The sequence below is a fragment of the Mercenaria mercenaria genome, chromosome 10, assembly GCF_021730395.1.
Source record: "Mercenaria mercenaria strain notata chromosome 10, MADL_Memer_1, whole genome shotgun sequence".
Taxonomy (NCBI): domain Eukaryota; kingdom Metazoa; phylum Mollusca; class Bivalvia; order Venerida; family Veneridae; genus Mercenaria; species Mercenaria mercenaria.
The window spans coordinates 5,231,703-5,354,411 of NC_069370.1; the positions used below are offsets into that span (position 1 = coordinate 5,231,703).

The following is a 122,709-nucleotide window of genomic DNA, read 5'->3' on the forward strand; positions in this document are numbered from 1 at the left end:
GCAAAACTAATTTACTTTGTTGTGTGACAATCTACAGTTTATTTTTATTAAGACTGAGTACATAGATTCTAAATTTTTGTTTCGTTGCAGATAGAAATTCCCAAGAGGCAACAATGTCGATTTGTGAAATGTTTGATCCATGGGAGAACAAGTTAGGTCTCAATTGAAAATTTCAGTCTTAACAGCTGCGTAATGCTTTTTTAGATATTAATAATTTCAGAAAATGTTGTCACTTTATCCTGCCGAAAACCCGTGTATTAATACAGCTGTACATAGAGACAAGACTTCTGTCGCATTAGGGTGAAATATGCACAAGGCCTGCGTATACTAAATCCAATCCTCTATATATTCTATATGAAATAAACATTGTTCGCTGGTAGCTAGGCACATTTCATATTACAATTACATATATGACTTTGAAGAAAGAATATTTTTACTGAACATGAAATTAGGATACTTTATTGCATACTGTCATCTGTGCAAAACAATGTTAGCTTTTTTAACAAAGAGCTACAACGCGGCTCGCTTGATTCTTACTGGAAAGCATGGTTTGATGTAAGGTTAGTTTAAGGAGCATATTTTGGTGGCTGATGTCTACCAACAAGACGAAAAGGCGAGATTGAGAACACGACAAGCGAAAAACTACATCGCGAAAAGGCGGAATAGCGAGATCAACGGCGCGTTAACAACCTCGCCTTTTCGCCTTGTCGCTTTCTCGACCAGGACAAAGCGAAAAGGCAAACAACCCGCCAATACCAGAAATCTCGCCTTTGTCGCAGACGACAAAGCGAAAAGACGAAGTTGGCAGAAATCAGCCACCATAGTGAATTGATATGATCCTTTCCGTCCATTGAAATATTTCTGGTTAGTTTTGCGCCATTGAGACCTTTTTGGTTGTCTGGTTTCTTTTTTCCAAATGGTGGATTATAATAATAAAAATAATAATAATAAAGCGTCGGATTACATTTAAAAAAGAATAATAATGTTTTTATGTTTGCATGAAATAGTAATAACAGAAACAGACTAAAGAAAACGTAAAAAACACATTAGATAAAATATGAACATTACAAGACTATTACACTTTGTAATAAGACATGAGAGAAAAAATAAATGAAAGAAAAACACAACAAAAAAAAACAAAATAAAGAAAGAAGGAAAGAAAAAAATATACTCAACTGAATAGGTAAGAAGAGAATGAAAGAAATGCAATGCCACTTAGTACAATTAATCTGAAATAATCAAAAGAAAATGTGTAGAAAGTAATGAATATATTTTATAAGTGTAGATAAGAACTATTTTTCATAAAACTTACAATGTCTGAGAACTCATGAATTGCAAGAATGATAAGTATACACCAATGACTGATATTATGGATGGTGGTGGTGGTGGTCAGAGAAATAGAATGTTTAAATCAGGAAATTAGGAAACAAGCAGCCATAACAGCTGACGCTATCTTACCCCTATGCCGGATACCACTGCTTAAAGCCTTACATGGTACGCCCAGACGGGCTGCATATAGAGGTTTAAACCCCTGGTTAATGTGGCCGTCCTTGTGGAAGAAAATATCTGCTTTGGAAGACTTGTTTCTACTGGCCACTTTTCAGAAAGCCAGTCGCCTTTTATGTTTCATTGTCACATCACTGTTATTGGTAGCCGGCTTCATATTGATAATGAAAGAAAAAGATGTAAGCCATGCACTTCCTGGTTTTTGAAATGTTCGAAGTTTAGCTAGTTTTCATAATAAAATCTTATCTTATTACAGTCTTGCCGAGGCGGTCGACAATGTTTAAAGTATTTACAAATTATTCACGATTGAAGACAGTCTTCCTATGTACTATAAAATTAGAAATGGGGCTATTTTCAAGGAGGACAATCCATTGAGATATGCATGTTCAAATAAAACTTAAACCAGATATGATATAATAAACAGAAAATTTAAGGTTTTTGTTTCGCCAATTGTGAAATACTTTATTTTTATACCATTCGATAAAAAATAAACACAACATTGATGAAAATGCTTTGGACACTCCATTTTCACAAGTATATGGACCGTCATGCCATGAAAGATAATAGGTGGGCTCTTGAATATCCCGATTTCTCCTGGTACACCGACTTTGCCCGATTTGCATTCGTTTGTTGCGGCAATCCCTGCGAGACATGCCGAATACCCCGCTTAGGATATTATGGCGCATTTTCGTGTATCGATCATTCGGTCATGATAGCTTGTCGTTGCATAAATAACCCAACCTAATCCGCTTTTAAGTTCGCTTTTTAATTTGTGTAGGTACCCGGATGTAAACAGTTTTACATCAATGAACTTGAAATTGTATAATAGTTCTAATACGCCACGTAGGATTCAATAATTATTCAATATAATAATGGTAGTTTCCTCTCAAATTTATTCTATTCATGTTTTATTTGATTTTAATAAAGGACAAGCGACATTTAATAACTGTATTTTCCAGTCAAGAAAATTGGCTGTAATTATTTCTGCAAGCCATAACTCTGATGCCGAATTTTTATTTTTAGATCGTTTAAAAGACAACAGGCAAAATTTATCTCTTTATGCCAATTGATGCAAATAAGAAATAACCTAAGTTAGGTTAAACCAACATTATTATTTTTTTTTTATATTATTTTTTTTTATATTATTATTTTTTTGTTATTATTATTTTTTTATATCATTATTTTTTTTTTCTTTTTGCTTTTTTGCTCTGGTTATCTAATGTTTTACTTTGTTAATGTATTTTGTGTGAACATAATTTACACTTCAAAACAAACATTGCTGTAGGATTTCGGTTGAGGGATTCGTGTTCGCAGAACTAAGCTAGTCCTAGCTTTTGTGATATTTTGCTTTTAGGAAATGCATGTCTTTAACCTTTTATTGCATTTGAATTTTCCGGTAAGCATTGTAAAATGCTGTATGCAATAAATGATACTGTGCTGTAATGTTATTATTCAAATGAGTTCATACTGGCTTACAGTAGTTTGAGGACTATCTCCTTGACCGAGACAGTTACACCAATACGCACTGTGGGGAATCACATGATCAAAATAATCTCTAAATCAAAATAAATTTATGAATAAGTATGGGATCGTACTGAAGCAACTTTCGCTGTAAATCTAAAATATAGCCTATCATATGGCAACATAGATGTATCCTAAAACTACACAGATTTCAATCTCAATCACCTTCTGATTATCTGGAACACTTCAAGAAACTGAGACTTCTTATTTTCCTTATTATAGTGTTTGTAATTACAGGATATCTATCATTATTGTCAATTACATAATAATTTAACAATTTTCATCAGTCATATGTTAGGCTATGTTTAAATTTCAGTTCTTATCATGATAGCAAATTTATTGATGTTCTTCAAAATATATTTTTGGTTTAGAGATTATTTTGATCATGTGATTCCCCACAGCGAATACGACTGTCAGTCAAATAGTAAAGCAATTATTAAACACTTTATTTACGACTATTTTCGTATTGAATTTTAATGAATAATGAAAAAAAGTATCGTCTTTCATTATTAAAATTGTAATTTGAGCGGCAAAAGTCATTTTTCATAGTTTTAATAATTCCTGAATGTAAATTTCTACCTGATGTACAGTCGTTAAAAGAAGATAAAGTCAGTCAGACTATTGGCCCAGAAAATACACTTTTTGCCGAGATGCGCAAAATATTGCCGAATTATCTTCATATGCAAGTAACATTTAGAGGTAGTTAAGCGATTAATAACAGCATTGTACATGTACCACTACCAGATGTTTTGTTTGGTTTGTTTCACCTGAAGCGCAATATCCATTTAGGGCCTGGTGTCAAATACGATACAAATACCATCACCTAAAGCAGCCATCAAATTAGTACTAAAGTGTCAAACAGCTTCCATACAGATCGAAATTAACGAATACCGAGCTAACACAGAATTTTGAAGAAGCGTGAAGATCAAAATCAAAATTTAAAAAAAAAGAACACAGATTATCGAACTTGAATCGAAATTAGATCCAGCTGGAAGGTTTACAACATGAATATGTGTGTTAACAGCACGCGATTTTGTAAACAAAGATATATCCTTCTTTTAAAACCATCCCCGTTTAAGCAACATTAACGACAGTTTTATACTGACACTACTTGTTGAATATATATTATATTTTTGTTAATACTAACGTTTATGCAACATTCAATTGATTGGCGGCACAAACAATCTGTTTTGTGGCATCTGTGACATTTGCAGAAAAACGTTTTCCTTTGTAACAGGTATTCTATTTTTGTTTCAGTTGGCAGATACTAAGGTACAAGAAAAAATCCATTTGAAAAGTCGACGCAAAAGAAAAGGCTTTCAATTTTCTTCATTTGCACATTTTCCGTTTAAACCAACCAAACCTCCTTGAAAATATCAGCGAAGAAAGTCACAATCGCAGTACTCATACTATAAAGTGTCAGCTACGATCCATGAAAGAAAACAGTAAACATACACCAACGGGACATAGTATCATAGCTCGGTGTTTTTTCTTAACAAATTTGGTGCAGGTAAATCGTATACACTGAGTACAGGGTGCGGTAACTAAAAGTGTGCAGGTATTTAATACCCGCACGCTAGTTACCGCACTGTTGGATAGGAAAGTATACCAGCATGTCTGGAACAGTAGACAGCGAAGTGTATCTTATTGATTTTCTGCTCTCGCATTGGTTTATTTTACCTGGGCTTTACACATTTGTAAAGCAAGGATTTTAAGTACTCACTGAACTGCTGTATATGGCAATGTGGAACGCCTACAACTACCATATATGGATGGCTATGATAAAAAACGCCCCCTCGTACAAATCGTTTACCCTCGAGTTTCAATGTTCTTTCTATTACGTAGATACAGAATAAACTACAACACCTTGAAAATACTGTCGTGTCTACCTACCGTCCTTAGAAATAGGTTGAATAAAACCCTGGTATCGACCTACAAGTATTTAAAATGATACCGTTTTATAAGGAACAAATTATTCTAAACATAGACCTACCTTATTTTTCTCCGGTCCAGATTCTAAGAATAAGTATAGTTAAAATAAATCTTCCTAAAATGATATTCGTGAAACACCTTACCCCTAAGATCTTATTTTGTCCTAAGTATGTTTCGTGAAATGGGCAGTAGGTTTTTTGGCTTGTTTTTGTCACGTGATAAAAAAATCATTTGCCAAACCAGGCTTTCTAATCCAAGTTTTATAATAAAAAATACCATTATCAGACCAAAAAAGGGAAAAAGAGACTTGAAGTTAAACGACCGGACTCCTTTAAGAATAAAATAACAGAATGTTTTGTAATTTCTGACATTATCTCCTTTATACTTTGACTGATTTTAAACGATCATTTAATTCTTCTGACAGATATCTTTAGGGAGTGTCTAGGCCACTGAAGCATAATACAAAAGGACACGTGTCTGTAGATTGTAAGGTATCACGTACTTAAAAAGAGTCTGCTGTGGAGATTGTCTGATGTGTATGATATATATGATAGTGACGGACTGAGTGATTTTATCACGCCTTTGTTATATGGAGTAAGAAATTGTTTTGTCCAAAATAAGAGATTCAACCGAGAAATGGACATTTCTGAAACCAAGGATTTGATTTCCGATTTCCCTTTCCTGTCCTAGTAAGGCTTTTGAAAAGTAAATGATTGTTTGTTTTTGGTGAAATGCTCGGAAAAATTAGTGTAGGTAGGTCGGTATTTTTTTTTATTATTTTTTGGCGGGGATTTTTTTTTATTAAAGGGGACTTTTCGGAAATTATTTTTGTGTCAAAGATGAATACAAAAAAGGGTATTATGCCTTTAGAGCATCGGTAAGTTGATTTCTAACATCACTGACTATGTTTAAAACATAAAAAGTGCAGTTTTGCAACTTTTTGTTAAAAAGTTGAAAAAAAATCTCCAAGGCCATAAAACAGGGTTGGGCCAAAAATTTAGGGTAGGTCGGGATACCGGAGACAAACAATTTTTTTAGACCTAAAAACTTTGTTGGCAGGGAAAATTTAACCCTACGCTGTATATAAACTCTAATACAGTCTGTAAAAATTATAGATTTTCTGTAAAATTTAGCAATTTCAGTTGAAGACGACAGATATAAAAATCATTTATTGCATTGGGAAAACTTTTTTTTTCCATTACAATAGAACTGAAACATTTAAAATGGGCATTTTGAAATGTAAAAAAATAATTCTAATGACTGCGCTTTTACATGAAAAGTATAAATGAGCCGCGCCATGAGAAAACCAACATAATGGCTTTGCGACCAGCATGGATCCAGACCAGCCTGTGCATCCGCGCAGTCTGGTCAGGATCCATGCTGTTCGCTAACAGTTTCTCCAATTCCAATAGGCTTTAAAAGCGAACAGCATGGAGCCTGACCAGACTGCGCGGATGCGCAGGCTGGTCTGGGTCCATGCTGGTCGCATACCCACTATGTTGGTTTTCTCATGGCACGGCTCAAATCACGTTAGATTCAGATTGATAAGCTGAAAGACGAAACAAGGAAATGTTCTAATGCGATTTAAACATTTAGAATCACCTGAAGAAGATTGTATTAACGCAGAATAATTCCAGAAATTCTGGTATTTGATGAAAACATACTTTCAAAAAAAAATCATCCATTTTTTTTTTTCGCTTTTCTTTATTGAATTCACAATATAAAGGCGTCTTGCCGCTCCCATTTATAAAAGCGGGGAAATCTTTAAAACGTTTGCATCCATTAATACTCTTTAATACACTGATGATAAATTGATTACAAAATGTTTAGAAGAAAGAATCTAAATAAATACATAATGATCAAAAGGACGCCAAACCCTTTCAGAAACATATAGACTTATTTGAGACATATAAATTTACTAATCTAAAGGGTAAAAATGGAATGATTGTTTTGTTGGATTTTGATCTTTTAACAGAAATGGTTAAATATAATACACATATCAACTGGGTACGATAATGACGTTATTTTGTTTTTGTTGTCAATTTCTTCCTTCATAACTGGCCGTTAGCTTGTAAATTGAAGACATTTCATATTATTTTGTGCTTTGTTTTGTTTGTTTGTTTTGGGTTTAACGCCGTTTTTCAACAGTATTTCAGTCATGTAACGGCGGGCAGTTAACCTAACCAGTGTTCCTGGATTCTGTACCAGTACAAACCTGTTCTCCGCAAGTAACATTATTTTGTGCGTCATAAGATCAGTAATTTACATGCTGTCTTGCTTGATTTTGTTCAAATTTGAAAATGTTATCAATGGCATACTGTTCTAAACATACGATAAATTTCAAGAAACTACATTCAATACGATATTAGGACGACAATCATTCGTTAGTGTTAAATAACGCATTCTCTTAACTCAGTTGGACAGAGGCCTTAAAACGTTCAATGTATCAAATATGTGCACACGTGTTTATATTAACAAGCAAATTTAGTGAATTGATATCCCCCACCGATTAGTTTGTTTTGTGAATAAGGCGGCTATACTTAAAGATAGTTGTATTTAATTTCTAGATATACTCCAGTTATGTACAAAAGGTATGTGCAACGGTTTGTTGGTCCAACTTTTTACAAAATCATGGAGAAAATCTCTGCCCTGTATAGTGATCTATATTTGTTTTAAGTTTCATGAAAATCCATCGATGATTGCGTTTTAGGGGAATTTATGAATTTTAGAACAATCAAAGGAAAATAACTCTGTAGTAACTGAAGAGATCAAGATGAAATCTGTGCATGCACTACCCACTGTAGTATAATGTCATTAATGAAGCAATTTCATGTTGGCCTTGCTATGTTTGGGTTGCTCTGTGCTTCCGGGAAATCTACCCTTACTATTTATGTTTTTGCCATTTGTCATTTTGCCGAGGACCAATACGACTGTCCGAAGACCAAACTTTATAACTAGGCCAATATGAAATTGCTTAATTTAATGTTGATTTTTTATTCAACTTTCGAATATTTGCGGTAACACTATAAGAACTATAAGAACTCTTTGAGTTACCTTACGGCAGTTCATGGACGTTGAAGAAAATTCTGTTTTAAGCATTATCATTTTAGCTAGTAAAACAGAATGGGTTGTATGTAGGTATATAGGAATAATTTTGAGAGATATTGTGATGTCTCATCATAATCAGCAATAACTGGAACTTACCGTATTTATTTTCTCTAGCGAGTATCTTATCACAAAATTTGAGCTGTAATAGAAACTGCTTTAAGTGTCATTTCTTTGTAGACTGCAGACAACGAGACACAAAATTGTACACATATGTGTTGATCGAGATGATACAACCAACCAGTCACTTTATTTACACCCCCATGCCATGTCAATACGTTCGTGTTCGCAACCAATTATTCATCCACTTCGAAGCATGTGAATCGCTATTATTATTGCACAAATAATCCACATTATCTAAATGTCTGTTTAGGATAAGTCTCATCCTTTTAATTAATTAATGTGTTTCTCATATTTTCTAAATATTTTCTTTGAAAATTGTCAGACTTCTGACAGGAACTTGTTTGTACACGATAATGAATAAGCCAAAAGTATCGTTATAATCTATAAAGACGTACTACATTTTTCGATCTACATTTGTGTTAAATTTCATGAAGATCCATCAAAAGGTTAAATAAATACAGTCAAAAATCCATATTTTTACCAAATCAAGGTAAAACCGCTGCGTTTACTTGGTCAGTGAGAAGGATACTACATGTGAGCAAAGGTCATGTGCTAATTAATGATTATTTGAGGTTTGGTGATTCTACTTAAAATACTTCTTAAATTATAAGCATTTTCAGTTTGTTTGTTTTTAAACAAAGGGAGAAACTCTGCTTTTACTGGATCAATAAAGGATAATACTACATGTGAGCAAAATGTATGTGCTTATAAATATATATGTGAGGCTTTGAAAAACATTTTAAATTATAAGCATTTTCAATTTAGAACGGATGGATATTTTACCTATTTTTACCTGAACGGCATTGAATTAAGGGTCAAATCTGGAAGCTTTTTAAAACCCGAACATTTTAAAACCAAACAAATATCTACAATCTAGACCCACAATGTATCCGAATTTAGTGTAGAAAATAAAAATGTAAAAGAAGTTTAATGTCATTTTGCCTTGGAAACATGCCTTTCGGCTCAGATTTTAAATTCTTACGCATAGGCTATACCAAAGCAAAACCATTCCAGTGGAAATGCATTCATAATATTGTTTTCACGGAGTTCAAACTTTCTCTTATAAATCTGTCCGAAGGGAAATGTAGCATATGTAAATCAAAGTTACGAAGTAATTTTAGTTAAATGTGGGAGTGCAACTTTGCAAAAAATGTTTGTAAATAAATTGACGAAAGGTTGAACAACATAATAACACTGATAAATATTGATATCATTTGATTTAAACCCGCCGAACTTTTTCTAATATGGAAAGTATCATACAAAATTTAATCTACAAATTAACACTGTCATTTTTGAAACGAAATGGATTTTTCTGGAAATACCCAAATAACAGTTAATCCAATGACATGATTCAATAAAAGAACAAGTCCTTATAGAAAATGTTTTTCCTCAAAAGTAAAAGCAAATACTTATTTGTTTCACTCGCCGCCTCAATTTTTCTAGAAAGAAATTCAGTGAACAGATTTTCAATTTGGTGTGGCGTTAACAAATTTCTTTAAGAACGAGGAGGTGAAGAAAGGTTGAGAAGGGAAGGGGTGTGTAAGTCGGGTGGAAGGAGAGGTCCAACCATGAACTCAATAGAGATACTGTATTCATATTTCACGTCCATGACCTCTCAAATGACACTAGAACTGGTTGGCCGTGGTGGACTTTCATACTCTTGCCTCAATGTGTGTGGCTTAACAGCAAAACTGAACATCCTTGAATTTGTCAATCATGTGAAGTCTGTTGATATCTTTTCTCGTTTTGAAACCCATTGTGATGATTTTGATCTAATTACCATTGACAATTATGATTGCTTTCTTAAAAATCGTTCTCAAATAACATCCAAAACGTCCGGTGGTATAGCAACTTTTATTAAGAAAGATATTTCAAAGTTTTTCTCTATAATCACAACTGAATGTGAATATATACAATGGTTTAAGCTATCTAAAGCTGTTTTTAATGCTGATGAAGATGTAATATTCGGTGCAGTCTATGAACCCCCTGAAGGTTCAAAATATTTTAATCAAAACCTACTGGATAATTTTTCTGCTGAGATTGAAAACTTTAACTCCAATAATAAGTACGTGATATTAGGCCTACTTGGAGACTTTAATGCCAGAACACCTAATATTGCATATATTGGAAAAGCAGACCAAAGACTATTTGAATTTATAAATATGGACACGTCTGATATTTTTGATATTTATTTGCATGAGAAACTACAAAATAGTAATATGTGCTTTGAACGTTGTTCTCAAGATAGTCATGTTAACCGTTTTGGTAGATTATTGACTGAGTTTTGTCGTGCTAATGATTTTGTTATGTTGAATGGAAGGTCATTTTCTGATACAATTGGACATTTTACGTGTAAAGATATGTCTGTTATCGATTATGTAATATCATCGTGTGAGGCGATTTCTTTATTTTAAGTGTGCGCGAATACTGTCCTTTAATCTCAGATGTCCATTGTTGTCTAAATTTTAAACTAAATGCAGAATATTTCAATGTTAACCAATATGAGACAGGTAGTGAGAAAGTACGTAAATGGGATGATAGTAAGAAACATAATTTTATAGATAATATTAATATGCCTATTATAGAAGATGCGTTGCAGAGACTCTGTGAAAACGATGCGGATTTTGACCACACTAGTATTGATGAAATAGTGAGTTCTGTTAATTATGCTTTAGTTGACTACCCGCACTACGTTTGGTATATACAGTAATTTCCAGTCAAAGGATAAATGCAGTTAGAAACAGTCTGCTAAATGGTTTAATGATGACTGCAAAGCAGCTAGGAGTAACTATCACAGATGTAAACGCAGATACAGTTATGTTAAAAACAATGATACTAAAACAGAATTGTTACAGTCATCAAAAAAATATAAAACTATAATAAGAAAATCTGTTGTAACACATAAAAGAGATGTTAGGAAACAAAATAGGAATGTGCGGAGTAAGTCTCCGAAGGAGTATTGGAACTATATTAATAGACTAAGTTTAAATACAAAAAGTAAGCAAACTAATGCTAACCCTGACACTTTTTTGAGTTTTTTAAAATTTTGAATGCTATATGTAGTTACGATAATGCAAACGAACATGTTGATGCTGATTTTCCAAATGTACATATAGATCATAATTTTAATGACGAAATTACTGTTGATGAAATCAAAAAGTTTGTAAACAAATTAAAGCCCGGTAAGGCCAGTGGCCTAGATAATGTATCAAATGAATATATTAAAGCATCTTGTGATATATTGATGCCGTTGTATCATAAATTATTTAAAATAGTATTTGATACTGGGTTAATCCCAGAATCGTGGCTAGTTGGATCGATTATGCCTATTTTTAAAAATAAAGGGGACCCAAAAAATTATAGACCTATAACAATTCTGAGATGTGTTGGAAAATTATTTACTGCTGTGCTGTATCAGAATACCTAGAAACTTAAAATTTGTTAAACGAAAACCAAGCTGGTTTTAGGAAAAAACATTCAACTCTTGATCATATTTTTGTCTTGCATACTTTAGCTGAAGTTTGTAAACGTAGAAATAAGAAACTATTCTGTTGTTTTGTTGACACCCAGAAAGTCTTTGACTCTGTATGGAGAATTGGTCTTTGGAGTAAGTTAGTGTGCTATGATATAGATGGTAAAGTGTTACGTATCATAAAAAACATGTATAATGGCATAAAATCATGTATTTCTGTTAATAATAAGTTGTCAAATTTTTCCCTTGTGCAAGAGGTGTGCGTTAGGGTGAAAATCGTTCACCGATACTTTTTTCTCTGTTCTTGAATGATTTGGAAAACTATTTGATGGAGCATAATAACGTAAGTGTAACTATATCAGTTGAAAACTTAGATATGTATTAAAATTAATAGTTATACTATACGCAGATGGCACAGTTGTTTTGCAAATCCTGAAGAATATCTCACGTCTGTATTATATACTTTTAATGAATATTGTACACTTTGGAAGTTAGAAATTAATTTTGATAAAACTAAGGATATGGTTTTTGGTGATCGATTTCATAGAAATAGAAATATTGTTGTTAATAATCACCAGATTGAAGTTGTAGATACATTCAAATATCTTGGTGTGGTTTTCTCAAAAAATAGAAATTTTGCAACAGCTAAAAAGCATATTGTTGAACAAGCACGAAAGGGTTTATTTAGCCTGTGTAGAAAGATAAGAAATTTAGATTTATCAATTGATTGTCAACTAAAACTATTTGATTCTACTATATTACCTATCTTGACTTACGGATGTGAAGTCAGGGGTTACTCAGATGTTAACTTGTTAGAAAAGTGCATACTGACTTTATGAAACACATATTACATGTTAAACGTAGTACTCCACACATTATGCTTTATGGTGACCTTGGTAGATACCCTATTTGTATAGCTTTTAAAAAGAGGAAAATTGGATTTTGGTATAATATTATTACAAATAATGATAAACTATCGTCTTTTATGTATAAATTTATGTATTCAGACTACATTAAAAACAACAAAATGTACAGTTAGTTATCTGATGTAAAGTCTTTTTTAGATGAATGTGGTTTAGGTTATGTATGGCTTAACCAAGGTTTCAATGGTTCTAGAGAGCTTTTGTCAGCTAAAACTGAAAAATGTCTTCAAGACCAGTATATGCAAACCTGGCATAGCAACGTTTTTGAATCAAATAAATGTTTAAATTACCGTATGTACAAAACTGAACATAAATATGAACATTACTTTGATGTATTATCACCATACTATGTTCAGACAATTGTTAATTTTAGAATGTGTAATAACCATCTATCTGTTGAAAAGCTAAGATGGACAAATATAGAACGTAATGACAGAATTTGTAATGTTTGTAATTTACGAGAAGTAGGTGATGAATTTCACTATTTATTTAAGTGTACTCATTTTAATCAGTTACGCAAAAAGCTAATTCCTGAACGTAATCTAAGAAACATTAATTGTATAAGTTTTGATGAATGAAAAGGATGAAAATATTCTTTACAAGTTTGGCAATTTTTTAAATGTCGTTATGAAACATTTTATGAAACCACCCGGGAGGCAACATACCACATAATTTAATTTTTAACTTGAAATAGTGTAGCTGTACTTGTTTTCTACCACTGTTAAGTGTTAACTTATATTACCCTCTTTTACAATCTGTATTATATACAACCCGCAGCCTGGTTAATATGTTTGTAATTATTTAATTATTATACCTCTTATCTCATTTGTATGTGCTGAGTGTATTAATAAACTGTAAACTGAAAACAGTATTATATGAGCATGTCACTAACAAATCTCTTCCATTTTTACATGTTGACATACTTACCCCACCCACTTTATTTTCAATGGAAAAAATATGTATTTAGATCTACCAAAAAATTCAGATTTTCAAAATATTTTGCAGCTTTAATGACACAAAAATGCTTCGAAATGGTTGGAGTCACCGTACATCTGAGACATTTATTAATGAAAAAATGTTAAACAATTTGGTCGAATATTTGATATTATGCTTCTGAAATTTTGTTCAGTTAATTATCATTTATGTATCATAAAAAATGCTAAAACATAATGACTTTTTAATAATATTTGAAATACTATCATTTAATTTACGTCAATTTTAGGAAATGCCATCAAAAAATAAATGAATACTTAATAAATATTGAATTTATTACCATTATTAGCATTTCAAATAGCAATAGAAATATTTGTTAAAAGTACAATATTCGAAAGAATTACATTTTTTGGCAAAACTTTTGTTAGAAAGCAATATTCGAAGAAACATTTTTCAAAATGGCTGATATCCTGAAAAAATAAAAACTCGTACATAATATAAGTAATATAAATATATATTTCAGAAAGTTGTAGAACGAAAAACAAATTGTTCAGTTAAAATGAAAAGGATCATCAATAATTCGGTACCAAAACACGTTGAAAATGTGTATTAGATTGTTAAAGTACATGGAACGAAACACATTTTGGTAAATATTAATTAGTGCCTAACGAAGTGGCATTTTGGGGAGGTACTTTGATGATTGATTTGTTGGTCAGTGTGACTGCTGTCAAAAGAAAACGAATAGAGTAAAGACATGGAACGAAACACATTTGAAATATTATTAGGCCTAACGAAGGCATTTGGAGTCTTGATGATGATTGTTGGTCAGTGTGACTGCTGTCAAAAGAAAAAACGCAACAGGCAAAGTGCCAACACGACAAAGTTAAATCCAAATTTTTAACCCTCAAAAGGTCATGTTTTTGAATTTTCGCTCTGTCAAGACGCCAGCCAAAATCATAACGATTCATGTATAGGGCAGAATATATTTGTTAAAGAAAACTGGTTAAAATCACATTGATTTTTAAAGGTTTAACTATCTTGGCCATTTACACTAAAATTCTGCGTAGCAATGAATTTAGCATTTTGTAGGTAAATTAAACTTGCGTTAGAACAGTGAGTAGTCGCGTAATCTCACGGTAACCATTGCGTTCAAACCATTTTGTAAGCATCCGATTATCGGCTTTGCTGCTTTACGTTGACGTTTTTGTGTACATGTAACATACATTGGCAACGTATTTGGTAATGACAATCGCAGCTCCATAGCTCGGCGGAACTTTGAAACACAGTACCGTGACCACAACTCGGCCGAACTTTGGTACACAGTATACCACAACTAGGCAGTACAACAACACAGCCGAGTACCCAAACTCGGCTGAATTTCGATACACGGTACCAGAACTCGCCCGAATTTTGATATTCAGTAACAAAATGCTTTAGCACCACTTTGTAGCGAAACATTCATTACAGTTTATGGTTTTAATACCTCAATAAACGCGTAAATACTAACACGGGTCACATGTGTTTTACTAGTAAGGAAAGTAGCCAATTTTGTTGGACAAATTCAATCTAAGAATGTTGTTGTAGGTACACAACAGTGTTTTTTATGTAGCACGATTCATTCAGAAATTGAATGGTTACCCAGCAGCTGACTATTTATCTTAGATAGCCGACAATGGTGACAACGGTATTTTTCCAGTTATCTTAGAAAAACTCAAGAATAAATTAGGTCATCTTGTCATAGAATGTTTTGCAAATTGGTATAGCGCCAATTTATATTAGTTTTGTACAGAAATAGTTTGGATTTAGATGTTTTCATATACGACCATGTCGGGGCGTGGCTTATTTTACCCCTGTTGGCAAAAATAGAAACATGTTTAGTTGAGTTTTTTTCTTTGTGGTTATCGGTCCATTTTTTGGCAGATGTTTTATTTGAAAGATAGTCATTTTCATTTTTTTCTTTTCATCAAACATTAATTTGATTCCTACATATTCTTTGCAAAATAAAATAAACAGATTTTCAGTATAAGTGAGATTAATCTAAAATTTATACTCTATTTGAGTTTATAGAGTTACCTCTCTTGTTTTGATAATTTTATAGAATTGAAACTACGTGAAAATTCTATGAATACCGAGGGATTGGTAGGTGCACGAGCCCGCAGAGGATTTTCGTATCACTTAACATAAAAGTTTCCCATAATAAGTCGACGTTCCCTTCCCAAATTCCGGACCTCTAGCTCAAAGGTTGATGTAACTCTTGATTTCAAATCTTAAAAGGGTCTGTTTTGTGTCTACTGTGTAATTCTTCCATTAATTAAGTGATTTAATATTACGATCTTAACATTTAAGTTAAAGGTTTATGTGTCGTGTGTGACATGTTATCTTGATATTGAAAACACTTGTGCCAAGTAACAATAAAATCCCTTGATTGAGTTATGGACCGGCCAAAAATAAATTGAAACGAATGAATGACGAATTGACTGACCTTTAGTACAAAAAATCGGTATTAGTATTTATAAGGGACTAATGCTAATGAAGTGGGATGAGGGATGAGAAAAATTAACCCAATATGCCAGTTAGGTTGTGGTAATAAGAAAATTCAATCCTCGGTTTGAGATATATCCAAACATTTGGCAGAACCTCGTTTTTAGAAAATATCTCAAACTCATTTTGACCTATCACAAACGTTACAAAGTGTACAAAACCGAGACATTTATCGACATCACACCGATACCTTGCTCGTTTTCAAAACTACTCCTCCTGTTACTTAGTACCGCCCCAGTGAAAGTTGTATGTCTCATATTCGAGTTACTTGTTCGAGTAAAAGACATTTCTAACGTAAACGTAAATCGGAAACGGATTACTGAATCCGTAAATGTTATTTGCAAATAATGGTCTAAGGGCGATACTATTGCATTACTATTGGATGAAATTGTCTCCCATAGACCACAAATTAGCCTAAAATTTTACGGATTCAGTATTCCGTTTCGTAATTACGTTTACGTTAGAAAGGTCTAATACGGTATATTGAAAATTAAAGTAGGTATTTCCTGATGTCTACCTAGGCAATATTAACGTTTTAATCACTTATCTCACATTTAATACCACGTAACCTATAACGAAAATTTACACTACATAAATTGCTTCAACCCTGATGAACATGATATTTTCTGAAAGACTTTGATACTGGATGTCATTTAAGACGAACGTGGTGTATTATTCGCATACTTAGAGCAATATTTTGAGTTTTCCGGAAAAAGGTAATTCTGCATACCTTGTTCCTTTATTTATTTGTTTTGTCATTGTGTGTTTGCTTTTGTGTGTGTGTGTGTGTGTGTGTGTGTGTGTGTGGTGCGTGTGTGGTGTGCGTGCGCGCGCGTATGCGTGTGCGTGTGTGTGTGTGTGTGTGTGTGTGTGTGTGTGTTGTTCGTGTGCGCGTCCGAGTGCTGGGTTTACGTTTGGGAAGGCTGCATTTTTAGAACATGGCTCAATCAAACAGTGTCTGCAATTTTCACTGTTTGCCTTGTTTTCGATGCTTCCGAGGGATCTACTTTCCAGATGTTATTTACTTCACAACAGCGGGTGTTAAGTGCTGTGTGGCGGCCGTAAAAAGTCGCCCCGACTTCATCTCAGTGTAAGAGTGAGGTTGGGTGCGCACCGTAAACCGGTTTAAGCTCCCCAGTGGTGTTTTTGCCACTGACCGTTCCAAGGCGGTGCCCCACTGTGTTCCTTTGTTTGTTCGTTTTGTCCTTGTGTGTTGACTTTGTGTGCGCGCGTGTGTGTATGCTTACTATTCGTCTTGTCCTTATGTGTTGGCTTTGAGTGTGTGTGTGTGTGTGTTGTTCGTTTTGTCCTGATGTGTAAGCTTTGAGTGTATAGTGTATGTGTGGTGCACGCGTTTGCGTGCTGGGGGTTCGTTTTGAGGAGGCCGCGCTTTTGGTGCATGGCATTCCCTGTTTGATATTTATCTTTGTTTTTGTTATATTTTCTGGTCCTTCGGGATCATTGATTTCAACTCATTTAGATTTGAAGATTGAATACTGCTGAAGCCGGTGCTAGGGGGCGTGGGCAGTGTTGCATTTTCCATTACTGCTCAAGAACAGACTCAGTCAAACCGAGTCTGTAATTTTCACTGTTTGCCTTGTTTTCGATGCTTCCGAGGGATCCACTTTCCAGATTTTATTTCCCTGTTGGATATTCTTCCTTGTTTTTTTCTAGCTTAGCACAAAGGACATCAGGATGATTTAAGATAAGGATAACAGAAATTGATCAGGTTTCGATTGCATCTTAGGCAGAGAAAAAAAAGAAATTTGAATGAAAGTTAAACCATATTATGCAATAGTCCAAATTTGTTGATTTGAAATATTGATTGAACACGACTCACTTTCAGAGCAGGGTATCCTAAAATTATCCGTCCAGGAGTAGTAAGTATCTTTAGTGGTCTAGAATTTTTTGTTCGCGAATTTTTGAAGTAACTTTTCAGAAATTTGGTCCTTTTTGTACTGGTACATGTATTTCCGATATAAGAAATCATAAAAGCAAAGGTTAGTTATTTAATGTCTTGAAAATAGCCAAACAGAGTGAAGAAGGTTGTTTAAAATATTTGGCAACCAGATTTTCTCGAGCCGCAACATGATGCGACATCATCACCCTCGATTTCCTTGCACCTAAGAAGTTCCTTTAATTATTTGTGGAGACAGTTTTTCTGCACCCCTCGGCGATTGTGTTGTTCGGTTTTCGTCCATATTATTGATGATTTTATTAAAATAGATTATATTCTGAATATGTTAGAAACACCTTACGTTTGGTGCCCTGGCTTTTCACAGTTTGATGCAAACTAATCCTTACTGGGCCCGGCAGGACAGCCACGCTGCACTCTGGCACTGAGCTGCTTTAAGTTTTTGTCATTTTTCTTCTTTTGTCAAGCACTTAATGGAACTTTTCGTGTTTATCTGCCTCTTACAAAGTCAGTGAAAGTAAGTTTGAATACAGATAACAGAGGCAATTCAATGTTTCTGTGAAACAGAGTTGCGCTAAATGCTGCTAACGGGCGCAAGGCTTGTCGCACACTTCATTGGTTATCTTGAACGGACGCAACAACTGAATCTGCTATTGTTTTGTTTGCCTGCGTTCTAGACGACCTGCTTGTAAATGTGTTATTGTGCAAAACATAGAGAAAAGTGAAATTCAGGTAAACAATGATCAGTAGAAAGTGGAAGATGGTATCAATATAAAGACAAGATAAGGAATGAACAGAACAGAACTTTATTAACAATAATATGACTTGAACATAAGCAGTTCCTCGTCAACATAAATATATACAGTATGTGGTAATATATCATTATAACACGAAACAAACAAGACTGCCAATATTGATAATATATATTTGACAAAAATTCGTTATTCTCTCATACAATTTTATATTGTCATTTTTCATTTTAAATGAATTACTACAAAAAACGGTCGATCCATTTAGAATATTCAAATTAATTGTATATAAAAGTACTGTAAATATATTCATACTTTCAGATTTCAGAAAGATAAAACTTAAATGGAATCAAAAGTCACGTATAAATTTACGATGCTTCGAGACGATTCGTTTGACTATGTATCAAATGCCAAGAAAAGTATGAACAATGTCATTCTCTGATGTATTACAACTACTTTTAGGAAAAGACAGCACTTTGGGCTATTAAATAAAAAATATGAAACAAGAAGATTTTACCAAACCACGTATAATGGACTTATTTATTAAATGGACACTGGCACTAACGACATTTAAAGGGTTCGTGTTCGTACGTCAGTTGAAAAGCTATGACTTATATGACAAGTGTTCTTTTAGACATATGTAACAACAGAAAGAAGTACAACATGAAAAATATGTTACCAGGCACTCTACGTCTACGTGTAAACTTCAGCACGTCCTCTAGGCTTGTGGAGATTCTATCAAATTTACATGTAGAAGTTAGCACATCCTCCAGGCTGTTTGAGGTTCCATCAAATCTATCATTCGCATCGGAACGAACCATTCACTGATCAGTTTGTCCTTTCTAAGCAACCCTTGTTTCATGTATATTGATACGCCGACCTCCATCTTTATCAAATCTGATCCATTTATACCACTAAAATATGCGCTTTGCTGGATCGGTGATATGCCAGTTCCAGTAGTTACATTTACCTTCTGACATTGCAGGTTGCCTGGCATTAGATACAACTTCACAAATCTTCTTTTTCGCTCCTTTTCGGAACTTTCGTCTTCAATACGATGAACACTAACCTTGAGCTTGTTGTCTAAGATCAGATATTCAATATGTACCCCGAACCATGCGGAAGATGGTCGTCTTGATGAAAGGCCACGCAATTCGGCGCTAGATTCTTCCGGTGGCTGTAATGTGTTTGTTATCATCAATGCAAAATCATTTGTGGAATAATCTTTTTGAAGGTAACTACACGTTGCCCCATCCTCATGACTTATGGAACCATGCATCAGCGAACCGCTGCTCTCAGTTTCTGTACTTAATCTCTGTTGGACGAATTTCCCCTTCGAAGTATCTTTCTGGTACCGTTGGTCAAATGAAAACTCCGATTCAGAGTCAGAACTTGTTGATTTTGACTTCTTTTTATACTTTTCCTTGTCTATAAGTGGAAACAGCTTGGAAAACATTTCCGTTTGCTGCTCAACTTGTTCCAAAAGATCTGTAACAGACAATCGCATTGATGAAGATGTCATCGCCGATTTCTTTAAAGTATTTTTCTGTGTATTGGAGCTGAGATATCGTGATGCTTTATTTGTTCGTGAAATTGGTCCTGCGCTGGCATCATCGGTTCCTGAAATAAGCGGTGACTGTACTTCATTCCTTTTTTCCAAACCGTTTCCATTTTTACCACAAAATATGTTTACAAAACTCATGCTTATGTGATGTTTCACCGAAAAAGAAAAGGAGCAATTTCTGTTGCTCTTACTTATAAATCAGTATTTGGAATCGTGAAAACAGTTTAGCACATTTCACTTGTGGTGCCTTACCATTTACATTTGACTTTGCAAAAGACTCGGATCAATAGGACTCTTGTTAGCACATTTCGGAAGGAACGTTGCTGAAATTTATAGGTTGTAAACAGATAGCAGTTAATATATTAAAACTAAAAGTAATATGTTGATATGTTGAAATATGTGGCACGGTAATTTTAACTTTTCTAGTTGCACCATATTTAAGCTTATAACATGTTTCCAAACATATCACCTTGTAACGAGGTCCGAACACGTTGTATAGATTGACAAAATGGTTTTATGCAATGATGAAATAACGACCTATACGTGTATTCCTTTCAGAAAAATAAAATATCATTTTCAGTTAAAGTGTTATTGTATTGTTTAAAAATAGAGAAGCCTTGTCTTGGATCAGCACTGATGTTTATAGTAGGTATAAGTAAAGGGTATCGTGAATCGTGAATATTACTGGAACCCTTACCCTGATAAATTTCTATAATGAACTTGGCAATGTTTTAATTTGGACACATTAACTGTTAAAAAGGGGTGCTAATCAAAAAGATACTGACTGAATAGCGAACAGTGCAGATCTTGATCAGACTGCATGGATGTGAAGGCTGGTCATCATCTACACTGGTCGCAAAGGCAGAAGTAATCGTATCCAGCATTATAAGGGTTAAACAATCGGAGCTTCCTTAAAATTCTAAGTTAAAGACATGCTGCCTGCAATTGTTTTTTTTTTTTTTTTGCCTGTGTCGTCTTTGTCTAAGTTAGATTAAATTTTATAAATATACACTTACATTTTTATTTTTCTCTACTACGATTCGCTATCAACCAACGGTGCTTCGAGTGCAAGTCCTTTGATTTGTTTTGTTCTAAACTTTAAACCTAAGAATCTTATTAGGGCGTGACAACATTTTAGCAGATAGTACATGGTTTTGAATAGCTCCAAAGCCAAATACTGAATTCTAGTGAATCAAACAATTGTCGGCAGAACATGGTGCCCTAACACAAACACTTCCATATGTACTGTATAGGTAAAGGTTCATATTAATGAAATGAGCCGTGCCATGAGAAAACCAACATAGTGGGTTTGCGACCAGCATTGATCCAGACCAGCCTGCGAATCCGCGCAGTCTGGTCAGGATCCTTGCTGTTCGCTTTTAAAGCCTACTGGAATTGGAGAAACTGTTAGCGAACAGCATGGATCCTGACCAGACTGCGCGGATGCGCAGGCTGGTCTGAATCCATGCTGGTCGCAAACCCATTATGTTGGTTTTCTCATGGCACGGCTCAAATACTAATGTTTCATAATTCCATCTAGTTTACACCATACATTTCCAAATCAATCTTGCACTCTTTTCAGCAGTATTTGATATTCAAACGTCGCTCTGAAGAAAATGGTGTTCTTTCTTAACAATGAACAAAAAGTGTATTTTTTTCATGCATTTTTGTCACAGATTTGTTTTATATTTTTGGTGTTTTCATAAGAATAATCATTTTCAATTTTCCAACTACGTTACTCACTGTGAGCCGCAACCTTCTGGTAGCATCCGATGAGATTTAAAGCGGCTTGATTCAGAGCCTTTCCCTTACGGTATAGCTGGGACAACAGTGTATCCTGAAGTTTCGTTTTTATTTTTGCTTTTACCTAAAGGTAAAATAGTCTTATGTCACACATCACTTAAACATTGTTTTTGAAGGTTAACCAAATCTACAGGAAGACTCAAAAGAAGCATAAATCGTAACAAAGCAAAATAACAGCACAGTCGAATTGCTTGATTCTACGGTGCCCCTAAAGTGACATGTTACACACTTTTTTCCACTTAGGTAATGTAAGACTTTTTTTATTTCGTTTAAACGAAATGATTTCGTTTTAACGAAATAACTATTTCGTTTAAACGAAATCATTTCGTTAAAACGAGATAACTATTTCGTTTAAACGAAATAAGTTTAAACGAAATGATTTCGTTTGATCATTTCGTTTAAACGAAATAACTAATTCGTTTAAACTAAATCATTTCGTTTATACGAAATGTTATTTCGTTAAAACGAAATGATTTCGTTTAAACGAATTATTTATATTGTTAAAACGAAATGATTTCGTTTAATAGTTATTTTGTTCAAACGAAATGATTTCGTTTAAACGAAATGATTTCGTTTAAACGAAATAGTTATTTCGTTTAAACGAAATCATTTCATTTAAACGAAATAAAAAAGTCTCACATTAACTAAGTGGGGAAAAAGTGTGTAACATGTCACTTAAGGGGCACCGTATGATTCCGATCATATGAAGAAATCAGATGTTCAACACACCTCATGTCCTTTCATCTCAGCTTAAACGGATATATACTTGAATTGACTCATGACACAAAAGGCCACACTGAATTTAAGCATAACCGTAACAAGGCATTTGAAGGTTAAATCATTTTTTAAATATCATTTGTAATACTGACATTTTGTCCCACATATAGTTCAAGGTCAAAGCTTTTAAAAGATTACTTTGCTTGTTATGTACAATAGTATCATACAGGATTTATACAGCACCCTTTTTACGATAAACACCGTCCTAAAGTAGAAAAGTAGCAACAAAGGGCGCCTTCTCTATTAGACTTAGTATAGACACAGCTATTTGATCAGAGGGACAGAGCTAGAGAAAGCCCCAAGAGCAGAGATAGAAATCCGTTAGATACAAGCCTGTCCAGCTGACAGTAAATATACAGTCTGGTTCTTAAACGTACCCGAGCATTGGTACACGCGAAGCGATCTTTTCTGGGAAGAACCAGAACTGGGCTCTCAGGAGACACTCAAGAGCATCTTTGAACTTTCCAGTACCTGAACCGGGTTTCTAATCCCGGATATCTAGATTGACACACTAAACCATCGTGCCACATTTGTGTCCATGGTAACACTTATCTAGTTCATTTTAAGAAATATGGACAATTATATGTTACGTTTTACCTTCTTACATTTAACTGGTGAGTGTTTATGTAAAACACGTGCAACGTTGTTGTAAAAACGTTGCTGTGTTTGGATTACCAAGTACTCCAGTGGCAAGTAAATCTGACTAACTAGTCATTTGAAGCCACTTTAATGAAGGGAAAAAACTCTGCCATCGGTGCAGAAACTATTTTTCCGAGTATCTAACCTTTTATAAAGAGTCAGGTGAATTCAATGTTTAGTAAAATTGTATTACAAACACGGAGATAATTATCATCACATATACCAATATATAAACATTAGCTTGTATACTATAACGCATAACTGTCCTGCTGTTTTTGTACTTGTATTTGCTCATATTCCACGCGTTTTTTATAAGCCTGTTTTGAAAATAAAACGGACGTATTATGTGATAGCGCGTGCTTACACTGCATACTTAGGTGGCTATAGGAACAGTATGTAACTATATCATTCATTCTGTAAGCTTTTAACTGGCTAATTTTCTTTTACATGGCTAAAGGAACAATAGAGATAACAAAAGAGTAGCCACATAAATACCCATATGTAGGAACATTCTTACGAACGGACCTGTATTGGGTATTTCTTTTTATAAAGTACCCAACAAGCGACAGAAAGTACCCAATAAGCAGTACGGAATGAATAGAATTTACCGTTACCTATTGTTCTCAGTACCAAGCAAATGGTCTCTCGTTTGCTCATCCAGCCGTGCGTCCGCCCGTCTGTCTGTCCGTCCGTCATAATTCGGAGCATAACTTTATAACAAATAAAGGTATTGGCTTTAAACTTGGCATATAAGTAAATGGCGATGGGCGATGTGCAGAGCACTTAAACCGGCTCTGTTGGTCAAAGGTCAAGGTAACGATCAAGTAAAAGGTCAAAACTGTCCATCATGTTTTGTGTCCGGTGCATAACTAAATAACCATGCAAGGTATTGATTAGTATCCTGTCACCACCACTGAACACATACACCTTGCCCCCTCCCCCACCTCTCACACACACACACACACCTCCCAACAAAAAAGTATTTAAATTTTGCTTTTTCTTTACATTTTGCTTCTGTTTTTCTCTGATACTTCCTTTCGGACGTACATTGCCCCGCTTGGTGGAGCTCCTGTTTGTTCTTGTTCCCTGTCGTCTGGAGCCATTACTAATACTGCTGGGCCATCTTCATCACTGTTCATCATCGAATGTGCTGTCCTACGATTGCGACTGTCTTGGTGTCTGCTGTCCTACGATTGCGGCTGTCTTGGTGTCTGCTTTCCTGCGATTGCGACTGTCTTGGTGTCTGCTGTCCTACGATTGCGGCTGTCTTGGTGTCTGCTCTCCTACGATTGCGACTGTCTTGGTGTCTGCTGTCTTACGATTGCGACTGTCTTAGCGTCTGATGTCCTAGTTTGTGATTCTTTATAGCTTCATTAAATTTCCATATTAAGCTTCTTGTTCTAGCATCGGACAAGTTAACTGTGATACGCAGGTAGTGTCTGTACACAACAGTCTAGTCTAAGTGTATAAAAGACGGGTAGAAGTCTAGAAACATTCATTGTTGTTACTGATACAAACTGCTTTGCAATGTCATTGACTGGTGCAGCATCGACGCCTTACCTTGAACAGATAGAGATCTGGCGAACGTTGCATTTTACTCTGTCAGGATGAAGGTCATTCCTTCAATTTTGCGACGTCACGTTGTAGTCGATCGTTCACATTCACCAACGGGTAACAGACCACTAATGGTTTAGAAGGATGAGGTGCTGCTTGTTTCATTACCTCTTATGAACAGACTCGCGAGACAAACCGAGACTACTTATTTTACTTAGGTTGGTCCTATGTTTTGGCTTGAGGGGTATTGCACAAAAGCTCAATGACTGAGTTTCCGCTTCAGTTACGGATTGGGGAAGGGGTTGGAGGTTCTCTCTCTCTCTCTCTGACTGTGTCATTACAATGAGATACTTGTAGCTCCAGTGCTTAGTAGAAAGTGTTGTACCAGGAGATAAATAAGCTCAGATAAATTAAAGTTATCAGATACCTAGCTTGCCGCACAAGAGTTTTGTATCTCAATTTCTGGAGCGTGAAAGCTAATTTATAATTGCCATCAGCAGTCCATATGAGCTATTCCTATAGAGGGCTGTTAGTTTAGTGGGATAGTGAAAGATACAGCAGACGCTCCATTTCCAGAAGCTTCCCTGGTTCATGAGCGACTCATGTCTCAACATTTGTAATATTTAGTTGAAAGAACGTGTGTTCGAACTCACTATCCCTGGCTTTGTAGTAATATAGAGTTACCGCTTGATCACTAGGTCCGCTCTTTCTCAGATTCTGCAAGCAGATCGGATCCTACACTATAAATAGCGAGCTTTTCTGATTGGTCGACTTCTGTGTATTTCTTGCTCAATCGTAGTGTCTTTTTACAGTTTGATTAGTTTATATAAAATAAGCAACTATACCTACAGTACATACTGGTGTTCCATACGTTAAGCTATTTCTTCAATTACATATTTTCCTAGGTTAAATAGCAGATTTGCTTCTGCGTCTGTTCAAGAAAGGTAATAAAATGTGCAGCACAACTATCCCCGTTCCTCAAGATTAGTTTAAGTGGAAACTCCATTATAAATGAATGTACATTGAATTGATTATACGATCCCGAAGGACTATAACATGCAACAACATTGAGTCTAAGAACGTAGAAACTTTTAAAGCACTTAAAGACTGCTGTTATGATAGTAATACGATGTTCGATCTCAGCACGAGTTCGGTGAAAGATTATACCAAATTTAATAAACTGTTACAATTAAGTCTGCAGAATGCGGACTGGAATATTTCTTAAAGGTATTTACTCCACAAATTGTGTAGTTGTAACAACTGCACACTACGTATCGCAGATTTGTTTTTGTATTGTTGTAATGAAATTTTATACTAATCCTTGTTCCATATAGATGTTATAACAACCTCTAACGATAAACCACACTTATTTGAATATACTGTTGACATGGATATCTCGCTTTTTTTTTCTTTTTTTTTTTTTTTTTTTTTTTTTTTTTTTGCTGTAATGGACGATTTTTTATCCCCTGGAGCTTCTGGTAAATAAAACAAAAAACAAAAGGAATATGACATCGTTTTAGGATTTACACCTGACTAGATATTGTATTATTCATAAGAAATTCTATGATGAGAGGAGAGATATTATTAATTTTAGTAATGTAAATGTTCCTCATTTAGAATGGTGTGAATCCTCTGAAAAACAACTTACGTAGTTTACTTAGAGTACAGGAGTTAAGTGCTTGATACCCTATACAAACATTGACTTTGACGTTGCTCGACATCTCCAACGTTTAAAAGCTTCTGTATACATGGAAAACGAATACATATGTATTGTGTATTTAATCAAATCATTTGCAGTCCTATTTGATACCTTCGTACGCTATTTAAAGAACATGTAAGAAATTTGGGCAATGGACGCTTTCGAAAAATGCTAAAATGATGAAGATACAGAAGACGTCCGAATTTAGAAAGCTTCCCTGGTTAATAAGCGTGTCAGATGTAAAGCGCTCATACAAGAGACTTAACAAAATGTTCGTTATTTTTAGCTGGAGCAGTGAGGGTTTGAACTCACGACACTTAGTTTGCTATGCTTGTTCAATATATTTATGTATGTATGTCTGTGCTTACACAATGTTTTGAGGGCTGCTCTAAGAACGTTTTTTATAGCCAGAATTACATAGCATCGTATGCAGAGTCCAACATGAACTAACTGGATTACATGGCATGGAATGCCGAGTCCAACAAGACCTTACGGGATTACATGCCATGGAATATCATGTTCAACATGAACTTACGGGATCACATAAAATCAGATGCCGAGTCCAACATGAAATTACGGGATTACATAACATCGAATGCCGAGTCCAACATGAACTTACCGGATCACATAACATGGAATACCAAGTCCAACATGAACTAAAGGGATTTTATAACATCGAAAGCCGAGTCCAACATGAACTTACCGGATCACATAACATCGAATACCGAGTCCAACATGAACTTACCGGATCACATAACATGGAATGCCGAGTCCAATATGAATTTACGGGATTACATAACATTGAATGCCGAGTCCAACATGAACTTACCGGATCACATAACATGGAATGCCGAGTCCAATATGAACTTACGGGATTACATAACATCGAATGCCGAGCCCAACATGAACATACGGGATCACATAACATGGAATGCCGAGTCCAACATGAACTTACGGGCTTACCTAACGTCGAAAGCCGAGTCCAACATGAACTTACCGGATCAAATAACATGGAATGCCGAGTCCAACATGAACTTACGGGATTACATAACATCGAATGCCGAATCCAACAGGAACATACATGATTACATAACATCGAATACCGAGTCCAACAGAAACTATCGGGATTACATACCATCGAATGCTGAGTCCAGTATGAACTTACGGGATTACATATTGTCGATTGAAGAGCTGAACATTAACTTATGGGATTACATGCCATGGAATGCCGGGTCAAGCATAAACATACCATCGAATACCAAGTCAAATAACCCTCAAACTAAAAATTAAGTTCATTGGGACAAGAGTCCCTTGTATAGGTGCTTTAGGTCTGGCACGCTAATGAACAAGGAGAAGCTTCCGGAGTTGGGGCATTTCCTGTACCCTGCACTATCCTCAACTAACCTATGGACCGTGATGTAATGTTCGTTAGCAAGCTGTGGTATTACTCATTCTGAAAAACTCCATTGCTAATAAGGGATGCTCCTTGTCAGCCGATGTTACTAAGCTGCCGGACAGTGTGTCGTGATACTAGATACTGTAAAACCTTCTATTTTCGCGGGTATAAAATTTCGTGGGTTTTTTTCGTGAAAGGCAATTTCTTGTGGAAAAGAATTCATGGAATTAAATTTTTGAAGCAAAATGAATGGTAATTTTACTTGTTGGTTGAGATTTGATTTCGTAAATATACTCAACTACAACAATTAGTCCCAGTAATATCAACAAATCTATAGTAATATGCGAGTAAAAGACCATTAATAATGAGATCCGTTGCATCTAAATTGCTGACCAGCTCTTATACAAGAATATGTTTCTTATGCTCTAGGGACAACGGATTCGTGATAAACAAAGTAAATATGAAGAAACCGTTGTTTATTCACATTTCGACGCAAGACAATATTTCAGAACAAATAACCGACAGATCAAACAACTGTTACACAAGTAAGTTCAACATATACAGTGCCATTTATCATAAAACATTTCCCCAAATATATTTTTTTATTATCATTATGTTTTTTTATTATGAAATCTTGAAATAAATCTCGCTATTGATCAATAATGTGTGTTCGTAAAAATGTCACATAAAACATTTTAAGAACTCCCTACGCTGTAAAAATATTTTTGATATAGCCGACACCTTAATGAAATTAAATATGTATAGTGAACAGTGACACAATTTTTGTAATTGCAACACATGCTTTTTTGAACAGAAAAGCTCGTATACCATTATCTCTGTGACATATTTTTTTTTTAAAAAGCGTCTCAAATGTAAAAAAAAAATAATATAAAAATATCACGTTTCCGCTATTAATACATATTGTATAATAACTAAAGAGAGAGATTGAAGAAACTGTAATGTATTGTTTCATTGAGAAGTTTGGTATAACCAAACGATTTATAGGCAAATGTTAGTAAAATGCTTATCGCTATACTCAGTGAATATTTTCTAGTATAGATCTACAACATTTCCTTGATTTCTAATGTAAAACTTCATTTTTTCTAAACTGCAGATATAAAACTTACATTATACTCAAACGCAATAACAAACTCTAAGAACCTTGTATACTGTAAATACAAATACATAAACTTCTGTTGCAATTTTACTACAGTGTCCATTCTTATGTAATCCGCGTGTGTTGCGTTTGCTGCACTCATTGCTGCAAGCGATTCTGTTCTTACTTTTTCGTGGACCCGTAACGACAATCGCATTTTCAGTTCGTTTACGTATTTTCCGTAAGCACTTTCGACTTTCTCCGTTTTTTGTGGGGTGGGGCGGGTTTACCCGCTATCAAAGTTATAAGTGTATTTCTGACAATCACAGGATCTTTATTTCATTCCTAATCACATCAAAAAGATGTTCGTGCGCTACACCAAATAGTTCCATTCATGAATATTGCGGATGAACTATCAATGATCAAGCAGTCTAATTTAACCTGTCTCCATTCACATTGACCGGCTAGATTATACAAGATCTATTGATGATAAGGTTTTCAAGCCTATGGTTACATCACTGAATTCAAGCGGGTTAATTCTGGATTCATGTGAGGTCACGTAGAATTCATCTTAGATTCGAAGCACGTTTATGTTCGTTTCCTATACAAGTATTTTAATAGTTGGATATTTGTTTTGTTACAAAATAGAGTGTCAGAAATAGATCAAAAGTATATTACTAATAAGTGAGATATTTATAAGTAAATGTAATGAAAATGATTTGCATAAAAATGTTCTTTGTTTCCTGTTTTTGTTGTATAAAATTAGTTTGTGTACAGGTGACATGATATTTGTAATACAGAAAATGTAAATTCAGGTATTCTCCGTTTTATTTTAGCTGTTGAGGTGCATAATAGTTGCAAGAAAACAGAAAGTAAATCTGCTAAAAATCAACCACCACCAGACGTCTCAAGGATTTGATTATGAAAAAAGCAATTTGATGTTACAGCCGTAAGGTGCCGAACTAGCATACAAGTTTCGTAATCGTACGGAAATTGCCGAATGTCATTACGGGTCCACAACATTTAACCTATTGTCACCGTATAAAATATCATTTTGAGTCGTATTTCGGTTATCTCGAGGTAAAACGCGTGTACAAAATATCATTTTGAGTCGTATCCCGGTTATCTCGAGGTAAAACGCGTGTGCAAAATATCATTTTGAGTCGTATTTCGGTTATCTCGAGGTAAAACGCGTGTACAAAATATCATTTTAAGTCGTATTCCGGTTATCTCGAGGTAAAACGCGTGTACAAAATATCATTTTAAGTCGTATTTCTGTTATCTCGAGGTAAAACGCATGTTTCAAATATCATTTTAAGTTGTATTTCGGTTATCTCGAGGTAAAACGCGTGTATCAAATATCCTTTTAAATCGTATTTCGGTTATCTCGAGGTAAAACGCGTGTATAAAATATCATTTTAAGTCGTATTTCGGTTATCTCGAGCTAAAACGCTCGATCCCTTGGAATTCGAGACAGCGAGTTATAACTGTACATACATGCTGTTCAAACTATTGCCACCTTGTCTATCTAAACTGTATGCACAAATAATAACATTATATTAAAGCTATTGTCACCAAGCACTAGCTCCGTATCTGTCTGAACTGTATGAACAAATACTTTCAAGCTCATTGCTACATAACGCAATTTGCTGTTTAAATTTGAACATTAAAAGTCCTTACCAAGACACTGAACAATGTAATCACATACATGTACAGGAATTAAATACATCAACACGATAAGTTACCCTTAATTCGATGTTTGTTTATGTAAAACAATATCACTTTAAGAGTAAGTCTTTTTTTTTCAAAACTCACCCAGTATTTTCTTTTTCACCAGATTTTTTTTCATGAGAAAGGCCCAACATTTTTGTTGTTGCCTGTAAACTTGACCTGAATATATGCAACCGTTATAATGTTATCAAAGCTTTCAAATCCTACAAACATAGTTTTCCACAATGTTAAGATATTATTCTACTAGAGTCTATTTTACAGGTCTTCGTAACATTTTAACACAGAGATGATATGTTAACTTAGCAACAGGTGCCAGTATATATATACAACACGGCATCACTCTCCGTCTTTCTTCGCAGCCTGAAAGTATAAAATAAAAAATATCATTAATGTCATCGACTAACTTGTGACTGAATCTACCATTTTCCAGCATTTTATATCGATTTAAGATCAAAGTATTATTAAATAATAATAAGTAGTCGAACAATTGAAACATCTGAAAATTCAATTTGTTAAAATTATGAATAATTCTAATTTCTTACTGGCGTCATAGCAACAATATATTACACAAGTCATGAAAAGATAACTCTACCTGATCTTTTTGAGATTTTGGATTAGGAGGAGTTGTCTGCTCCTTCATTCCTTCATATCTATCACGTGCTAATCTTAATGGCTGTACCATTGTCTCATCTATCTGCGGAAACAGCTGAAACAAGAACGATCTCATTACACTAATGTATGCATTAGGTTTTTTATACATGCTACTGTTTGTTTTGATATGTAATAGATGCATCTGTCTATTTTTATGTTTTATATATGAGCCGTGCCATGAGAAAATCAACATAGTGGCTTTGCGACCTGCATGGATCCAGACCAGCGGATGCGCAGGCTGGTCTGGATCCATGCTGGTCGCAAAGCCACTATGTTGATTTTCTCATGGCGCGGCTCATATGTTGCTGTCCGTTTTGCTTAAGAAATAATAAATATGTGCCTATATTTTATCAGTTAATAAAATATGGGCAGGAGTTCGGATGCGTAATAATTAAATCACGAGTGCGTAGCACGAGTGATTTAATATTCGCATCCGAACGACTGCCCATATTTTATTAACTGATAAAATTATTGGAACATATTTATTATTTCGATTCTAACCACGTAAATTCTTCGCATTTTACAGTACTACATTTTAGCGCGATTGTCATTCAGCTGGCCATATGCTATTATAAAAACCTCCCCACGAATGGAAAACGTTGCATCAAACGGAATTTTCCGATATTCAGTAAATTTTAATTAAAGTATTAAATAGTTATTGCCGTGAAAATGTTATTTTCAATAACATCTAAGGTCGGATATAGAAATCAGAGGTAAATACTTAATTCAAGGTTTATATATGCAGTTTCTAAAAATAGTACACGTCACCTACATGATGGCACTGAAACATACACGCCAGAACATTGCGGCGGCATATAAACACGTAAAAACTTGAGACTGGAAGATTGGAAAATTAATTATAATTTATTTACTGTCAAAGTAGAATCTAGTTGACATTTGTGGTGCCTACAACGCAGAAATTGTAAACTACACACACGACCAGACATAGATGCACTGGTGTTGAAGTTGAAACTTACCGGGCTGAAACATATTCTTACGGTAAAATATAAACAAATAAATTTATCAGTTAGATATTGTTTGTTTCAGAAAATTTGATGTATTTTTTATTACTACTACATTACACTGAAAAAGTCGAGTATTTAGTCGGTATATAACGGAAGCAGAGTAGAATCTCAGTCGTGTTACAATCGTAGGGCGGAATGGAAGAGCTATATTTTATCGTAGATTCATGTATAGGCGATTTCGCTAAATGTTTATATAGCAACTGCTGCGGATCGTGTTAGAATTTTGTATAGATGCTGACATCTGTTTTGGTATTATATAGACGATGCTGTCTGTTTTGATATTAATAGATGCTGACTTCTGTTTTCGTATTATATATGCTGACATATGTTTTGTATTATACAGACGATGCTGTCTGTTTTGATATTAATAGATGCTGACTTCTGTTTTGGTATTATATAGACGATGCTGTCTGTTTTGATATTAATAGATGCTGACTTCTGTTTTCGTATTATATATGCTGACATATGTTTTGTATTATACAGACGATGCTGTCTGTTTTGCTATTGTATAGATATTGCAATCTATTTTGATATTATATAGACGATGCTGTCTGTTTTGCTATTGCATAGATATTGCAATCTATTTTGATATTATATAGACGATGCTGTCTGTTTTGCTATTGCATAGATATTGCAATCTATTTTGATATTATATAGACGATGCTGTCTGTTTTGCTATTGTATAGATATTGCAATCTATTTTGATATTATATAGACGATGCTGTCTGTTTTGCTATTGTATAGATATTGCAATCTATTTTGATATTATATAGACGATGCTGTCTGTTTTGCTATTGCATAGATATTGCAATCTGTTTTGATATTATATAGACGATGCTGTCTGTTTTGCTATTGCATAGATATTGCAATCTGTTTTGATATTATACAGACGATGCTGTCTGTTTTGCTATTGCATAGATATTGCAATCTGTTTTGATATTATATAGACGATGCTGTCTGTTTTGCTATTGCATAGATATTGCAATCTATTTTGATATTATATAGACGATGCTGTCTGTTTTGCTATTGCATAGATATTGCAATCTCTTTTGATATTATATAGACGATGCTGTCTGTTTTGCTATTGCATAGATATTGCAATCTCTTTTGATATTATATAGACGATGCTGTCTGTTTTGCTATTGCATAGATATTGCAATCTGTTTTGATATTATATAGACGATGCTGTCTGTTTTGCTATTGCATAGATATTGCAATCTATTTTGATATTATATAGACGATGCTGTCTGTTTTGCTATTGCATAGATATTGCAATCTATTTTGATATTATATAGACGATGCTGTCTGTTTTGCTATTGCATAGATATTGCAATCTATTTTGATATTATATAGACGATGCTGTCTGTTTTGATATTAATAGATGCTGCTTTTTTTGGTAATTTATACATGCTACTGCCTGTTTCTGTACTTTATACATTCTGCTTACTGTTCTGAAATTTTAAAGATGTTACCGTCTATTTTGGTATTTTATAGATGTTTCTATCTGTGTCGTAAGTTGATAAATGCTTCTGTCGCCTTAGGTGCGCCATAAACCGGTTTAAGCTCCCCAGTGGTAGTTTTGCCACTGACCGTTCCAAGACGGTGCCCCACTGTGTTCTTTTATTTGTTCGTTTTGTCCTAGTGTGTTTACTTTGTGAGAGAGTGTGTGTGTGTGTGTGTGTGTGTGTATTGGTCGTGTGCGCGTCCGAGTGCTGGGTTTTTGGGGAGGCTGCGTTTTTGGAACGTGGCTTTCCCTGATGGATATTTATCCTTAGTTTTTGTTATGGTATTTTAAACATGGCGGTGTCTGTTTTTTTTTTTTACTATTTCATAGACGCTGCTATTGATTATTACTAAGTACATACTGAGTCCTGCTGTCCGTGCAATTATATATTTATGCATAGCAAGTCAGTCAGATACCAACAAAGGAAAATATGTCATTTTTCCTATGAACTATTTTAGAAATCCTTTAAATAAGTTTGTTTCCAATCTTTAAGATAAGAAAAACAAATATTTGAAACTCACCTTTGAGACTGTTTCAAACATTGGTATGAGAACAAATTTGATGAAACCTATCTGTGCTGTTGGTTTAGTTACTTTATCTCTGTCCATAAAAGGCGCCACTGGTAATCCTTCCATTTTTTCACGATCAGACTGAAAGATAATATTAATGTTCATTTTACCGCTAATTATCCGAGCTTGTTTGGGAAAAGACGGAGTATTACTATACCAGAATTACCCTTAAGCCGGTACTCACAATCTGATCGAAGTGCCGTCTTAAAGACAGTGTCAGTTCCCTCTAACACACATATATTACTTGATTAAAGTATTCCACTAGCAAATTGTCATGATTCCCTCGGATACACATATATTACCTGATTAAAGAATTGCTCTAATAAACAATAACGATTTCCTCTCATACACAGGTATTACCTGATTAAAGTATTCCAGTGTAGCAAACTGTCATGATTCCCTCTCATACACATATATTACCTGATTAAAGAATTGCTCTAATAAACAATAACGATTTCCTCCTATACACATACACCACCTGATTAAAGTATTCCTCTAATAGAAAGTCACGCTACCTTTTCACACCATGGTCTATCTTACCTGATTAAAGTATTCCTCTAACAGACAGTCACGCTACCTTTTCACACCAAGGTCTTACCTGATTAAAGTATTCCTCTAACAGACAGTGACAGGCACGCTACCCTTTCACACCAAGGACTGCCTTACCTGATTAAAGTATTCCTCTAACAGACAGTCACGCTACCTTTTCACACCCAGGTCTATCTTACCTGATTAAAGTATTCCTCTAACAGACAGTCACGCTACCTTTTCACATCCAGGTCTATCTTACCTGATTAAAGTATTCCTCTAACAGACAGTGACAGGCACGCTACCCTTTCACACCAAGGACTGCCTTACCTGATTAAAGTATTCCTCTAACAGACAGTCACGCTACCTTTTCACACCCAGGTCTGTCTTACCTGATTAAAGTATTCCTCTAACAGACGGCCACGCTACCCTTTCACACCCAGGTCTGTCTTACCTGATTAAAGTATTCCTCTAACAGACGGCCACGCTACCCTTTCACACCAAGGTCTGTCTTACCTGATTAAAGTATTCCTCTAACAGACGGTCACGCTACCCTTTCACACCAAGGTCTGTCTTACCTGATTAAAGTATTCCTCTAACAGACGGTCACGCTACCCTTTCACACAAAGGACTGCCTTACCTGATTAAAGTATTCCTCTAACAGGCGGTCACGCTACCTTTTCACACCCAGGTCTATCTTACCTGATTAAAGTATTCCTCTAACAGACGGTCACGCTACCTTTTCACACCCAGGTCTATCTTACCTGATTAAAGTATTCCTCTAACAGACGGTCACGCTACCTTTTCACACCCAGGTCTATCTTACCTGATTAAAGTATTCCTCTAACAGACGGTCACGCTACCCTTTCACACCAAGGACTGCCTTACCTGATTAAAGTATTCCTCTAACAGGCGGTCACGCTACCTTTTCACACCAAGGTCTATCTTACCTGATTAAAGTATTCCTCTAACAGACGGTCACGCTACCCTTTCACACCAAGGACTGCCTTACCCGATTAAAGTATTCCTCTAACAGCGTCACGCTACCTTTTCACACCAGGTCTATCTTACCTGATTAAAGTATTCCTCTAACAGACAGTCACGCTACCCTTTCACACCAAGGACTGCCTTACCCGATTAAAGTATTCCTCTAACAGGCAGTCACGCTACCTTTTCACACCCAGGTCTATCTTACCTGATTAAAGTATTCCTCTAACAGACAGTCACGCTACCTTTTCACACCCAGGTCTATCTTACCTGATTAAAGTATTCCTCTAACAGACAGTCACGCTACCTTTTCACACCAGGGTCTATCTTACCTGATTAAAGTATTCCTCTAACAGGCAGTCTACCCAAGGCTCAGAAACTTCCATAGGACGGACCTCATTTGATATATCACAACATTTGATTAAAACCATCTTCAACTGCAAAAGATGTACTATGAAGTTGATTTATGAAAACAGTTGTAAATAAGAAGTTAATTTATGGAAACTGTTATATATATTAAAGCACTTAAAATGTGAAAACTTTAAAGTGTTAAAGTGGTACTAATATTTGGTAAAGAAAACAGCACGGCTGACTGACCATAGCATACAATGGCCACATTATAATGTTATCACCTTTTCCGCACAACTTCATAAACAATACGTTACCAATTAACTAAATACTTTCAACTGCTTGTAAATTAATAAATGTATAGATTTTAACGCGTATCTACTTAATCAAACAGCAATATAAAGGTCGGAGAGAAGAACTCGCCAAAGACTCTTCATTCCGATCGAAGGAAAACAATTCAACTGTTTCACTTCCACTACTTACAGTGTCTAGCTGTTCTTTGCTCTTGAAGTCAAATTTGCCTTCCAGTTTAGATTTGAACGACTCTATGATTTCACTATGTCTTGCCATATCTGTTGCTAATATAAGTTGTGTTATACCCTGTAAAGTGAAAAGGCAGTTTTTCATACATGTACATGGAACATAGAACGGTTCAATATAGGCGCATAAACCATGAAATGGTGCTACAAATTTTCCGAACCCTTTCATTGCTATATATGGTAACGAATATTTGTTCTTCTTAATTGTAAACAAGCGGTCCATTAGAACTTGAAACATTGGCTTATCTTAAGTTTATGTTTTAACGGCACCGACCTCCAGATTTGGCTAAAAAATAATCTTTCTTTCAAATTGAAGTTTGGTCATATTATGAACATTAGAATATGAATTTTTGTTTCTAAATTATTTAAAAAATTCCAAATCAAGAAAAAAAGATGACCGCGTCGGGAATCGAACCCCGGACCGCCGCGGCAATAAAGACATTTTTCCATCGTCGTAATCAATAGCGCTTTAGCTGAAGCAGTGAATAATGACTTAAAGATATAGCTATTCATAATGGAGACAGTTTACCTGGAGTAAAAGCGTTACAAACGCTTTTCAATTTTCATCGTAAAAAGTAGTAAAATCAGCAAACTCTCATGTTTCCGTAACATAAAGTTTGTCAGTAATAAAGTTTTAAAGCCTTCTTAAGAAATATAGCATTTGTTTCAAGATATCTAAAAAAACTTTTTTTTGTTGAACGATCTGGAGGCCAGTCGCTTTAATTATTTTGGAAATATTCTGTGAATTATTCAGACGACGGGAAATATTCGGGCGGGTGTTTAAAACATCAGGTAGCGTCGTATTGTTTCTAAAATATAATTAGGTAATGTCAGATTAACAAGATAATTAGGAAGTATCAGATTGCTAATTAGATATTATCAAATAGTAAAGATATTCCGGTAATGTCGAACTGTTAAAATAACTAGGTAGTGTCATGTCGTTTAGATAATTAAGTAGTGAAGTGAAATGAAGTAAGTAAATATTTTATTATAGTGACATGTACATAAAACAACAAATATTATTTCATAATATGACAAAACAAAGTACCCGGCCCAATGGACTTAAATGTCATCTGACTAAAATAACTAGGTAATCAGGTAGCTAGTTTCATATCGTTTACATAATTAGGTATATTTCAAGTAGATATTTGTTACGAAGTCAGTGGAAATTTCTAGGGAAATAATACTTACTGCTCGCACACGTTTGAAGCCGTCCTTGTCTAAGTTAGCAAAAATGTTTGTCTCCGGATTACACAGAATTTGAAAAGACACAGCACAGTGGTGATTTTCTAGGGGTGATATGTCATTATACCGAATAGCAAGCTCCGTCCGTGCGTTTATCTGGTAGCTGAAAGAAAAATGTTTTAAAATTCTGGTATAAAATAGTACTATTTCACTATTCTCTCTAGAAAAAAGAAAATACCGTTTCCTTTTGTAGGAATTATTTTCCCCTTTTCCCTCTAAGGCTAGTTCATTTCGAGTCATAGTGAAAGACTTGCCGGTCAACAGAGAAAAGTATTGCTGGTAGATAGTCAAAACTCTATCCCGAGGTCCTACTACGGATCGGAAAGCCATTCAAAAACTGTTTTATTAAAATGACATCAGTATGAACTTTTCATATTTTTTTTCTTCAAGTTTTGACTTTAGCCCGGCAAATTTTAGTGTTGAACTATAGACCGGTCAGTAGCACAAACTATGTACTGGCAATTTATACAAGGAGTCATATGTGTACTAAAAAGTCACGTGAGCACTTTGCTTTACTGTGAGAACAGTCTTACTTTTTCCATTAGCTCTCCATGGATGTCACTTTATAAACATAGTTTTCGTAATGTTTGATACAATGTATTTTTTGCCAAAATCAATAAGCATTGTTGCTTGGTTTCGATTTTCTATCCAGGAAGGATAAAAACACTTAATGGAAGACAGACGAATGATGTGAAATATGATCCGATACAAATAATTGATTGATTTGTTGTAGTGAATCCATTTGTATAAATAAATGATAAAAGGAAAAATATCTACGTATACGACAAATTGGACAATAGTGTAAAAGTGATATTTATTGAATATTTTCGTTTGAAATAAATGTTAAGGGAGAGGCAACATTTTGTAAATGTAAATTTCATCTAAAAGGTCCTTTTGAATTATTTAAGACGGTGAAAGTATTCTCAAAACCGACAAAGAAATAAAAAAGCATAACATTTCAATATTTTATAAAGAAATGGCAGCCATATTTACAAAAATTGTCATGGAGTCAGTATAGCGCGTGCTATCGCTATCCTTCGTTGGTACTTGTTTCGGGCGGGCATGTTATTTAATTAACCAGCTGTCCTTGGTGGAGGACAAAACATGTCAGACACAGTTGGATAAAACAGCCAAAATGTTACGCCAATGCTAAGCTGGAGGTCACCTTTTGATAGATTGTGCACCATTACAGTCAATTCAGGGGTGTGAATTAAGTTTAACACCGGCAGCTGTTATATCATTTCGATTCCAAAATGTCTTTTATAAAACAGTAAATCAAATTTGGTAGCACTCTTTCTCGGTCCCTGTGTTAACAAAGATCTACTGGGTTGAAATAAAAAAAAATGAGAAGGAAATATTTTCTAATGTCATATATTAAAACGCCTGTCGAATGTGTCAAACCTTTTAGCCCAAGCTAGTTTTGACTACTGGCCAGCAAGCCAATCAGCAAGTGCATCCACACTTCGGGCAATAGTTTTTGACTACCGGCCGACAAGACATTGAGTAAGTGTAAAGTTTGTCATTTAACAAATATAAGAATCCCGGCTCTGTCTTTAGAAGACGCAACATGTAAACAAGAGGACCATGATGGTCCTGAATCGCTCACCTGTTCCCACATGACCCAGTTTTGAGTATGACGTCGTTTTTTTCTATTATTTGACATAGTGACCTAGTTTTAGAGCTCATGTGACCCAGTTTTAAACCTGACCTAGATATCATCAAGATAAAAATTCTGACCAATTTTCATGAAGATCCATTGAAAAATATGGCCTCTAGAGAGGTCACAAGGTTTTTCTATTATTTGACCTATTGACCTAATTTCCGAAGGTACGTGACCCTGTTTTGAACTTGACCTAGATATCATCAAGATGAACATTCTCACTAATTTTCATGAAGATCTCATGAAAAATATGGCCTCTAGAGAGGTCACAAGGTTTTTCTATTTTTATACCTACTGGCCTAGTTTTTGACCGCACGTGACCCAGTTTCGAAAATGACTTAGATATTATCAAGATGAACATTCAGCCAATTTTCATGAAGATCCATTGAAAAATATGGCCTCTAGAGAGGTGAAAAGATTTTTCTAATTTTAGACCTACTGACCTAGTTTTTGATCGCAGTTGACCCAGTTTCATACTTGACTTAGATATCATCAAGATAAACATTCAGACCAATTTTCATGAAGATCCCATGAAAAATATGGCCTCTAGAGAGGTGAAAAGATTTTTCTAATTTTAGACCTACTGACCTAGTTTTTGACCGCAGTTGACCCAGTTTCAAACCTGACCTAGATATCATCAAGAAAAACATTCAGACCAATCTTTATACAAATCCCATGAAAAGTATGGCCTCTAGAGAGGTCACAAGGTTTTTTTATTACTTGACCTACTGACCTAGTTTTTGATGGCACGTAACCCAGTTTCAAACTTGACCTAGATATCATCAAGGTGAACATTCTGACCAATTTTCATGAAGATCCATTAAAGGGTATGGCCTCTAGAGAGGTCACAAGGTTTTTCTATTTTAAGACCTATTGACCTAGTTTTTAATCGCAGTTGACCCAGTTTCAAATTTGACCTAGATATCATCAAGATAAATATTCAGACCAACTTTCATACAGATCCCATGAAAAATATGGCCTCTAGTGAGGTCACAAGGTTTTTTCATTATTTGACCTACTGACCTACTTTTTGATGGCACGTAATCCCACTTTCAAACTTGACGTAGATATCATCAAGATGAACATTCTGACCAATTTTTATGAAGATTCATTCACAAGTATGGCCTCTAGAGAGGTCACAATGTTTTTCTATTTTTAGACCTACTGACCTAGTTTTTGACGGCACCTGACCCAGTTTCAAACCTGACCTAGATATCATCAAGGTGAACATTCAAACCAACTTTCATACAGATCCCATGAAAAATATGGCCTTTAGAGAGGTCACAAGGTTTTTCTATTATTTGACCTACTGACCTAGTTTTTGATGGCACGTGACCCAGTTTCAAATTTGACCTAAATATTATCAAGGTAAACATTCTGACCAATTTTAATGAAGATCTTGTGAAATATTTAGCCTCTAGAAAGGTCACAAGGTTTTTCTATTTTTAGATCTACTGACATAGTTTTTGACCGCACGTGACCCAGTTTCGAATTTGACCTAGATATCATCAAGATGAACATTCTGACCAATTTTCATAAAGACTCCATGAAAAATGTGACCTCTAGAATGGTCACAAGCAATAGTTTAGGCACGGACGCACACACGCACGGACGGACGACGGACGACGGACGCTGCGCGATCACAAAAGCTCACCTTGTCACTTAGTTTAGGCACGGACGCACGCACGCACGGACGGACGACGGACGCTGCGCGATCACAAAAGCTCACCTTGTCACTTTGTGACAGGTGAGCTAAAAAGGGGAAAAATCAACACTACATTTGCATGTGAACTAATATCAGATTTGTTAGCCGCACGTAAAGTGATACATTAGTTGTCTCAATCTTTCTCCTATACCACATCGTCCTGGATAAAAACGGTGCTAAAATTCACCCTTGTCACGATCTCTTCCCTAAATTTTGTCGTCTGATACTTACGTATTATTGTATCCAGGATGGTCTAAATCATGACAAACGCTTGCTGTCAGGAGTATCCCGATTTCCTCCCTCGTCATGTAATCCCAGAGTTTGCATAAATGAATCATCCCATACATCATTTGTGTGACACAGAAGCAATGACGGAAGTTATGAAACGGATTGTTCCGGTAATTTTCTTGGACACATAGCTATAATGCACGAAAATATGCATAAAATAAAGTGAAATATGGTACAGCACGCAAATATGCAAACGTTCCAGACCGCCTAAGCCGCTATTGTACAACTAGCTGTTTTACTTGATTAGAAAATTATAGGATTTCAAATCGCTGCCTTTCAGATCAGATCTTGATAGTTTTTGTCTCTGGTAATGTCTGTATTTTAACGTAAGCTGAAGGCTGGTAATACAATTTCTGCTTTTAACAAGGGAACATATAACACATAATTTCATTTAGAAATATTGCTAGATGAGAATACGCTAATCTGAACTGTTATAATTGAAGCCACGTGCTTGTACCTTATTATTGTCATGAAAAACAAGATAAACGGGATCTTCCACTTAAAGTGGTTAATACCATTGATACATGGAAAGTAAAATTTTGTGATCATGACCTTCAAGTGTTACCTTGACACTGAAACCTTTAGGTCCGAGTTGTGCACCCTAACGGTCGTCTTCATGGGGTTAACGATTTATGACTGGAGCGGACAAAACGTTTAGCTTTATGATCTTTAACCTCTAAGCAGTGTAGAAGTCATGAATTAAAGCTATTTGACCTCTGACGTTAGTCGTTGACATAGGCTGCAGACCTAGCGACTTTGGTTGTGCGCTCTGAATGTCGTCTTGGTGAGGTAAATATTTGATGTTAATATATGAAAATATTCACGGTGATTTAGGAGATATGAAGCGGACACGAAGTTCAACTATTTGACATATGACCTCTATGTGTGACCTTGACCTTGGACATAGTGATCTGTGTTGTAAGCCTTGCACTTTGTCTTATTGAGGTAAACAGTTGATACTAGTTTTATAAAAATCTTCAAAGCGTATTAGATAATATGGACCAGACACGAAGTAAAGGCATGTGACCTTTGATCTCCAAGTGTGACCCTGACTTTGGACCCAGTGACCTGGATTATGCACTCCGAACATTGTATTCGTGGAGTTATAAATTGATGCAAGTTTCATGAAAATCCTCTCAGAGGCTAAGAACAAACGGAGCGAACACGAATTACGGACGGACGATCGGGCCAACGGACATGCAAGACTCAGTAGTGACCCCATATAATTTGTATCTATGGGTATGATAATTTATTTTTTTCCTTACCAGCCATCTTTTCAGTGTAATCGGATTGATACTGAATTCCTTCACAAGGCCAAGCTCGTGGTACATATGTTCTAGTAGACTCAACATCTGAAACATAACAAATTATAAATATTGCATTAATATTTTACACAGAATATTGGTGAATACGAAAATGTATTACATGACTCATTCAATAGATTGTTCTATACCGGTATATCGGGTCTATATTCCACACATGTTTACCTGGCTTTATAGTCAAGTAAGACTATAGCCCGAGGCCAAAAGTAAATTCGGACCTCGGTCAATAGTTTTGACTATTTACCTACGAAATATATTTAACTAGTCTTAGCATCCAATTAGCTATTAGATATTTAATTTTTACTCACTTATCAGATTATAAGATCAGGTCAAACTGTGCCAGGTACATGTGTCCAGTGAATTCATTAATTAGACCATTTATCTTGGAGTTGCTACTGGTTACCTTAGTTAGCGATTTTCTTTTGAGTTAAGTTAGAGCAAAACCCAACTTAAACTAATTTCATGATCTATTAGCAAATACGGTGGCTATCTATACCTATTACTTGTGAGACCTTTACCGACAACTTTCTTCTAGGAAAGTTCTAATTAAGTTGTTTTAATTAGTGTTTTACTGAGATATCAGACAGACATACTATGAGGTCAAGTTGAAAAGGTCTACGTGCATATAGTAATGAATACCACAGACGTCTTTGGAGATTTAAATGTTCGTGAAATATCTGATAGACAACCTTTCCGTATAACACATTTGTAAAGCGCTTACCTCATTCGGTTCCCAATGCCAAATATCAAAGGTTGGCCGGATGTTAAGATGTTCGCAAAATATCTGCAAGAGGACCTGTCAGTAAAACACCATTGTAAAGCGCTTACCTCATTCGGTTCCCAATGCCAAATATCAAAGGTTGGCCGGATGTTAAGATGTTCGCAAGATATCTGCGGGAAGACCTTTCAGTAAAACACCATTGTAAAGCGCTTACCTCATTCGGTTCATAATGCCAAATATCAAAGGTTGGCCGGATGTTAAGATGTTCGCAAGATATCTGCGAGAAAACCTTTCAGTAAAACACCATTGTAAAGTGCTTACCTCATTCGGTTCCCAATGCCAAATATCAAAGATTGGCCGGATATTAAGATGTTCGAAAGATATCTGCGAGAAGAAGACATTTCAGTATAACCCCTTTGTAAAGCGCTTACCTCATTCGGTTCCCAATGCCAGATATCAAAGGTTGGCCGGATATTAAGATGTTCGCAAGATATCTTCGAGAAAACCTATTGTAAAGCGCTTACCTCATTTGGTTCCCAATGCCAAATATCAAAGGTTGGCCGGATGTTAAGATGTTCGCAAGATATCTTCGAGAAAACCTATTGTAAAGCGCTTACCTCATTTGGTTCTCAGTGCCAAATATCAAAGGTTGGCCGGATGTTAAGATGTTCGCAAGATATCTGCGAGAAAACTTTCAGTAAAACACCATTGTAAAGCGCTTACCTCATTCGGTTCCCAATGCCAGATATCAAAGGTTGGCCGGATATTAAGATGTTCGCAAGATATCTTCGAGAAAACCTATTGTAAAGCGCTTACCTCATTTGGTTCCCAATGCCAAATATCAAATGTTGGCTGCTTTAAGTAATCTATCGTTTCCTGAGACAAAGTATACTGCAAAATACAATAAATAAATAAATTTCTGACAAACAAGAGCGCAATCAGCTTTGATGCTTAAAAAAATAATTGCAGTACTGACACTGCCTTTTGCATTGCTGAAATTTATTAGGTAAAAAAATACTTTGAATTCAAAGACTAATTTTGATCACAAATGTTAAAATGCTTCATACAAATTACTCTGCTCTTTTCTAATCTCGTGTTATGGCTGAACATCAAACAGTATAACATCTTATTTGAGAAACTGTAATGACATCTAAGATAATGTCAGGTCTCAGCAGACAGCTTTAATCACTAGAAAATTTTCCATGATCAATAAAAGTGGCTAATCAATTCAAGAGTAAATCTTTCCAACAGTTATATCGCAGTCCATCTAAAATCAAAGGATAGTAACTTTAAAACATACAGAAAAAAAAGAAATACAGCTACATCAAAATTTGTTCAACAGTTTGCTATTACTTAAGAAAGAATATATCCTGTACAGTGATTTGTCTTTGAATAAAATTACCGTGAACAATTTATTTAGAATAATAAGATTATTACTTTATTACAAAACGTTTTGAAAAAATCCACTCATAAACTTTAGTAAACAAATGCTTTATCAAAATTCGTTCTATCAAAAGTTAAAGAAAGGTTTCAACTGTTTTGTGCAAATACAAGTGTATTAGTGACAGCTGTTTACTGCAAAATCGGAACAAAATTTACAAAATATCTTTAAACACCTGGGCTATATATATGATTTTTATTATCATCAAAGGCGACAATTATATCAATTCATCAGTTTCAAATTGGTAACCCCGTGCTACAAGAAGGTTACAGCTAAGCATCTGAACCGCGTCATGAGAAAACCAACATAGTGGGTTTGCGACCAGCATGGATCCAGACCAGCCTGCGCATCCGCGCAGTCTGGTTAGGATCCATGCTGTTCGCTTTCAGAGCCTATAGCAATTAGAGAAACTGTTAGCGAACAGCATTGATCCTGACCAGACTGTGCGGATGCGCAGGCTGGTCTGGATCCATGCTGGTCGCAAACCCACTATGTTGGTTTTCTCATGGCACAGCTCATTTTACAAACATTCGATGATTTCAAACGTAAAATACAGACCATGGCTCATTGTATCTATTTGACAGTAAGCACTCCAACAGAGCACGACCAGCCCTTAGTCAACCTGACAACCAAAATGAAACTGCTGAACAGACAACTATGACTTCTAACTAGACAACTGGTTTTTGGTTTTACAAACCGCTGAAATTATCTCTTTTAGATTAAAAAAAGTTAAGAAAACCAACATAGTGCGTATGCGACCAGCACGGATCCATACCATCCTGCGCATCCGCGCAGTCTAGTCAGGATCCTCGCTGTTCGCTTTCAAAGCCTACTGCAATTAGAGAAACCGTTAGCGGACAGCACGGATCCTGACCAGACTGCGCGGATGCGCAGGCTGGTCTGGATCCATGCTGGTCGCAAACACACTATGTTGGTTTTCTCATGGTGCGGCTCAAATATGTTTTCCTTTGTGCACAGGTGTTTTAGTTCAAACGTAAGGCGCATTTGCGTAATAATTTGCAAGAAAATAAGTGTCATATTTATATGTTTTATGCATACAGACATGCATGCAATTGTCATTCAGCAATTCTCAGTAGAATTTAAAGAAAAGCAACAAACGTTGAATTCAAGCGCATGCTATATATATACTTTATTTTGATACAATAAAACAACACAGAAGCTAAACCAATACCATCATATAATTCTGGTGTATAATATTGGTAGAAACACAAGTGGCGGCTACAACTTTTACCGAATTAAACTAAACTATTTGTTTAAATTTTGAAAATATTTTTAACGAAGAGTCGTATAAAAGTTTATATCTGCCATTAAGAAATTAAAAACACGCAAAAGGCTGCATGTAATATTTGCAACACCCATTAGTCTAGAGCGGCATGTAATATTTCCAACACCGATTAGTCTAGAGCGGCATGTAACATATGATAAGCCTCCTATTGAATTAACACCACCAAATAAAATATAAGCAGGTGTAGTCATAAGTAATTGAAAAAACAAAAGTCCTAATGTTTTTTCTCTTGTTTTTCGCGCCCTTTCTCAATAGCATTGTGATTTCTTTGTAACATTTTATCGAAATATGCATGTTCTTGTCGTATGTTATATAAAATAGCGGAATAAGAATTTTATGTCTCGAAAGGATACTTTAAAAGAAGGAAAAAGCGCTTAAAAGAAGCGAAAAGCGCAACTTCCTAATGTAAAAGATAACATCCCTTTTACTTTGTCCTTTTCTGTAAAAGTTATATAGTTCTTTATGGGAATATGAATCTTTTCAAATCTGATATTCCAGAAAATATCGAAATCTCGTGACTTATTTAGTTGTACTTATATTAAATAAAGAACAGCCGGATTTAGTACTGTTCAACCTTAGAGGTCTTACTCAAAACTTGGTCAAAAACGTACACCGAGTGGGCATTTCGTCCTTTCTGGTCTGATTCGATTTAAGTGTAAGCTATTTCAACCGCGAACCCTATTTAAAGGTTACGTGTAGAGTTATAACACAGGCAAATAAGATTATGCAAATGTATTTTTGTCACGAAAACAAACTTTCGGCGGCAGGCAAATCCTTCTTACACGCTTATATAAAACATCCTAGCGTGTTTCTTATCTGTATGTAAACACTAATAATATTGGTAACGTCATGTTTCCTACAAAAGACACCGTAAAATACAATATTTTCCAACTGAATTTTAAATTACTAGATTAATAGGTAATAAAATGATTTCAAACAGGATAGATTAAATATATATAAAAACGGGAAGAATAAACACTAAAATTGTTTCATCTGACAGCACATCCTGTTCAGTTCATGTAATAGCTAACATGAAATTGCTGATGTGTAAACATCCCAAACATGAAAATGTGCATGACTTTGTTCGTAAAAAGAATAGTGCAATATGTGTAAATGATAATTAATTTCGTATTGTCTGACTTTATGTCTGGTTTTTATGTCTTATTTGGAAAAAAAATTAGAAAGTTAACGTTTTGATACCTCCTGAACGAGTTATGCATAAGGCACAAATAAAGGGGTTTGGAAAGAATTTAGGGGAAAGCTAAGTAAAGCTCTTAATAGTTTTCGCAGGTTTGGAAAGGAGAATTCTGCACTAAAGTCAATTAATTTACCGGTATAGTGCGTATTTTCTGACCTGGCGAAGATATTTTAAGTACAGGCTTTACCATTAAAATCAATAGGTAACTTGGTGCTTATCGGATTTATCCGACGTAATAAAACGAAATCTAATGATATAACCGATTACCCTAAACTCAATGATAGAATGGCCCATTTATGACCCTTCTATAAATATCTCCGCCAGGTCAGAAAATATGCACTATATGATTGTTAACCCTTAGCCTGCTGGCGGCAGGTGTTTCTGCCTTTGCGACCAGTGTAGACCAAGATCAGCCTGCACATCCGTGCAGTCTGATCATGGTCTACACTGTTCGCTATTCAGTCAGTAAATTTCCAGTGAACATCCCTTTGATTAACAAGTGGTACTGCCCAAATTGAAAGATGGACCAGTCCATTTTAGATATATAGCAGGGTAAAGGTTAAAGGTATACTAGATTTTGAAAACATGAACAAGTACTGCATATGGTTTATGTAACATAAAATTAAAGTGTTTATGTGTATTAACAGTGCTATGCATTAGAATAAGAAATGGTACACACTGTGTACATATATGGCTGAACACAGTATAAATGTGTACTACCACTAAAAAACTTGGAAGTTTTTTAAACAATCAACTGTTACTGCATGACAATATGTTATGAATGTAGCTCTACATACACAATAAATCTAAATATTTTGTAAAGTTAAATATATTTGATGAAGATTTTCTACAATCTAGGTGAATATCTTAGTCGATCGGTATAACATTTCTTTTTATTTTCTTTCTTTTTTTTGACTGACGTATATACGTATTTTGTAATTCAGAATACAATTATTGATTAAACCAACCATTTGTCCTCAATATTTAATGTAAACAAATCAGAATAAAGATTGTCTGTTTTCCCTAATTTACAAATAGGTTATTACGGGTTGTTTAAAGATTGAGGCAAGAGTCTTTATTTGATTTAATGTTTTATATCGGTCGAATAATCTAATCAATGTTGTTTACTGAGAACTGTAACTTGAAGTCTATGTCTGCTATATATTGTATAGCTTTTTCGCCGATGTCATGTTTTTCTAGATGTATAACGCCATTTGTGTATTTACACGTGTGATCTACAATGTCGCAACTTCTCAAGACAGCTGCCATCAGAAATACAGACTTTTGCATGAGCTGTAAAATGACTTTTTTCAAGTAATAATTCAAACATCTTTTCATTCAAGCAATTTAATTTGTTTAGCCGAGATGTTCATACTTCGATTAACAGCATTTATTGTGTTTGTATTCATGCGCGTATTTCAGCATTGCGTCAATGCTGGAACCGGTATCAGAAATATTTGAAAAACGGCGATAACCTTCTTATTTCTTAACGAAATATATAAGTGCTTGTGTTCATTTTCTTTGTAAGATTATTTCCTACCCGATAATCAGGGATTCGATTAAAGATTTGATAAAAGATGTTTTCAATTTTTTTATTCGTAGAGCAAAATCATATAAAATGAAAATTCGTCGCGGAAACATGTTTACCTGGGAATATAAAGTATCAACATAAATTAATTCTACATCAGATTATATTTGTATGATTTTTTACTTGACAACCATTTTTCTGTAAGCAATATTAGCTACTTTCAAGCCGTGTACAAATACTTCTTTGATGAAGAAACCACGCATTATGTTTGAAAAAAATACTGGAATACCTTTGAAAATCACGTCAGTATGTTTTATATATCGACATGAAAGCAATATAAACGCTTTATTACGTATATCTCAGCAGTTTTACCGTCGCCATGGTTACCCGTCTAATAGAACCATAGACCACCTTGAACAAATACATTGATCACGGTCATTATCAGTGACGACAATTACAAGTGCATCGGTTATCCCGAACTGATTCCACGAGATATTCGTGTGAAACGCAACGATCATTCATATAGGGTCAGATTCCGTTCAAAGTATAGACTTAGCAAAGTTTTATCATGATATTAGCAATTAGGAGTGACCTGTCACTTTTATTTTTAGATTTAGATTTTCCAGACTGTTCCATTTATTAAATAAGGGTTTGAAAGATATTTGACTTATTTAAAACTATAAATATATTTCAAATACCGAGCATTGATAGTTTAGTTGGTAGAATTGAGGAATCTTGCTAGTGATTTAACTTTTGCGATTAAGAGGCTGTGGGTTCGAAACCCACACAAGACGACTTTTTTATGATTGAATTTGTTTTATTTTATTTTTCATGTTTTTTTTTATTTCATTTTATTTCATTTTATTTCATTTTATTTCATCATTTCAATTTCATTTTTAATTTCATTCATACAATTTCAATACATTCAATACATTTCAAACACACGCGCCCAATCGAGCATCCTCACACTCGCTGTCGGTTTCTTCCTAATAAGTGTCATCAGCTAGTTGAATGACTAAATCGTCAAGAGCTATGTCAACCATGTTAAATAATTCACAATCATAAAGATATTTGAAAAACCTGTGTTATATGCGAAAATAGCAAAATGATACAAGTAATGCAATTCAAATACATCTTTAACATTATTATCGTTTTAAATGTATGTTACCAAAATATAAAATGAAACAAACAAAAAAATTAAATGTAATATATATATATTGATCTCCGTTGGAATTCGAACTCACAAAAGTTAGATTCTAGAGGCGTCACGCTTACCACTGCACCACGGCGTCTAATTGTCGAAGAGGCAGTTATTAAAATATTTATTATAAAAATAAGTTATATAAAGGTAGGGTACCCCTTTACTGAAGTGGTTTATTCCAGTAACCTTTCAAATCTATTAATAAAAGCGACAGGTCACTCCTAAATGCTAGTACAAAGAAATAAAGCCGAACATATAATCGGCTATCACAGTAACACAAACGGTAAAGTACTTTAAACGACGAACGGTAAAATTTGGATATATTGTTTCATACGTAGCAGAAAACACTTGCTTTTACTTTAATTTCGGATTTGATAATGTTTAAATATATTGCCGCCCGATTTATTAATGTACACTCGATTAACATTTTTGTTGTGCACGTGATTGTAGACACGAAATGACAATCGGCATGTTCCGTGCGATTCCGTATTTTCATATGATATTTCGGCATCCTTCGGCCATAACAGAATATTGCTTTTATATAACGACCGGAAAATGCCGAACGAGAATACGCAATGGCGATCACTACATGGAACGAAAGCTAAAATGCAAGGCCGAGTCTTTTCAGTCCTTGAATACAATTAAAAATAAATCAGCAAGGAAGATATTTGTTGCACTTCATATTTTTCCTTTCAAAAAAATGACGTCAAATTACCTATTTAGGTAAGTGAGAAGGAAAGAAATTATTGTACTCTTACGTGTGTTAAGAGAATTTATTAAATATAATAATTAACATGTTCATGGAAGTTGTTTGAGAATATTGTGATACTTCCTTAAGCACATCTTTTAAATCGGTAGTATCTAATTCTCACTCGAAACTAAACTCCTACATATTATCAATATTTTTATATTCGTACTTGTACACTAATAAAAGTATTGTATCATCGTTTCATGTTACAGAATTTTCTATGATTGCATGTTTGTCTGTGTGTTTACGTATATTTGTTGAGTCGCACCATTAGAAAACCAACATAGTGCATTTGCGACCAGCATGGATCCTGACCAGCCTGCGCATCCGCGCTCTCTGGTCAGGATCCATGTTGTTCGCTTTCAAAGCCTATTGCAATTAGAGAAACCGTTAGCGAACAGCAAGGATCCTGACCAGACTGCGCAGATGCGCAGGCTGGTCTGGGTCCATGCTGGTCGCAAATGCACTATGTTGGTTTTCTCATAGTGCGTCTCATATTATCTTTCTTCTATGCCACGCACTTTGACAAAACATGCTCCTCCGCTTTATTTTTGTATACTGCCCTTTGCGTATTTGAGTACTCGACTTCATGTTATATTTGCTTTGTAGAAACAACAACAACAAAAGCAACAGTCAAGAAAATGATAATTTCAAACGGGGAGAAGAACGTAAAACGTAAAACATCAATAGATTGATGAAACTTAATGGATAGTTCAGATACATTTCGCGCTCGTGGGCTGACAGAATCAATAGCTCAATAACACTGACTGCAGTTTAAACATAAAATAACAGATACTAAAAGGTCACATCTTGGGAAATAATGTCAGATATTACCTTTTCAAATGTCGCTATTGATTTGGATCGAGTAGTTTTGATCCTCTGATTGCTACATTAAAAATAAAAGAATAAATGATGACTTCATTTGTAGATTTTTCTAAAAAGGTTTAATGTATTAGGGCTGCGGTACGTAACCAACAATGAAGCAGTCTGTCCACCTATTTTATGGTCAATCACTCAACAGGGCGTTTGAGATGTCGGAAACTTATCGTGAAGCGAGCACATGCATCGTAACAGCTTTCTGTTAAAACCTGAAATTGAATTTATCAAGTTTTGTATGACATTTATCTTAGCTAGGCGAATATGAAAATGTCTCGGGGCGTGGCTATATTCATATTTGGCTACTGTCTTTGTTTTTCCCAAAGTGTCATTTTAATAGTGTAGTTCCACCGTTTTCTCTTACGTGGATAATCTCATCCAGTCTGATCCTATATATACACGAGACAAATATTTATTGGCCTTACAATTTACCATTTAGCATTTTGTACATCAAAAGCTTACATAAAGGAAAGAACTAGGCCTATTGTTAGCATTTAATTCGATTCCGCAAAGTTCGCCGGTACATGTTATTTTCTTTATTTGGCATAAAAGCGTCAAAATAGTTTTGACAATGTAAGTTATATAAATGCTCGATGTCCAATCGAAATTTTTATGTCATGCATAGAAAACCATTTAGTGTTAAGCAACAATGAAAACATGCACGACCCGGAGCAAGAACTTATTGAAAACACGCTGACAAAAGTGTGTTTTAATTTTGTTTTGTGTTCTTGTAGGAATGATACCAGATATCACGTGTAAGTTTCTCCAAACAGAGAATTTTCATCTTTCACCAACATAATGCACCAAGCCATCGTCTTGATGACATACTGTTGACACTCCATTTCTTGCAATATGTGCGTCTTAATCGTTTGCCATGGACCTACGGACTCTTCCCATGACTTAAACGCTGATGTGTGTGGAATTAAGTTTGAATCATTACAATCATGAGCTCAAGTAATATGTCTGGACAATGAAGTCCTGGCGAAAGAAAGCATGGTATAGGTGAGTTGACAAGCGCGACCAAGCACTGTATAATGTTTATTTAGTCACAAAGGGAATACTTTGAATAAAACTTTTTTGACGTTTGAAATGCTTCGTGCGCGTGACATTGAACATACTTTATTATCTTTATTTACTTTCATTACTGTCCATCAAAGCTTTTTGAGATAGTGGAAGTCATGATAATATTCCTATTCCTAGAGTAGTCTGCTATGACGTAATGCGTACTTTTTCATCTAAAAGAGGCAATATAGTCCCGATTCCTTTACCCATAACGTCTTATAATGTAAGGATTACTAAGGAACAAATTAATAAAAATTGTTAATAAACTTTATTAAATGAATGTATGAATTATGTATGTCGTTTCATATAACGTTTCTAAATTTCATTTGCAAACCAGAATGATTTATTTTCCCTAAGCCAACTTAAGAGTGTTCATTTCTGCCCAGCTGTAGCGGCAACACCATTTTAAAGACGCGATCCTACTATATTTTTTATATCGTGATTACTTCAAATATTTTGTTTTATACATGTAATAGGTAGTCCCAACGATACACGTTTAAGGCATACAGACACTAAAAAGAAAAATGGCGCGAAAAAAATGGTAGTCGCATAATGGCGGATACAAATAGTCCTCAGTTTTTTGCTCTGTAGAGCTATTTTCTTTATTTTCTTTGCAAATTTTTTTTTGCTAAAATCACATGACAGATCTATGCTTCACATGTAGGTAGTATTTTCATAATGAAATGATAACATTACAAATTTGTTCATGGAAACGTAGATCATACACCACCAGTATAATACGGGGTCTCATTTTTTAGCTGATTTTGCAGCTTGTGTGTTTGACTGAAATTATTTTTCTTGCATCAAATATAACCCCCATTTTTCTTTTGATTTTTAGTTAGTACTGACAATATTCTTCAAGAAAATATAAGTTACATAAATTTAAAATGGGTCGTGATGTGTGCTGCAGTCATTGGAATTAGGTCAATTTTATATAGAATAAAGAACAACAACTATTTAGTGTGTTATAACCTTAAATGGCAAAAAAGTCAACATTTATCATGATATGAAAAAATCACCAAAAGACGAAAGAAATACTGCTTAAGCCATTATCAGTAGCCTTGTTAATGTTTAGCCTGCTGGTGGCAAGTATTTTTGCCTTTGCGACCAGTACAGGCCATGATCAGCTTCCACGTACGTGCAGGCTGATCTTGGTCTGCACTGTTCGCTATTTCGTAAGTAATTGTTTTGTGAACTCCCCTTTGAACAGTAAGTTGTGCTGCCCAAATTAAATGACGGCCCAGTCCTTTTTAGAAATTTAGCAGGCTAAAGTGCAACTAAACTACAACTATTCTAAGCATGCTTGTGATAGACGTTGCTAAGCAACACAGTGACATAACAGCGGAGGTTATACAGGTTGCAATGTTACCTTCGGATATGAGGGAATATCCCTTTTAAGGCAGATCTTCCGTTCATCACTCAGCGAACTATAAAAATGATCGTGAGTGTTACTACCGTACAATAAGGGTCTGAGGTCATGTGGGTTGTTGTACGCATGCGCCCCGCAGGTAAGGGAAATCATAAAAGAAAAAAGAGAAAACACAAATATATTAACAAAGGTGACAAAACACAAAAAATACGGTTAGGCCGAGTTACAAAACTACATCTCTAGCCAAAGATAACTGGAAACACCAAACCAAATTCAACAGTACATGTGACATGCATACTTTAATGTACACTCATGTTTCTGTAAAGGTCTCATCTTATATAATTATATATAATGAACAAATTATTTTACCGTTTTCTTTGTATTTGTGACTCACATGTGGGTTATTTCATTTCCATTAGTAAATATCAAGTTTTTTTTTTATCAGAACTGACTGACATTTGTATGACAATCAAAATGTACCACTGCACTGAACTGAAAAAATCCTTAAACATTTCATTCAGTTAATTGTAAACGTATTTTTTCTATGAGTTCCATGTGAAAATGTTTATCTTTTTGACAACGCTTTAATTGAGTTTTATCTATAAAACCTATTATTCAACGTATCATGTTATGCATTATCTATCGACAATAGAGATACTTGTTTTGAACAGATTTTTTCACTTCATTTTGAGTCTAGGGAGAGTCTGGGATATCTTGAGATATCTATTAAATATGCACTTATATGAGCCGTGCCATGGGAAAACCAACATAGTGGGTGTGCGACCAGCATGGATCCAGACCAGCCTGCGCATCCGCGCAGTCTGGTCAGGATCCATGCTGTTCGCTAACAGTTTCTCCAATTCCAATAGGCTTTAAAAGCGAACAGCATGGAGCCTGACCAGACTGCGCGGATGCGCAGGCTGGTCTGGATCCATGCTGGTCGCAAACCCACTATGTTGGTTTTCCCATGGCACGGCTCATATAATGTCGGTCGAATACAGTTTGTTATACAGGTACAAGCAGGCGGTATTAGGACTGGCTGAAAAATGTAGTGTAGACATGACCTGCTTCAGGACTTCAACAATATCGCTTTCTTTGCTTCCATGTCTCTTCTTTCGACTTGAACATACTAATAACAGTCAGTCTGATGCTATGACCTCACACTATTTTAAGCAAACTCACAACTGCTACTTGTGGAATTGCTTTGATTCAATCGCGTATTCAAAAGTCATATGATGTTGGTTTTTTCATGTCACAAATCGTTTATCTTAAGCGCCTACTTAACGATCAGATTAGAAGAATCAGTTTTGAGGACTTGAATTTCACAAAGTATTGTAATGTTGACATGAATGGAATATGGTTGATAATGTATAATTTTCTGAACCTTTTCTGGAAGCTAAAATGTTTGCCAGCATACCTTAATTTCCATACCGCTAATTTAGAATGTATGGCAAATATATCTATCAAGTGTTACTTAAAAAGTGTAAAATTGTTTAAGAGTTATTTTATTCTTTATGTTTTTGTCACCTGACATATCCAATCCTGCTTTAATTGTTCAACATTATTAACATTATTGTCAAATAAGACCATCTTTAAGTGCCGTGTGGCGGTTGTAAAAAGTCTCCCTGTACTTGTTATATTTTCCGGTCCTTTGGGATCATGGAGTCCAGTCAATAACCTTGTTATAGAGTTCCGCTTAAGCCGGTGCTAGTGGGCGTAAGGGGTGTTGCACTTGTCACTACCTCTCATGAACAGACTCAGTTATTATTTCGCTTGGTTGCATTCTGTGCTTCCAAAGGATCTTCTTATAGATTTTATGTTCAGAGAAACTGTCACATGGTTATCTACAGTGGCCCGTTTATAATTCTGTTCAATATTACCGATATTGAAATATCTGTGTCTTAACATTATATAAATCAAGTTCAAACCAAGGAAAATGGCACATTTAGACAGTTATTAAGTAAATCAACCCCTGAGAAAAAGAAAAAATAGTCATATCAGAGTATATTGCGGCGTACTATCGAGAGCAAAAACTTTCGTCTAAAAATAGTATCTTTAGGCTTGCTGGTTCTCAGCTTGCAGATTGCTTATTGCACAGAAAGCAAGGAAAAAGAAACCTCCATGGTTTTCGAAAGGCTCGGTCTTTTTCATTGTTTATTATTAAGAATTGTATTGTAATATCGACCCTTTTAGACGTGCCGGAATGATTAATTCTGGTGAACCAAAGAATGTGAAAATAATATACACTTTCATGACCAAATACTTAAAGGGTTAATGATTTTAGATTAAGTATGGTGATTGTGTTTTGGAGTTGAAGCAGTGTGTGTACGGATGTTAGAAGGTATTTCCATGCCTCGCATGCTGCTGCATACAAGATCAAACTAAACGTCAACAGACCAATAAAAAGTGGTGTTATCGGGGTTATTGCCATATTGAAAAGTGCTCAAATCAATTAAGTCATTACAAACATTTATTATTGCAGTGGGTAGGAGTACCTCGCTATATTTATGATCAAGCGATATTGATTAGGCGGTTTCTAACAGAAAACTGGTTATAAAGTTGGCATTTTTAAAAAATATTTTCAGTCCAGACTCAGGATTGTTGTTTTGAATATACTGTTACAATCTAAAACGTTTGTTACTCGCATTTTTACCATTTCCAAATATAAAGCAACCTTGCTAACAGGCGGCAGCAAGGCGGCAGGAAGCAGAAAGCCTAAGCATTTCTTTTTTTACTGTACTTTGTTGACTGATCAGATACAAGTTTTATTCTTTATCGATCATATCAAAGTGTTGATAAAATTTATATATAAGCACTGTTTCACCTCATTATGTTAAGTTTTCGTCAAATTTCTTTGTGATACATACATTGTCAACAGGCTTTTATACCATTTAACATGGCAACAAAATATGCAAATAACTTAGAATGTTTGCTAAATGTAATTGTGTGAGATTAAGATTTTCAAAACACTAAAGGGTCTCATCTAGTTAAAATATTCTCAGACTATAACTTGAAAATTGATACACAAGATAAGACAACAAAACTTGTCTTTGAAAGGTTTTTTTTTAAGTTTACAGAAATTTTCTTTCTTTTTTAGCGCAAAAATGTCTGAGAATCTGCTTCAGAAATCAGTTGTCGTCTTTTATACTACTTTCTTTAGCTTGCAAATTGCTTAATGTTCATCTATACACATTTTATTCACTAGTACTCTGTTCTTGCAACAAAAGCTGTGGTCATTTCGACGGGTTGTAGAAGAAAAGTCATTTGTATTTTAGTAGTATTTCAAATCAAAAGTCCAAATCATTATCCAGGTTTAGATTAATTGCTTTCATCTTAATTATCTTAGTTAAACGAGTCTGGAGAATAATTTCCCTACTTACTGCCATTTTGTAAAATATGTTTTTGTTCTGTCCATGGAAAAACAATGAAAAAAAAAAGCTTTGTAAATCGAAATTTATGCTCGAGACTTTCCCTACCTGCGTTGGTGCATGTACACATTGGCATGCGTTTTGTGTGCAGTTACATTCGTCTGTGATACAATAAATAAACAGTTATATTATTTCCAATTATCAGTTATTCAAAAATTATCCATTTAGATGTTCAAAGTGGTTTCCGATAAGAAATAAAAAAGACATTGTAAAATTGTATATGTAAGGTACATGTAATCAAAGTGTGTCCTTCAAGTAACTCTTGCTTACAGTTCGTTAAATTGTAAACTAATTGTGGAAGAGCAATTTCTTCATTCAAAGCCCAATTTAGCCCATGCTAACATAATTCATCGCTTATACTGACTAAAATAAAAGGTAACTGTTTCATTCTACTCCGAAAATCTTTATATTATGATGTATGTATTTTGAAGCCACCAGTACTCAATTAAAAAAAACGGACTGTAATCAAACAAGACTGCATTTTTCTACTCCTAAATGTTGGATCTTTTTGTTAATAAGATATGAGCCGTGCCATGGGAAAACCAACATAGTGGGTATGCGACCAGCATGGATCCAGACCAGCCTGCGCATCCGCGCAGTCTGGCCAGGATCCATGCTGTTCGCTAACAGTTTCTCCAATTCCAATAGGCTTTAAAAGCGAACAGCATGGAGCCTGACCAGACTGCGCGGATGCGCAAGCTGGTCTGGATCCATGCTGGTCGCAAAGCCACTATGTTGGTTTTCTCATGGCACGGCTCAATTATATTGAAGCTATCTGTGTTCAACTAAAACGACGATGAAGCGACGTGTATCTAGAACTTACCTAGCATCTTCGATACTGAATAATAGCAAACATTACTTAATTAACAAAACTACATACGCCATCTGGCTACATTAAAGGACTTCTACAAGGTCAATGCATGTAAAAGACAACATAACAAATAAGGAGTTTCTTATATCTGTAATAAAAATAAAAATCTTTGGTCATTTAACCCTAAATTTAAGTGTGACGTAGTGTACAAATGATAAATTATCTCCTCTGACGTTATTACGGCGAGGCAGTAACACTGTGAAGTATGCAAGGAAGAAATATTTACAGTTTTATTTCTTTGTATGGTAGCTGAAGAATCATATATATACTTTCAAATAGAAATCAGAAATAGAAGTGTTTTTACATTACAAGTTTGTAACACTGACGCAAATTTTGCTAAGAACTTTAATAACATAGAGATGTCAACAACAACAACAATATTTTAGAAATGTTGACAGTCATGTTCGCGCCCACACCCTGTATAATTTTCGGCTAATTCTTCGAAATATATCTGTTTGGTTTGCATTTTATTCATAAATTTTGCAAAACGTTCGGTCCATTGATAACAGATTAACAAGTAGAAAAGAAAAACATATATGAAGAAAATGTAAGGAAATATTTGAAATATAATTATGTACTAATTCGAAAATGTCTACAGTCACGTGACAAGAGAAATATTGAAGAGTAAGAAGGTGCAATATCAAAAAGAAGTACAAACAGGCTTACAGTTTACGTTTTTGGAAAATATTTAGATGCAAATACAAAAGAAGAAATATGCAATATGCAGTCATGTTAATAATATCGAACATATAAATGTAAAGATCTTTACATTATATTCATTTATTAATTCTAAATTTGATTCGATCCAACTGTGTACAATTCATTAAAAAAAGCAGGCATTTTTATTCCTCTTCGACATCACATTAACAGTTTTGTTTGCAGATTGAAGATGAGAAATATATACTTAATATTAAATGTATTCGCGAAAAAAGATAAACTGTTTTTCTTCTTTGTAACAGGTTGGAGGAGGCGGTGGTTTTAATATATTTGAACATCAGTTACAATAAAATGATCACTCGGCCGCATAAATTAAACAACATTGTGCAGAATGCGTAAATCTGTTCATACCGTTTCTCGTAAACAATTCGTGTATGCTTTCATGCAGACTAAGAAATATTTAAAATTTAGATTTATAAAGTTGTGGACTTCATACTTTGAGTATGTGCGATTTATAAAACAGACCGAAGGATTCAAACCAACTTCGTTTCTTAATTCATGATATTTAAATATACCAACAGTCCGTAAATATTTGCAACCCCAATTACTTCTAGACGGAGGCAACATTCTTTATTAACCTTAAGCCTGCTGGTGGCAAGTGATTCTGCCTTTGCGACCTGTGCAGACCAAGATCAGTCTGCACATGCAGGCTGGTCATGGTCTGCACTGTTCGCTATTCAGTCATTAAATTTTTAGTGAACACCCCTTGGAATAATAAGTGGTATTGCCCAAACTGAATGACGGTCCGGTCCATTTTAGAAATTTAGCAGGGCAAGGATTAATGAATGTATTATGTCACTCTTCGTAAATAAAGTATAGAAAGTATCATAGACTTATGAGGTCGCTTTAAATCAAAATCGTAGTTTATTTTTGTCTGACACAGCAGGCACATTACAGCTGAGTTTACACATGTTTTCATATTTTTCAGCACATAAGATGACCAACACAATTAATTACATTCTTTGGTTTTTGTTTGTTCCTATATACTGTGAAGTTGCATTACTTGCAATTTCAAATGTATATTCACCGCCTCCTTAAACGATAGGAAATTCCATGTTGTTGTACGATATGACAGTAACTCGAGGGCTCAGTGCAGAACTATTGTAACTGTATTCAAATAAAGAACAAGATACAATAGTTTTGAGCTGAATCTTCGAAATTATACTTCTCGTTAAATATATATGTAATGATGTATGAAGATCAATCATTTGAAGGGGCGGATTAATTTGCAATTAAATACCTTTGGTTTAATTTATTGCATACATTTGCAATGAATAAGTAGCACAAAATGCATATTACTAGATCTCATTTACAATACATTCGACCTCACCTCATTCTGTTGAAGTCCACAAACTTCTTTTGTGCTGTCCAGATCTGATCCTTGATTTCCGAAATGTCCTTTTTGCACTTTTCAATTTCAACAGCTTTCAGTCCCTCCACTGTAACACATGAGAATTTTAGTATCGCAACATTTTCATAATCACTGATTCAAAAGAGATGAACACATGTACTTACAACAAGTTGAACAGCGAAAATAGCTTGTTTGTCATGATAAGTGTACTGTACATTAATGTAGACCACATATATTCAAGCGTTAAGTGTGACAATTAGAAAATAATACATAATGAGTGGAGTAAGATATACGGGAGCGTGAAAGGCTAATTATTATACTAACAGTTCATAAAATTAAGCTCGCTTTAAACTACAACGATAGCAACTTCATAGCGAAAGTATTTCTTTATTGCTTTATAGAAGAACGAACCAGTTGGTAAAGTAACAAACTGTATTTTAATAATGTAACATTCAGAGTATAATTAGAAAATTCATAGGGTCGTGTGCTTTATTTTTTACTAGACTGGTTCGCAAAATAAGGACCTCACACAAGTTTGCATAATATACGTCAATAGGAAAATCACAATTCTGACAACATTTTCGCGAATAGAATTTTTTCTAAAATGTAAATTTTAATAAAACTTCTCATAGGCGTAAATAGACGAGTGTTCTATAATATGGTGAAATAAAATGTATATGTCCAGGTGCATATGTTTGAGATATTTGACTATTATTAAAGAGAACCACACATTTCAAGCTAGTTTTCAGACATCATTTTGAATTATTTAACGTATCAGTTGTTTTAATATCATATTTTAACTTTAGAAAGATAGTAACAGAGCCATTGTAATAAATTTACTCGCGGGTTGCCATTGATTCGTAAAATGATTTTCATTTCCGTACGCCGAATCCAGGCTTTATTGCACGTTTTCCGGATAAATGACGTTACGTCATCAATTCCGGTTTATCAAACGTGCAGAAATACCTTAATTCATTAACATGCTTAATTTCATGTTATCCGGATAAATCACGTTACACCATTATTTCCAGTTTATAAAACGTGCAGAACTGCCTTATTTATGGGGGTCGTTTATTGACTAAAGAAGTGCTTGAAATTGTCATATATTCAAATATTTTTACATTTAAACTCAAATTACGTTATCTGTGTATAAAAAACAGACAGCTCTTTTACCATGAATGGTATACGGTTTACTACAGACCATACATTGTATGGTATTTGCGGCCACCAGACGGTTTACTACAGACCATACATTGTATGGTATTTGCGACCGCCAGGCGGTTTACTACAGACCATACATTGTATGGTATTTGCGACCGCCAGACGATTTACAACAGACTATGAATATTGGTATATTGCAACCACCAAACATTTTACCACAGACCATTAATGGTTCATTACAACCTCCAGACATTTTGGACATTCCATAAACGTTATTTTGCAACCGCCAGACCTTAAATGGTCAACAGCATCCGCCAGACGACAATTAGCCACAGTTCATAGATTGTATGAAATTTTGCAATCGCTAGACAATTCACGACCGATCAAGTATGGTACAATGCAGCTGTCAACCGATTAAACACAGACCATAGATTGTGTGGAATTTTTCAATCGCTAGACGATTTAAGACAGACTATATATGTGTGTGGTACACTGGATCCGCAAGATCATTTACCACAGACCATACATTGTATGGTGTCTTACCATCGCTAGACGGTTTATGACAGACACTCTTTGATATATTTCAGCCGTCAGGCGATTTACAACAAACCATTCATGGTAAATTGTATCCACCAGACGATTAACGATTGACCATGTTTGACATACTGCTACCAAATACAATATTTTGTAGCATATGCCGGTTGAACATTCAATACTCCCATCTCATCCATATCCTGCCAGATACCCGTATCATTTTAACCCATAGCCTGCTGGCGGCAAGTGATTGTGCTCTTGCGACCAGCGCAGACCTAGATCAGTCTGCACATTCGTGCAGTCTGATCATGGTCTGCACCGTTCGCCATTCAGTCAGTACCTTTTTGGTAAACAACCGTTTTAACAGTTATTGGAACTGTCCTAATTGAAAGATGGACAAGTTCATTATAGAAATTTAGCAGGGTAAACTGTGAATGAAAATAAGCTTCATAGTCGACCGATGATACGATGGCGTAGTGGTAAGATCTCTGACTTCTATGCACGTTACCATAGGTTCAAATTCAGTAAATTATTTTCAGACTCAATGTAGTATTAGATTTTTAAAAATGTTTTACTGTTGATCTTACAAACAACACAATAATGGATTGCTCGTATCAAATAGTTTAACTAGTAGAGTGTAAAAACTAAAAAGAAGGCTTTTTCGTGACGACTCTCCACCATCAAAGCTGGAAAGTCGCCATATGACCTATAATTGTATCGGTGCGACGTTAAACCGAACAAACAAACAAAATATTTCGTGACGAAGTGAAGCTAGATGACTGTAGATCTTAATTCTGGAGGTAAAAAAAAAGTATTGAAAAGTTGAAATACCCAAACCACTTATTAAACTAGTGGGTAAGTTTCAGCAGTTATGAAATATTACGATGCACGACATTTTGTCGAAAGAAATCTCGTCTTGTGTTTAGCCAACAAATGATGTCATTCGTTGGGTATGATTTAACTAAAACAGATATCGTTTATCAATATGTAGGGGCGGAAGTAGAATACATGTATACACGAATACATAGTGACCCAGTATAGAATACATAGTGACCCAGTATAGAATACATAGTGACCCAGTATAGAATAAAAGGATGATTCTGTCTAATCTGATGTCATTCTGCTCCTGAGCTCTCGCCGCGTGCACGTCGCGGAGCAGGCATGCGGCTCTACCGGAAGTGGTCATAACTATATTGAGGACAGCCGGTAGAGTCACAACAAAGGGCGAGGGCAGTGGCCCTAAGAAGGATTGTTTTACCACCTCCTTGTATTGTCATCTTCCACGATGAACGCTGAGATTGGTACTCCGCAAGGACTACGAGGGACAGCATGACAAGACGCCCGCTGACGCTCTAGGATGGACAGTGAAGGCGCGAATATTTTCGCTCATATGGGACTCCCGGCAGCAAGTATAAATAAAACTACACAACAACAAAAAAAATCTGATGTCATTTCGGTCAAGGGACAGGGCAGGGGATGCCATTTATGAATGCGTGGTAGGCTAGCAACAGAAACATTGCAACCGATGTCGTTTATCATGAAAACAAAGTTAGAGATTCTCTTACTTTCCAGTTTCCTTTCCAGTGCTGTAAGTCTGGTTGAAATTTCCGATCTCATTTCCTCCACTTTGAAAGCTCTGAAATAATAAAGTCGTGATAATGGAAATTAATTTACTCTTTGAAATTAGAAGCGAACGTGATCACCCCGAAGGCTAGTATTCATTTTGAGAATTAATTGTCTCATTAAGCTTTAATTCGTCTGCAAATGTGATCTAGTGATGCATTACTTCTAATAGATTTTATCTAACAGATTTTATTCTATATCTCTTTGCTTCGATAGGCAGTAAAACTGCACATTGTTTTACGCTAATAGGTTAGGTTTACCGGTTCGCAAAATTTGATCGAAAATCTGCAGAAAATATCAGATTCTACTTATAATTAATCTAAAATATGAAACAAATATGAGCCGCGCCATGAGAAAACCAACATAGTGCGTTTGCGACCAGCATGGATCCAGACCAGCCTGCGCATCCGTGCAGTCTGGTCAGGATCCATGCTGTTCGCTGACGGTTTCTTTAATTGCAATAGGCTTTGAAAGCGAACAGTATCGATCCTGACCAGACTGCGCGGATGCGCAGGCTGTTCTGGATCCATGCTGGTCGCAAATGCACTATGTTGGGTTTCTCATGGTGCGGCTCATATATTTCTACGCCATTTTTGGCAAACATTGTCCATGTACGATTTATAAATTTGCTGTTGTTTTTCTACATTGCAAGACTAATCAATTTCTGTCAGTGGGACGCATATTAACTTTCATCCGCATTTTAAGCCTCTGCTTTCGTTTATGGTGTATCATTGAAATATAGCGTTTAAAACAGCGTGAAAATAAATAAAGTATCCGATCTGCAAGATAATTCACAGAAAACATGTTTAAAGGGGTGTATTTTAACGGGACTCTTTTCGTTTTTCTTTACCGAATTACCGATCTTATTTCTTCTATAGATATCATCGGTTGTTGAATTCAATTTGAGACGTAATTAGATATCTTCAAAGTAACGCAATTTCCAAAACATTAAGCACTTATTTTTGTCGTTAGAGAACTCAATTTCCAGTAATTTCTGCATAAACTTGGTCAAATATCCATATGGATTCCCAATTTGAATAAGGTTTAACGCATTCAAAGCACTTAGCCATTAACGGTGGTATTTCGGAATGTATTGATCGCGGCATCAAAGAAGAATGCGTTGAACAGAAATATGATATAAAGATTGTAGATATGCTATGCTTTTAAAAGACTTACTTGTTGAACTGATCTGCCACATGCGTCATAAGTTGTGTAAGCACCTCACTATCGCCTGAAAAAGTACAAAAAAGTAAAGCCATCAACGTTAACCTCGAGGTTGAGGTCCCTCCTGGAATAAAACCCGCACCTGTTATGAAAATGTTCGCAATCATAATTGAAATGTTTAAGATCTATCAAATAGAATGCAAATTACCTTTCGCTTTAATCTGTGTTAACAATCCATCTACGCATGCAAAACAAACGTCAATGAAATAAACTAGATTGAATTAAAGTAGTTCATACGACTGAAATGGTACAAATCATAGACTTAAGAAACTTACAAAAATGAGAGACGTGTGAACCAGAGCAGGCACAAAAAGCATAATCATTCAATGTACATCATTGCCAATGTCAATCAAATCTGAATGAAGATCCTTTGGAAGCATAGAATGCAACCAAGCAAAATAATAGCAGACTCGGTTTAATTGTGTCTATTCATTAGAGATAGTGGAAAGTTGAACACCCCTTACGCCCCCTAGAACCGGCTTAAGCGGAAAATTGAGTGGGCTCCATGATCCCAAAGTACCAATCGTGAAACGCCGGGTATTTCTGTGTCAATCAGACGTTTGCAAATAGGATGAAAAAAAAACGGATTAATAATTGTCTGATATAGAGCTAACAAATTAATTCATACTTTCCTTTTTCAAATAGGCTTTTTGAAAATATCAAATCCCACGGCGAAGCCACGGATGCTACTAATCAAATTACTAATCAAATTACTAGCATCATATAAAGATTCCCTTGTCCGTTATCGTTCTAATTAGACCCATATAGTTTAGTAATTCCTTATAAAATAATTAAATGGGATTCATTGTACGAGACCGGAGACATTTCATTTAGTAACCATCATCTTCAACATAAAAAAATAATGTTTCTAGCGAGTAATAAGTCTTTGAGACATAATAGGATTATCATATACATCGGCGTAACTTAACCAAAAATAGACGGAATGCCTTTTCAATAATATTGATACAATTCATACAAAAAAATTATATATGTTTACTTAAAGACATGAATACATACATGTTAATGAAAATGTAAATTAGGGTGTCAACGAGTGATATATATTTCAACCTTACATGAAAACATTTTTTTTTTATGTATTTTCAATGTGTGGGGGTTTTTTTGTACCAAATTACACTATTTTTTTTCCGCGCAGCGCAACGTGCATTGCGCCTTGACTTCACGATATTTATGTTGAAAAATGGTAAAATAGTTATATTCAGTGTGCTTATTCTACTTTTAAATGAATGCACGGTTATTAGATTCATGCTACTAAACCTATTTGAATTTCAATAGCGGAAAAAAGACATTGGCCCTTATCATGCTGGACACGACTGATTCTGCATTTGCGACCAGTGTAGATCATGATCTTCTTGCATGCCTGACAGGATCTTCCCGTGCTTTTTCGGTGCTAGAAAAACTCATGACTCACGTGCTATAATTTATGAATGAATGCGTAAATTCATACGCTACTATAACAAAACAGCGCCTAAAAGAAAAACCTTCGTTTTTCTTTATATCTTCTACAAATTGAAGAATACGGCATGCAAGAAAAAGAATCTATCACTAGTTTAAGGTACGGATGGAAATATCTGGCTCTCGGGTAACTGTTTTGCCAGATATTTCCATCCACACCTTCAACCAGTGAAAGATTCTTATAAGCCTGCACATCCGTGCAGTCTGATCAAGATCTACACTGTTCGCCATTTAGTCAGTATCGTTTTGATACACACCCATTTAGACAGTTAATGTCACTGTCTAAAATGAAAGATGGACAAGTTCATTACAGAAATTTAGCAGGGTAAGGGTAAATGAAACCTAAGAATGATCATTTATTACCCTACAACATAATATATCTTACCTTGATTTGACGTAGGTTGTGATACTTGAACCTTGTAAGGCGCACTGTAAAACAGAAAACAAATTGTCGGAAAATTAAAATCTCATATAAACTCTATCGACCTAGTAAAGACGGCAACAACAAATACAAATAAATACTACAGTTCAAGTCACGTAAACACACAGTATCATTTTCATTAGAGCTATAATGCGTGTATAATATCAAAACTGCGTAGAAGCATTAACGACAGATGTAAAATTAATTTTCCGAAGTTTCAATGCAAACACTAATTTAATTATTTCTGCAGGCCCATCGTATCTAGTCTGCGAGTTTTCCAAGTGTATCAAATTCTCAGTTTAAGGATGTAGGCTACCGTTAAGAATTTTTTTCATACTCAGTGAGCTTGAAGAACGTTTAGTTTCTAACACAAACAAGAGAAGAAAAAGCACAGGTCACCGAACTCGTTTTAATTTTATAGGGCATTTTCTCCACCCACTGTTTAAGCATTTCTGAAATTTTGTAAAATGGAAACAAATGGTGGTACTTTATAAAACATATATGATATAATATTCCACTAAATGTTACAGGGATTTCAGGTCTTACATGTTACTATGAATACAAGGTGATATCAGAATTATATAAGCATAAATGTCACTAACAAATATCTTTCATTTTTACACGTTGACATAATTTCCCCACCTACTTTATTTTCAATGGAAAATGTTTTTAAATCTACAAAAAAAAGCGTTTAAAAACTAATGAAAGTTGATGTTTTTAGTTCTTTTTGTTTGAATTTATATTTCCTAAATAATATAAAGTTCTATGTTGAAAAGAGTTTATTTAAATTGTAGCTTATCATTATATATATGTATCAGAACTGAATAAATATACTTTAAACTGGCATATGCAAAACAAATTTGCAATTTAAGACTTTTCTCTGAACTTCAGAACATTAAGATCCATTCAATTCCGATTGCATTCTAACATAAATATGAAAACAACCAACAATACACTTAATTTATTGCACCTGCGCTTTCAAAGAACATTGGCTTCATCAATCTGTTCTAATCGCAATACAGCACCTGCGCTTTACAAGTAAATCAAATACTAATAAATTCTATTTTATTTATCCAATCGTGAACGTTTATTTGCAACACGTGACCGTACAACATATTACCGTATTGGACGCAAGTGCGTACAAAAAAAACCTGTATTTTTTCCGTATTTGGAGGGTTCAACAGTCCCATGTTAAACATACGATAAAGCCCGCAACGCGTGAAAATGTTCCGAACGTAAATCGGGTGAAGTAGGCGCTATATGTACAGAGTTTGATTATGTGTCTTGAAATCAGAAAAGGCAGAAATAAAATTATTATATTTGCACCAAGAAATATGTCGTTCTTTCGCGGAATAACATTGCGCTCCTAAAGTCGCGCAATATTAGACCTCTGCAGAACTCGTGCATATTTCTCGATACAAATCTAATGACCTATAAATATACCAAATAAAAACATATTGGGCACTATAATTCAATATTCTAAATCATATATTTAGGTCATATGTATGAAATAAATAAACGTGTACAAGTGTAATCAGATACAATATTATTATTAGTTATAAACTGTAACTCTCACATATTTACAAAGTCAATCTCGATTCATATTAAGGCGAAATAGTTTCAAGTAGCAGACTTATATGACATATTACGCCAATAAGATATTAATATCAAGAAATAGAATTTGTTAGAATAAAGTCGGAAAACATTGTATATCTTGCAAAGATCTTTTTTCAAACATATAATTTATTAAAATACAGAAAAAATGTTATGACAGTCTTTGACGGTATAATTAGTTCTGTAACAGAACACGTTACATACGCAAAATGATTGTCATGTTTATAGCACTCGTCCAGGTGGTCCCAGTTTTACATAATAAGAGTACAACCCCTGTTGAGGAATGAAAAGACTGAAATTCTAGGGTTATGGGGCCAAGTGGTAAAGGCCGCTCACTTCTTATCACTTGCTCCTAATCGCTGTGGGTTTATAACTTCACTTGTGTAGTAGATTTCCTGCGCCTGAGTAAGCCATACAGCTGCCATATGACATATATATGGGCCGGGGAAGACAACCTTGCTCTTAGGTTAACTCTGTATGCTTGTATTACTTAAATCAGTTAAAGAAGTGATTGGGTTTTTTTTCAAAATCAGCTTGAAAATGAGGAAGTTATCAACATTTCAATATTTGATCAAGCTGACAGCCATTTTGTTTCCATGGCAACATAAAACGAAATGGTGAATTGACTAACTTTCTAGATGTTTTTTCTGAGCTGTACTTCCTTATTTCTTTAACATAGGTCTTCTGCCTTTTTCAGTTACAACGATAGAAAATATCATGTTTTACATATTAAACCAAAAAAAAGTTAGAAATTAGTTTTTTAAAAGATGGTTTGCTTGATAAAGAATTCAGCAGTGTGTCATGACTTTATAAAAATACTAAAATCGCTGCCTCAATATCAATCTTTTTTTTTTCTAATTCCAATTTTGTCTTTTTCAAAAGTGGTCCGATTTTGAAAATTCGTTCAGTGTTATGGAAGGCTTGGCAATGATTTTTGTATAAAATCAACTTAATGTCAGGCCTTCTTTGCCCTTTAAACGCGACTAGCACGCCCATATTATATAGAGAGCAAAGTTTCAATATCATTTCGATTTGCTCTTTAGAAGGTTCATTATTAGAGGTTATACGGTAGTAGATATATTCTGTTTAGAATTTTGGAAAAAACACGTTATCACTTTTAGACAATTTTTAATACAAAATATTGATCTTGTCCTCACCTTACTGTTAACTCTGTCAAAAATTGGAAGAAAGGTGTTTGGTTATTAATTAACTTAATATGGCACGTTTATATAATACTAGGATTAATTGGAGGCATGGTCATAATTATAATGAACTGTTTCACATTGCAGACACGTCCTTACCTCATTAAATAAAGGTCATATATCGATCAGTGCGGTTATTTGTTTGGACTCTTGTTACTATAGTTACGTTGGAAGAGTTATACAAATATACATGTTCGTATGTCGGCTCCTAGAAAAACTTCCATAGAATGATTATTTAGATCTAATAGTTATATAACAGGATCTTTTTTTCTAAAACTGCAGCTTTATTTTGCAAAATATGAAAGACTGAAGAATCAGAATTATCCTGAAGCTCTCCTTGGGTGATAGTAGGATATATAGAGGATATTTGTTTGTTTTGAGTGAATATGAAATATATCTCACTGAGAAGTGAGAAAATTTCAAATATTTTCACGAGCGCGTAGCGCGAGTGAAAATGTGAAAATTTTCTCACTTCGAGGTGAGATATATTCTATATTCACGAAAAACAAACACATTTTCTTTTTATTTTATGCTCAATCACGTTGAGATGTGCATTTTGCAACTATTTTAATCTCAGCGCGGGAAACAGACGCGCGTAAACAGACATGACGTCAGACGTGCTGTGACGTTATTAATACGCATGCAACATAAAGTTCCATTTTGTTTTATTTCTTGCTGCATAACGGTATAAAATTCTCTTTAAGTAAAATAATCTGAATCGAGAAATATACTATAAAGAATAAAGTGCGGCTACAATTTTCATCCTGTTTTAAGCAAATAATTTAAAATCCATACACAATGTAATGAGGGGGCGGAGCTATATCTCTCACAGTGTGAAAATATAGATTTCATATTTTCAGTGTGAGTGATGAAATATGAAAATATTTAACTGATAGAATACAGTATTTCATTAGTTAGCATAAAATAAATCTGAATTTTCAAAATATCTTCGGTAAATGTCAATGTTATGGCTAAAAACGTAATGTTCTAACCCTCGTCATGCTGGACACGATTGATTCTGCACTGATTAATGGCACTGTCTAAATTAAAAGATGAACAAGTTCATAATAGAAATCTAGCAGGATACGGGCTAAAAGTAACACTCGAGCAAAATACCTTTTCAAAAAAAATACTTTTATGCTAACGAAGCTACCATGAAAGTTTTTTAAAAATCCATTTGCAAATAACGTAAAAGTGACTTTTGTTGATAATTTTTGCGTCAGAAGTGGCTGGAATTTACAATGGAAAACACCCCCCATCAAAATATGTTTTGAATATTAATCAACATATTTTAAAAAATTAAAAGATCACATGACCACCCTCGGAGTTCTTTATGTATAACATCAATTGTATAGTTTTAAGGAAAAACACCTTGGTGCAAAAAAGGTGGAAAACACCTTGGTGCAGAAAAGGTGGATCAAACTGGTTTGATTGCAATTTCTTAAATACTTGTACACCGTCCGAGAGATCATGGGTACATGAAAAGCATTCTCTTTCTTTAATTTAGATTATTTCTATTCAGAGGTTTAAACACGGAACAAGCAGAAACTCGTTTTTACCTGGGCGTGTTGCTTGGCATCGTGGGAGACATGGAAATATGGGCACCATTTGGATCTTTAAGGGTCAATATACAATACCTGAAAATATAAAAAAAAGCATCAACTGTATATATGTACATGAACTACATTTTGCAATCATATCGTGTGTATAAACGTGGTACACATTATCAAACTTATATTTATTGTATATTTTCATTAAACTCAGATATCAATACTTTGTGGGGAAAAAACTAAATAACTTATTAAGGATTAACAAGTTAACTTGATAAAGAGCCCGCCCGCTTAGCTCAGTACGTAAAACGCAGATCTATGGATTGCGGGGTCGTGAGTTCGCATATGTTCTCCGTGACGATTTGGTAAGACATTGAGTCTGCAATCATTCGTCCTCCACCTCTGATTCATGAGGAGAGATTGGCAGTTACTACGGAGGAAACGTGTATACTGGTACAGAATCCATGAACACTGGCTAGGTTAACAGCCCGTCGTTACTAAACTGAAATACTGTTGAAAAAACGGCGTTAACAAACTTGATAAAGAGGAAGTGTTCACAAGATAATAGAAGAACATACTTGCTACATCCGGCTGCTTGTGCCACGAGGTCATGTATATCCCTGGAACTACAGTGTTTGCTGAATACAATCTGTAATGCACAAGATACAATCTGTAATAAATAATTTTTCCTTAACACGAAACAAGAGGGCCATGAAGGCCCTGTATCGCTAACCTGACCTATTGACCTAAAGATCATCAAGATTAACATTCTGACCAAGTTTCATTAAGATATGGTCATAAATGTGGCCTCTACAGTGTTAAATAACTTTTCCTTTGATTTGACCCGGTGACCTAGTTTTTGACCCCACATGACCCAGATTCGAACTTGACCTAAAGATCATCAAGATTAACATTCTGACTAAGTTTCATGAAGATACAGTCGTAAATGTGGCCTCTACAGTGTTAACAAGCTTTTCCTTTGATTTCACCTAGTCTTTGACCCCGCCTGACCCAGATTCGAACTTGACCTAAAGATCATCAAGATTAACATTCTGACTAAGTTTCATGAAGATACAGTCATAAATGTAGCCTCTACAGTGTTAACAAGTTTTTCCTTTGATTTGACCTAGTGACCTAGTTTTTGACCCCACCTGAGACAGATTTGCATTTGACCTATAGATCATCAAGCTTAACATTCTGACCAAGTTTCATTAAGATATGATCATAAATGTGGCCTCTACAGTGTAAACTAGTTTTTCCTTTGATTTGACCTGGTGACCTAGTTTTTGATCCTACATGACCCATACGAAAATACAGTCATAAAGGTTGCCTCTACAGTGTTAACAAGCTTTTCCTTTGATTTGACCTGGTGACCTAGTTTTTGACCCCGGATGACCCAATATCAAACTCGTCCAAGACTTTATTGAGGGTAACATTCTGACCAAGTTTAATTAAGACTGGGCCCAAATTGTGACCTCTAGAGTGTTAACAAGCTTTTTCTTTGATTTGACCCGGAGACCTAGTTTTTGACCCCAGATGACCCAATATCGAACTCGTCCAAAATTTTATTTAGGGTAACATTCTGACCAAGTTTCATTAAGATTGGGCCAAATATGTGACCTCTAGAGTGTTGACAAGTTTTTCCTTTGATTTGACCTGGTGACCTAGTTTTTGATCCCAGATAACCCAATATTGAACTCGTCCAAGATTTTATTGAGGGTAACATTCTGACCAAGTTCCATTAAGATTGGGCCAAAATTGTGACCTCTAGAGTGTTAACAGTCAAATTGTTGACGACGACGGACACAGGGCGATCACAAAAGCTCACCTTGAGCTCACAAAGCTCACAATTTTTTTAATCTTGGATCGAAGACAAACACTGACAGAATGAAGCATCATCTGCGACGTCGACGAATTCTGTCCAGCACCAGTTTTTTTTCTTCAAATATTACAACATTTTGTAACTCTAATATTACGCGTTTTTAAAATAACACATACTACATAACATATTACCTTTACAATACATACAATTCATTAGAGCACTACCATTAAAATGTTGATTGTATTTATACTGGAACCCCAGACGTCACGCTCTATACTAATTACAAAAGGAAATCAATCCTTAACTTATTTTTGTAAAATATGACAAACTGAAATCGTGTAATTCAAACACGTTTTTCAACCTCCATCAGCCGTTCTTTGTTCTGCAGTGACAAGGATAACGTGTTTTGTTGTTGTTTTTTTTGGAATGGACCATTTTGCCATTCATACAGTTCAGTATCCCTACGTTTTGTTCATGGGAGATAACACCTGAGGCTATCTAAATTTTGTATAATTATGTCCCTTTTCTTCTCAAGGGCCAAGAAAGATGGTCAGAATGATTTTTTAATTAAAAAAAAAGATTATCTAGTCGGTAGCCAGACTAAGTCCAGTAGGGGGAAGCTCAAACAGCAAGCAGAGACAGTACTACGTCAGCTAAAATAATTATCAACAAATATGGTGTCATGTACTTGTTCACTTTTAATTGCATCACCTCCGTAGTGTAAACAACAGTTTATTGATGTACTTACACTATGGGATTACCAGATATTTCGTTCCCTTATTAATTTCAATGCCACAGAAGTGACACGGGACTAACGAAATACCCGGTTATTCTATTTGTTTTCCATCGCAAAGACGTTTTAACATACACTTTAGAACTTTGCTAACGTTTTGCATTACAAGGAACGCCTCCTTTCAAAAATGCTGTAACGTCATGTTTGATTGACAAACTCTGCCTTTTTTTCTATCTTGCAAGTACCCGAACTAGCTTCTGCGTGTACACAGGATAAACAGACAATATATTATTCTAACTGGTGAAAAGTTGCGTTAAAAATGCAAATGCAATTTTTTTTTAAATATATATATAGGTATTCTCACGTACACCTTTGTCACAACGGGTGTTATGTGTCGTGAATTTTTTCAACTATAAGAATAGGCAGGTGCATTGCTCGTTTCAATAAATAAACAAAACAATTGTATAAAATGAAAAGTCAATGTTATTGTCTTTGTGGAATAACAGTAGCTTTAATTCTTTACAGGAAAACATATTCAGTAGTTGCAAACGTATTGTTGTTTAGTTTATCATATCAGGGCTGCCATTTGATCAAAACAGGCGAACTACCTTTTGAAGTAACGATTTTATAATTTTCAAAACAGTCAACTTAATAACAGCAATTATGTGATAATATTCGATTTTGTTTCTACTTTTAGATTCCATGTCTGCTATTATACCTAAATATACCATATAATAACTTCTACAATATATTTATTGCCAAGATACGGCAGATAATGTGTTACTGATTCTGCGAGGTACGCTATTACTCATAGAAAGAACGAATGTATACTTCTCTGTGAATGCTAGCAATATTTTAAGTTATATTTTAACATAATTTGAGCCGTGCCATGAGAAAACCAACATAGTGGCTTTGCGACCAGCATGGATCCAGACCAGCCTGCACATCCGCGCAGTCTGGTCATGATCCATGTTGTTCACTAACAGTATCTCTAATACCAATAGGCTTTGAAAGCGAACAGCATGGATCCTGACCAGACTGCGCGGATGCGCAGGCTGGTCTGGATCCATGCTGGTCACAAAGCCACTATGTTGGTTTTCTCATGGCATGGCTCATTTGTTCTTTAGCTTTCATACAATGAAAATAACAACGTTTATGAAGTATACATGTACCATAAAATTTGAATGTGCGCATTGTCCAACCGGAAGCAAATCTGAGAATGTTCGACAATATTTATGAGAAACTAAATATATTTGTATATTCATTTCTTCTGAACAATTACATTTACTTGTCTCTGATCTGATGCTGAAACGAAATAAAAAATTTAAATAATTTATATTTTAAAGCCGAAAAGTTCCATGTTACAATAATCTAACAACCCTTTCTAAATCTTCCATATTCCCTAACCCTCTGTCTAACCAGATCTGACTTCCAATCCTCTTCCACTGAGAAGTTATACCTTTCCCTAAATCTACGTCGCAGTAAAATGTTTACAAACATGGAAAAAAAATGTAATTAACATTTCTGATCAATTAATAAAAATTCCTTCCAAGACAATAACAAAATAATTAGAGTCAAAGGAGTTCATTCTGACTGATTGCGTATTTTACACGAACTGACCAGTTATAATAGTAAACAGAGAGACTAAAGCCAAAACTTAATGGATAAAACTTTCTATTCTAAACTTTTGCTGGAATAACAAAGATCAAAGGGGGTCCGGCCAGATAAACAGAGTAATTAGTCTATCTATGAGTTTAATAATTGAATTCTTCCTCAAAAACAAAAACAGGTTGTTTGTAAATAAAGAAATTGATTTAACAGACGAGTAATCTAAGAGATATTCCAATTCAAATTGCCAAATACAAGTACATTAGCGTTTTTAAACCTGTTGTTTACATAACATGATTTTGAATCGGAAATATGGCTACCTAGACCATTAAATTACCGCCCTTTTCAATTCAAACTTACTAGGCTTGTCTACGAAAATGTACAGTCTCGGCCAACTTGTTTTATATAAAATTATTATACACTAAATTTATGGGACGGTTCATTATGCGTGACTTACTATTAATGCGGACGACTTTACATATGATTAAAAACATGACCCATCACAGAAGACTACTGCCTGTATTTAAGCGCATTGGCACTTAACAATATATTAATTTTGGCGCGGATGACGTTTTGTCGACATGATTAAAATGGAATTGCGTGATAAACATAGACACTCATCCAATAAGTGATCTAAATACTGACTTGAAATGTTAGCCCATACAACATACATTTGTTTATATTATCTTTGTTTTGACCGGTGCAATGAAGTTTTATGTGCACTACGTAGATTCCGATAAAATTTCAAATGCACAAGTTTGCATTGTGCGTGACATATTCTTGAGGGACAGTAGAATAGTACAATAGAGACTTTAAAAGGTTATACACCCTTCGACTGAGTTCAGCTTTAATCTTGACTATATCTACTTATTTCATATGCTTTGTAATTCAACAAAGAAACATGATTTGTACCGTTGCCACCAAGCCAGGTCGCGCTGGCAGAGAATCTATTAGGTATAGAGCAACATATAATATCAAGGTGATATGTACCATTGCCACGTAGACAGTCTGCGCTGGCAGAGAAGCTATAAAAACATTCAATAAGATTCAACAGAACAGCCAACGATATCGTGTTTTCGGTTTTCCTCTGACTTGTACCGTTGCCACGAAACAAGGCCGTGACTTGTACCGTTGCCACGAAACAAGGCCGTCCTGGCAGAAAAAAAAATCACAAGATTCAATAGCACAGCCAACGATATCATGTTTTCTTTATCTTATTGTATACAATTGTTTCTACAAAAAAATGTAAAACCCATTTAGGGTCAGACCTAGTAATGGTGTTTTATAACTAAATATTTATATACATAATTGACTTTTACTGTTTGGTTTTCTCTGGAACGGAGTGGTTCGAGGAAATGTGGTTTCTACTGAATAAAACATAACGACTGCGATTTCCCCCGATTCTGTCAATCGTCAATGTCAGGCGCTTTTGGTCCGGTCGTGTCTTTTTCTACGATGGCTGTGTAGTAGTCTTACAATGAAACCAGTCACTGAATAGTCTGTGATTTACAGCAGGCTGGTGGCCGACATGCTTACGGTCGTGAGGGATTCGTAGTTTAATCACACGATTACCTATTACAAGAACAAGTCTCATGCCCAGCTACGTATGGTGACGACCTGTCGTGTAATTGGTCGTGTGAAAGGTTGTGCGACTGTTGAATATGTGGACAGTCCCACGATGAACTATGAAATTGTAAGACAACTCAAGTCGTCTAACACAATACTTGCATGGCATTAGGCTAGCTAAGAGCAATTTGGTTGCAGGAAGGAAGTTTTAAACGACAGAGAACCACCCAACGACCAACTTCAATCTGAAGCTACCCTACACCATCCAACAGTACCATCTAAGACTTGTGTGATGATTCCGGGATCGGATGTTCAAGGTCATTGACTTCGAATCCCTTGCCCATTTGGGTTCGGAACCCCACTTTGGTTGTAGAAGTATTTGTACATGAGAAAGCCACTGAACTGACTTCCGTAATCCATTCATCATCAAAAGCTGGAAAGTCACCTTATGATCTTTAATCGTGTCGCTGTGACTACGCCGTCCTACCCCAACCTCTCTCACGCTCAATAAAAAAGCAAACAAACATACCACTAAGATATATGTTCGACTGAACCTTTCTGCCTAGAGTCTTATTTTGGAATTTATAGGAAATAAAGATTTTGTTCTTTTTCGTAATTAGTGGCCGTTTCTTAACATACGTCATTGCCCAAAGCGGAAACGATTCTTTCCTAGAGTTTATTTTAGGTTTCATTGCAACCAGACAGTATTCATGCACGTCAATAGTTGATATTTCAGTGAAAGTTAGCTTAGGCATTATGATTTGTTCAGTAATGTTGGATGGACCTAAATATTATTACCTACATATTCTATATAAAATGGGCCCTTTTCGCAGAGCTGCCACACAAGTTACAACTATTTGAGAGTAAAAATCTGTACCTCATTTTGAAAACAGCTTAAAACTGACAAGATAAAGAGAAAAATGGGGGTCATACATCTTCTTAGGGATTTGTCCTTTCATATTTCTTTACTGTAATATCACGATAAAATTACATTGCTGTGATTTGATATAACTACTTATACTAGCTTTTGTCACCAAAGTCAACCTTCTCTCCCATTTATTTGCTACCAAAATGTCAAAAATACAACTACACTGGCTGGAATTTAGACAAAACTTGCATTAATTAACGTTAACCATGCGGCCATCCCTTCTGAAAATTTAGTGTTCAATTACCTGCCCGTCATTGCCTGACTAGACCAGATGGTTCTCGTGGTGGTAGACAAACATGCAACTGATCACCGTTTTATAATTTTCTCACGTGACCTTGAAAGAAGAGTGTCTGCAAAGTTTATTGTTTATTACGGCATTACGACAGGATAAACAAAAAAGAACCCCACCCCCACACCGGTACCATTTTATGTGTACATGCGTCAGAATATGCAAATTACTAATACATCAATAAATAAACAGAATGTGCGTGTTTACTTGTAATTTAGGAAAAACGTCAATTAGTTTTCTTCGATTTAATAGCTTGATGTAATTAACTCTTTAATGAGAGTTGCACTAACACGCATGTTTAAATTTTGCGTTCAATATATTGTTTATCTAGGAGGAGAAGGACATTCTGATTTATAACAAAATGCGGGGTGACGATTTTGCGTATTTTTTCTTTTGTTTATGGGTGGCATAAACTTACGTTCTATAGCTTTTCTTTGAAAATGAAAAAGATATACTTTGCTAGTAAGCCCTAGAAATTTTCACAGAAAAAAACGTGTCTCGAATTTCAAAATAAACGTTCTTACGATTTGCTTTTATTTCACTATGATTAGCATCTAGAGCAATGAGATTTATTTCTGTCTTCTTCCCAGTTTAGCATGAAGTATGATTATACTACGAAATGTTAGATCTGGCAATAATTTCGAATGCTGCCGAGAACGGTACATTACGTGCCTTCATAGAAGAAAATAATGCTGAATTTCCTCCACTTGACGTTTTGACATGCGCACTAATACTCGCATTGTTCCATTTCAAAATTGATAAATGAATAAGACTTCACGCGATCTGCAGACCTAAAGTTCCATAAGGCTTTTAATATCATGTCAAAAACGGACAAAGCTGATGTCCAAACAGAGAGTAAGTTAATGGAATGGTTAGAAAAGTACAATTTTAAATATTTCACATGATGTTATATGGTCAGATTTATAAAGGGAAGTAGTAAAAACAATGGATTCGATAATACTCCCTAAATGTAACCAGATATTCAAACCTTTGACAAATATTTGAGAAATTAATTATCGAAAATATGTTTCAACAAATATGTATACATTTAATTTTCATAGAAAATTATATGGCAGCCACACTATACATAAAATCATTATAAGCCTTTAAGCAAAATATATTGTACCACTGAATCTGTTTTATTTTACCCATTTACATATGCAAAAGTATATTTTGTTGTTAATACAGACTGCTCATTAAAGTACACTTGTGTGTGTACATTAGATTAATAGATCAAACCTTGTGTGTGGCAAGCAGGACAAGAAACGAAAATGTTGAAGTGGACAGTAATCTGACAAAATTTTCAATAGGTACAAATTTGCGTCTCCCGGAGAGTGAATAATCAACAATAATGATGTATTGAATAGCTATACCCTGATAATATTGTTAAACAAACGCGCTAACAAGTGTCATCTGTACGTCATCAGTTCACAACTCGTCATCAACAATCAATAGCTGGTCGTAACAATATGTTGTCATATCTTGATAGTATAGATATCTTTATATACCAACGGGTTGTTAACATGTCGTAGGAATGTAATCGATTTGAAATATTTCAGTAAATATCTAATGAGGTGAAGGATAAATATATTTCGGACACTGTAGTGAAAACTAGATAATGTGGTTTTATTGACAATCAATAATTGTCAATATCATAATAATAAAATGGTCACACTTGTAACCGACATTACCTGTATATACAATACTTACCTTAAATGGAAAATTGACTTTATAATGCAACCACTGTTATTGTAATATACAATGTAACATAATTTGATAAAATCAAGGTATTGTGTTTTATACAATATGATATAGGCTGGCCTTTAATAAAAGTCTTAATATAGATACAGTGACAGAAAGAATAGCAGCAGCATCTGTTGCCAATGAGCAACATTATCCATTTCATAGCTTTGCTATTTATATATATATGTCTGCATGGATATACAAACAACGTACACAAATCAATGTCTATTTTTTTCTTTAATGCATTTATGCGTACAACCAAATTCAATCAATTATCTTGAAAATCAAATAAGCGCAATATTTCTGCCGTTTTTTAAAGAGTAAAATCAATACAAGCCCGAAGACAAACGAGAGGAAAGAAGCGATATGTTTAAGATGATTTGATGGAACGTGAAGATAACAATGTTTGAAGAATGTCTTCTAGCAATGTAATTTATATAAACTACTGCTTTATTTTCAAAGCATTGAAAGGCTAACGTGTAGATAGCAAGAATTGAATTCAGAATCTTTAAAGAACGTAACGACTGTAATAACTAAACATGTAGGCGTTCATGTGTTTCATTGTTATAGAAGAGATCACGCTAGTTAAAATGTTTGTTATGGAATGGAAGTTGGTGCTAGTTATAATGACTGTTATGAGAGGGAAGATGGTGCTAGTTCTAATGTTTGTTATGGAAGGGAAGCTGGTGCTAGTTATAAAGTTTGTTACGGAAGGGAAGCTGGTGCTAGTTATAATGTTTGTTATGGAACAGAAACTGGTGCCAGTTTTAATGTTTGTTATGGAAAAGAAGCTGGTGCTAGTTATAATGTTTCTTATGAAAGAGAAGCTGGTGCTAGTAATAATGTTTGTTATGAAAGGGAAGATGGTGCTAGTTTTAATGTTTGTTATGGAAGAGAAGCTGGTGCTAGTTATAATGTTCGTAATGGAAGAGAAGCTGGTGCTAGTTATAATGTTTGTTATGGAAGAGAAACTGGTGCTAGTTTTAATGTGTGTTATGGAAGAGAAGCTGGTGCTAGTTATAATGTTCGTAATGGAAGAGAAGCTGGTGCTAGTTATAATGTTTGTTATGGAAGAGAAACTGGTGCTAGTTTTAATGTTTGTTATGGAAGTGAAGCTGGTCTAGTTATAAAGTTTGTAATGAAAGAGAAGCTGGTGGTAGTTATAATGTTTGTTATGGAAGAGAAACTGGTGCTAGTTTTAATGTTTCTTATGAAAGAGAAGCTGGTGCTAGTTATAATGTTCGTTATGAAAGGGAAGCTGGTGCTAGTTATGATGCCCGTTGTGAAAGGGAAGCTGGGGCTAGTTTATAATGCTTGTTATGAAAGGGAAGCTGGTGCTATTTATATTGTTCGTTATGAAAGGGAAGCTGGTGCTAGTTATAATGTTCGTTATGAAAAGGAATCTGGTGTTAGTTATGTTCGTTATGAAAGGGAAGCAGGTGCTAGTTGTAATGTTCGTTATGAAAGGGAAGCTAATGCTAGTTATGATGTTTGTTATGAAACAAATTAAAGCTGGTGTTAGTTATAGTGTTTAATATGGAAAAGAATCTGGTGCTAGTTATAATGTTTGTTAGGGAAGAGAAGCTGTTGCTAGTTATAATGTTCGTTATGAAAAGGAAGCTGGTGCTAGTTATAATGTTTGTTATGGAACAAATTTAAGCTGGTGCTAGTTATAGTGTTTGATATGGAAGAGAACCTGGTGCTAGTTATAATGTTTGTTATGGAAGAGAAATTGGGGCTAGTTTTAATGTTGTTATGGAAGAGAAGCTGGTGCGAGTTATGTTTGTTATGGAAGAGAAGCTGGTGCTAGTTATAATGTTTGTTATGGAAGAGAAGCTGGTGCTTGTTAGATTGACTGTTATGGAAGAGAAGTTGGTGCGAGTTATAATGTTTGTTATGGAAGAGAAGCTGGTGCTAGTTATAATGTTTGTTATGGAAGAGAAGCTGGTGCTAGTTACACTGACTGTTATGGAAAAAGCTGGCGCGAGTTATAATGTTTGTTATGGAAGAGAAGCTGGTGCTAGTTACACTGACTGTTATGGAAGAAGCTAGCGCGATTTATGGAAGAGAACCTGGTGCTAGTTACATTGACTGTTATGGAAGAAGCTGGCGCGAGTTATAATGTTTGTTTTGGGAAAAGGTGGCGTTAGTTGTATTGTTTCATTTTTATGGTAGAAGAACGCTCATGTTATGATAGCATTAAGGATGAAGCTGGCGTTAGTTACAACAGAATTTATGGAAGAAACTGGTGCTAGCAATAATATCTTTAGTTACAAAAGACGACTGTGCTAGTTATATAATGTTTTTGTTATGGAAGAAGCTTGCGCTTGTTATAATCATGCTTCTAGTTTTTCTTGTATTATCAAACACTTTATCAGCACCACTCGTAATGCTTCCATAAATAGAATAAATGACGTTATTCATATATAAAAATCATGTTTACGAACATTTCTGTCAATTTATCATATCTATGAACATTTGTTTTTCCTTATACATACGGCAAATTACGCACGTTTGTTAAGTAAAAGTCGTATAATCTAGCATAATACATAAACACGAGTCTTTAGCCATTTTGAAAATTTTCAGTAAATAGATTTTTGCCTTTGCTTTATGAAAATTCACGATATAAGCTATAGAACCGGATCTAATACGACGGCTAAGCACACATATGGGACTTCATATTGGTATGTCTTATTGCGGAAAAACATTATTTTTAATACACCGGGGTCTCATATTTTACATGGAAGAAGACAGTAAGTACATTAGACGGATAAAATCTAATATATGCAAATCTTATCATCTTACGATTTCAACATTTCAACATGGAGCGCAAATCATGCCCCGTGTATGGCAAGCCAATTGTCCAATAATTACGTGAACCCCAGTTCACGGTCGAAAAACAAGGATTAACGATCGATAAACTAGGTTTCTCGAACGTAAAACTAGGTTTTTCGAATACTAACCTATATTTTCGAGTGAAAACATCAGATACCGGGCGTAAACCGTAGTTAACGCTCGTGAACCCAGGTTTACGTTCGATAAACTAGGTTTCTCGATTGAACTATGAATTTCGGTCGTTATCCTATGTTTACGACCGTAAACTAAGGTTTACGAACATGAACCTACGTTTACGAGCGTGAACTATGGTTTACTACGTTATCCTATGTTTTCGCTCGAAAGCATTGGTTAGTATTTGAAAAACCTGGTTTTACGTTTGAAAAACCTGGTTTTATCGAACGTAAACCTAAGTTCACGCTCGTAAACCCAAGTTCACGTTCGTAAACATAGGTTCACGTTCGAAAATATAGGTTCAGGTCCGTAAACTATGGTTCACGGTCGTAAACATAGGTTCACGTCCGTAAACATAGGTTCATGCCCGAAATTCATTGTTGATTCTATAATCCTAATATGTCGACCGTAAACCATGGTTTACGTTTGATAAACTAGGTCTCTCGATTGAACTATGAGTTTCGGTCGTTATCCTATGTTTATGATCGTTATACTATGTTTACGCTCGTAAACCCCGGTGGTTCACGCTCGTAAACCATAGTTTACGAACGTGAACCTATGTTTACGACCGTGAACTGGGGTTTACAATCGTGAACCTACATTAATGAGCGTGAACTATGGTTCACGGCGTTATCGTATGTTTTCGCTCAAAAATATAGGTTAGTATTCGAAAAACCTAGTTTTACGTTGAACTTCGAAAAACCTAGTTTATCAATCGTTAATCCTAGTTTTTCGACCGTGAACTAGGGTTCACGTAATTATTGGACAATTGGCTTGCCATATTGTTACAAATCGATAAACACGGTTTTACGAAGGTAAACTGTAGTTCACGGCCGTAAACCTAGGTTCACGCTCGTAAATATAGGTTCACGACCGTAAACATAGGTTTACGGCCGAAATTGATAGTTGATTTCCTAATCCTAATATATCAATCGTAAACCATGGTTTACGTTCGATAAACTAGGTTTCTCGATTGAACTATGAATTTCGGTCGTTATCCTATGTTTACGACCGTAAACTTGAGTTTACGAACGTAAGCTATGGTTTACGACGTTATCCTATGTTTTCGCTCGAAAAAATAGGTTGGTATTTGAAAAACCTGGTTTTACGTTTGAAAAACCTGGTTTATCGAACGTTAACCTAAGTTCACGCTCGTAAACATAGGTTCACGCTCGAAAATATAGGTTCAGGTCCGTAAACTATGGTTCACGGTCGTAAACATAGGTTCATGGCCGTAAACCCATGTTCACGCCCGAAATTCGTTGTTGATTCTGTAATCCTAATATATCGGCCGTAAACCATGGTTTACGTTTGATAAACTAGGTTTCTCGATTGAACTATGAGTTTCGGTCGTTATCCTATGTTTATGATCGTTATACTATGTTTACGCTCGTAAACCCCGGTTCACGCTCGTAAACCACAGTTTACGAATGTGAACCTATGTTTACGACCGTGAACTGGGGTTTACAATCGTGAACCTACATTTACCAGCGTGAACTATGGTTCACGGCGTTATCCTATGTTTTCGCTCGAAAATATAGGTTAGTATTCGAAAAACCTAGTTTTACGTTCGAAAAACCTAGTTTATCGGTCGTTAATCCTAGTTTTTCGGCCGTGAACTAGGGTTCACGTAATTATTGGAAAATTGGCTTGCCATACCCGTGTGTATGACTAAAGATGTTGTATTTATGTTTTAAGTTTAAAGGTGAAGATCATATGAAAGTCAAGGTCATCTATACATAAGTCAATCTGTACGTCTTGCCAAAAGGTTTGATGGGTGTGAGTATGAACTGAATTGGGTCATTTATGCGGGCTGTAGAACCAACAAGAGCTGTCTCCATAGGATGACACATGCCCCCGATGGCACTTTGAATGAATAGTTATGGCCGATGTTAGAGTTTAGGACCTTTGACCTACGGACCTGGGTCTTGCGCGCGACACGTCGTCTTACTGTGCCACACATTCATGCGTAGTTATTTAAAAATCCATGTATGAATGACAAAGATATGGACCGGACATGCCCATCATTGCACTATCATGAAATATGACCTTTAACGTCTAAGTGTGACCTTGACTTTTGAGCTACGGACCTGGGTCCTGCGCGCGACACGTCGTCTTACTGTGGTACACATTCATGCCCAATAATTTTAAAATCCATGCATGAATGACAAAGATATGGACCGGACACGCCCATGAATGCACTATCATGAAATATGATCTTTAACGTCTAAATGTGACCTTGACCTTTTAGCTACAGACCTGCGTCTTGCGCGCGACACGTCGTCTTACTGTGCCACACATTTATGCGTAGTTACTTGAAAATCCATCCATGGATGACAAAGATATGGACCGGACACGCCCATCAAAGCACTATCATGAAAAATGACCTTTAACGTCTAAGTGTGACCTTGACCTTTTAGCTACGGACCTGGGTCTTGCGCGCGACACGTCGTCTTACTGTGGTTAACATTCATGCCAAGTTATTTGAAAACCCATCCATGGATGACAAAGATATGGACTGGACACGAAAATTGCGGACAGACCGACAGACGGACAGACGGTTCAAAAACTATATGCCTCCCTTCGGGAGCATATAAATGTAGTTTATCAACGTTTTAAGTTTGAAGGTGAAGGTCATATGAGGTTCAAGGTAATCTATATATCGGTCATTTTAAGGATTGTTGAGTGTGGGTATGAACTAAATCAGGATCATTAATATAGGCTTTAGTCGAAATGATAAATCTGGTTCGTACGGACAAACGGACGGACATTTCAATCGCTATGTGCTCGGGGTCATAAAAATGGTTCGTACGGACAGACGGACAAACGGACGGACAGTTTAATCGCTATGTGCTCGGGGTAATAAAAATATACAGAAATGGCAAAACAACAGATTGGAATTTCCGTAGTATTGCATTTCATACAGAATAAAAAAATAGCGTTTAATAATGTTACATTGATTATTTATAATCATCAGAGATACGAATTAATGAATTGCGTCAAAACAAAATCAGGTTTCATGACGATCTCCCTATTATATCTATAAGCATCGGCGTTTCAGGTAAAAAAATGACCTTTCGGATTGCAATTTTCAACAACAGAACTATTAGTTTTACAACACAGGGTTTTGTTTATCAAACTTTCACCGCAAATTGCTAGGTAAACAAATTGTTCGCAGGTATTGAATGTATTCTACTGCACACTAAAGCATCGAGGTCAATACTAATTTGTCTAATGCTTAAACAAGATTTTCTTGTAAACGTGAGAGCACACTATGTCCGTATAAGCAGACATACAAGTAAACACAATTTACATTCGATATTTGCGACAGAGTCTCTTGTGGCTACACACTAAGGATTATGTTATTAATGTAAATAACAAATGAGATAAAGTTAACATTTCATCCTTTTACCATTGTTGTATCAAGCAGAAAGTGGACGGTGATACGTCTTTCTAGAGTTCTTCAATTTATGTATTGAGACAAATTGATAATATTATACGCTTTCAAGTTTGTGCTTTTTTCTAAGTTTTTGTTTTTCAACTGTCCTTAGCTTGAATGTATCGACCTTGAAATCTATTCTATTCTGTATAAGGCAGTCTGTTTGATGAGATGATAGAATTAGGAAGGTATGTTAATGCAGAAAAGGATAAAAGATTGTGTAAATCGTGCAATCAAAATAACATAGAGTCAGAATATCATTTGATATTTTTGTTACTCAAGATACAGTTGTATAAGATCCAAGTACTTGGGCCAATGTTCATGGCATACTATGCAAAATTTTAATGCGTTAAACGGTTGCCTCATAGATGTATGTATAAACTGGCAAAGTTTATTAAAGAAGCATTATATTTATGAAAAAATACTTTTGAAACTCTACTTGTCTTCTGATCATATACTATTAGTCTGGTTTTTTCTTTGTCTTTTTTCTATATGTGCACTTTCTTGTATATGATTATCTTTGCCATAAGTTTTTTTTCCATATTTGTAAATGGCAAAAGGCAAATTTATTGCTGATTGCCAATAAAGCCAATTCTGAATGACCAGGTTTTCAAACAATGTGTATATAATACACCGATGACATATAACCTTTACCCTGCTAAATTTCGAAAATGGACTAGTCTTATAAATTTGCCTTTGGCCATTTACAAATAGGAAAAAAACTTATGGCAAAGACAATCATATACAAGAAAGTGAACATATAGACAAAGACAAAGTAAAAAAAACAGACTAATATCATACGATCAGACGACAAGTAGAGTTTAAAGAGTACTTCTATTTCGTAAATATAACGCTTCTTTAATACATTTTGCAACATTGTAAATACATATTAAACACTCCCATTTATTTAGTCACAAAACCAATCTAACCCCTCATATTTCCAATAAGACAGTATTAGAAGACGATTGTGTTTAGACAATCGCCAATCAATGATTTAATGACTCAATCAACGGCATGACATATTTGTTGTATAGACAATCAATCTGCAAAAGTATTAAGGATTCATAGGGTTTACTGACGACATACTGTTATCATGTTTGTTCTCTCTCAGGGATTTTAATCATCATCCTGTGATGTCAGACGGCTTTGCCTACACAGAAACAACAATTTCCTAGGAATTACAAGAATTAGAAAATGATAAAAAACAAAAGCTGTCTCACAACAGCAACGCTCGGCTCGGTGTTCAAAAAAAAAACCTTGTCACAAGTTATGGTCAGATATATGATATAAAGTGATTTAATTTTCTGTTCCAATGTAAACGTTTTACAGATAAATTATACTGAGAAATTTATATAAACTCAGTATTACACATGATGAATAAAGTATATATGCATCTTGTAAAATAAATAATCAATTCATGAAAACGCTATAACGGATTTAATTCGTGGAACATTTAGCTTGGTGCTCAAAACGTCCGAAAAAAGTTGAATTATTTTAATATTACAATCTGTCGGTATCTTGCATAAAGTGCGTGATTAAGATAATGGGGCAATGGGACGAAAGAGTGGAAAAAGTATTGAAAGCTGATAATGATAATTGAGGCCCGTTAAATTATGAATGGATATCAGTATCTTAAGGTTTAAGGAGTATATAATCAAGACAGAGAAATTACTTCTTTATTAACAATCTGCCTGTCCATTACATGTTCTACTGTTTTGTTATTACTTAAAATATTCCCGAAAAGTCGCCGCCCTTTAAAAATAAATGTCAGTTGTAAGGAAATAAAAAATAAACAATAGCTGAAAAGTACGATCATCCTAGTTATGTGAAATTTCAACACTGGGGCATATAAATATACACAAATGCATCAAAACGAACATTAGGGTAGAGCATTGTATTAAATATAAGTATTATATACCGACCAAACGATCACGAGGAATATTTTTTATTTAGAACCTAGAACATACATTTTTAATGGAGACTGATGGACATTCAGTACTCATCTGGTATTTACTAATATTTTTAAAAACGATTTCAAAGTCCTTTATACCATTTTATATTAGTAGGGCACAGGAGGCAGACGTGTCCAGTAGTCCAATTGTTTTCTGGAAGTTAATTCACTGCTTCCGGTATAAACACGTTTCAAAAAATGAGGGAAATCAAAATTAGAATAATGTCAAATGCAAGCAGTGCGGAGTAATCTGACAGACGAAAGGCAATGGTTTGTGTCACAAATGCAGTTACAAGGAAATAATGAGAAGATATTGAAAATCTTGTGACGTGTTATCATGACAATAAACCTGTAATTTAATGTGCGTTGATGCATTTTCTGTCTCTGATGTGAAAATGTAAACATTAGTTACGCACGCAACGGTTTATTGATATTACAATTTACCAGCCCTTTTGTGGCATGCTATGACTGGATCTAAAAAATATATTCAGACATCGATTATATCATATATCAATTAATATATAATATCGGATATTTATGAGAAACTAATAATAAATAACTGTTTAGACCATTTTGCAGCCTTATTTTCTACTTTACAATAAACACTACGAACTGTATTGGCGCTCTAACTTCTAACCTTTACAAACTTAATTGGTTCTCTTACTTATTACAACTTCGAACTGTATTGGTAAATTGACTTCTAACCACAGCGGACTATGTATTTGGGGCTTTAATTTCTACATTGCTCTAACTTCTGACAACTACGGATTATACTGACAAGCCTCGTTACCGCCCAATGTGCAGGTGCACTCGGGACCGGATTAATAATATCTGTCATGTGTTTACGATTCGGATTGAAATATCCGTCCCGAGGGCACCTGAGTATTGGGCGGTAGCGAGGCTTGCCGAGTTACCACCCATGCGCAGGTGGCCGAGGGACGGATATTTCTATCTGATTCGTGAACACATGACTGATATTTTTTTCTTGCATATCGTATACTTATAAGCTTTTTATTCTGACAGATTATTTTCTTGCATACCGTAATATACAAATAATACAATAAATAAAGCAAATATATACTTTCTTTCTAGCACTCTTTCTTATAGTAGAATATGTACACAAAGCGCGAGAAATTTACGTCCGTAAGCAGAAGTGACGTCATGACGTTTCAATGACGCACAATAACAAGATTTTGAGCAGGATTGACCAAGCCTCACAAAATTTTCAATAAGCATATGAGCTTTGCTCATATATTATTTTATCCCCTTTGACAGAGTAAAAGCAGAGTTTTACCCCTTGATTTGGTAAAAAAGGTTGGAAATGCTAATTAATCAAAAGTAGTTTAACTAGAATCACCAAACTTAGGCTAACTGTTCATGCCCATTACCAGAAGCTGTCAACCGCTGCCCACATCAGTCCTCTCAGTGCTTTGATTTAATTTCATTCAGCATGAAATGAAACTCGTGTAATTTATTACCCGACAATTGCCACCGGCTAGAACATCACTCTAACTGGAAGAAGAGGATGAGCCTGAATTATGTTCCAATTAAATAGAAACAGTAATATTTATAGGCTATTAGATTTTTATCGTATGATTTAGATGACTTCTGCAGCGGAAATATTGCGCGACTTTAGGAGTGCAGTATTATTCTACGAAAGAACGAGTGCATATTTCCGGATGAAAGTCTAATATTCTTTTTTTTCACTGCATAGACTCTACACATATAATCATCATATAAATTCTATAAAATTATCTGTTAAGCTGAGTAAAACTGAAAATCATTAAACTGACGTCACAAATGACGTCACGCACCCGATATGAAATCTGAAAGTAAATGATGTTAGAGGCTACATTGTAACTTAACGGAATGTAGATCTAATGAAATAGTAAATATTCATACAAAGATTACTTTAAATCTAACGATTTAATCATTTACAGCGTGCTTTAAATACATCGGTGTATACATGATAACGTTATAAATAAAATATTCTGTTCTATTCTGTTCAAGATCAATTTGTGTAAATCTATTAAGCTTTTGTTAAGAGAAATGTGCATAATGAATTAAACAGAAATACGAGTCCCGACAGAACTGAATAGTTGTCATACAAGATTAAATTCCACTTTTGAATCATGCATTATTATTACGATTAATTATTAATAAATGTGAAAGGAATTTTATGTACTGTATAATAATGTTTTAAAACTGGGATTCGTTGCACTTTCAGTAATTTCTATGCCTATTTTCCACGATGTAAATTTATGCAAATTATTACTTTAAAGTGGTCTTAAAATGTTTAGGTCTTAAATGTTAACAATTTAAGATCAATATCAAATACCTTTAATTATATTCTTATAAGTACTGATTAAACACATCCGACTCGACCAACTATAAAACAAATTTAATTTCATAGGTCAGGGTTATAAATTACTTAATGCGCCTCTTGAATTATGAAAAAGCAAACGAACACGATAAGTACTTAAATTTGTATTACACAACAATGATTGCTTCAAAGTTGATATTTAAACGGTCTCCTATAAGCTTTTCTTAAAACAAAAATAATTCATTAGAACGCAGTGCAGTGTTTCCATTTCAGAATAATGTTCTTGTTGTTTTTTTGTTGTTTTTTTTTTTTTTTTTTTTTTGTTGTTCTTTTTTTAAAAAGCTCTGATCAAGATTTATAAAGAAAATGAGCTTAAAATTGTGACTGTTACGAGACTTGTTAAAGCTCTAATTATCTACATGTTTATCATCTCCCCATGATAATAAAGCCTTTATACAAAATACGTACGGCCCCCATTCAGTGTCGAAAAAAATTCCAAATAAAGTCTAACATTTTTACAGGATATCTGACTGCATATTCAACTGCAAGTAAATAAAAAAAAAAATATGGTTATGCTGAGCTAAACCCGAAAATTGTCCGTTTATTATTGCCGAATTCTTTTAGTAGTAGTCAAAACGATGCTAAAACCTTCATTTTGTACTTCCTATAACAAAAAAAAAGCATTCGTTTTGAGAAATAGGAGGTGTCGAAATATTTCAATGAACCATTTTTTCAACTTTTTTCCGCTACCTTGATCTACCATATTGGGTATTCAGCGGATATATTTTCGGACCTTATTTATTCAGCATGCCGCTAAATTTTTGTCATTTATAAAAAAAAAAACAGTAAAGAATGAAGTTTAATATCCTTTATACTTGTTTTGTCCTGCTTTTTTTAAATTCGATTTTTCTATTGCATTTATTTATCTAACGTCGTTAATTTAGCTGGATTGTCGACATGTCCAAATAGCCGCCAATATTTTACCGTTTAGATTTTGACTATTATTACTCCTTAGGCTCGCTTGGAAGTAACATTTTTATACAATATATACAAATAGGGACGTATTTACAATAACAGAAAACGTTGATTCTGGCAGGTTTAGATCTCGCCAGCGGAACTATGCTTTCTTACAAGTAAACTTATAAGAATCTTCTGTTTTATCTATCTGTATAAAATTCAATGCCTTTTACATTATGCTAGCAAAAAAACGAGACTTGTTTCACCCAAATCGCGGGTTCCATGGAAACTAAAATCTAGGGAGCTGATCCCTACTTGTCAGCGTTGCTACCCAGTAACATAATCCTCATAATACTAACATAACCGTAAATATGGCAAGGAAATTTTATAACTAGACTGCATATTTTGATGTTTCCAGATTAAACCAATGAACATAGTATTGACATAAAAAATTTGCTCAAAACTAGACATACGTGATTTTCGTCTATAAATGAAGGCAAGTAATAGTGATTACTGCGTATATCAAACCATATCACCGTTAAATAAATTTAATAAAAAATATATATGTATATATATATATATAGAAATGGTCCCTACCTTTTCTTGTTTTCCACTAACTTCTAGATAAACGACCACAGACGAATCTATTGACGAAGCGTTTCCCATCTTAGTTCTCGTCTAACCACTCCAAAGAAAGCACTATGAAGTCCACATTGTACAATGACTGAATGAAATTACGATATATTAATAAGCAAACAAAACTTTTGCATCCTCAGTTTTATCAGCGCTCGAGAAGATATAAATAGTCAGACAACAGCGATGGCTACAAAAGCTTGATCGATAAAATGTCTGATATCTGTTTGGATTCATATAAATGTAGACGCACTTAGCTGAAACCCAAACACTGTCAATCTCAGACACACAAAAAATCACAAGTTAATGTCGTCCACTTTAAAGCGCGCTGGCGAATCTAAGAGAAAGTGGCGTTTCCACAACACATACGTTTCTCACGCAACCACACGCATGCGCATTAGGAAACACTCTTCTGGCGTTCTGTCACTTGGAAACATTTAAACAAAACAAGAAAACGTTTCTATAGTAACGCTCAATTTTTCATTAGCGAGCGCCGGAAACATCGATTTAAAAATGGCGACTTTTATTGTGTGCCGATCACCGCTAATGACGCACGTAACAACGAGCGACGATCAAGTTTATGAAGTTCGATAAATAAAATAGCTGATGTCGTTCACGGTTAATTACCTTCATGAGCATATAAAAACCTTAAGAAGAGGTAAGTGACCCAAATGTTTACCTTCATGAGCAAATAAAAACCTTACGAAGAAGTAAGTGACCCAATAGATTAGTTCCATATATATATTATCTTATATCCCTTAATTACCTTTAACAGTATCAGAAAGCTATTCCTTCTTTTAACAGACAATGAGTCATTGTCAGTTTTTAATTATTACGACAAAATATATCAATTTCTCTTCTTCCTCAAAAGCTCATAGTACCATTGTTTATAATGTGGCTGTCATATTTTTTTTTTGTTATGAACATAAAATATATTGATTTCTTGTTAGCTTCCTTGGCCGATTTTGTGTGGTAAAACAATTGGGTGCCGTTTTCCTGTTTACTCGTGATATCCTAAATGCATTTCTAGATATTCTTCATTCATTTTTGGATATTACAAATTCATTTTGTGATATCATTAATTCATTTTTAGCTCAATCCAGATATACGGATCGCGGGGTCGTGACGGGGCGAATGTTCTTCGTGTCGATTTGATAAAAGACATTGTGTTTAAAATCATTCGTGCTCCATCCCTGATTCATGTGGGGAAGTTGGCAGTTACTTGCGGAGAACAAGTTTGTACTGGTGCAGAATCCAGGAGCAATTGTTCGCCGTTACATAACTGAAATACTGTCATGAAACTGCGTTAAACCCAAAACAAAAATAAATTCATTTATTGATAACATATTATGTTATCATAATGCATTAAAGTTTTATCTTATGACATCTTTTATTTTGTTTACTGACATTTCTCCATTCTATTTTATGATATACAATAATGATTGTTCAATAAGATAAAACGAATTAAAGAGATCATCAAATAAAATTAAGGATGAAATGAAATAAACCGATTTTGTAATATCACTTTACCGATTTTATGATATCATTACATCAATAACAGATAAATTTGATTTTTTGAAAAAATATGGACTACTCTAAGATACCTTAAACTCGATTGATGATATCTTTAAAATCGTACAATTATACTTTTGTGTATGAAGTATTGATATCCATAAATCGAATTTAGGATATCATAAAAACAAACATATCCTTCAATGAATTTAAGATATCATGAATTTAAGATATCATACAATCGCGTTAAGGATAAGAAAAAATATTCCTATTAGATATTTCACACAGTCATTCTTACGTTCAGATATCCTAGATTCCGTTTTTGTCATATCCTTGAATGAATTAAAGATATCCAATCATTTAAAGGTTCATTACTAAGGGAAAGTGAGTTGGCAATTTTTTTCATAGCCAGTGCATAGACTTCTGCAAGACACTAAATAATGAAGATTGGCAGGTCAAAATTTACAGAAAGTCTTTGGAACTCAAAGAAATGTATGTGTATTATGTTGAAATTTCAATGAATCGACAGAATGACCCCCAGGTCTTTTTAACTTTCTTCATACTTCATAGAAAAATAATTGTACATATACTGCGATTTATTTCGAATTTCTACATACCAACTTTCATTTTCCAATAAAATGAAATAGTTTCTGTGCTTTTTAAAAGAAATTAAAATGTTCACTTTCCTTAGTATTGGACCTTTAAGGATACCAAAAATAGATTAAATGACATATTGAATTACCAAAAGGGATATTATTGAATATACTATAGACTGAGATATCACAAAATACAATTAAGGACATCACAAAATAGTAAATACATAGTAAAACTGCAGTGTACATATGTTACACATTTAGCAAAGTCTGAACCTTAACCTATCCGTCCGTGCACTTCTAGTATTTTCTATAAATTCTATACATGTGCATTCGTGTGATTAAACAAGCACTTTTTGTTTGTACACGGTTTCAGGTTGTATTATTTCAGAAATGCCCAAAACATATGTGCATACAAAAAGAGGGAAAACCATGCAGTACTGTCCTTCGGATCTGCAAAAAGCTGTTGAGACCGTTCAGTCTGGAAATATGAGCGTAAGAAAAGCAAGTGAAGCGTTCGGTATACCAAAGTCAACTATTGCCGACCGTGTAAGTGGCAAGCATTCGTTGACTGTAAGCCATGGTCATCCTCCAGCTCTTCCAGTTTCTTTGGAAAGTAAAATAGTGAGTAGTGTGAAACGTGCGTCACAGTTGGGCATAGGTCTAAGCCGTACAGAGATTTTGCTCAGAACAAATGTTCTGTGCAAAAATCTACATACAGAAACTTTCACGCTGGCAAGGAATGGTGGGAAGGCGTACGCAAAAGGCACTCCTGAACTTGTCATAAGAAAGCCTGAGAAATTGTCCACTCTGTGCTCACGCATGCTTAACGTTGAGGTAATTGGAAAGTACTTTGACGACCTCGGTCAGAAAATATCTCATCTGAACCTTGGGAATAAACCTCAGCGTATTTGGAACGCAGATGAAACTGGTGGCAGAGAAAGACGACCGTACCGTAGTGAGCAAAACAACAAATTGGCCCACCAACCTTACAGTTATGGCATGTGTAAATGCTAACGGACAACACATACCTCCTATGTTGATAACAAAAGGAAAAACACAGAAATTGCTTCACTCTTTTAATACAACTGCAAGCTTACCTGGTACCGTCTGGACCTACCAGAAAAATGGTTGGATCACAGACGACATTGGCGGACTGTGGTTTGATAATGTTTCTTTGAAACACTGTGGTCCCGAACACCCGCAATTAATGATTATTGATGGTCACTCGAGTCATGAGTCCTTGGCAATCATAGAAAGGGCAGTTGAAGAATACATAACTCTTCTTGTGTTACCACCTCACACTACGCACAAGCTTCAGCCGCTGGATCGAACTGTCTTCGGCCCTCTTAAGCGAGCATATAACGAGGCATGTTCCGCGTTCATGCAAGGGCACCCATTACACTTGGTAAACAAATGGATTTTTCCGGCATTGCTGAAGGAGGCATGGAGTAATAGTGCAACTGAAGCAAACATCACCTTTGGATTTAGAGCATGGGGCATTATGACATTTAACAAAAAGGTAGTACCTTCCACTGCATTCCTTCCCAACAAACCAACTGGTGTCGGACATGCCATCAGAAACCGCGTGTGCCTCTTCAACCGTAAACTACATCAATATCACAACCACGTGTTCTCTGGACGAGCAACCGTCTTTTGCAATACAGTCGGGCGAAAGTTTGTCTCTAACCCAAGACGTTTAGGCTTATCAATATGTTGTGACCGCCGAGTTGAATATAAATTCATATGATAAAGATAGCGGTGTCCCTGTACTTGAAATTAGTGACCCGTCGTAACTGATGGACTTCATCACAGCTGCTGACGCCGTCGTACAAGAGATAGAAACAACATACCCTTGTAATGAAATTGCTTTGGAAAGGAAGTAGTACTGATGAAAATAAAAGTCCTTAATATCCATATGATGATGGCTCCAATGAATCTTCCGTTAATAAATGTGTCGATGAATTGTTTACGCCAAAAATAACGACCAGCCGCCCAGCTAAGAAAGTCAAAAAGGTCACCGGACACAAACTTCTTACCAGCTTCGAAGTTGTGGAAGAAAAAAAGACTTCTACAGACGCAGGAGATGGAAAAAAATCTGAAGTCTCAGATTAAACAAAACAATAAAAGAATTAAGAAAGAGCAAATTGAGAAAAATAAGCATGAAAGCAAAGAGGACAGGAGAGCCAGAAAAAGTAATAAGAAGTCGACAACCGTAGTCTTATAAGGCAGCAAGTGCACGAGGCTACATGCATGAAATTTACAACTTTTTATGGTAACTAAACTAACATTAACTAAATTAAACAAAATACAACCAACTAATTATAACTAAAGTAATTAACTTTACTAACATAACTCACTAAAACAACATAACTACATGTATCTTACTAACTAAACATGTTAATAGGAAACTAAACTCCAGTTGTTAAGGTTATTATTTTATTTCCTTTTATCTTTACAGGTTTTGAAGTGAAGATCTCGAGCTGTTCAAACTGTTGGCGATGCATACAGACGGACATAAATGTCTCTTTGCCATTATGTGTTAATGTTCTGCAAGCAAATCATCATGGAAGTTAAAGTTTTAATCAAATGAAATCTTTTTTTTTTTAAGTCATAAATGTCCGTTTGCCGCCCCTCTCCCCCCCCCCCCCCCCCCCCACCATGAAAATCACTGTGTCCGTATTTCCCCCAAGGTATGTCCGTATTTTCCCTAACCCGTCCGTACTATCTCGGTTTCGATAGGTTTCTTTCTGGTCTTTATCTACAATATCTTGGACAAATACTCGCCTTAATATCTTGGTAGATGTCCGAGTAAATAATTTTTGAGCTCAGTGTGTTAGGGTTTAGGTACTTGTTGCAACGCGGAGTCAGTTCATATACATTCGAAAATCAAAGTGCAAAAATCGTTCGTATTTTAACTTTATCCTGTTTTGTTAATTGGTTTCTCTATTAATTGTAAAAGGTTTGAATATTGATTAACACAGTAAGAAGTTTTATTGAACTCGTTGTTTTTTATTACCTCCCTTTATGGTTCTAATGGAATAAGCTCCTGTGCCGTAATGAAAGTAATGTTTTTCTAACCATATAATTATGCAAACCATCAATTTGGACAGTTGTTTCATCTGATTTTAACTTTAAAATTAAAGCCTTATGGAGCTTTAAGTGTCGAATAGAGCAACAAAAATGAACGTTTCCGTTCATTCCATTAGCTACTTTAAGTTTAATGTTGTCAACATGTTTGTTCGTGTTTGTTTAACAATCCAATTAAACAGGGTTCATTGTCCCAACAAAATTACGTTTTTAAAATTTGTTGAAAATAACACAAAGGACGTAATAACTGGAAGGATAGTGACCTTTGAAAAATCCTGTAGATACCATTTTAACACAGTTTAAATGGAAATAGCAAGAGAAAGATTAGCTAAAAAAATTCAGCTTCAGAGATGTTATATGCTGCTTTGGATCTCTGAGCTGAAACGAGCAGTATTGAAACCTAACCAGAAGTCTGTCACGCTATAATTTCTTCAAATCAAATGACGTAAAAATTGTTCTAGTAGCTTCCTCGCTTAGCGCTCAGCATTAAAAGGGTAGTGCTAGGACTGGTCAGCCCGGTGTCAGTATAATGTGACTGGGTGGGGTATCACGTCACGTGTGGCATGATACTCCTGTGAGGCAGCACTATAAAGTTGGGCATTGTGCTCACCGCTACAAGTAGACACCGTCGTTTATATGACAGAAAAATTGTTGAAAAAGACCTTAAACCCGAACACAGACAGTCACAGAAATCAAATGCCACTGACTCACCTTTCACTTTAATATACTTTTTCCATTTTTTCTTTTGATCTGACATAAAATTAACCATGCCACTCCATTTGAAAACGAGTTATTTACCAAAGTTTCAAACGAATACTGCTGCCTGCAATATTTTGCCAATCATTGCATTTGTCGCGTGATGAGATACTCTTCATTTTGAAAACAAAAAAAGCAATATAGAATCGTTATTTATTGAAATATTTGTGTTTCTCTTGTTGCTCTGTCTTCTGAAAAGGCATTGAGTACATACGTTTTTGGTTCTTAAGTTTTGCTTTTTATATATTTATACACGAGCATTTTTGTGTTTTACATGCCATGCCTTTTTGTTTCCATTACGTGTGTTAGAGATTCACCTGGAGGGGATTACTTTTATTTACACTGTCCCATGTCTTTGGAACATGGTGGGGGTAAGAGTGAGGTTGGGTGCGCACCATAAACCGGTTTAAGCTCCCCACGGGTGTTTTTGCCACTGACCGTTCCAAGGCGGTGCCCCACTGTGTTCCTTTGTTTGTTCGTTTTGTCCTTGTGTGTTGACTTTGTGTGCGCGCGTGTGTGTATGCTTATTGTTCGTTTTGTCCTTATGTGTTGACTTTGGGTGTGTGTGTGTGTGTGTGTGTGTGTGTGTTGTTCGTTTTGTCCTGATGTGTAAGCTTTGAGTGTGTGTGTGGTGCACGCGTTTGCGTGCTGGGGGGTTCGTTTTGAGGAGGCTGCGCTTTTGGTGCGTGGCACTCCCTGTTTGATATTTTTCTTTGTTTTTGTTTTTTTCCTAAGGTATGTTTTATGAACTTTGTTAAAACTGCTCACATTTATAAGTCAAATAAATTCATTAATCAAAAATGTTGATCTTGATATTCAATACAACCGTGTGCCACTACGAACTTCGCATGACTCGATCAGTTTCATATAAGAGTCAATGCGCAGATGGTGCGGTTCGACCTGGTTTGGTAAACAAATGGGGTTACACCGTAACTTAATGGACGTGACCATCAGAAAATAAAATATCGTCACTTAAGTTATGGTAGCCAGAACTATATATTCTAATTAGAAAAATGAAAGTTTTTTCTACCTACATCAAGGAATGACGCCCAGAATTATTTCAGCCACATACATACATTATAGACAAATTAAGGGCTGACAACCTGAGAGGTTTTATTATTATTGTTACAATCAACGTGAATATCCTCCTGCTCAGAGGGGATGGCTTCAAACAGCAATTTTACCTATCAATGGGAAAAACGCCAGTTGCCTTAAAACTACTTACAACAGTTAGAGGATTGTAAAATGTAAAAATGTCTCATGAAGTTTGACTGCAAAATTTTCCTTTCCAATGCAATGCTTTTGTCTGGATTATCCCGAGTTTCTGTTTGGTACAAAGTTTTCTAGAACCGTCCAAATACACCATTATCTAATGGCTGGAGAAAGTGTGTTGTATTTGGTATCAGCTCTATTCCCCTTTCTTTAGCAAAGGTAAACTCATCACCCGGGGCTAGAGGGCGTGGACGGTAGCATGCATTTCCACTACCGTCCATGAACAGGCTCAATCAAACCGAGCCTGCAACATTTTCGTTTTTGTTGTGTTGAGCAACCTGTGGAGTTTCCACTTTTTCTATTCATCAACATCAATATGATTGCTTATATTATCAATAAGCACAATTACAGGTCTTTCTTGACAACCATAACTATCAAAAACGTTTCAGGAACTTAAAGAATGTTTTAGCATTCATCCAGCCTTTGTTAGTATACTCTATTACAGTGCCTTTCCTACTGTTAATCAATGGATCATAAGCTGTTGGCTGAGGACTTAGATATAATAGAAATGGGGGAATTATATAACCCTACGCATTTCCACAAAACAAGGCAGTCAAACGATTGTTTACTTTTGCAACTCAAATGGGGTATGTTTCCAGGGAAAATGCTACATTTCTCGCTTGCAATTTTGATAAAGCTTTTTTTACTAGCAATATTATTAAACATTATACAATGTGGACCTGTGACGAAGTTTGTAAAGCCCTTTCCTTTTTATTGAACAAAATTTACATCAGGTTTGGGAATGCAGTTTTTAGACAAGTTGTTGGTATTCCCATGGGAATAAATTGTGCACCCCTTGTCGCAGATTTGTTTTTGTATTGTTATGAAAGAGACTTTATGTTGAGCCTTTCTCCAGATACGCAGGCAGATATTATAACTGCATTTAATAATACATCACGCTATCTGGATGATATTCTTAATATGGATAATCCGTTTTTTTTTTGGTCATTTGGTGGATACTATTTATCCTAGGGAGCTTCAGTTAATTAAAACTAGCAATTCGGATACTGATGCTTCATTTTTAGATTTACATCTCTCTATTTATGACAATATTATACATACCAAAATTTATGACAAGAGGGATGATTTTAATTTTAGTATTGTAAATTTTCCCCATTTGGATGGGGATGTACCTCAGTCTACATCTTATGGGGTATATATTTCTCAATTAATTCGGTTTGCCAGAGCGTGTAGTCATGTCAAGCATTTCAATGAACGTAATCAATATATTACAAGTAAATTTCTTCAGCAAGGCTACCGTTATTACAAATTGCGTAAATATTTTGCTAAATTTTACTATCGTAATTCTGATTTAGTTTTAAATTTCAATAGTAATTTAAAGACACTTCTGCGAGAAGGTATTTCAAAACCCGTTTTTTATGGGGATGTGGTTTACAAACTTCGTAAGATATTGGGTCATGGTAATTTTCCAAATGTATTTGGTAAAATTATAAAACGTTTTGTTAAAAGAGGTTACGATCCAACTGTTTTGAGACATACCGCATGTTTAGTGTTCAACCCGTTTACAGTTGGACACTACGCTTCCCTCTTTGATTGTGTGTGACGGAAGAGGCGGAGGACTCTATGATAAGCAGTTTTTAAATCCTACCAGGACTGAACTGTTTTGATGTTTGTCTTCTGGCCTGTTTCGTCGGGCCCTTAAGGGTGTTTCTCTTGTTGCTCTGTCTTCTGAAAAGGCATTGAGTACATACGTTTTTGGTTCTTTAGGTTTGCTTTTTATATATTTATACACGAGCATTTTTGTGTTTTACATGCCATGCCTTTTTGTTTCCATTACGTGTGTAAGAGATTCACCTGGAGGGGATTACTTTTATTTACACTGTCCCGTGTCTTTGGAACATGGTGGGGGTAAGAGTGAGGTTGGGTGCGCACCATAAACCGGTTTAAGCTCCCCAGTGGTGTTTTTGCCACTGACCGTTCCAAGGCGGTTCCCCACTGTGTTCCTTTGTTTGTTCGTTTTGTCCTTATGTGTTGGCTTTGTGTGTGTGTGTGTGTGTGTGTGTGTGTGTGTGTGTGTGTGTGTGTGTGTGTGTGTGTTCCTTTGTTTGTTCGTTTTGTCCAGGTGTGTTGGCTGTGTGTGTGGTGCACGCGTCTGCGTGCTGTGGGTTTCGTTTTGAGGAGGCTGCGTTTTTGGTGGCATTCCCTGTTTGATATTTGTCTTTGTTTTTTTGGTAGGTCCAATTACTGATCGCCGCTTTTCATGGAATTACATGCGAGTGTATCACTAAAGGTTCCATGTGCACCGCCGTATGAACACATCTGCGGATGTCTCTAAATTATATTTTATTGTAGCATATGTAAATGTTGAGTTCTGCTCAACCCGGGGCTAGAGGGCGTGGACGGTAGCATGCATTTCCACTACCGTCCATGAATAGGCTCAATCAAACCGAGCCTGCAACATTTTCGTTTCTGTCGTGTTGAGCGACCTGTGGAGTTTCCACTTTTTCTATTTTATTATCATAGCAGCGTTGTTTGTGCCGTCTGGCGGCCGTAAAAAGTCTCCCCGTACATTCAATCAGGGCTGTTATAGTTCGATCTTCTCAGATCGTTCAGCACGACTTTTATGTCGTGTTATTGGTACTGTTTAGTTTCTCAGCATGAACATTTCGGCCTGGGTGGTTCCAATACTCCAGCTTTCATAGCTATGGGTATTGTATAATCACCCCTTGGATATGGTGCCTGCTTTTTAATTTTGTCTTTTGACAGATCCTGTGATATGCAGGCTCCATAACCTCAGATCCCCTTTCTAAATTCCAGTTTGTGTAGTTCTGCTCATTGTTTTCTCGTTTAGGGCAAACCCATTATTTTAACTGGGGACCTTACGCCGTTTTTCATGGAATTAGAGGGCGTGGACGGTAGCATGCATTACCACTACCGTCTATGAACAGGCTCAATCAAACCGAGCCTGCAACATTTCGTTTTTTGTCGTGTTGAGCGACCTGTGGAGTTTCCACTTTTTCTTTTAATTATCCATAGAAGATCCACATTCATCTGCATTATACACTCTGTAAGGTTTGTCCAACTGTTGTAATTTTATCAAGTTCTTTTGAAGTAACTTGGCTGTGTGTGTGTGTGTGGTGCACGCGTCTGCGTGCTGTGGGTTTCGTTTTGAGGAGGCTGCGTTTTTGGTGCGTGGCATTCCCTGTTTAATATTTGTATTTTTTTTAGCTCTAGAACTTTCTAATGATGATTATTTTCTCAACTTGGCTAGATACGAATTACGTACCATGAAACTGTAGTACTATGTAAAACTATAGGCCAATCATTTTTAAATGGATTCCTATGTTTATCTTTCTTTAACATACTCTGAACAAAATGTAAAAAATCCGACACTCCAAGACCCATTCCTCTTTCAGACATTTCAGAGACCCACTACCATTTCCTTCAATTCTTTTACACTAAATACGGGCTGTGGACTATTTCTGCTGTCTAATGAAACATTATCAAAACTTCTACGTCTCAGAAAACTTTCTGATAAGTCATTCTATCACTCTCAACGTCCTTGAAAGCCTGTTTAATCTGTCTAATTTGCCCGGAGATTTTCTATAACTCCTTGTGTGTACTTCAATGTAATTGTGGTAGCCTTTTTTCTGTACAGGACTAGCAATGGCATGCTTCCTTGAACCTTTGCAAGGTGTTTTACTTTCCAGATCTTATTTACATGCTAAAAAAACAAAGACAAATATTAAACAGGGAATGCCACGTAACAAAATCGCAGCCTCCCCAAAACGAAACCTACAGCACGCAGACGTGCACACCACAAACACACGTGCACACACATAAAGCCAACACACGAGGACAAAACGAACAAACAAAGGAACACACACACACATACACACACACAAAAAACAAAGACAAATATAAAACAGGGAATGCCACGAACCAAAATCGCAGCCTCCCCAAAACGAAACCTACAGCACGCAGACGTGCACACCACAAACACACACACACATACACGTACACACACACAAAGCCAACACACGAGGACAAAACGAACAAACAAAGGAACACACACACATACACAAAGCCTACACAAGAGGACAAAAGGAACACAGTGGGGCACCGCCTTGGAACGGTCAGTGGCAAAAACACCACTGGGAAGCTTAAACCGGTTTATGGTGCGCACCCAACCCCACTCTTACCCCCACCATGTTCCAAAGACACGGGACAGTGTAAACAAGTGAATGAAGTATTGCCATGCAATACAAAGTCCCCTACTGGAAGGCACCTAATTTTCTCTACTGCAGTATAACATAATGAACTGATATCTGTCAATGATGTATAAACAATATTGTACTACATATACAATATGTTATAACAACACACTTGGATTAAAATGTGCATATATAAAAACCCACAGTTGTTTTCATATTGAATTTTTTTGGCTGATTATAAAAATGTTATCATGTAAGTTATTTATAGTAACAACAAAGGGAAATTAATCTTTAAAAAAAAAAAAAAAAAAAAAATCTATATAATATAAGTCCACAAGAAACCCTTTACCAGGTAGAGATAGGTCAAAATACACCTAAAAATTGGATGTAACATGCATGCTGTACCACAGAAAAGTGGTCTCGATTTTTCTCTACCGCCAGTAATAAAAAAGTTACAATAAAATCTATTTATAGTAACAACAAAGGGACGTAATTCTAAAAACAAGGGTGCCTCATGGTGGTGAACATTTGTTCCAAGTTACATCAAAATCCCTCCATGCATGAAGAAGAAATGTTCCGTACAAAGTCATTCTTGAATTTGACCTTTGACCTCTAAATATGACCTTGACCTTAGACCTAGGGACCTGGTTCTTGCGCATGACATGTTGTCTCATCCAGGGGAATATTTGTGCCAACTGATATCTAAATCCTGCTTTGCATGACAAAGTTATAGACCGGACAGGAAAAAAATCCTCTTGACCTTTGATCTCAAAGTGTGACCTTGACCTTTAAGCTAGGGTACTGGGTGTTGCGCATGACACGTCGTCTCATCATGGGAAACATTTGTGCCAAGTAATATTAAAATCCCTTCATGGATGGCACAGTTATGGACGGGACAGGAAAAAAACTCTGTTGACCTTTGACCCCCAATTGTGACCTTGACCTTTGAGCTAGGGGTCCGGGATTTGCGCATGACACGTCGTCTCATCATGGGGAACACTTGTGCTAAGTGATATTAAAATCCCTTAATGAATGTCAGAGTTATGGACCGGACACGAAACAGACCCTGTTCATGCTATGTTAACATTTGACTGTTTAGTGTGACCTTGACCTTTGAGCTAGGGGTCTGAAAGTTGTGCATGACACATCGTCTTATTATGAGGTACATTTCTGCCAAGTAATATTAAAATCCCTTCATAGATGGGAGAGTTATGGACCGGACAGGAAAAAAGCCTTGTTGACCTTTGACCTCAAATTGTGATCTTGACCTTTAAGCTAGGGGTCTAGGTTTTGCGCATGACACGTCGTCTCCTCATGGGGAACATTTGTGCCAAGTAATATTAAAATCTCTTCATGGATGGGAGAGTTATGGACCGGACAGGAAAAAAGCCCTGTTGACCTTTGACCTCCAATTGTGACCTTGACCTTTGAGCTAGGGGTCCGGGATTTGCGCATGACACATCATCTCATCATGGGGAACATTTGTGCCAAGTAATACTAAAATCCCTTCAAGGATGGGAGAGTTGTGGACCGGACAGGAAAAAAGCCCTGTTGACCTTTGACCTCCAATTGTGACCTTGACCTTTGAGCTAGGGGTCCGGGTTTTGCGCATGACACGTCGTCTCATCATGGGGAACATTTGTGCCAAGTAATATTAAAATCCCTTCATGGATCACAGAGTTATGGACCGGACACGAAATTGCGGACGGACGGACGGACGGACGGACAGACGGACGGACGGAATGACGGAAAAGTGCATTCCTATAGTCCCCGAAACTGGTTTTCAACCAGTAGGGGACTAATAAAAGTAATCCCCTCCAGGTGAATCTCTAACACACGTAATGGAAACAAAAAGGTATGGCATGTAAAACACAAAAATGCTCGTGTATAAAAATATAAAAAGCAAACCTTAAGAACCAAAAACGTATGTACTCAATGCCTTTTCAGAAGACAGAGCAACAAGAGAAACACCCTTAAGGGCCCGACGAAACAGGCCAGAAGACAGATATCAAAACAGTTCAGTCCTGGTAGGATTTAAAAATTGCTTATCATAGAGTCCTCCCCCTCTTCCGTCAGACACAATCAAAGAGGGAAGCGTAGTGTCCATCTGTAAACGGGTTGAATACTAAACATGCGGTATGTGTCGAAACAGTTGGGTCGTTACCTCTTTTAATAAAACATTTTATAATTTTACCAAATACATTTGGAAAATTACCTTGACCAAAGATCTTAAGAAGTTTGTAAAAAACAAAGACAAATATCAAACAGGGAATGCCACGCACCAAAAAACGCAGCCTCCTCAAAACGAAACCCACAGCACGCAGACGCGTGCACCACAAACACACACACAGCCAACACATTAGGACAAATCGAACAAAGGAACACACACACACACACACACACACACACAAAGCCAACACATCAGGACAAAACGAACAAACAAAGGAACACAGTGGGGCACCGCCTTGGAACGGTCAGTGGCAAAAACACCACTGGGGAGCTTAAACCGGTTTATGGTGCGCACCCAACTTCACTCTTACCCCCACCATGTTCCAAAGACACGGGACAGTGTAAATAAAAGTAATCCCTTCCAGGTGAATCTCTTACACACGTAATGGAAACAAAAAGGCATGGCATGTAAAACACAAAAATGCTCGTGTATAAATATATAAAAAGCAAACCTTAAGAACCAAAAACGTATGTACTCAATGCCTTTTCAGAAGACAGAGCAACAAGAGAAACACCCTTAAGGGCCAGAAAACAAATACCAAAACAGTTCAGTCCTGGTAGGATTTATAAACTCCTTATCATAGAATCCTCCCCCTCTTCCGTCAGACACAATCAAAGAGGGAAGCGTAGTGTCCAACTGTAAACGGGTTGAACACTAAACATGCGGTATGTCTCAAAACAGTTGGGTCGTAACCTCTTTTAATAAAACGTTTTATAATTTTACCAAATACATTTGGAAAATTACCATGACCCAATATCTTACAAAGTTTGTAAACCACATCCCCATAAAAACGGGTTTAGAAATACCTTCTCGCAGAAGTGTCTTTAAATTACTATTGAATTTTAAAACTAAATCAGAATTACGATAGTAAAATTCCTCCTATGGTACCTCAACAAAGTTTTTGAACAATACATCGGAACATCTCAATTTTATTTTGAATATAACTGAAGTGATATGGTTTAAATTTTGATCATTTGATATTTATCCTTGTTTGTTTTGTTTTTTGTTTTTTTGCTTATAGAAAAAAGCATAAAGTCCGGACCAAGAAAAAAATTGCATTACCTTCTGTCTTTCTTACAACACACATACTCGGTAGCCTAGTGATAGAGCACCCGCTTCGAGTGCCGGAGGGTGTGAGTTCGATCTCTGGCCGCGTCATACAAAATACGTACAAATGGTTCTAGTAGCTTCCTCACTTGACGCTCAGCATTAAGAGGATAGTGCTAGGCCTGGTCGGCCTGATGTCAGTAAAATGTGACTTGGTGGGGTATTATAGCGAAAATGGCCTTCGCTATACAGGAGTTGACACTCCTATTAGAGGCAGAAAAGGTTCCTAACCATAATAGGCAGATATAACTACAATACAGGTCACTTACTACCCAGATGGCCCTGGATTTCGTTGGATAAGCAGAATGTACAACTTGATACAATGGAGTCTGGTCGTGAAGCGATGCTGCTCGTCGGTGATTGGTCCTCCTGGCCATGTGATAGGAAATCCTCCTCTCCGATTGGCTGGTTCTCCTGTGACCTCTTAAAGTGACCTAACTAACCTTAACTACGTTCCCACTACCCCCCCCCCCCCCCCCCGTTCTATAAAGTGGGTCACCAGGGTCTGTGTGAATCACACAGTAAATAGATGACCTGGGAGGCCACAGATGGATTCCTCGCAGTGACAGGACAGGCATAACAGGGATACGCTGCTTAATAATAATCATGGAGGTTTCACCAATATCGATTTTACATCTGATGCAAAACTGACCAGGCAACAAGGACTTCAAAACATGGACGAGATTCCCCCATAGGAGATTTATTACATCTCTTTTAATAACAGGAATTAAGGTCATGGGATCCCCATACTGACGTAAGTTCATAATTTTCTGGGTAATCCAGATAAACATATCAAATTATTAAGGTCCTGAGATACCCAGGGGAAGAACCATTATACTGATACTGATGCATACCAGGAATTACACATACTTACATCAGTTTATAAATTTAAGGTTACCCGGAGAGGCATAATAGATCATTAAGGTGCTGGGATACCCAGCGAAACAACTGTCATATCAAGGTGTACCATGGGATACCCATACTGCAGTACACCAGGACATACCACAAAATATACATAGCAAAACATTCAGATCTGAGAACCCCCCAGTCATTGAAATACCTCATTAAAGATCATGGGACACCCATATTGATCTTAAGAAGCAAAGCTGTCTAAAGTCTGGACCATTCTGCATTAAGGTTTAAAGAGACCCAAAAGAATTTATAGTCTATGGAAATAGTTTAGCACTTGACAGTATCAGGACAAGTTATCCCAATGATAAACCTGGGATGCCCAGGAGGCTTGGGGTGCACTGAGCAGATGGACAGTTTCTACATCTAGAACAAGGATAAACCCGGGATACCAGGAGGCTGGGGAGACCCCAAGAAGATGGGCACAGTTTCTGCGTCTATTGAAGGACGAGGCATAGCCTCCACTGATCCGTATAGGAAAAAGGATCTGAAGTAGGCGATCCGTGACCCGGAGTCCCTTTCCCAAGGCCCTTAGCCCAAGGATCTCTATTGCTAAGACCAGACCGGTCCTGTGAAAGATCCCGGAATCCCCATCCCCATCTGGAAGAGGTTTGTGCTACAGCCCAAAGGATGCTGTGGTTAAATAAAGGCTGCACAGACTTTGGTCTCGCACTAGGAATGTTAGCAGGTGATACCAAAATACAATCAGACCCACAAGTGAGACTCGGGCACACCATGTCCCTACTGTTCTGTCCATCTGAACAGGAGACCTGAACACATCCCAGAGACCCTATACCAACAACCTCTGTTTCAGTATTTCCACAATGATGTGAAACTGTTGCGGCAGAGGCACTGAGGCCCTGACTGAACCTGTCAGAATTCAACATTATTACCCCGGACTGTGAACGGAAAGTGTAGTACAAACTTTCTATCTCTGAATGAAGGGGCGAGTAAAACGGATTCCCAGACAAGGACACTATACTTTGTGACCAAGAGCAAGAATTACTAAACCAATACTTGTTCCACAGTTGCTGCCCTGGAGAATGACATAATGTACAGGCACTCTGGTTGATTACCGGAAAAGAGAACCCTGAGGGAGGGGGTGGTACAGAGTACAATGACAAGGTTGCTGGTGGCGGCAACCCCCAAGCAAGTGAACCTTCATGGGCAAAGTCAGATAGGAATAAACTAACTGTTGGTTCTCCAACGTGATAAGGCGGCAATTTCCCAGAATGATAGAAGGGCAATACCCTACCGAGCTCTTGATATTGAACATAGCTGCTAGTATCAGGTCCGCAAACCTTTGGAATACAATGGCCTCTGAGCTTTCCACCGGTGCCTTGGCCTTTAGTAACAAGATTCCCTACTATTCCCGATTTATCTATGACCTTAGGTTCCCCAGAGCACTACTATCATTTTCCCCCACACTCTCCCCACTTCTAAAAGAGCTCAATGATTTGTATTCAGTAACTTGGGACAAATCCTGCTCTGCAAAGTCCAGAAAGTTAAAGAACTGTTCAAGGTCTTCATCTGATTTTATTGGAACCCGGGGAACACAAGGCACACTACCCTGATCCTTAACTGCAGTATCACAGGAAAAATCCCCCAATTCCGTTGAGGTACTTACCTCACTCATTTCCAGGGAAATCTCTGATTTGGGGAAGTGTGAGGAGGCTTTCTTCCTTAACACACTCTCCCTTAGGAGATTAATTTCTGACTTGAGGGCTCCTATGATTTGTTCAAGGACATCATCTGATTTTAGTGGAACGCGGGGGACACATGGCACACTACCCTGATTCTTAACTAGAGTATCACAGGACAAATCCCCCAATTCCGTTGAGGTACTTACCTCACACATTTCCAGGGAAATCTCGGATTTGGAAAAGTGTGAGGGGGCTTTCTCCCTTAGCACACTCTCCCATAGGAGACTAATTTCTGACTTAAGGGCTTTTATGATTTCATCATCTTCCTTAAATTTCTTTAAACTAGACTCAACAATTTCGTCGGAGTAGTTCTTCCACCACGATGATTTGTCTTTCATGGACTTATTTTTATTTCTTAGAATTCGTGTACAAGTCATCAGATACTCCACGCAAACACAATATATGTCACATTTCTCTGTCAAAGTATCTATTTTCTTTTTTGAGGCAATCCCTCTGGTATTTTAGTTTTTGATTTTCACCCTCCAGAACTTGTATTCTCTGTGATAAACTTTCATTACGTATTGGGGGTTTGTAGGAACAGTAAGCCCCATGGGGAGTCACAGGAGAAAGCACGGGATGTGTGTTTCCGAGAGATAAGGGAGGTTATTAGCATGACCTTGGCTCGAGACCTTTACCGGTGATGCAGCCTGCACTGGTGTCACAGGCGGCGTATCATAGGTCGTCTTGCATGGTGTGTGGGGGACTACTTTTGGTGAAGACCACCCATGCCCTTCTTCTGCCGTCACGCCTAGTGTGTGAGGGGATACCACCTCTGGGGGAAAATATTATAATTGTCTATCGGCTGTAATGCCTGGTGTGAACGGGGATAACGCCCCTGGGGACCAATGTCCAAACCCCCAATTGGCCCTCATGTCCGGTGTGTGAGGGGCTACCCCTCCCGGTGAAGGCCACCGATATCCCCACATAGGCGGGTAACATCCCAATTGAGGCCCAGTCCCACCCGAGTTACCGTGGGATTTTGTATTGCTGCAAGGGGTACTTACTTTCTCAGCCATAACCTTAGATATAAAGTATAAAGCTGATATATCTGTTGTAAATTAAAAAACTTAATTTGCTATTTGTTTTCTTGAATTGTAAAAACCTCAATAACAGACAATATCCCTACACCCTTTCTAATTTTTATTCTTTTTGGCCTTTGATGTAAAAGCAATAAGATAACAAATGTACAGGGAAGGATACCTTCCACAAATTTACCAAAAGAAACAGTACACTAACTGTCTTTCTATTCTTGAATTGAATAGAATGGAATGAAATAACTTTATAATTTAGAAAAATTCCAATTCACCGGTTGTTGTTGTTACCGGAACTTCCGGCATGTAGTTCTTCCTCATCTCCGTTGTTCATAACTTCTTTCAATAGGTCAAATTGGTTTGTTTTTTGGTATTTATGCGTATACTTTTTTAATGTGTCTACCTTATTGGCTGTAGCAGTGGTTTTTAGTCTCTTTTCTTTTGGTTCGTCTTTACCTTTGACAATGTCGTTGAATGATGGTTCGCGATTAGAGTTACTTCCCCCATTTTCTATGTCATTCATCTGAACCAGTTGTTCAATGTGATCTCTTATGGCTATGCTAGCGGTCTTAGATTCGTTTGCTACTCTACTACTACTATCTACTTTCTGCTTTTTGTACTGAATTACGCTACTTATAAAGCTGGTACCTGACATTGGTCTAGGGTTACCGTTAGAGTCTGAGTCCTCGCAATCTGTAAGCATCTTATCATCTAGTCTGTGTTCTATAAAGGGTTTGACTTTTTCAGATTTAACCATCTTTGCACACATTTGTGCATTACTGCAACCTAGTAGGATACGTGGTGGTAATTGCATGTGATTCAATAGGTTCAAAATATGGACTATTCTTTGGGATTTTATATCTATTTTATACCTGTTACACAGGACTGCCCTTAGGGTGCGGTATGCGGAAGGTGAGTTTAAAGAGGTCTCAGAATGCACGACCATGTGAATATGTAAGCCATTGACTTCGCATTTACTGTCTGCTTTTCCATTGTGCCAGAATAGGGCTGTTGGTCGTTCGTTACTGAACTGTTTAATCTTGTTATTTACCTCTTTTGACGCATCGTCGAGTGTATTATACTCTTCCATTGGCGTACAGAAGCTGTGTGTGGGTTTAAACCTTATACCACCGTCTTACTTATAGTCTTTCTCTGTAGCATACGTACTAAAAGCTGTGCCCTTACTACTCTCCTGGATTTTTCCCGTATTATCGTACTTGTATATTTTATTATGTATTGTACTGGGAGTTACCATTCCTTGTAAGTTAGAAATGATTATACTGTACATCTCATCTTTGATGTCTTTCTGAAGTATTTCTTTTGGATTATACTGGCGTCTGTATCCAGTGTTGTTTTGGTCATTCCTGTAATAATAACAATGTTTTAGTTTTCTTATATTTTTATTTAACTTATTGGTGTTGATGAGAATATTGGATCTCCTATTGTGTCATTAATGCTGAAATCATCTAGGAAGTGTCCTGTATTATATGGTGTCATTCCTGTGTTGTATTTAATGTCTAGTGATTGTTTGTTTTCCATTTCTTTTTTTAATTTTCCACTGTTTCTAATAAGTTTGGCGTTAAGTCTGTTATTTGATCTACTGTTCCTTGTGGTTTGATCATGTTGATTGCTTCTTTTGATAATACTTGTTTCACTAATTCTAAACTTGCTGTTACTTTATCCATTTGTGTTGTTAGTACTCTTGCATTTTCGTATTGTGATTCCAATGTTGTTATCAAATTTCCTATTTCATTTGGTTTTAGTGTTAATATTTTTCTTTTATGAATGTAATATTTTCATTTATATTTGTAATGTCCTGTTTGTTTTTATGCCCCCGAAGGGAGGCATATAGTTTTTGAACCGTCTGTCGGTCTGTCAGTCTGTCCGCAATTTTCGTGTCCGGTCCATATCTTTGTCATCGATGGATGGATTTTCAAATAACTTGGCATGAATGTGTACCACAGTAAGACGACAAGTCGCGCGCAAGACCCAGGTCCGTAGCTCAAAGGTCAAGGTCACACTGAGACATTAAAGGATAGTGCATTGATGGGCGTGTCCGGTCCATATCTTTGTCATCGATGGATGGATTTTCAAATAACTTGGCATGAATGTGTACCACAGTAAGACGACGTGTCGCGCGCAAGACCCAGGTCCGTAGCTCAAAGGTCAAGGTCACACTTAGACATTAAAGGATAGTGCATTGATGGGCGTGTCCGGTCCATATCTTTGTCATCGATGGATGGATTTTCAAATAACTTGGCATGAATGTGTACCACAGTAAGACGACGTGTCGCGCGCAAGACCCAGGTGCGTAGCTCAAAGGTCAAGGTCACACTGAGACATTAAAGGATAGTGCATTGATGGGCGTGTCCGGTCCATATCTTTGTCATCGATGGATGGATTTTCAAATAACTTGGCATGAATGTGTACCACAGTAAGACGACGTGTCGCGCGCAAGACCCAGGTCCGTAGCTCAAAGGTCAAGGTCACTCTTAGACGTTAAAGGTCATTTTTCATGATAGTGCATTGATGGGTGTGTCCGGTCCATATCTTTGTCATTCATGCATGGATTTTAAAATAACTACGCATGAATGTGTGACACAGTAAGACAACGTGTCGCGTGCAAGACCCAGTTCCATAGGTCAAAGGTCCTTAACTCTAACATCGGCCATAACTATATATTCATTCAAAGTGCCATCGGGGGCATGTGTCATCCTATGGAGACAGCTCTTGTTGTATGTAATTTGCATTAGTTGTTGTACTGCGTTTTGTATTCCATGTTGTGTTAATTGTACATTGTCTGGTAGTGTCACTTCTATGTCTGCTGTATATGCTGTTGCGAAATTTGTTAGTTTAGTATCTTGTTTTATTACTGATTCTGATAACCATTTTAGTCTATTCGATAATGACATTGGTGGTTTATTTTTACCATCTGTCCATGTTCTGATATCATCCATGTTTTTATATACGTATGTTATTTGCTGTTGATTACGTATTAGTGTGTCATTCATTATTGATAGTTTTCTTGATAATGCCTTTTCTAGCCATGTTTTTTTATCTTTGAATGTTCCTTCTGCTTTGGCATTTATTTGTACATTTACTTTTGTTAGTGCGTCATTTTTTTTCTAATTCGTCTATTTTTTCTTCGTAAGTTTGATTTGTATTTTTTTGAATTGATTCCATCATTTTTTTATGGTTGTCTTGTATTCCATTGAATATGTCTTGTAATGGCAATGTTTCGTTGTTATATTCGTATGTTTTATTTAAATAATCTGAGTAGTAACCTTCGTCTATTATTACTATTGCTAATGGATAACCTCTAAATGTTGTGCCTAGTGATGTATCTTGATATAATATGTCTGAATAGTATTCTCCTTCTTTATAGTAACAATTAAAGTCTAAATTTATTGCGTATTCATCTCCTGATTTAAAAACATCATCGGTTTCTAGTACTAATACCTTATTTACCAACTGAAATGGTAGTAGTCCCATGACATCATCTGTTGATCCATCTTGCACTGCTATTCGACTAGCTAATCCGGCTAAACTATTTAAACTTCTAAATGTCATATTTTTTGTTAATCAACTTACTTTGACCAATGTTCTTTCATCGAATACATTTTAACTCGCTGGTCCTTTTCTCTTTTTTGTCACTGGTGGTGTGTCTGTGATTATATTTTGCTCTTCTGGATCGATATCCTCTAACAAATCGTCGTCCTCCCACTCCAAAGCTATTTCTAATGACGTCTTTTGTGAAGCCGTCAAGTCTGTTGATTTTGGCGGTCCCGCAATTGGTCCTTTGACTTGTAATGGAATATTAGGAAAGTTATGAGTTAATTTTGCTCCAGGTGAATCTGGAATTATATCTCTAATGTGTTACTTCTTAATTTATTTGCTCTGTTTACTGCTTCTAGTTTTGGCATTAAGTGTTTTTTATTTAATGCTTTTACTGCTTCAACGTCATCTATTTGGCATAAGTTTTTGCCGTACATTCGTCCATAATTTCCGAATTTTGGCCATGGTATATATCGTGTTCCATCTTTTTTTGACCATAATGGTGCCTTTTCTGCACCAATTAATTTCCATGCTTCTGCAGGTCGTAATTATCGTCTGTTTTCTAATGTTATATCGTCCATGTCTGGCATTACTGTTACTGGTAATGTTGGTTTGTTTAGTTTGTCTGTCATTAGTCCTTGTGATGTTGTCTGATATTCTTGATAGTTTGCTGCATTTTTTGTTTTAACTGCATTTTCGTCGTATTTTACTGCATGGTATAATTCGTCTATGTCGTCTGTTGTCATTCCTTGGCTACCTAGGTATGCCCTTGTAAATTCTGGATTTATTTGTCCTGATGCAGGCGTTGCTGCTGATGATTGTACTTCTACCATTGGATTTGTATTATCACTTAGTTTTGTATCTCCTATTGTATAATTATGGTCTTCTAAAGCTTTCTTTACTTTAGATTGTAAGCATTTGCATTTTTCTGTTGCTAGTGTTTTTGTATTTAACATTACTCCTGTTTTTTGTTGTTTTCTTGTATCTTCAATTACGTTACTAGTCATTGGCATTATAAAGTCTTCAGCATGTACACCGAAATTATATCTTTCAATGTCTGCTGCTGCGTTATCAAATGGATCGTCATATGGAAAATCAATCCTTTCTCCTTGTTTACCCCACATGAACATTTTAATTCCACAGTCCGGACTATGATGAAATTCTAAATTTGTTTTATATGTACATTTGAACTGTCCATGTCGTTGTGCCCTCCCTTTAGCTGTCCAATATGGTGCAAATCTCATGAATACCATATTTGCTGGTTTTATTGGATATCTGTTTGTTTGTGTTGTCATGTTTGCTTGTATTCCCCATACTGTCATAGGCGTAGGAACGAGTTTAACTTTGGGGGGCCAAACCTTTCGACAGCGGGGGGGGGGGGGGGGGGGGGGGCAGTGATCCCCGGTGCATTCATGACAAAGCCTTGTCCAGGGGCCAAATGGTTCATAGGCCCCGCAAGCAACTGTGTTTAAGCAACCATTGAGTTATTCTGATGATATTTATACGCCTAGCCGCTGAACTATCTGCAGCTTGTAACTTAATCGGTCACAAAATTTATTGTTTTAATCAAGTGTGACAATTTTTTACATTCTTCTGTTGAAGCCCTGGACATACAATCAAATAGCGCTGAATTTGTCTAATTGTCATATAAAGTTGCGGAAATATTATTTCCCTTGAACTGACAATAACATTACGTTTACATGCGTAAACAGGCTAAATACTTACATCGTTTTTGCAGACGCTCAAACCGGAACTGTAGTGATTGCGCTCAATATCATATTCTTTTTATAAAATGTAATCAAACAATCCTCGAGGCGTACAGGTTTCAGTACTCACCTTACGGAAAGAGACAAGTCAGAATGCAAGGAAAGGCCAAATGCAAATCAAGTATCAGGTTTAAAAGAATTATATGATACTAAATAAATGTTATATTAGACTGCAAGTTATATCTCTTTTCAAAAATATTGGGGGCCAAACTATAGCCGCCCCCCCCCCATCCTAGCTTTTTTTGGGGGGGGGCCTGGCCCCCGCTGCCCCCCCCCCCCCCAGCTCCTACGCCTATGACTGTGTCTAATAATTTATTTGCTAGTACTAATGCATTTCTATTACATGGTACGTCTGTCATGTCTGCGAATGCTCCTACTGGTATTCTACCTGAGTTAATATGATGTTCTAAATTAAATGTACCTCCCGAATGCCAATTTGATACTGTAAACAGACCATTATATAAATCGAATGCTGAATATTTAAAGTCTTTTAATTTTTCTTGTTTAGTTGATATATACATTTCTGCTGGGAAATGTATTTTTGCTTTTGGCAATAACCTTTCTTCCATTGTGTCAGGTTCTACTGTTCTGAATCCCTAATTTATTTCGAATAATGTTCGTGTACCTATTGGAATTATATTATGTGGTCTGAATTTACCATTTGTATCTTTGAATATTTCTATTGTATCTGGTTGTATTGTACTTACAATTCTACCGTCTGCTTGTATTTCATCTCTACTACATACTAAGTCAAAACATGTAGCTGAATGACTATTAATTTTGTAACTATTTACGTATTGCATATATTTTGCCAAATTTCTTGGCTTTATTGCTGCTCTACATACATTATATGGTAGTATGCTTCCTTCAGAATCGTAACTATAACATAATCTATTTTGATCATTTGTCTCTATTGTTGCACCTGCAAATTCTGTTCCTGGTCCGATAAAATGTATATAAGTTCGATCAAATGTTACATTTACTGTCGTACCTCCGTTCTTCTCTTGTATAATTAGTTGTTATACCAATATTACTTGATACTCCTGCTCCTACACCTAACTGGTCTTGTTGTTGAGTATTTTCTCTAATTTGCTCCATATTAGCATTTAAATTTTTATTTTGTGAATCTGCCATTATTAAATAATGTATTTACCTTATATTCCTCCTTTTCCTATGAATAATATTTATTTAATTTAATTATCTCCACTATTTTTTACTAGAACTTTGAAACAACTGCTCCTTTTGAATTCTGGATTCAAAATGAATCAAAACAACGGATATTACGTATATTGCGCGTGAAATAACAACCTTTGGGTGGATGTAACATCTCGTGATTTCAATATTTTTGGCGCCTTTTTTTTGACTCTTTTTTTTTTGGCGGGAAATTTTATCAGATTATTGAGAGGTTAATCTATATTTAGCGTCAGCGTTGGGTGCCCTAACCCGGAGGGTACCCCTTCGGGGTTAACGTACGTTAAAGGGCACTCAACGCTGACGCTAAATATAGATTGTCCTCTCAATAATCTGATAAAATTTCCCGCCAAAAAAAAGAGATGTTCACGATTACTTCTGACACCAATATAGCGAAAATGGCCTTCGCTATACAGGAGTTGACACTCCTATTAGAGGCAGAAAAGGTTCCTAACCCTAACAGGCAGGTATAACTACAATACAGGTCACTTACTACCCAGATGGCCCTGGGTTTTGGTGGATAAGCAGAATGTACAACTTGATACAATGGAGTCGTCTGGTCGTGAAGCGATGCTGCTCGTCGGTGATTGGTCCTCCTGGCCATGTGATAGGAATCCTCCTCTCCGATTGGCTGGTTCTCCTGTGACCTCTTACAGTGACCTAACTAACCTTAACTACGTTCCCACTACACTATTATGTCACGTACCTACGGCGTGCAGCTCTATAAAGTTGGGCATTGTGCTCACTGTTACATGTAGACACCGTCGTTTACATGACGGGAAAACTGTTGAAAAAGACGTTAAACCTTTACACACCCAAACCCACATCGCTGAGGGGCTAGTGATTTGAACAAAACATATAGCAGCAGCATGCAATCTTTCAGTCAAATCACATGAAAAAGTGCACAAAGAGTTACTCAAGAGGGCGGAGTCAGTTATAAACAATACACTTTACAAAGAGCAGAGGCTAGCATCTCAGGAATTTCCCTCTGTTCTGGGGGCTTTCTCTCGTTCTGTTCTTCTGGTCAGACTTGTCTGTCTGTACTATTTGGCGCCTTGAGTGGCTGCCTTTGGGCTATCTTTGTTTTGTTTTGTTTTGCTGTGTTTCACCTCCAGCTTTGATGGTGGAGGAAGACCCCAGGTGCCCCTCCGTGCATTATTTCATCATGGGCGGACACCTGGGTAGAACCGACCGACCTTCCTTAAGCCAGTTAGATGGAGCCCACATACGGAATTTCAAAGCCCCGAGTGATGCTTGAACCAACATCAGTGAGAGGCAAGAAATTCGAACCACGGAGGCCGTTTTGCACTATATAAAGCGCCTTTGAGCGTGTTTATCAGAAAAACGGCCCTATATAAATCTGGTATAACAATAATACCAAATAATAATAATACTAAACATATAAAATCATTAAATAAACAGCAGAGATGGTTTCAGAAAAAAAAAGTGCGAATAACAAATACAGGTATTGTTTCAGACAAAACGCAGACAGATGTGCACACAACATAAGAGCAGAACCGGATACCTTTCAGACATGACATGGACAAATGCGCTACATTAAGCAAGGAGCAGAGACCGGCAGAGTTGCATAAAAAACGCGGACACATGTGCACACAGTATTAAACAAGGACCAGAGGAATGTTGATTAACAGTTAATACAAAGAACCTCACTGGGAGGCGGAATTGCTACGATTATATAAAAATAAAAAAGTGGAAAACCACAGGTCGCCCAACACGACATAAACGAAAATGTTGCAGGCTCGGTTTGATTGATCCTATTCATAGACGGTAGTGGAAATGCATGCTACCGTCCATGCCCTCTAGCCCCGGATTGAGCAGAAATCAACATTTACACATGTTATAAGTACCAGAATGTAATTTAAAGACATCCACAGATGTAGTCATACGGTGGTGCACATGGAACCTTCAATGATGCACAGAATGCAATTCCATGAAAAGCGGCGTATGGTCCCCAGATAAAAAAAATGGCTGTGCCCTAAACGAGAAAACAATGGGCAGAACTAAACAAACCGGAATTAAGAGAGAGGATCTGTGGTTATGGAGCCAGCATATCACAGAAACTGCCAAAAGACGAAATTTAAACGCAGGCACCATATCCGAGTGATGATTAAACAATACCGAAAGCTTTTTAAGCGGGAGTATTGAAACCACCCAGGCCGAAATGTTCAAGCTGAAAAATTAAACAATAATAGTAACTGAACGAACCAAACCATGGGCATTTATATATGCAAGTTTGTATATCATAAATTGTTAAAGGTTACGTAACATGTAAATAAAACGATTTCTTAGGAAAGTTTCCATTTTAATCTGTAATAAGAAGAAAACTCCTTATCAATCAGACATTTTCATTGGAGGTCCAAATGTAATTAAAAGCTTTTCGTTGCGGACTTGACAAGAGAGAAACATGTACTAAATGTGGGACGTTGTGTTTGCAGTGTAAAAAACCTCACGGGCCTTCTTTAGATAAATGCAAAGCCAAAAAAGTAATTTAGAGTGGATAACAATATACCTGCTGCAAATTATTTGTGGTCAAGATCAGGTCAACAACACGTTTTTGTGAGTTTCTTTGGGTATAGTATTTCAGTCCTGTAACGACGGACAGTTAACCTAACCACTGTTCCTGGATTCTGTACCAGTACGTACCTGTTCTCAGCTAATAATTGCAAATTTCTCCATCGATTGAAAGACCTGTGGGGGACGAAATGACTCCTGATAGTCTATCATCAAATCGTCACCGAAAACATACGCCTTGTCCGAACTCACGACCTCGCGACCCGTAAATCTGAGCTCTCCCGGTTGAGCTAAGACGGCAGGCAAACAAGTTTTTTTTTAAATCTTCAAAACACTTCTGCATAAATGATAATAAATCAACAGTGGCGTATGGCAGCCAAACGTGGCAATATTGCAGATGTAGAATCCAAAGCACGTTTTAAACTTGTTTAAACTCCATAGTAATGACTTTGCCACTGGCCGTTCCAACGTGGTACCCTACTGTCTTCCTTCTTCAGGTAGGTTTTGTGTTTTCTTTGTTATAACTGCCTTCGTTAATGCTTTTGTGTACATGTGCTCAGCGACTGTGTGCTTGTATACAGTTGCATATGCCCATATTTCAATTTGGAGTGCTGTATGAGCGGCTTCATTCCTCAAATATGACTGTTTCTCTTAGACTTTTGTCCTTGCTTTTTTACAGTATCGTGAGTGTTTAAGTTCCCCAGTGGTGTTTTTGCCATTGAGCTTTCCAAGGCGGTGCCCCACTGTGTTCCTTTACTTGTTCGTTTTGTCATCGTGTTTGCTTTTTATGCGTGTGTGTTTTTTTTTTTTAAATCTTATACGTTTTTCCATTGAAAAAAGTGGGTGGAGTTAAGTATGCCAACGTGTAAAAATGAAAGAGATTCGTTAGTGACATTTATGCAAAGCCTTATATAATACTGATATCACCTTGTATTCATAGTAACATGTAAGATCTGAAATCTCAACATTAAGTGGTATATTATATTTTATAAGATATCCCCGTTGCTTAAACAGTGGGTGAAGAAAATGTCCCATAAAATAAACCCTAGTGCGGTGACCTGTGCTTTTTCTGCCCTTATTTGTCTTAGAATCTAATATTCTCTAAGCACACAGAGAATGAAAAAAAATCATAATGGTATAAAAAATAATAGTTTGATCCTATATTCTTAAGCTTAGATACATCCTAACAGGTGAGACCGCGAAAAGTGAACTAACTCAGAAAAGGTCAGACGCACATTCAAAAACATAACTTTTATTTGTTCTGTTTTATGTTGTGATTATTGTCCATATCTCTTGCAAAGTACATCTATATTCACATCTCAGTATCAGTTGTAAATGTCACTTAGATTGTAAAACACATAAAGGTAATAGAAAAAGTGGACAACTACAGGTCGCCAAACACAACATAAACGAAAATGTCACAGGCTTTGTTTGATTGAGCCTGTACATGGATTGTAGTGGGAATGCAAGCATTCGTCCATGTCCTCTAACCCAGGGTTGAACCGCCTCGGTAGCCTAGTGGTAGAGCGGCCGCTTCGAGTGCGGGAGGTCGTGTGTTCGATCCCCGGCCGCGTCATACCAAAGACGTAAAAAATGGTACTAGTACCTTTCTCGCTTGGCGCTCAGCATTAAGAGGGTAGTGCTAGGACTGGTCAGCCCGGTGTCAGTATAATGTGACTGGGTGGGGTATCATGCCACGTGTCTACAGCGTGATATTCCAGTGAGGCAGCACTAAAAAGTTGGGCATTGTGCTCACTGCTACAAGTAGACACCATCGTTTATATGACATAAAAAATTGTTGAAAAGGACGTTAAACCCGAACACACACACATACACACACTAACCCAGGGTTGAGCAGAACTGAACATTTACACATGTAAGTGCAAGAATATAAGTAAGAGACATCTGCAGATCTATTCATACGGCGTTGCACATGGAACCTTCAATAATAAAAAAGTGCAATTCCATGATAAGCGGCGAATGGTCCACAGTTTATATAATTGCTTTGCATTTAACGAGACATAAATGAAAAGAACTAAACAAATTGGAAATTATAGAGGGGGTCTGAGATTATGGAGCCTGCATATCACAGACACTGCTAAGACAAAATTAAATAGCAGGTATCATATCCATGGGATGAATAAACAATAACAAAAACTATTAAAGTGGGAGTATTGGCACCATCCAAGCCGAAATGTTCCCCGCAAATAACTGTCAACTTCTTCCACAAAAAGAGGTACTAGACGAATAATTTCGGACACAATGTCTTTTATCAATCGTCACGGAGAACATTCGTCTCGCCCGAGGATCGAACGCA

The 122,709-nt window shown here is 35.9% G+C and overlaps 2 protein-coding genes across 4 annotated transcripts; one reads left to right on the top strand and one right to left on the bottom strand.

Annotated features, from left to right (window-relative positions):
* The first annotated feature begins 27,449 nt into the window (after positions 1-27,449).
* On the top strand, positions 27,450-28,046 carry LOC123560978 (ring-infected erythrocyte surface antigen-like). The gene has a single exon (XM_045353127.2). It carries the CDS (start codon positions 27,450-27,452, stop codon positions 28,044-28,046), a length of 597 nt encoding a protein of 198 aa, XP_045209062.2.
* A 565-nt stretch (positions 28,047-28,611) lies between these two features.
* LOC123560979 (high affinity cGMP-specific 3',5'-cyclic phosphodiesterase 9A-like) lies at positions 28,612-93,395 on the bottom strand. 3 transcript variants are annotated; one of them, XM_053552188.1, is made up of 18 exons: positions 92,935-93,395; positions 72,548-72,618; positions 71,979-72,056; positions 67,568-67,611; positions 65,662-65,716; positions 64,428-64,498; positions 61,147-61,255; positions 59,052-59,066; positions 54,801-54,858; positions 44,888-44,962; positions 43,294-43,380; positions 41,972-42,159; positions 38,322-38,478; positions 37,075-37,191; positions 36,576-36,680; positions 34,681-34,809; positions 31,572-31,685; positions 28,612-31,339 (listed from the first exon to the last, which is right to left on the bottom strand). In XM_053552188.1, exons 1-18 carry the CDS (start codon positions 93,001-93,003, stop codon positions 31,316-31,318), a joined length of 1,566 nt encoding a protein of 521 aa, XP_053408163.1. In that variant the 5' UTR covers positions 93,004-93,395; the 3' UTR covers positions 28,612-31,315. The 3 variants fall into 3 exon arrangements, with proteins under 3 accessions (XP_053408163.1, XP_053408162.1, XP_053408164.1); XM_053552187.1 differs by lacking the exon at positions 59,052-59,066 and having other exon boundaries at positions 54,801-54,900; XM_053552189.1 differs by lacking the exon at positions 59,052-59,066 and having other exon boundaries at positions 92,935-93,394.
* Between the last annotated feature and the right edge of the window lie 29,314 nt (positions 93,396-122,709).

What these genes read in the sequence shown, in the direction of transcription:
- LOC123560978 (XM_045353127.2), top strand. Translation starts at nt 27,450, where the DNA reads ATGAACTTACCGGATCACATAACATCGAATACCGAGTCCAACATGAAC.
- LOC123560979 (XM_053552187.1), bottom strand. Translation starts at nt 93,003, where the DNA reads ATGGGAAACGCTTCGTCAATAGATTCGTCTGTGGTCGTTTATCTAGAA. An exon ending in TTACACTGAAAAGATGGCTG is followed by an intron (nt 42,160 to 43,293) that starts GTAAGGAAAAAA and finishes CGTGCATTATAG; the next exon opens with CTATGTGTCCAAGAAAATTA. An exon ending in TGTTTGAAACAGTCTCAAAG is followed by an intron (nt 31,686 to 34,680) that starts GTGAGTTTCAAA and finishes TTCTTGTTTCAG; the next exon opens with CTGTTTCCGCAGATAGATGA.